The sequence below is a fragment of the Oncorhynchus mykiss genome, chromosome 11, assembly GCF_013265735.2.
Source record: "Oncorhynchus mykiss isolate Arlee chromosome 11, USDA_OmykA_1.1, whole genome shotgun sequence".
NCBI classification, from domain to species: domain Eukaryota; kingdom Metazoa; phylum Chordata; class Actinopteri; order Salmoniformes; family Salmonidae; genus Oncorhynchus; species Oncorhynchus mykiss.
This window is the reverse complement of record NC_048575.1, coordinates 78,516,525-78,660,703: the sequence shown is the minus strand read 5'-3', so window position 1 is coordinate 78,660,703 and position 144,179 is coordinate 78,516,525. Positions and strand designations below refer to the sequence as shown.

The following is a 144,179-nucleotide window of genomic DNA, read 5'->3' as shown; positions in this document are numbered from 1 at the left end:
AACCAGGAGGCATGTTGAAGGCAGGGGGAAACAGCCTCTCTGACAGTGAACCAGGAGGCATGTTGAAGGCAGGGGGAAACAGCCTCTCTGACAGTGAACCAGGAGGCATGTTGAAGGCAGGGGGAAACAGCCTCTCTGACAGGGAATGACCTACTCCATAACCGTACAGGGTTTGAATTACAGGGGGGTGGGGTCACATAATAGAAATACCAATGTGAGCTATCAACATCTTGCCACCATCAAAACTCAATGTATAGATCGAACCCTGTTCCCATAAAATATCTAAACAGTAAGGGAAGCATGTTGGAGGCATGATATGATCCAAGCTGGCTGAGCAGCACTGAAGAGGACCTTGCATTGAATGACCAAATCCTCCCCGATATTCTGTTGAATGAGAGACAACTATACATTTTCCTGAGAACTCAAAAGACGAATCTCATGTGCAAATACATTCTGTTTGACTGTTACCTGCAATAGATCATGTACAAATGATCCTTATCAAATGAACACTATGCAGGGAGTTGGTAACAGCTCCACAGGAGCTGTACAATATAACACAAATACCATAAAACAAATGCAATATTGTGTTTGTGTTAGTGGAGTCTGAATAAAGGATAAAAGTACAAGGTTCATTGTATCAATCTGGTATATTTATAACATGAATTGATTCACCTAATCAATAAGAGGACTGTGTTAATAGTAGACTACTGTAGAATAACTGACTGGGTGACAAGCAGGTTCTGTGGAAAGATTCCCGTTTCCAGGAAAGAGGTTTAGGTGTCCTTTTGAAAAAAAGGCCAAATGAAAGTGAAACTGAAATGGAATACAGGCCTAGTTCCCTCCTTATTGAAGGAATGTAGTTTCAGTTCTGGACTTTCCCTTTCAGCTCTTACATCTGGTCGGTTTAAATCAAAATCAAATCAATCTTTGTTTGTCACATGCGCCGAATACAACAAGTGTAGACCTTACCGTGAAATGTTGACTTTACAAGCCCTTTTTTCCCCAATGCCTCACAAAGATGGGCACTGGTTGGTAAAAAATCATTATTTTTTTTAAAAGCAGACACTAAATATTCCTTTGAGCATGTTGATGTTATTAATTACACTTTGAATGGTGTATCAATACACCCAGTCACTACAAAGACACAGGCCTCCTTTATAACTCAGTTGCCAAAGAGGAAGGAAACAGCTCAGGGATTTCACCATGAGGCCAATGGTGACTTTAAAACAGTTACAGAGTTTAATGGCTGTGAAAAGGAGAAAACTGAGGATGGATTAACAGCATAGCTAAATGGGATAGCAGGGAAATGGTTTGATTTCAAGGAAAGCAGTGGTGTCCTTGTGTGTCTGTAACACCCAACAGGGCTGTGTGGCAGAGGACCAAGTAAAAATAGAAGTAAAGGGAAAACAGTCTGAGGAATCAAAGGAGAGTAGGTCTACCTCAGACTTCTTCTCGCTGTCTCCCCCTCTCTCCTAAACGTCATTAGAACGGTACACACCTCTCTCTCTCCCTGTCTCTGTCTCCATCTGTATCTCCCTCGCCGACTCCCTGTCTTTCTCTCGCTGTCTCCCCCTCTCTCCTAAACGTCATTAGAACGGTACACACCTCTCTCTCTCTCGAGTCACGCATTACGTAACGACATGCAGATGCAATTAGAAAAAGGGTTGTGTCCATTAGGCACCGAACGGAACAGAAAACAGACTAGTTCAAGGGAGGGACAACCTGGACTTGTACAAAAAGAAACGCTCCTTCTTAGTTTTCCGTTGGAAAACGTTTTGGAACGTTGTTTCCTGATGAACATCACCCTGATGAATAACTAATGCTTTAGTGACTTCCTCAGCTCAAGTGGATCTGTTCATTTAAAAGCCCCCTTTTCTGGTCCCTCGCCGCCGACCGAAGGCCGCATCTCCGCCACCAAACCGGTTAAAGGAAGGGGGAACTAACGTCTGCTGGCCGTGTGTCAGAGGCCTGGTGCCTTCCCGCTCGACCAAAGTGTTTGTGTGCGTGCCTCAAAGTAATCTAATTTTAGCACATGCCTTTTCGTTGAAGGCAGTCAGAGATTTCGAACTAGATACCAAATTTGAGCAAGTTTCCACTAAAATAATGTTTATGTAATCTTCCTTTTTTGATTGACCATCCCGTCCCCTTACTGGGTAAACTGGTATCTACTAACAAATGAAAGTGCCTATACCAATTACCAATTTCCTCCAGCCCTGGGTGTACAGACGCTCTGCTATCTGCATGGTGTGCTGCCAACCCATACCTAAAATGGAAGCGAACACAATTCAGACACACTCTTCAGAGGACCACAAAGCAAATACACAATATATACAAAAGTATGAGGACACCTTCAAATTAGTGCATTTGGCTAGTTCAGCCACACCCGTTACCCGTGGAGTGGAGTAAAGCTCACCGCCATTGGACTCTGGAGCAGTGGAAACGCGTTCTCTGGAGTGATGAATCACGCTTCACCATCTGGCAGTCCGATGGACGAATCTGGGTTTGGCGGATGCCAGGACAACGCTACCTGCCCCAATGCATAGTGCCAACTGTAAAGTTTGGTGGAGGAGGAATAATGGTCTGGAGCTGTTTTTCATGGTTTGGGCCTTTTAGTTCCAGTGAAGGGAAATCTTAACGCTACAGCACACAATGACATTCTAGATGATTCTGTGCTTCCAACCTTGTGGCACAAGATTGGGGAAGGCTCTTTCCTGTTTCAGCATGACAATGTCCCCAAGGTCGGTGTGGAAGAACTTGACTGGCCTGCACAGATCCCTGACTTCAACCCCATTGAACACCTTTGGGATGAATGGGAACGCCGACTGCTAGCCAGGCCTAATCACCCAACACCAATGCCTGACCTCACTAATCCTCGTGGCTGAATGGAAGCAAGTCCCAATAGCAATGTTCCAACATCTAGTGGAAAGCCTTCCCAGAAGAGTGGAGGCTATTATAGCAGCAAAGGGGGGACCGACTCTATATTAATGCCCATGATTTTGGAATGAGATGTTTGACAAGCAGGTGTCCACATACTTTTGGTCACATAGTGTAAGTTGCAATAATTTTGTTCCAACCTTGATGATTGTAAATACAGTGTATACACTTCTGCTGAACTGTGTAGTTATTTAGCAGATATCTTGAAGGAGGTTTAACATTCAATGATCACGATACCTGCTGGCCATAGCCATATATGTCAGAGATAAACAATTCCACAATGTGTTAGCGGAGCACAACTAACTTTCCACAGAGTTGCATTATTTTCCAGAGAACACGTAGAGCCTCGAGTTAATTATCCCTTTCATAACAAGGCTATCATTTAACACATTTGTCACTAGAAATGTGTTCATTTGCTGGTAGAAATTTGTTCAAAATCCACTGAAGTAAGTTAGCCAGCAAGTTCACTAGATAGCTACAGTGGCTAGTTCCCTTGGTAACCAAACAATCAGTGCTAACTTGCTATTATTAAAATCGAATTCAACAATGTTTTCTATTTGACTTTTTTCTCTCAAACATAGAACATGTATTTTATTCAACCTTTATTTTATCAGGGAGTCACACTGAGACCAAGGTCTCTTTTACAGATGAGCCCTGAATTACATAAATGACTGAAAATACACATATCAAGACATAAATACAAAATTCACGAAGAAAGTAAAAACAAACCCATTCATCAGTAATAAGGTCCTCAACCAGCTTTCTGAATGGCCCCTAGAGGCACCAAAACATCACATTCATCAGTAATATGGTCCTCAACCAGCTTTCTGAATGGCCCCTAGAGGCACCAAAACATCACATTCATCAGTAATAAGGTCCTCAACCAGCTTTCTGAATGGCCCCTAGAGGCACCAAAACATCACATTCATCAGTAATAAGGTCCTCAACCAGCTTTCTGAATGGCCCCTAGAGGCACCAAAACATCACATTCATCAGTAATATGGTCCTCAACCAGCTTTCTGAATGGCCCCTAGAGGCACCAAAACATCACATTCATCAGTAATATGGTCCTCAACCAGCTTTCTGAATGGCCCCTAGAGGCACCAAAACATCACATTCATCAGTAATAAGGTCCTCAACCAGCTTTCTGAATGGCCCTAGAGGCACCAAAACATCACATTCATCAGTAATATGGTCCTCAACCAGCTTTATGAATGGCCCCTAGAGGCACCAAAACATCACATTCATCAGTAATATGGTCCTCAACCAGCTTTATGAATGGCCCCTAGAGGCACCAAAACATCACATTCATCAGTAATATGGTCCTCAACCAGCTTTATGAATGGCCCTAGAAAGTTAGACACTCAAATATCACCCCCCCCCCCAAAAAAAAAAAAAAAACCTTGTTATTGTAATGTTGAGAGTTTAGCATGTCTTGGGGTATGATATTTGTAAAATATATGTAGCTAAGTGAGAGTAAATAGGTGAATTATGCTAATTTTTGTCCACATTGCCAAACTTCATAAATACTGCACCCTCAACTTAAAAACTCCTCTGCTAGTTATACATTCATGTTACTAAGAAATTTGCTGGAAAAAAAACTGATTGATTTGTTTTATTGTTTTGTTGAATAATCATGACAGGTTTGAGATATTTGTCGTAAGACAACAGTGGCGAAGGATATCATTGCTACTTAACACGGATACAAGTTCAGTTTGAGATCCAGGGTAAGTGGATCTTGGCTTAGGGTCAGTGTTAGGGTCATTGTTAGGGTCAGTGTTAGGGTCAGTGTTAGGGTTACGGCTTGGTTTAGAATTGGGGCTCAGCTTAGCCTGTACGAATCAGAAGGTCTCTGATTTGAAGGATCTTGTTGTGGCGCTCCACAGTGTGGGGTCTGACAGCCCGAAGGAGATATTTATATTGGTAGTACTTGGTAGTACTTGGTAGTACTTGGTCTGGAACCTGGAACACATTCCAACAACAGGACAGCCCCACTGGCATTAGCACAGTTAACACTTCATTAAATCAGCCAAACTCAGTGGATCCTTCTCCCCAAAAAAACTTTCTCTCCTTCATTGGACTGATCTGAAGCGAGTGATCAGGACACAAAGCCAGTCTGACAATGAGGAGTGATCAGGATGTGACGTAGAAGTCCGTCACTGGCCGCGGGCAGCATTTGGTTCTTTAACGCACACACATATTCATCACTCCTCCCTGCGCCATTATACCATAAGTTAACAATGTGGGTCGACACACAAATTAACTTCTGTCTTGGTGCAGGCATTTCACACTTGTCAATGTTCATATTTGAGAGATACAATAATTATTATACTTATCAATGTTGTGGATGAGCGCATTGTTTGTTTGTTCTGTTCCTCTCTCTCCATCTCTGTAGCTTCCGGGTATGCTGGAAAAGGACCCGAGCTAAGGGAATTGGGTTGGCTTTATAGTGCCTGTCCCAAATGGCTCATTAATGCATATGGGCATATTGAAAGATATTGTCAGTAGTGATGTAATGTTGTAAATGTTATGTTGTGATATTGTTTAAAACCGTGTTGCAATGTATATCCTTTAGTATGTTTAGTTCATGGAAAATGTAGGTTTGTATTGTTAATTGATTAATTAATTAGGGTTAATTGTTCTGAGGGGAGGGGCTAGCCCTACAAAAGGAGCCTCTCTCCAGTCTCTAAGAAGGCATTTTTTTGGGGGGGATTGAGCTGTGGATGGGGCAGCATTGTTTTTAAGCTGTCCCATAAGGTAGACGTTGATGGCAGTACTGTTGTTTTTTGTTCCGGAATCACTTGTAAATAAACACCTTTGCACAGAAGAACTTTTGCGGCTCCGCCATCTTTTTATTTTGATAGAGGTTAGGTTATCCAGTTTAGCCTTCTGGCCTACTCTACGTGACACAGGACAAAGCCAGTCTGACAATGAGAAGTGATCAGGACAAAGCCAGTCTGACGATGAGAAGTGATCAGGACAAAGCCAGTCTGACGATGAGAAGTGATCAGGACAAAGCCAGTCTGACGATGAGAAGTGATCAGGACAAAGCCAGTCTGACGATGAGAAGTGATCAGGACAAAGCCAGTCTGACGATGAGAAGTGATCAGGACAAAGTCAGTCTGATGATGAGTGATCAAGACAAAGCCAGTCTGATGAGAAGAAGAGGAGAGGACAGGTTTTAAGAAAATGACACATCTGTGGCTGTGTAATGTAACAAGTGAAGGCAATACTCTCTCTGTATATGTGTAGAGAGTAGAGTAGGGTAGAGTGGGGTGGGGTAGGGTAGAGTGGGGTAGGGTAGAGTGGGGTAGGGTAGAGTGGGGTGGGGTAGAGTGGGGTGGGGTAGGGTAGGGTAGGGTAGAGTGGGGTAGAGTGGGGTAGGGTAGAGTAGGGTGGGGTAGAGTAGAGTAGGGTAGAGTAGGGTGGGGTAGGGTAGGGTAGAGTGGGGTGGGGTAGGGTAGAGTAGAGTGGGGTGGGGTAGGGTAGGGTAGAGTGGGGTAGGGTAGAGTGGGGTGGGGTAGGGTAGAGTAGAGTGGGGTGGGGTAGAGTAGAGTGGGGTAGGGTAGAGTGGGGTGGGGTAGGGTAGAGTGGGGTGGGGTAGGGTAGGGTAGAGTGGGGTAGGGTAGAGTGGGGTGGGGTAGAGTGGGGTAGAGTAGGGTGGGGTAGAGTAGAGTGGGGTGGGGTAGGGTGGGGTAGAGTGGGGTGGGGTAGAGTAGGGTAGGGTAGGGTGGGGTAGAGTAGGGTGGGGTAGAGTAGGGTACTGGGTAGGGTAGAGTAGGGTAGGGTAGAGCAGAGCAGGGTAGGGTAGAGTAGGGTAGAGTAGGGTAGGGTAGGGTAGGGTAGGGTAGAGTAGAGTAGGGTAGGGTAGAGTACTGGGTGAAGGTACATCTGATACGCAGGTTCAGCAAACCGAAAGTAAAAGCGAAACTTAAGAACGGGAAGCATAGAAATAGCGCATATAGACTACATCTACCACTTATTAGACTTGATTTCAATGCGAATTACATATCTATAACCCACATTTCTATGTGAATTTGGTCAGCTCACCCAAAAAGTAACATTTTGCAGCTTTAACCAACTCTGTGTTGTCTTTGTAACCACAGCCCATGACTTAACCAACTCTGTGTTGTCTTGGTAACCACAGCCCATGACTTAACCAACTCTGTGTTGTCTTGGTAACCACAGCCCATGACTTAACCAACTCTGTGTTGTCTTGGTAACCACAGCCCATGACTTAACCAACTCTGTGTTGTCTTGGTAACCACAGCCCATGACTTAACCAACTCTGTGTTGTCTTGGTAACCACAGCCCATGACTTAACCAACTCTGTGTTGTCTTGGTAACCACAGCCCATGACTTAACCAACTCTGTGTTGTCTTGGTAACCACAGCCCATGACTTAACCAACTCTGTGTTGTCTCGGTAACCACAGCCCATGACTTAACCAACTCTGTGTTGTCTTGGTAACCACAGCCCATGACTTAACCAACTCTGTGTTGTCTTGGTAACCACAGCCCATGACTTAACCAACTCTGTGTTGTCTTGGTAACCACAGCCCATGACTTAACCAACTCTGTGTTGTCTTGGTAACCACAGCCCATGACTTAACCAACTCTGTGTTGTCTCGGTAACCACAGCCCATGACTTAACCAACTCTGTGTTGTCTTTGTAACCACAGCAGATGACTTAACCAACTCTGTGTTGTCTTGGTAACCACAGCCCATGACTTAACCAACTCTGTGTTGTCTTGGTAACCACAGCCCATGACTTAACCAACTCTGTGTTGTCTCGGTAACCACAGCCCATGACTTAACCAACTCTGTGTTGTCTTGGTAACCACAGCCCATGACTTAACCAACTCTGTGTTATCTTGGTAACCACAGCCCATGACTTAACCAACTCTGTGTTGTCTCGGTAACCACAGCCCATGACTTAACCAACTCTGTGTTGTCTTGGTAACCACAGCCCATGACTTAACCAACTCTGTGTTGTCTTGGTAACCACAGCCCATGACTTAACCAACTCTGTGTTGTCTTGGTAACCACAGCCCAATACTTAACCAACTCTGTGTTGTCTTGGTAACCACAGCCCAAGACTTAACCAACTTCGTGACCATTCACTTGAAGGGTCTACCCATCCCTAGCTGTGACGCTGACCCCAACTTTGTGACCATTCTCTTGAAGGGTCTACCCATCCCTAGCTGTGACGCTGACCCCAACTTTGTGACCATTCTCTTGAAGGGTCTACCCATCCCTAGCTGTGACGCTGACCCCAACTTTGTGACCATTCACTTGAAGGGTCTACCCATCCCTAGCTGTGACGCTGACCCCAACTTTGTGACCATTCACTTGAAGGGTCTACCCATCCCTAGCTGTGACGCTGACCTAAACGTTGTGACCATTCACTTGAAGGGTCTACCCATCCCTAGCTGTGACGCTGACCCCAACTTTATGACGCTAACTTTCACTATGAGTGTTGAATGTTCTTGGTTGCCACTGGTTATTACTACGCTGTGAGGTTTATGTGAAGACAAACTATGTGCTTTGATTTAGTATTCTCATCCTTTGTTGTTGCTGTTGCTATTAGGCTCATTCTAACAACACAGTATGAGCTACAGTGCTACCACCCGGCTGAGCATTAGCTCTCTTAGTGGAAGGTCAAACCGTCAAAATGAATCGAGTTTTGATTCTTATTGTTTTAGGGTACGGTAGTTGTATGTAGTTAGTTATTTTCGGGCATTTGGACAAGACAGAATTAGGCCTAAGACAGTAAGCTAAACCTAGGCTACAGGGCACTACGGTGCTTCCATTTCGGTTACAAATGTTCCTAAGTGTTTTGCTGTGCTACCTGACATTTTGATTTGGGAGCGCCAGTGCCCCAACAGTACTCAGATACCATTTAGTACAACATAAAAAAAGTGAAAAGGGAGAGCTTCTTCGGGAGATGAGCTTCAAAAGTAACTAGGATTCACATAGCCAACGCAGACTACATCTCAATCATTAACCCTGTATTTTGTAATTGCTGGCAATTCTTATCAATAATACGCTGAATATTTTTCATTGTGCTCCTAAATCTTTTCATGTGCTCCTACATTTTTCATCTGAGGTGCACATGTGCTCCTCGTAAAAACAATCTCAGCGTAGAGCCCTGGGCTTGTAGTTGTATTTAGTTGCACAGATGTAATGTTTAGTGCCTGATGTTTTATCTGCTCAGCTTCAGCTGCCACTAGCCTAATGACAAGACATTATATCATTAAACAAGGGACAGTAAATCTCTAGGTTTAACAATGATATTCAATCCCTTTTGGTGTTGTGTTTTCCGTGTTCGGCTCCAACTCAACGTTGATATTTAACTTTCTGTGTTTTCCTACGCAGCTCCTGCTGCTCCTGTGCATGCTGGCCCTTCGTCAGTGTCTGGGGGGGGGGGGGGGGGGGGGGGGCAGTGTGTGGATGAGAGCTTCTGCACTGGCATCCTGCCGGAGTACCACGCACAGCTAGTCAGCCTGCCCAACTGCCTCAACGAAGGCAGTGTGGCTGCCTGAAGCTATGTGTGAGTACCTTTAACGGATGGATGTCTTAGACTGTTACTATACAGACACACAACAATGTAATGGCAGGACACAAAGCTAATCACTATTGGAGACTTGGGATAGGATTATTTTTATTTAGTTTTATTTTACCTTTATTTAACTAGGCAAGCCAGTTAAGAACAAGTTCTTCATTTACAATGACGGCCTACCCCGGCCAAAACCTAACCCGGACGACGCTGGGCCAATTTTGCACCACCCTATGGGACTTGAACCGGGTACCTCAGGTCATGTATGAAGCTAACTGTCTTAACTCCTGTAAGGGTATGAACATCCCCCCCAGCCCCCAGCCCCCAGCACCCCCAGCCCTCCAGCACCCCCAGCCCCCCCAGCACCACCCAGCACCCAGCCCCCTCCAGCACCCCCAGCCCCTCCAGCGCACCCAGCCCCCCCAGCTCCCCCAGCACCCAGCCCCCAGCCCCACCCCAGCCCCCCCAGCCCCCCCAGCCCCTCCAGCGCACCCAGCCCCCCCCAGCTCCCCCAGCACCCAGCCCCCTCCAGCACCCCCAGCCCCCCCAGCCCCCCCAGCACCCCCAGCCCCCCCAGCACCACCCAGCACCCAGCCCCCTCCAGCACCCACAGCCCCTCCAGCGCACCCAGCCCCCCCAGCTCCCCCAGCACCCAGCCCCCTCCAGCACCCCCAGCCCCTCCAGCGCACCCAGCCCCCCAGCTCCCCCAGCACCCAGCCCCCTCCAGCACCCCCAGCCCCCCCAGCCCCCCCAGCACCCCCAGCCCCCCCAGCACCACCCAGCACCCAGCCCCCTCCAGCACCAACAGCCCCTCCAGCGCACCCAGCCCCCCCAGCCCCCCCAGCCCCTCCAGCCCCCCCAGCCCCCCCAGCACCCAGCCCCCAGCCCCCAGCCCCCCCAGCACCCCCAGCACCCCCAGCCCCTCCAGCGCACCCAGCCCCCCCAGCACCCCCAGCCCCCCCAGCACCACCCAGCACCCAGCCCCCTCCAGCACCAACAGCCCCTCCAGCGCACCCAGCCCCCCAGCCCCCCCAGCACCCAGTTCCAACTCTCATGTTTATTGTTTTGCAATAAAGACGTTTAAAATGTAGAATCATCTGCTAAAAGCTAATGACAGTAATAAACTAATTTTCCAACAAACACTTGTTTCTCTGTTGCTTAACATGGATATTAGCCGATATGGAGTTACGTGAAATGCAACTCGCTACCTACTGCTGCTGGCTTTCCCCTGACACGCGGTTGTTGATTCCTAGTAAAGAAAGATAGGAATAGCAAGCATTAGAGATCACTCATCTTTAGATATGATTGACTTAGCCAATGACTGCTTCTCTGCTACCATCAAAACTGACTTCATGACTGGAAACTACACAGTGACACTAGCTAGCCGGCTGTGCACAAATAGCTAGCTAGCTAATACAAGCTGACAGAGTTGGTTCGGAAGCGAAAAAAGCTACAATTGACAAAATGTAGATAACAGTATTATATTTTAATTTGATTGCAATAATGGAAAGTGTGAATACAAGTAATAAGAAGCATAAATGTAAAGCAAAAATCCAATTATAAAGTTAGTATCTAGCGCAAACTAAACACAACACAGCCATGACAGTTTCTAGATGCCCTTCCAGTTGAAAGTGTAACTTGACTGGAACTTAATACGAAATATTTAGGAACGTTTACTTTGCCATTTTTGGTAAGTAGGTGTCACGCCCTGACCTTAGAGATCCTTTATTCTCTATTTTGGTTAGGTCGGGGTGTGACTAGGGTGGGCATTCTAGTTTCTTTATTTCTAGGTTGGCCTGGCATGGTTCCCAATCAGAGGCAGCTGTCTATCGTTGTCTCTGATTGGGAATCATATTTAGGCAGCCTGTTCCCACCTGTTTGTTGTGGGCCCTTGTCTATGTATAGTTGCCCGCGAGCATTACATTAGCGACACGTTTAGTTTGTTCTGTATTGTTTTGGTGAGTTTCTTTATGAATTAAACATGTGGAACTCTACGCACGCTGCGCCTTGGTCCGATTCTTACAACAACGTTCCTGACGGTAGGCTGTCTACTTTGTTATAAAAACTCACACAGTGAGAACATTGTTGTGACTTACAACCAAAAGGACCAATGAGATAGGTTACTCAATCATTTGCTAATCAATCATTAATAATAATCAATGCAAATAATCAATCATTTGCTAATCAATCATTAATAATAATCAATGCAAATAATCAATCATTTGCTAATCAATCATTAATAATAATCAATGCAAATAATCAATCATTTGCTAATCAATCATTAATAATAATCAACATTTGCTGTTAACTCAATGGAGACTGACGCATTCAACACATTCCTAAAAAAACCCAGAATGCAACAGAGCGATACATGGGCTGGTAGAGTGTGTAGACTCTATTGTAAATGGTGTTGGCTAAAGACATTTAAAACCCAGAATGCAACAGAGCGATACATGGGCTGGTAGAGTGTGTAGACTCTATTGTAAATGGTGTTGGCTAAAGACATTTAAAACCCAGAATGCAACAGAGCGATACCTGGGCTGGCATAGTGTGTAGACTCTATTGTAAATGGTGTTGGCTAAAGACATTTAAAACCCAGAATGCAACAGAGCGATACATGGGCTGGTAGAGTGTGTAGACTCTATTGTAAATGGTGTTGGCTAAAGACATTTAAAACCCAGAATGCAACAGAGCGATACATGGGCTGGCATAGTGTGTAGACTCTATTGTAAATGGTGTTGGCTAAAGACATTTAAAACCCAGAATGCAACAGAGCGATACCTGGGCTGGCATAGTGTGTAGACTCTATTGTAAATGGTGTTGGCTAAAGACATTTAAAACCCAGAATGCAACAGAGCGATACCTGGGCTGGCATAGTGTGTAGACTCTATTGTAAATGGTGTTGGCTAAAGACATTTAAAACCCAGAATGCAACAGAGCGATACCTGGGCTGGCATAGTGTGTAGACTCTATTGTAAATGGTGTTGGCTAAAGACATTTAAAACTGATAGTATTATTTTCGGTTTCATTGTCTCCATGCAATGAAATAGCTTCTCACAAGTACACATGAGCGTTACGGACAAGAAGAGAGTATTTAGGACTTTATAGAGACTTCGCTTACACACACACACACACACACACACTGTGATAGGACTATTATTGTCCATGTGGAAGAAGACTACAATATCAATTGAGGATCCATATCTTCCTGTTGAGGAGCAACCAGGTTGCCAAATTCTCCAAAATGACGTTGGAGGCGGCTTATGGTAGAGAAATTAACATAAAATGATCTGGCAACAGATCTGGAGGACATTTCTTCAGTCAGCATGCCAATAACACGCTCCCTGAAAAACTTGAGACATCTGTGGCATTGTATTGTGTGACAAAACTGCACATTTGAGAGTGGCCTTTTATTGTCCCATTTCCATACTGGGTGACATCCAACCCCGCGAAGTGGACAGAGTGTGTTTGATGGATTATAACGCCATGTTGGAATACGATGTGAGGATCAAAAGGATCCCCATTTCAATTGAATTTCCCTAGCACAACACATCTGATTCAAACAGTCAAGGCTTGATGATGAGTTGGTTATTTGAATCAGCTATGTCGTGCTAGAGCAAAAACCAAACCAGTGCATCCGGGGGGTGGGGTTTGGGAAACCTGCCTTAGAGCACAGGTGTCGAACTCATTCCTCTGAGGGCCGAGTGGCTCCTCCCCTTGTGAATTAAGGTCACTAATTAATAAGGAACACCCCTAACCCGGTTGTATAGGGCTTAATTGAAAGGAAAACCTGCAGACGCTAGGCCCTCCGTGGAATGAGTTCGACTCCCCTGCCCTAGAGGAGCCAGTGGACATCACAGCAGCCTAGTTTACATGCAGACAGACCAAGAGACCAGGGGCTAGCTAGAGCAACTCTTACCCTTACAAAGTCCGGAGCCTTCTGGTTTTCTGTTTGACCAGATAATTAATTACACCCACCTGATGTCCCAGGTCTAAATCAGGCCCTGATTAGAGGGGAATCACCCACCTGATGTCCCAGGTCTAAATCAGGCCCTGATCAGAGGGGAATCACCCACCTGATGTCCCAGGTCTAAATCAGGCCCCGATTAGAGGGGAATCACCCACCTGATGTCCCAGGTCTAAATCAGGCCCTGATCAGAGGGGAATCACCCACCTGATGTCCCAGGTCTAAATCAGTCACTGATTAGAGGGGAATCACCCACCTGGTGTCCCAGGTCTAAATCAGTCACTGATTAGAGGGGAATCACCCACCTGGTGTCCCAGGTCTAAATCAGCCCCTGATTAGAGGGGAGTCACCCACCTGGTGTCCCAGGTCTAAATCAGGCCCTGATTAGAGGGGAATCACCCACCTGGTGTCCCAGGTCTAAATCAGGCCCTGATTAGAGGGGAATCACCCACCTGGTGTCCCAGGTCTAAATCAGGCCCTGATTAGAGGGGACTCACCCACCTGGTGTCCCAGGTCTAAATCAGGCCCTGATTAGAGGGGAACAATGAGGTCCAGAGTTGAGTTTGAGGGGGCTAGAGGCCAAGTGGCATCTATTATGTATCTATTATGATCGCCACATAGAGGTGCAATATGAATGGCATCATAGCTAGAGTGAGTTAGGTTCCGAATACAGTAATGGAACAAACAACAAGATGTTGAATGTATTGATGGAACAAACAATAAGATGTTGAATGTATTGATAGAACAAACAACAAGATGTTGAATGTATTGATGGAACAAACAATAAGATGTTGAATGTATTGATAGAACAAACAATAAGATGTTTAATGTATTGATGGAACAATCAACAATAAGATGTTGAATGTATTGATGGATGGAGGAATGAATGAAACAATTGTTTTCAATTAAAATTAAACAAAAATAGCTTCTTAGTAAAGAACAATTTCTCAAGCAATAATTTTGTTAGGACTGTTTGGGAGTGGTCTGAGTGGGGTGGGGAAAACTGAAAACCAGCTGTTATTGGCAGAGAGGTTTAGAACTCCCATTCTTATTGGTCTATTAACTAAGTCACCGCCTGGTGATGTCATCAGGCAGGCCAACACGACATCCCACCAAAACAGGAAGACATTTCAGGTCTTTTCAAACAGCTCTCACACTAAATGGGCAATATCATAATTTTCACAATTTCACAGTATTTTTCTGGCCACAGTCTGGAAATATAAAAACAGGATATCATGTTTTTATCTGCACTGGGCCTTTAAAGTAAATGATCCTAATTACAGTTTTTCTCAATTGCTAAAACACTAAAACCCATTGGCTGAACGAAGTTCTCAGTTGCCTGGACTCATTTGGCTAATTATGCAGTCTGTTGTCAATACCTTAAGCCATTTCTCATGGTAATACACAATTTGCAGATCTCACTTAGGCTTTTCAGCAAAACTCTAAACACGTTCTCATTCTCAAAACACATTCTGCACTCTAATGCACATGTCATCCATACTGGTAAACACAAGTGGCAACAATCAAATACAAATAGAGAACATATGTCATTGATTGAACACAACCACTCAAAATTGATTGAACCTGTTTCAAATGATGCGACACAACCAATATAAGCCAGTTCAGAGAGCAAACAGGTTGTTGAAGGTGGGAAGGAGAAAGTCTGAGAATGGATACTGTAGTACAGTGCATTGTAGGCTGTATACTGTACAATGGATGAATTGTATGGCCCTGAACATTGTGCTTTCCATTTATTAACAGTACTGACTGCTCAATAGATTTTGACTGGTTGCAGGTTCATATCAACAAAGAACAAGAATTACAGTATCACAGAGACAAAGGACACGTTTGTGAGATGCAGGGTACAGTACTGTAAAAATAAGGGTACAAGGAGGAGGAAGAACAAAAAAACAAAATTGCAAAGAGCAAAGCAGAGTAGTAATTTCTGATCCATTTTGAGCTACTATGATAGAACACGTTTTCGTTCATCAAAAGACAATGACGGAAAAATATGCAAAAACTGTTTTGAGGCGAATGTTTCATTTTGCGAGAGGAGTCAGAGGTTATGTAAATAGTGCTTGAAGATGAGGTTTTGTGTTTAATGTTTTCAGGAAATGGAGCAAGGTTTCAGAAATTGTGTTTTAGCAATTGAGAAAAACAGTAATTCAGCGCATTGTTTTCTCCGTTGACCACTAGATGGCAGAAGAGGCCATATGAAATGTTTTGATGCGTCTTCATTCTGACTCTGTTCACCACCAAGGAACATAAAGAAGTGTGCTTGCTTATATGACTCAATAAACATCGTAGTATTACTGTTTAAATGTATTTTAATACTCTATTTTACAGCAATAACACGGTATTACTGCCCATTAGCCATATGATATCAACTGTTCCTCCCTTTTCCTGCTCAGTTACATTTCATCTCCAGTCCTGAGAGGTGGAGGGGTTGAGGGGAGAAAATGGAGAGGTGGGGGTGGAGGGAGGGGTTGAGGGGTTTGTAGGAGAGGTGGGGGTGGAGGGGTTGAGGGGAGAAGATGGAGAAGTGGGGGTGGAGGGGTTGAGGGGAGAAGATGGAGAGGTGGGGGTGGAGGGGTAAAGGGGTTTGTAGGAGATGTGGGGGTGGAGGGGTTGAGGGGTTTGTTAGAGAGGTGGGGGTGGAGGGGTAGAGGGGTTTGTAGGAGAGGTGGGGGTGGAGGGGTAGAGGGGTTTGTTAGAGAGGTGGGGGTGGAGGGGTAGAGGGGTTTGTAGGAGATGTGGGGGTGGAGGGGTAGAGGGGTTTGTAGGAGATGTGGGGGTGGAGGGGTAGAGGGGTTTGTAGGAGATGTGGGGGTGGAGGGGTTGATGGGTTTGTTAGAGAGGTGGGGGTGGAGGGGTAAAGGGGTTTGTAGGAGATGTGGGGGTGGAGGGGTTGAGGGGTTTGTTAGAGAGGTGGGGGTGGAGGGGTAGAGGGGTTTGTAGGAGATGTGGGGGTGGAGGGGTAGAGGGGTTTGTTAGAGAGGTGGGGGTGGAGGGGTAGAGGGGTTTGTAGGAGAGGTGGGGGTGGAGGGGTAGAGGGGTTTGTTAGAGAGGTGGAGGTGGAGGGGTTGAGGGGAGAAATGGAGAGGTGGGGGTGGAGTGAGGGGTTGAGGGGTTTGTAGGAGAGGTGGGGGTGGAGGGGTTGAGGGGAGAAGATGGAGAAGTGGGGGTGGAGGGGTTGATGGGAGAAGATGGAGAGGTGGGGGTGGAGGGGTAAAGGGGTTTGTAGGAGATGTGGGGGTGGAGGGGTTGAGGGGTTTGTTAGAGAGGTGGGGGTGGAGGGGTAGAGGGGTTTGTAGGAGAGGTGGGGGTGGAGGGGTAGAGGGGTTTGTTAGAGAGGTGGGGGTGGAGGGGTAGAGGGGTTTGTAGGAGATGTGGGGGTGGAGGGGTAGAGGGGTTTGTAGGAGATGTGGGGGTGGAGGGGTAGAGGGGTTTGTAGGAGATGTGGGGGTGGAGGGGTAGAGGGGTTTGTTAGAGAGGTGGGGGTGGAGGGGTAGAGGGGTTTGTAGGAGAGGTGGGGGTGGAGGGGTAGAGGGGTTTGTTAGAGAGGTGGGGGTGGAGGGGTAAAGGGGTTTGTAGGAGATGTGGGGGTGGAGGGGTTGAGGGGTTTGTTAAAGAGGTGGGGGTGGAGGGGTAGAGGGGTTTGTAGGAGAGGTGGGGTGGAGGGGTAGAGGGGTTTGTTAGAGAGGTGGGGGTGGAGGGGTAAAGGGGTTTGTAGGAGATGTGGGGGTGGAGGGGTTGATGGGTTTGTTAGAGAGGTGGGGGTGGAGGGGTAAAGGGGTTTGTAGGAGATGTGGGGGTGGAGGGGTTGAGGGGTTTGTTAGAGAGGTGGGGGTGGAGGGGTAGAGGGGTTTGTAGGAGATGTGGGGGTGGAGGGGTAGAGGGGTTTGTTAGAGAGGTGGGGGTGGAGGGGTAGAGGGGTTTGTAGGAGAGGTGGGGGTGGAGGGGTAGAGGGGTTTGTTAGAGAGGTGGGGGTGGAGGGGTAAAGGGGTTTGTAGGAGATGTGGGGGTGGAGGGGTTGAGGGGTTTGTTAAAGAGGTGGGGGTGGAGGGGTAGAGGGGTTTGTAGGAGAGGTGGGGTGGAGGGGTAGAGGGGTTTGTTAGAGAGGTGGGGGTGGAGGGGTAAAGGGGTTTGTAGGAGATGTGGGGGTGGAGGGGTTGAGGGGTTTGTTAGAGAGGTGGGGGTGGAGGGGTAGAGGGGTTTGTTAGAGAGGTGGGGGTGGAGGGGTAGAGGGGTTTGTAGGAGAGGTGGGGGTGGAGGGGTATGCTAGAGAGGTGGGGTGGAGGGGTAGAGGGGTTTGTTGGAGAGGTGGGGGTGGAGGGGTAGAGGGGTTTGTAGGAGAGGTGGGGGTGGAGGGGTAGAGGGGTTTGTAGGAGATGTGGGGGGTGGAAGGGTCACAGGGGGGTGACCCTCAGGCAGATGGTTTTGGTGAAAAGGTAAAGAGGAGGCCTCTATTCCCCTCCGTTCTCCCATTTAAAGTGGCTGATCAATTAAATGCATCCTAGTCTGTCCGTATGAATGGAGTCCCTTTTGGGCCCTGGTCAAAGGTTGTGTACTATGTACACGGCAGGTAGCCTAGTGGTTAGAGTGTAGAGGCGGCAGGTAGCCTAGTGGTTAGAGTGTAGAGGCGGCAGGTAGCCTAGTGGTTACAGTGTAGTGGCGGCAGGTAGCCTAGTGGTTAGAGTGTAGGGACGGCAGGTAGCCTAGTGGTTAGAGTGTAGGGACGGCAGGTAGCCTAGTGGTTAGAGTGTAGTGGCGGCAGGTAGCCTAGTGGTTAGAGTGTAGTGGCGGCAGGTAGCCTAGTGGTTAGAGTGTAGGGACGGCAGGTAGCCTAGTGGTTAGAGTGTAGGGACGGCAGGTAGCCTAGTGGTTAGAGTGTAGTGGCGGCAGGTAGCCTAGTGGTTAGAGTGTAGGGGTGGCAGGTAGCCTAGTGGTTAGAGTGTAGTGGCGGCAGGTAGCCTGGTGGTTAGAGTGTAGGGGCGGCAGATAGCCTAGTGGTAAGAGTGTAGGGGCGGCAGGTAGCCTAGTGGTTAGAGTGTAGGGACGGCAGGTAGCCTAGTGGTTAGAGTGTAGTGGCGGCAGGTAGCCTAGTGGTTAGAGTGTGGTGGCGGCAGGTAGCCTAGTGGTTAGGGTGTGGGGACGGCAGGTAGCCTAGTGGTTAGAGTGTAGTGGCGGCAGGTTGCCTACTGTTTAGAGCGTTGGGCCAGCAGGTAGCCTAGTGGTTAGAGCGTAGGGGCGGCAGGTAGCCTAGTGGTTAGAGAGTAGAGGCGGCAGGTAGCCTAGTGGTTAGAGTGTAGGGGTGGCAGGTAGCCTAGTGGTTAGAGTGTAGTGGCGGCAGGTAGCCTGGTGGTTAGAGTGTAGGGGCGGCAGATAGCCTAGTGGTAAGAGTGTAGTGGCGGCAGGTAGCCTAGTGGTTAGAGTGTAGTGGCGGCAGGTAGCCTAGTGGTTAGAGTGTGGTGGCGGCAGGTAGCCTAGTGGTTAGAGTGTGGGGACGGCAGGTAGCCTAGTGGTTAGAGTGTAGTGGCGGCAGGTAGCCTACTGGTTAGAGCGTTGGGCCAGCAGGTAGCCTAGTGGTTAGAGCGTAGGGGCGGCAGGTAGCCTAGTGGTTAGAGAGTAGAGGCGGCAGGTAGCCTAGTGGTTAGAGAGTTGGGCCAGCAGGTAGCCCACATTGGTTAGAGCGTTGGGCCAGCAGGTAGCCTAGTGGTTAGAGCGTTGGGCCAGCAGGTAGCCTAGTGGTTAGAGCGTTGGGTCAGCAGGTAGCCCATATTGGTTAGAGCGTTGGGCCAGCAGGTAGCCTAGTGGTTAGAGCGTTGGGCCAGCAGGTAGCCTAGTGGTTAGAGCGTTGGGCCAGCAGGTAGCCTAGTGGTTAGAGCGTTGGGCCAGCAGGTAGCCTAGTGGTTAGAGCGTTGGGCCAGCAGGTAGCCTAGTGGTTAGAGCGTTGGGCCAGCAGGTAGCCTAGTGGTTAGAGCGTTGGGCCAGCAGGTAGCCTAGTGGTTAGAGCGTTGGGCCAGCAGGTAGCCTAGTGGTTAGAGTGTTGAGCCAGCAGGTAGCCTAGTGGTTAGAGCGTTGGGCCAGCAGGTAGCCTAGTGGTTAGAGCGTTGGGCCAGCAGGTAGCCTAGTGGTTAGAGCGTTGGGCCAGTAACCGAGCTGACAAAGTAAAAATCTGTCTTTCTGCCCCTGAACAAGGCAGTTAACTCACTGTTCCCCTGAACAAGGCAGTTAACTCACTGTTCCTATGTAGGTCATCATTGTAAATAAGAATTTGTTCTTAACTGGCTTACCTAGTTAAGTAAAGGTTAAATAAATAAATACAAAGTAGTGACTAGGGTGCCATTTGGGAAGCATGCCTGACTATTGACTGAGTTGTTTGACGCGCTCTAGCAAATGAAAGTGTCTGCAAATGCATTATCTGTTGGTTTTTCATTACCTGTTGGTTTTTCATTACCTGTTGGTTTTTCATTACCTGTTGGTTTTTCATTACCTGTTGGTTTTTCATTACCTGGTGGTTTTTCATTACCTGTTGGTTTTTCATTACCTGGTGGTTTTTCATAACCAGGTGGTTTTTCATTACCTGTTGGTTTTTCATAACCAGGTGGTTTTTCATTACCTGTTGGTTTTTCATTACCTGTTGGTTTTTCATTACCTGTTGGTTTTTCATTACCTGTTGGTTTTTCATTATCTGTTGGTTTTTCATTACCTGTTGGTTTTTCATTACCTGTTGGTTTTTCATTACCTGTTGGTTTTTCATTATCTGTTGGTTTTTCATTACCTGTTGGTTTTTCATTACCTGTTGGTTTTTCATTACCTGGTGGTTTTTCATTACCTGTTGGTTTTTCATAACCAGGTGGTTTTTCATTACCTGTTGGTTTTTCATTACCTGTTGGTTTTTCATTATCTGTTGGTTTTCATTACCTGGTGGTTTTTCATTACCTGGTGGTTTTTCATAACCAGGTGGTTTTTCATTACCTGTTGGTTTTTCATAACCAGGTGGTTTTTCATTACCTGTTGGTTTTTCATTACCTGTTGGTTTTTCATTATCTGTTGGTTTTTCATTACCTGTTGGTTTTTCATTACCTGTTGGTTTTTCATTACCTGTTGGTTTTTCATTACCTGGTGGTTTTTCATTACCTGGTGGTTTTTCATTATCTGTTGGTTTTTCATTACCTGGTGGTTTTTCATTACCTGTTGGTTTTTCATTACCTGGTGGTTTTTCATTATCTGTTGGTTTTTCATTACCTGGTGGTTTTTCATTACCAGGTGGTTTTTCATTACCTGGTGGTTTTTCATTACCAGGTGGTTTTTCATTACCTGGTGGTTTTTCATTACCTGGTGGTTTTTCATTACCTGGTGGTTTTTCATTACCAGGTGGTTTTTCATTACCTGTTGGTTTTTCATTACCTGTTGGTTTTTCATTACCTGGTGGTTTTTCATTACCAGGTGGTTTTTCATTACCTGGTCGTTTTTCATTACCAGGTGGTTTTTCATTACCTGGTGGTTTTTCATTACCTGTTGGTTTTTCATTATCTGTTGGTTTTTCATTACCTGGTGGTTTTTCATTATCTGTTGGTTTTTCATTACCTGGTGGTTTTTCATTACCAGGTGGTTTTTCATTACCTGGTGGTTTTTCATTACCAGGAGGTTTTTCATTACCTGGTGGTTTTTCATTACCTGGTGGTTTTTCATTACCTGTTGGTTTTTCATTACCAGGTGGTTTTTCATTACCTGTTGGTTTTTCATTATCTGTTGGTTTTTCATTACCTGGTGGCTTTTCATTACCAGGTGGTTTTTCATTACCTGGTCGTTTTTCATTACCAGGTGGTTTTTCATTACCTGGTGGTTTTTCATTACCTGGTGGTTTTTCATTACCTGTTGGTTTTTCATTACCTGTTGGTTTTTCATTACCTGGTGGTTTTTCATTACCTGTTGGTTTTTCATTACCAGGTGGTTTTTCATTACCTGTTGGTTTTTCATTACCTGTTGGTTTTTCATTACCTGGTGGTTTTTCATTACCTGGTGGTTTTTCATTACCTGTTGGTTTTTCATTACCTGTTGGTTTTTCATTATCTGTTGGTTTTTCATTACCTGTTGGTTTTTCATTACCTGTTGGTTTTTCATTACCTGGTGGTTTTTCATTACATGGTGGTTTTTCATTACCAGGTGGTTTTTCATAACCAGGTGGTTTTTCATTACCTGTTGGTTTTTCATTACCTGGTGGTTTTTCATTACCTGGTGGTTTTTCATTACCTGGTGGTTTTTCATTACCTGGTGGTTTTTCATTACCTGTTGGTTTTTCATTACCTGTTGGTTTTTCATAACCAGGTGGTTTTTCATTACCTGTTGGTTTTTCATTACCTGTTGGTTTTTCATTACCTGGTGGTTTTTCATTACCTGGTGGTTTTTCATTACCTGGTGGTTTTTCATTACCTGTTGGTTTTTCATTACCTGGTGGTTTTTCATTACCTGTTGGTTTTTCATTATCTGTTGGTTTTTCATTACCTGTTGGTTTTTCATTACCTGTTGGTTTTTCATTACCTGGTGGTTTTTCATTACCTGGTGGTTTTTCATTACCTGTTGGTTTTTCATTACCTGTTGGTTTTTCATAACCAGGTGGTTTTTCATTACCTGTTGGTTTTTCATTATCTGTTGGTTTTTCATTACCTGGTGGTTTTTCATTACCTGGTGGTTTTTCATTATCTGTTGGTTTTTCATTATCTGTTGGTTTTTCATAACCAGGTGGTTTTTGGGGAGTTAGGGCTAAACACACAACTTTACGCTCTGTGTGTGTGTGTGTGTGTGTGCGTGTGTGTGTGTGTGTGTGTGTGTGTGTGTGTGTGTGTGTGTGTGTGTGTGTGTAGGGGGATGGGGATGTGTATCACAGCCAGCTGGTCGGAGAGTGTGTGAGTCACTATTTAAACGGCCACCCACCCTCAGTTTAGAACCACCCGGTAATGATTCCCAATAGGATCACACACACACACACACACACACACACACACACACACACACACACACACACACACACACACACACACACACACACACACACACACACACACACACACACTTTGCAGTACACCAGAGACAGCCAGAGACGTCTGGGATTGGAGCTCTCTAGGACTGAAGCCACAGACAGACACAGACACACACAGACAGACACAGACACAGACACAGACACAGACACACACACACACACACACACACACACACACACACACACACAGACACAGACACACACACACAGACACAGACACAGACACAGACAATGTCAACATCTGGGATTGGAGCCCTCCAGGACTCACAGACAGACACAGACAGAAAAACAGTGGCAAGTTTTCCCTGGAAGCCCATGTGAAGTGTTCATGGACCATAATAAATGTCATGTAGCAGATGCTTGTATCCACATTGTTCACATACGGGTGGTCCCAGGAATCGAACCCACTATCCCGGCATGCCTTACCAACTGAGCTACAGAGGACCATCACCCTGTCTAAGTGAATAAAATGAGACGAGAGGTGGAAGGAGAGAGAGGGGAAGAGAGAGGGGAAGAAGGAGAGAGAAGAAGAGAGAGGGGAAGAAGGAGAGAGAGGGGAAGAGAGAGGGGAAGAAGGAGAGAGAGGGGAAGAAGAAGAGAGAGGGGAAGAAGGAAAGAGAGGGGAAGGGAGAGGGGAAGAGAGAGGGGAAGAAGGAGAGAGAGGAAGAGAGAGGGGAAGAAGGAGAGAGCGGGGAAGAGAGAGGGGAAGAAGGAGAGAGAGGGGAAGAAGGAGAGAGGGGAAGAAAGAGGGGAAGAAGGAGAGAGAGGGGAAGAGAGAGGGGAAAAAGGAGAGAGAGGGGAAGAGAGAGGGGAAGAAGGGGAGAGAGAGGGGAAGAGAGAGGCGAAGAAGGAGAGAGAGGGGAAGAGAGAGGCGAAGAAGGAGAGAGAGGAAGAGAGGGGAAGAAGGAGAGAGAGGAAGAGAGAGGGGAAGAAGGAGAGAGGGGGAAGAAGGAGAGAGAGGGGAAGAAGGAGAGAGAGGGGAAGAGAGAGGGGAAGAAGGAGAGAGAGGGGAAGAAGGAGAGAGAGGGGAAGAAGGAGAGAGAGGGGAAGAAAGAGGGGAAGAAGGAGAGAGAGGGGAAGAGAGAGGGGAAGTAGGAGAGAGAGGAAGAGAGAGGGGAAGAAGGAGAGAGAGGAAGAGAGAGGGGAAGAAGGAGAGAGGGGAAGAAGGAGAGAGAGGGGAAGAAGGAGAGAGAGGGGAAGAAAGAGGGGAAGAAGGAGAGAGAGGGGAAGAAGGAGAGAGAGGGGAAGAAGGAGAGAGAGGGGAAGAAGGAGAGAGAGGGGAAGAAGGAGAGAGAGGGGAAGAGTGAGGGGAAGTAGGAGAGAGAGGGGAAGAAGGAGAGAGAGGGGAAGAGAGAGGAGAAGAAGGAGAGAGAGGGGAAGAGAGAGGGGAAGAAGGAGAGAGAGGGGAAGAGCGAGGGGAAGAAGGAGAGAGAGGGGAAGAGAGAGGGGAAGAAGGAGAGAGAGGGGAAGAAGGAGAGAGAGGAAGACAGGGGAAGAAGGAGAGAGAGGAAGAGGTAAAGGATGTGAGTTGGAGTCAGTGAGAATACTATTTTTTATTTATTTTCTAACTCAATTTCTGACCCTGGAATGGTGAGCAGGTCTGTTTTCTGACGCGTGTGTCGGTTGGGTGAATATCTTGGTGACTCTGTGAACATTAGGTTGCACTATTCTCCTGTTCAATTCCGTTACTATGTGAGCCAGCGTGTCTGTAGCAACCAGGGTTGCCATGGCGACGTGTTTGCTCCCGTTTTCTCCTCAAGGCGCTGGATCCATCCAGAATAGAACAGTACAGCCACATGACGCTGCCGGTACCTAGATTTGCTGAACGAATCCATGAGGAATCTCACATCAAATCAGACCCAACCTGTCATTCTGATGCCAACTGCACAGCATGAATGAACATTAATAGTTCAGAGGTCCTGACAGCATTATCGGGACACTAATCATTCAGAGGTCCTGACAGCATTATCTGGACACTAATCATTCAGAGGTCCTGACAGCATTATCGGGACACTAATCATTCAGAGGTCCTGACAGCATTATCAGGACACTTATCATTCAGAGGTCCTGACAGCATTATCGGGACACTAATCATTCAGAGGTCCTGACAGCATTATCAGGACACTTATCATTCAGAGGTCCTGACAGCATTATCAGGACACTAATCATTCAGAGGTCCAGACAGCATTATCGGGACACTAATCATTCAGAGGTCCTGACAGCATTATCAGGACACTTATCATTCAGAGGTCCTGACAGCATTATCAGGACACTAATCATTCAGAGGTCCAGACAGCATTATCAGGACACTTATCATTCAGAGGTCCTGACAGCATTATCAGGACACTAATCATTCAGAGGTCCTGACAGCATTATCAGGACACTAATCATTCAGAGGTCAGAGGTGTGTGTGTGTGTGTGTGTGTGTGTGTGTGTGTGTGTGTGTGTGTGTGTGTGTGTGTGTGTGTGTGTGTGTGTGTGTATGGCTGTGTGATGTGTTTGTGTGGCCCAGAACCTTGCCTGGTCAACAGGAGAGTGTTGGGCTGACACTCTGGAACCCTCTGGGACCCTCTGGAACCCTCTGGAACCCTCTGGAGACCACCTGGAACCCTCTGGAGTGGAAAAGATGACGGAACAGAGGTATTTAAACAGCTATGAGAGAGAGGGAGAGAGAGGGAGAATGGAGAGAGAGAGAGAGAGAGAGAGAGAGAGAGTGAATGGAGAAAGAGGGAGAGAGAGAGAGCGAGTGAATGGAGAAAGGGGGAGAGAGAGAGAGAGAGAGAGAGAGAGAGAGAGAGAGAGAGAGACAGAGACAGAGAGAGAGACAGAGAGACAGAGAGACAGAGAGAGACAGAGACAGAGACAGAGACAGAGAGAGAGACAGAGAGACAGAGAGAGAGAGAGAGAGAGAGACAGAGAGAGAGACAGAGCGAGAGAGAGAGAGACAGAGACAGAGAGAGAGAGAGAGAGAGAGAGAGAGACAGAGAGACAGAGAGACAGAGAGAGAGACAGAGAGAGAGACAGAGAGACAGAGAGAGAGACAGAGAGACAGAGAGACAGAGAGACAAACAGAGAGAGAGACAGAGAGTGTCATTTGAGAGATTATAGAAACCCAGTCATTATCTCACTAAAAGCCTTAGGAATCACTTTCACTTTGCATCTTCCTTCTATTCCTCCTCCTCCTCCTGCATCTCCTCCTCCTGCATCTCCTCCTCCTGCATCTCTTCCTCCTCTTCCTCCTCTTCTTCTTCACAGTAACTCGTGAAGTATGCTGTTCTATAGGTTATTTGCTTCAGAGGGTCTCTGTGCATTCCACTGCCAGCGTATGGATTCTAACACGTATGTGTCACAGGGGTCAACACGGGTCCAGAGGTGAGGCTTGCCGACCAACAGACCAGAAGGAAAGGCAACCATCTAGAGTCTTCTTTATGGAGTATCCCCTGTATGGGTTGTTGATGTCTGTCTACGTCCTCGTCGTGACTTTCTGTCCGTTAAAATGTTTTTTTATCTCTCTTTCTCATTCTCTCGCTCCAGACACTTAAACAAAAAAAACCTGTTTATGATGTTTTCCTTCCTATCCATCAGTATGTCTTTATCTCTTTTGACGTGTGAAATGGTTGTAAAGAGAATGAGACCGAGGACACTGAGATTCTTCCTTGGTTCCTCCCATGAACCTCTCTCTCTCCCCCAGAGTGTTCTGACTGATACTGCTGAAGACCTTACAAAAACAACAGACACTATCAGACACCCACGCCAGATCCCCCCCCCTCTCTCTGTCTCTCTTTCTCTCTCTATGTTTCTCTCTCTCTCTGTCTCTCTCTCTCTCTATGTCTCTCTCTCTCTGTCTCTCTCTCTCTCTCTGTCTCTCTTTCTCTCTCTATGTCTCTCTCTCTCTGTCTCTCTCTCTCTCTCTGTCTCTCTTTCTCTCTCTATGTCTCTCTCTCTCTGTCTCTCTCTCTCTCTCTTTCTCTCTCAATGTCTCTCTATGTCTCTCTATGTCTCTCTCTCTCTGTCTCTCTCTCTCTCTCTTTCTCTCTCAATGTCTCTCTCTCTCTGTCTCTCTCTCTCTCTCTGTCTCTCTTTCTCTCTCAATGTCTCTCTATGTCTCTCTCTCTCTGTCTCTCTCTCTCTCTCTGTCTCTCTCTCTCTCTCTCTGTCTCTCTTTCTCTCTATATGTCTCTCTCTCTCTTTCTCTCTCTATGTCTCTCTCTCTCTGTCTCTCTCTCTCTCTCTCTGTCTCTCTTTCTCTCTCTATGTCTCTCTCTCTCTGTCTCTCTCTCTCTCTCTGTCTCTCTTTCTCTCTCTATGTCTCTCTCTCTCTGTCTCTCTCTCTCTCTCTTTCTCTCTCAATGTCTCTCTATGTCTCTCTATGTCTCTCTCTCTCTGTCTCTCTCTCTCTCTCTTTCTCTCTCAATGTCTCTCTATGTCTCTCTTTATCTCTGTCTCTCTCTCTGTCAATTCAATTCAATTCAAGGTGGCTTTATTGGCATGGGGAACATGTGTTAACATTGCCAAAGCAAGTGAGGTAGATAATATACAAAAGTGAAATAAACAATAAAAATTAACAGTAAACATTACAAAAACAGAAGTTTGTCTGTCTCTCTCTGTTTTTCTCTCTGTCTCTATCTCTCTCTGTCTGTCTCTCTCTCTCTGTCTCTCTTTCTGTCTCCATGTCTCTGTTTCCCTCTCTCTCTCTTTCTCTCTCTCTTTGTCTCTCTATGTCTCTCTCTCTCTCTCTCTGTGTGTGTCTCTCTCTCTCTGTGGAATATTTTTTAAAGCAAGGGGAGTATGCATCCCTACCCCCCACCCCAAAACCCCTCACCCCTGACCCTTCAACCCGGCTCCCCCTCCACCCTCCCCCATCCACCCTTCCATTCTTTGGTCTCTGCACATGTGTGGAAGCCTAAACCCTCCTCCTCCCTTCCCTTCCCTCAATCCCTCCCTCCCTCCGCTCTTTTCCGAGTCCCAACCTGGAATTCGAGGGTTGTTTGAACAGAGTTCTCTGTCCATTGTGATGTGATTGCTGACACATGACCTCTTCACCCCTATTGAGGAGGTTATGCAGTAGGACAGTAGAGATACCATTGGAATTCCTCTCATCTCCCTAGCTGTGTACATACTAATTTACTACAAGATGCACACACACACACAGACAAGCTAGCACGCACAAACACACACACACCGCGATCAGTCATGCTCACATACACAAAAGGTGTGTTGTCACACACATGCAATTTCACATAAACATATTTACAAAACAAATCTGATAGGAACAATTGTAAATGTCTTCTTTGATCACAGCCTCTATAAAGAGTCGAATGACCACCTGACAAACTCTGCAAGCCTCTGTGACCAGCCTGCAACGACTGTTCGTTGTAAGAAGGTTTGTATGGGATTTGTTTTGTCTCTCCATCACATATCAGTGAATTAAAAGCATTTTGGTTCACAAGTTCTTGCTTTTGTGAAGATGGTGAGTGGATATGTCGTTTTATCTAAGTGGTTCTCATTCTTTAAGTTTTGTTTTTTTATTACCTTGCCTGTACGTTACATCCGACAGCAGGTAGCCTCGCGGTTAAAGACTGCTAGGCCCGGAACCCGAAAGGTTTGCCGGCTTGAATCCCAGGGTTGACGAGGTGAAAACGTTCTGCTGGTGTGCCTTTGAACAAGGCTCTAAACCCTCATTCCTCCTGGGGTGTAGTTCTGGATTAGAGTGTCCTGCTAAAACTGTAAATATCCAATTATAGTGAAGTGGAGATTTAAAAAAAAAACAGCTAGTTATTGTTTATTTGGGAGTATTTGAACAATAGTATGGGGAAGATCAGTGATCATATGAATCTGCACACACACACACACACACAAACACACACACACACACAAACACAAACACACACACACACACACACACACACACACACACACACACACACACACACACACACACACACACACACACACAGACACACAGACACACAGACACACACACACACACACACACACATACACACACACACACACACACACACACAGAGAGACACACACACACACAGACACACACACACACACACACACACACAGACACACACACACACACACACACACACACACACACACAGACACACAGACACACAGACACACACACACACACACACACACAAACACACATAAACACACATATCAATAAGCAGAATGTACAGGGTTTCTACCTTATATTAGTCTTCTGTATTATCGATTTTGTTCACAATAATCTGACAGTCAATAATCTGACAGTCAATAATCTGACAGTCAATAATGGTATCATCGAGTTTTAAATCAAATGTTAGAGGTTATCTCAAAGAGGGGAACTGATTTAACAACAACAACTTGCTTAAAAAAAAACAGTTAAAATGTTTAAGGTTCTTGATGTTTAAAACTAAATTAGATTCATATTGGTTTCATCTTTCATTAGGTTTAAATCTACATCCAGATAAATCAAGGACCAGGTGATTGGCTATTTAAGATCAGCTTGAAGATGATGTAGTTAAATCATCATTATAATAAGACTAACAAATGTTTTAGTTGATCAATTTCAGCTGCTAAATCAGAATATTTGCTGCTTTAAAATTCCGTGCTTTTTATTATTAACAAGTAAACTAACTTTATTTCTAATTATTTATCCCGCCCTCATTATTATTACTACAAATATAGTTTTATAATTATCTCCCAAATCAACCTTTATTCAAACAACCAAATATATGCATTGTGCTAGTATCTTCTTCTTTAGTGATAATTTATTGTCTTCTTTTCTGGTTCTCCACTTTATGTTACTGTTTCATTAGTACATAACGTTACAATTTGTGTATCCTCATAATATGTTTTTATTATTATTAACTTTTAAATACATGTTTCTAAAATGTCTGATTATATAGGCCTAAACTATATAGACTATATTAGTTTATTTTTAAGTATATGCTATGTAAAAAAACGCATTGTATACTTTTGCACAATAACATAATTTTATATAAACTTCCTTTTAATCGTTATAAAATATATTTCAGATACTTAATAAAATATATATTTCACCTGAACGAACTGTAAATAAGTGATGTCTACGCGGTTAAAAGTGAGCAACTTTATAATTATCACGTTTGCTTGGCGAAAACGTAACAATGATGGTACAATCACAAGCCTTTGCCATAGACCCACAATATTTTGTAATTCGTTTGAGATAATTTAAACGTAAATATCTATAACCTAATTTTTCCATTCAGAACGTTCAATTCGATTTGATTTTGACATTTTATGTTTTAGTTCAACATTTAACTTTAGGACCTTCCATCCTAGCATTGCAACCCTTCTTGAGGCAGACTGTGTTGAAGGTAAGGGGGGGTTTGTAATTGCTAGCTTCTCACACTACCATGTGTGGTCCAATGTCCTCAAACATTTAACCCTTTAAATAACCCGTTTTACAACCAAAATATGCTCTTCTCCACTGTCCCGATTGCTGTTACTCGCTCACAACCACAAATGATAGCGGTATAGTAAATAATTGAAGAGTAGTCTGTCTATACGCTACGAAGAGTGTTTATATTTTGTCAGAAAGGGGGACCTAAAACAATAGTCTGGAATTTGGAGTCGTCGGGAACTATCGTCCGGAGGCTACAGATGTACCCCGCCCCTTGGAATGCGACAACTCTCAGAAACACAAACACGGTCAGAAATGAGGTTGGACACACACAGAAAATAGACACATCAGTCTATGTTTCGTCATGGCATGCAGGTTTTTTCTTACTGTGCGTCTTGCCCCAGTAGGTTAACCAACTGTTCCTACTTTAAACACATTAATGTTCAACATACTATATACAAATGGCAGCAGTGGTCCATAGTCAGTTTTATTTGAAAGTGAAAAGTACGACTACTTGTATCAGACGTGTGTCATCTGTACTGTGCTCATACATGTAGGAGCAAACATGACAAGAAGTGTATTTATGGTTACGTGTGTTGTGATTCGTTGTTATATTTAATCGGTATTTATTTTCACTAAAACATGAATTATTCTCCAAACAAAACAGGTTTAAATCAAAACTCAAATGATGAAGTGTGATTAAGAGGACAACTTCTGAGTTTCATGTCGTGAATTCCTACAGATAGTTCATGGGCATTGTGTGAAGAAGTAACAATGGTGATTTGGAGAGGGTGGGACTGGCCATAGTAAATTATACCTCATTGATAATCTGTACGTATTTAAAACACTATTATCCAAGGTGGTGAAACTCAATGGTACTTTCTTTCCTCCCTCAATAAAGCATGATTTTGTCTTTACAAATCAATTGTGAATACTTTAATTAATCCCAAATGAAGCCAGTAAAACTGTCCGATTGGTCGCAGATTTGACATAATCATCTGCTTAGTTTGTTTCATTCCAAAAAAGTCAGTGTGGTGTAACCTAACTCCTAAACGAGCAAACTGCTCACTGGGCAAAGACGTCCACGTTCGTTCAACGTAATTTCATTTCTAATGACATGGAAACAACGTTGATTCAACCTGTTTGTGCACAGTGAGTGAGCATTCTGGGAATCAAGAATGTCCATGGGTGGATCTCAAAAGTCTCTCATTGATTCATTCATCTTCTCAACACTCATCGCTCTTCTTTTCAGATCTCCTCTCTTTCCTTGAATCAAGACAGATTAGAAGGAGAGAAGGCCAGAGAGGAAAGAGAGAGAAGAAGATTGAAAGAGCCCTGAAGACAAAAAGGCTGCTGGGAGATCATAGCAGCCCTAGCAGGTTGTCAGTTGACCTCTGACCTAGTGCTAGGGGGCGGGCCAGCGTGAAGTGATGATGTCATTGAACGGAAACCCAGCCATTGAGTGAAGTTAGGTTATATGGAGATGTTATGTGTTCTCCTCTCCTCCTTCTCCTCTCCTCCTTCTCCTGCTTCACCTCCTCTCCTCCTTCTCCTCTCCTCCTTATCCTCTCCTCCTTCTCCTGCTTCACCTCCTCTCCTCCTTCTCCTCTCCTCCTTCTCCTGCTTCACCTCCTCTCCTCCTTCTCCTCCTATCCTCCTTCTCCTCTCCTCCTTCTCCTCCTCTCCTCTTTCTCATCTCCTCCTTCTCCTCTCCTTCTTCTCATCCTTCTTCTCCTCTCCTACCTCCTTCTCTTCTCCTTCTCCTCCTTCTCCTCTCCTCCCTCTCATGTCCTCCTTCTCCTCTCCTCCATCTCCTGTCCTCCTTCTCCTCCTTCCTCTCTCCTCCTTCTCCCCTCCTCCTTCTCCTCCTTCTCCTCTCCTCCTTCTCCCCTCCTCCTTCTCCTCCTTCTCCTTTCCTCCTCCTTCATGTCATCTCCTCTTCTCCTCTCCTCTCCTCTTCCTCTCCTCCTTCTCCCCTCCTCCTTCTCCTCCATCTCCTCCCTCTCCTCTCCTCCTTCTCCTCCTTCTCCCTTCCTCCTTCTCCTCCTTCACCTCCTCTCCTGTCCTCCTTCTCCTCTCCTCCTCTGTACATTTGCATCTACCTGGTCGATATATGTAGTGGTGCTGAGCATAGGAGATGTGTAGGCTTGGTTGGAGAGGTGCTGCTGTCAGGTAAGGTATGTTCCTGTACTCAATGTGCATTCTTTCGCAGTCAATTTTTGTTAATTCTTTCCAATGTGTCAAGTAATTATCTTTTTTTTTTCTCATGATTTGGTTGGGTCTAATTGTGCTGCTGTCCTGGGGCTCTGTGGGGTGTGTTTGTGTTTGTGAACAGAGCCCCAGGACCAGCTTGCTTAGGGGACTCTTCTCCAGGTTAATCTCTCTGTAGGTGATGGCTTTGTTATTTATGGGAGGTTTGGGAATCGCTTCCTTTTAGGTGGTTATAGAATTGAACAGCTATTTTCTGGATTTTGATCATTAGCGGGTATCGGCCTAATTTTGCTCTGCATGCATGATTTGGCGTTTTACGTTGTAAACAGAGTATATTTTTACTGAATTCTGCATTCGGAGTCTCAATTTTGTTTGTCCCATTTTGTGAATTCTTGGTTGGTGAGACGGACCCCAGACCTCACAACCATAAAGGGCAATGGGTTCTATAACTGATTCAAGTATTTTTAGCCAGATCATAATTGGTATGTTGAATTTTATGTTCCTTTTGATGGCATAGACGACCCTTCTTGTCTCTCAGATCGTTCACAGTCTTGTGGAAGTTAACTGCGGGGCTGATGTTTAGATTTACTGTTAAGGCCCAGGTCTGGCAGAATCTGTGCAGAAGATCTAGGAGCTACTGTAGCCCCCCCCCCTCCCTCCCCTCTCTCTCTCCCTGGCTCTCTTCCCCCCTCTCTCTCCCTCTCTCTCCACCCTCTCTCTCTCCCTCGCCACTCTCTCTCTCTCCGTTGCTCTCTTCCCCCCTCTCTCTCCCTCTCTCTCCACCCTCTCTCCACCATCTCTCTCCCTATCTCTCTCTCTCTCCCTTTCTCCCTCTCTCCCTCTCTCCCTCTCTCTCTCTCTCTCTCTCTTTCTCTCTCTCTCTCCCCTCTCCCTCTCTCTCCCCCTTTCGCTCTCTCACATTCTCTCCCCCTCTCTCTCATTCTCTCTCTCCCTCTATCTCTCGCTCTCTCCCCCTCTCTCTCCCACCTCTCTAACTCTCTCCCCTCTCCCCCGCTCTTGCTCTCTCTCCCTCTCTCCCTCTCTCCCCCTCTCTCTTTCTCTCTCTGTCTTTCTCTCTCTCTCTCTCTCTCTCTCCCCCTTTCTCTCTCTCACACTCTCTCCCCCTCTCTCTCATTCTCTCTCTCATTCTCTCTCCCTCTATCTCTCGCTCTCTACCCCTCTCTCTCCCACCTCTCTAACTCTCTCCCCTCTCCCCCTCTCTCTCTCTCTCTCTCTCTCCCTCCCCCTCTCTAACTCTCTCCCCTCTCCCCCTCTCTCTCTCTCTCCCCGTTTTCTCTCTCTCACGCCCCCCTCTGTCTTTCTCTCTCTCTCTCTCTCTCTCTCTCTCTCTCTCTCTCTCTCTCTCTCTCCCTCTCTCTCTCTCTCTCTCTCTCTCTCTCTTCCCCCCTCTCTCTCTTCCCCCCCACTCCCCCACCTCGTTGAGGCTCCATGGCGCCATGCTGCCTGGGTAACCTGAGCCTGCCAGGCCCGCTCCCTACACTGACATCTGGGAATTCTATGGGTGCTGACCCCCACAGGTCAGAGGTCAAGATGAGAGAGTGGGGGGGTGAGGGGAGTGGGGATGAGAGGGGGGGGGGGGTCCTGCTAGTTCACTCTCTCATTGCCAACAGGCAGAGAGGAGACTAACTTATTATAGTAGCAGAGTGGAGACTAACCTCCTCTAGTAGCAGAGTGGAGACTAACCTCCTATAGTAACAGAGTGGAGACTAACCTCCTCTAGTAACAGAGTGGAGACTAACCTCCTATAGTAACAGAGTGGAGACTAACCTCCTATAGTAACAGAGTGGAGACTAACCTCCTATAGTAACAGAGTGGAGACTAACCTCCTCTAGTAGCAGAGTGGAGACCTATCCTCCTCTAATAGCAGAGTGGAGACTAACCTCCTATAGTAACAGAGTGGAAACTAATCTCCTATAGTAACAGAGTGGAGACTAACCTCCTCTAGTAGCAGAGTGGAGACTAACCTCCTCTAGTAGCAGAGTGGAGACCTCTCCTCCTCTAGTAGCAGAGTGGAGACTAATCTCCTCTAGTAGCAGAGTGGAGACTAACCTCCTATAGCAGCAGAGTGGAGACTAACCTCCTATAGTAACAGAGTGGAGACTAACCTCCTCTAGTAACAGAGTGGAGACTAATCTCCTATAGTAACAGAGTGGAGACTAACCTCCTATAGTAACAGAGTGGAGACCTCTCCTCCTCTAGTAGCAGAGTGGAGACTAACCTCCTATAGTAACAGAGTGGAGACTAACCTCCTCTAGTAACATAATGGAGACTAACCTCCTCTAGTAGCAGAGTGGAGACTAACCTCCTATAGCAACAGAGTGGAGACTAACCTCCTATAGTAACAGAGGGGAGACTAACCTCCTCTAGTAGCAGAGTGGAGACTAACCTCCTATAGCAGCAGAGTAGAGACTAACCTCCTATAGCAGCAGAGTGGAGACTAACCTCCTATAGCAGCAGAGTGGTGACTTACCTCCAATAGTAACAGAGTGGAGACTAACCTCCTCTAGTAACAGAATGGAGACTAACCTGCTATAGTAACAGAGTGGAGACTAACCTGCTATAGCAGCAGAGTGGAGACTAACCTCCTATAGTAACAGATGGAGTACAGCTGCAGACCAAACTTGCCTGTTGGAGTCGTGAGAAGGGACAACTGTAGTATTTTAGCCAAGCTTAATATTAACCCTTCCTAAACGTAACCTAATTGTTGTAACCTGCTACATAGAAGCAATCCGTTCTGAGAATATCATTTTTACAACATCGGTCATTGAGAAATAGGCAAATCCTTCTCACCTGTTTGGCTGTAACTGATTTGCCAGCAGCCAGAATGGAGCTTGTTTCTTCAGAGACCCAGCTTTGGCAGTGGATCACTGTGCAATGGATCCAACATGGATGACTCGCAAGAACATGATGCACTCTATCCACCATCTCAATCTGAACAATGAACTCAAAGCATGGAGTTCCTTCTCCTTCTTATTCATTAAATGAGAAGGAATTCTAGGACTGAATTAATATCCAGCAGATACGACCTGACCATTACACTTGTTTACACTGAGCTACACTGGGGTCAGAAAGCAATCATGGCGGCGGTGGCTAATGCTAGCATGAGGATAAAAAAAAAGGGCAGTTTTAAGGAAGAATATGATGTTCGACGAGCAGGTGTCCACATACTTTTGGTCATGTAGTGTATCTTGGATAACACTCATTCATTCAAGAGCATTATAATTAAGAGTATTTGTTTAGGAGAACGTTTACATAACAATTTGTATGATCTATAGAAAACGCAAATGTAACAACCATAACACTTGTTTATGTTAAAACTTGTTTGAAAATGTACACTTCCCAGTCAGGAAGTAGATCAGGGAAATGTTTTATTTTGACCTTGATTTAACTAGGCAAGTCAGTTAATAAGAACAAATTCGTATTCTCAATGACGGTCTAGGGACAGTGGGTTAACTGTCTTGTTCAGGGGCAGAATGACAGATTGTTACCTTGTCAGCTCGGGGATTTGAACTTGCAACCTTTCAGTTACAAGTCCAACACTCTATCCACTAGGCTACGCTACCAACCGAGTTTTTTGAAAATTAAAATGTTTTTTTTTTTTTATCTAGACTGTGTTAAAGTGTAATCCAATATCTTGAAATGATTAGACAGATGATGAAAATGTAGCTGGTGAATATTAATATGGAAGTCGAGCATCAGAATCCTCACGTCCGCGTGCTCCAGTGAAACGTCGAGGTCGTCTCAGGTGGAAGAATGTTTGTGGATTTGTATGAGACATACACCACTCATGTACAGTACAACCATAGGATGGTACCATCCAAAATGTGAGTGGAATGAAAGCATTGCCTTTAGGATAGTTCTGCTGCCATTCTGCCTTACCCTAGACCAGGAACAGACTGGGTCAGAAATTCTAACACACCGACCCATTTTTATCCTCAAGGCCCCCATTATTAGCCAGATAAATCTCATTTTGCAAAACAACAACCACAAGAAATACGAGTTAGACAGGCACCTTGGGATAAAACTGGACCGACCCATCTGACATTTGCCCAAAATGCCAGATGGCCAGTCCACCCCTGCCCTGGAGTACTCTCAGGTAGGGTATTTTTTTGTAAACGTCCAGTTTACTTGACTGTTGACATATAGGCCTATACATTGAATAGGTCACCATTAAACTAGGCCTGAGTGAGACACAGTGAACCGTGTCTTATACGCTATGTGGTGTGTATCCATCGAGGGTAGTTAACCCAATGACCTGTTCCTACGCATGAGCTTAGCTAGCCAACTTCGCCATGACTGACTAGCATGATCGGAGATTTCTATTGGAGAAGCAGTTCATGCTTATCTTCATAATGTAATGTCTCTGGTGTAGTCAGTGGAAGATGAGTGTTGAGTGGCACACAGGCAGGACTTGCAGGAGGTAAATATACAATATAAAGCTATGTAGCTTATCGATTCCTTGTTTATGAATAAATTAAAAAAAGTACATGTTTTGTTGTTTCTCTGTAAAACTAGCCACCTAGCAATTGATTAATTTGGCTTTAGCTAGCCAGCTAGATAGGTTCCCAATATCCCAACGTCATAACTAGCTACTAGGCCATTTCAGGCTATTCATCAAGTTAGAGTAGCTTGTTCTAACTATCTTAGCTGGTAAGGATGCTAGACTTTAGAAAATATAAATATTGCTTTAATTCTTGGGTTATGATACTACATAGCAGTGGGACAGTAGTACTAAACTCCTAAGGCATAAAAGTTCTTAAAGAATCAATGTGCATCATTCATTAAAATGACAATTGAACAGGTTAAGAATTATGCTTAGATAACGTTAATTATATATATATATATATATATATATATATATATATATATATATATATAATTAAGCATAATGAAAATGGCTCTTGATTGCAGGAAAAAAAAGCTGTTCCAAATGTATATTTATATATTTATTATATATATATATTTATTCTATTAAAATAAGGAAAGCAATAGGAAGCATCTCGGTGAAAACTCTAGCCTACATGACTTTCCCGGATGTAGAGGCAGAGCAACTCAACGGGAAAGCGTCAATCAATACACTGTACATTTGCCCATACAGTCCCGCCCCAGTCAGCCCCACTTTTCCTGACGGTTTTGTCTAGATTGGGTAAAGCTTGTGTAAGAATTTACTTTTCCGTAGCAAATTCGGATTATTTACACAGCATGTTGGGAGAATTAAACGCAAGTTATGACAATTAGCTTAAGGTTGGGAAAAGGGGTCAGGGTTAGCTCAAAAGCAAAAAGACTAAATGTTTTGACATAAACTCCCGTCTAGACATGACCACGCCCATTTGACCTCCTCCCCTTCGCAGCACAGTTGCTACTGTAGGCCTAGCTATACTAATTAGGCTATATGACTTGAAGTTAACAGGTTGAATTCAAAGTATGGTGCAATGACACAAAGTATAACATGCAATAGACCAAGACAAAGCAGTAATAGTCTGAATACATTTATGAATATTAAGACAAATAGGAGCAGCGCCATCTTGCCCCATTGGCCAATAACCATCCAAATATCAACAAGAGTTTGTCATCTGAATTCATTTAAATATCTATTAACAAATATTTTACGTATAACTTTTAACTTTGCTTGCTAAAATAGAGGGGGAAAAAACAAAAGACCAAATTTGAGTTCCAAGTGTATGACGTCTTTTGCAACGTGTTTCCATCCATATAGAGTAGTAGCATGTGCTGTCGGCTATAAAATTACACAATAACTCACAGTATATATTAACTAATGCAACGCAAGCAGAGTCACGTTCAGCAGGACACAACGTTTTGTAAAGTTTCAGATGTAAATGGGCTATGTACAACAAACATGCCTCTCTGACATGTAGAATAGGAATCACATCGGATATATTTATGGCATTTCACTCTGCAACGTTCAAGAACGTTTGGCACTGAACATGGCTCTGCACTGACGGATACGCCTGTAGGCCTATAGGATTCCCTTGTCATGTGTGGTACTAGGATAGTTGCCCATTCCTGTTGAGTCCTGTGAAAAGAGAAAACATATCATTACATTTTTGGTCGAGTTGAAATGGTGACGATATGTGGCACGTCAACTGTCAAGTGAATGAACAAGACAGAGGAAACCGGGAAGCGTCGTAACTAAATATGGGCATCTTCCACCAACTTCCTCCGACAGGCTCACATACCTCCGACTGTGATTTATTCGTTTAGCCCCGCCCCCACTCTACACGCACACACACACACACACACGCGCGCACACACACATTCCTTACAAGGCACATCAAACACATCATAGCAAACGAGTTTCATCTGTAGTCTCTGTGCTGAAAGAGCGGGGTGGAAAAGAGAAAAGAAAAGGTTAATGCGTTTGCACGTGCAAAAGAAAAATACCGACCAGAGGAGGTTTATAATAAAAGGCAGATTGAGAGAGCGAGCGAAAGCGAGGGGAGGGAGAGAAGTAAAGAGACAGAGATAGGACGCCCAAATAGATGTGTGCATGGCCTCTCTCTCTCCCTCCTCTCCCTCCTCTCTCGCTCCCCTCTCTCTCCTCTCTCTCTCTCTCTCTCTCTCTCTCTCTCTCGCCTTTCTCGTCACATTTGTTATTCACTCCGTGACTGACATCAAACGCTCTCGGACGATTAGCTGCACAATCAGGTCCCTACAGAAGAGGGGAGAAGGCGGGGTCGTGTGGTAGCGAAAGGCGTGTTCTTTTTCCGCTGGACAATGCCATTATTTCTGTTCCATTGGTCAGGAATGCCAGATTTCACAGACCGCTGCCCTCCTCCGAGCGTCGAGCAAAGCTTCTCCAGTGAGCGGTAGAGCAGCCTACCTTCTCTCCGAGCCTCTCCACCCCAGCCTGCCCAGCACAGTCAGCTCTCCGTCCGCCCTCGGCTCCCTGCTCTGGTACCAACCAACCCAAAGCTGTTATTGCGACCTATAGCCTTTATTATAGTCTGTATGAAGCACTGTTACTGTCAGTGTGTTCATTTCAAGTCAAATAAAGAAGTTCAAGTCAATTGCATTTAATTAAAAAAACGTAAGGGTTGTTGCTTAAAAAATAAAATATAATAATACAATGGGTAGATTGTTTTTAATCACAAATATTGCATTATTGAATTTTGGGAATAAAGGTAGTAATTACTAAATTATAAAGTGTGTTTTCTGAGTTATATCGTGCGTAACGCAATTGACTTCAATAGGCTATTGTGCGTAATTACGCATACGCCATACAGCTACAGAAGGGATGCATAATGTGACTGTTCTGTCAAGACCCACTTTATTGTAGTTTTGCGTTGTCTTTTGGACGATTTGGTACACACCTTTGTAGCATATAGCTTAGGCAGATGAGACTAACTCAACGCAAGTTCATGACAGGCGTAAGCCTGTTTGGGTCTCAACGCAAGTTCATGACAGGCGTAAGCCTGCTTGGTAAAGTGCAAAAAACTCCACAATAAAGTCATTATTCTTAGAATAAATTGTGTACAATTGCAAGCGAACGTGGCACCCGTTTAGCCTAAAAGTAGTCTATAAATAATTGTTCGATATAATCACAACATAAACGAAATAAGATGATATCTCGCTCCCGAGGCGGGTAATGAGAAATTTCTGAATGGAAGACAGAATTTGTGTTCATTGTTAAAATAAAACTATACAGTGACGTTTCCTGGTATGTGACCAATCCTGAAGGTGATCAGATAGTTAAATACCTCAAAATTCCACCAATGGCGCATCACGCGGCAAAGACTAGCGCAGAAACAGGCCAATCGGAAATAGGCATGCAAATAAGGAATTTGCTTCAGCAAGAGCTGAATCTCAACTAGTCAAAGATGGAGTCGGGAGCTAGGAGGCCGTGAGGCTGGCCATGGACGAAATAGCATTTTCTATTTGGAAGACAATGCCAGGAGACACCACGCATGCTTCGCAGACGCTGAAACGGATGCACGCTTGGGGAAATACTTCGGAGACATATTGGGCATTTGCGCTCAGTCAAATGCTGCGGGCAACTTAACTTGATTTTGCCGTTCTCTCTTTCTGCCTTCAAATCATTGTCCCTCCCTTGGCCAGGTACCATTCATGACATTTGGGGCCCTTCTCTCAGTCTGTGAGTAGTGGTGGCGCGGAAATGGCGCGAGCTAGCGGCTATACAGGGATGTTGGGTGGGGTAGGGGGAGGGGTAGTACTCGGCTGAAGTAGTTTAAAGTGTGTGTGTGTGTGTGTGTGTGTGTGTGTGTGTGTGTGTGTGTGTGTGTGTGTGTGTGTGTGTGTGTGTGTGTGTGTGTGTGTGTGTGTGTGTGTGTGTGTGTGTGTGTGTGTGTGTGTGTGTGAAGAGAGCGATGGGGATTAGGGTTGAGGGTGTGATTGACCAGTGAATGTACATGTATGAATTATTGTATCGATAACTTTTGGATTGGATTTGACAAGCCTTTGGAATTATCCTGACGCCCTGAAATTTAGTTGACAGCGTTGTGCATAAACTTTATAGCGTGGGCTATAGCCGGATACTTTCCACTCATGGACAGTTACGAGTGGACAGAAACTCGTAACAGCATCAGATTAAATGGAATTATGAAATACACGGGTTTAAACGTCCCAAGTGGGCCCGATAATAGTTGTTACAAATGTAGGTGTTTGCTGGGGATAGTAGCATGAGGCCTGTCTTTACAGGAGAGGCCTGCCACTTGGTCAGATCTTTCAATGCTTTGCCAAATTCCCAGAAAACATTTGCCTGAAAACTCAGTTTAACAGTACAACAGCGTTTTGTTGATGTTTCTTATAGATAATTGCCCTTGCAACGTACTGAAGTTACCGTTCCCAACTTTTTTGTTTAAAAGGAAACGAACATTCCTGCTATGTAAAGGATATTGTTGCATTTGTTTGCGATTTTTAAAGATCTGAGATGTAAACACGTGTGTGCGTGTGTGCGTGCGTGTGTGTGTGTGTGTGTGTGTGTGTGTGAGAGAGAGAGAGAGAGTGTCAGACTGCAGTGTAGACAACGTTTTGCTTCTCAAAATGTCCACTTTGGTATTTTGGGACTAGCAAGTGATTCAAACTCAAAGGCCCGTTGAACGTTGGAAATAACAACCCCTCCACCGGCCCCGCCCTCCGGATCCCGAACGAGGAGGGATTCAAATTGCCACTTTGGCCAAAGGGACGAGAATAGTACGTATTAAAATAAGGTTTTCTGGCATTGTATCGCGGAATGTGGTCTCTGCCCTATATATGTTTTCTCCGCCCTCTGTTTCCTACTAATCTATATCGCGTATAGGCCTACCTTTAACGAGCCTGTAGAGAAACATAGTTTCTATATAGGTAATCTCTGTTTCTTTCGCATGTATAGACATTATGGTTTAATGTGCGATTTACTACATGTCTCTGAATGGTATTACATTAAAATAGAATCGCATGTATGTCGAGACCCATCGTTATATAATTAAGTGGACAATATATATTCATTAAAAAAATGGGACTTAACTAACTCGCAACACACACGTTAATGCAATTGAAGACAAATAGTTTGACTGAAGACTGAATGTTTGAATAGCTATTGCTTATCTCACTGTCTTTCGTTGTAGCATGTTGTAATTGTATGCTGCTCCATATGAATCTCTCTATATACATTTATTTTCACTATTTCGTTTTAGTTGCTTATTGTTTACATAGTTGTGTTTTGCTGCTAGGTATTATATTTTTACCTTTATTTAACTAGGCAAGTCAGTTAAGAACAAATTCTTATTTTCAATGACGGCCTAGGAACAGTGGGTTTAACTGCCTGTTCAGGGGCAGAACGACAGATTGTGTACCTTGTCAGCTCGGGGATTTGAACTTACAACCTTTCGGTTACTAACCACCAGGCTACCCTGTATGCAAGTAATATTCCACCGGGTTGTGATGTAATTGTTGGTCCGTTTATCGAATTCAACAAAGACCTTTAAGCCAATATAGGTTGGGCGACATATAGCCTTACCAGGTCTGAAAGAAAGTGTACATTGACACTGTTATAGTAGACTTCTAGTGTAAGCTTAAGAAACACTGTCAAAATTGACTACGCCTAGCCACTATTCGTCCACTACTCGGGGAATTACTAAAACAAATGCAATGGATTTAAATGTTGTTGTCCGGAGCCCTTTTACTGGTGTACTACTGTGAAATCAGATGAGCAGTGCAATATTAAAAGGGCATTGGCTGACCCCACCCCTAGCTTCCCAGCTCCTGTTGGATATGAGGAAGTTATCTCCACAATGCTATTCCTCGATTCTTCTGTAGGCTTATCACATTGAAGAATTAGCCTAGCTATTGATTTATTTATTTTATTCAGTAATTGTCTTTGAAGATACGTTTCTTTTTTTTTTTTTGTACGTTATTATAAAGCCTATAGAAAATGTATACATGTCTACACTCAGGAATGTCACAGTGGAAAAGCTCATCTTAGTAATGTTTGTGGTTATAATGAACTATTTGTTTAGCTATTTATTTTTGTGTTTAGTTTGAAACATGTAGGCCTAAACGCTTATAATGGTATGTTTTATCCCAATGAGCTTTTTGAAATGATTTAGCCTCTGACGCCTATACACCGATGGAGATCACGATACAAAGTCAGTGGTTTGTTTAGAAACTCAAATTGTATTTTCACAACATTATAAAAATATAAATAAATCCTTAAGAGACGGTCTCACATAGGCCTGTAGTGATTGCATTGTGGCCTACTTTTCTTCTTCATTTCATGCAAAACAGCTTTCCAACCTCGATATACGAATACAGTTCTTTTACAGTTCTTTTGGCTTTTTACAGTCGTGCGTGCGTGTGTGTGCGTGTGTTCATCATCCCCCGAGCGCGCAGAGGTCAGCTGCTTTGATGACGTTGCACTACTGTTCCATCGGCTGAAGCAGTGCAATAGTATTGTCATGGCATCCGGCCTCCGCCACTGCTTCCCATGCAATCGGATGCTATGGACTAAGGAGTATATATATATATATATATATATATATATATATATATATATATAAGCACGAGTGTGATTCCTCCCTCCCTAGCCTAGGCTAATGTTGCAGGCCTTCTGGCCCCTGCTCTGCTCTGAGTCCGTGTATGGAACAACCATTGCACAAACCAACCATATGACATATAGGTTTACAGTTAAATTAATATTGTAAGTAAGGAAGTCATAAGGCTACAAGATCAAATAGGAGAAGACTCATGCGATGCACTTTCATTCAACCAAACTGCTTGTGTTTTTTTTTTTACCCTGGTAGAAAGGGGCCTCTATTGACCACGCCTCCGAAAAAAAAGAACACTTTGTTCGACAGTCAGAACTTAGGTCGTCTTCGTTTGCATTGGAAACCACGTGTTCAGATTACGTAACGTCGGAACACTGCTTTGAAGTCAGTTTCCCAACTTTTCACACGTTTTGTGAAAACGGTATAATGTACACATTGGTTTGCTGCTACCCAACCCTCTGCGCCACGGTGTCGCATTCTCGTCTAACTGTAATTAATACGTGGTTGAAAATTGTATTTAGGTTTAGTTTAAATTAATTGTCAATTGTGAATGTTTATGCCAGAGTAGCAGGACTGTCGCTTGTAGGCAGGCCTATATTGATCAAAAACATTGTGGTTAGGCTAAATTCATCTCATTTAGGCTAAATTCATCTCATTTAGGCTAAATTCATATCATTTTATTTTTTTTTGTGGGGTCACACTGTGCAAATGTATAAATGACAAGATAGAGTGTAGTAGGGCCCACGTCTTGATGTATGTAGCCTATTCCTCAAATCATAATAACAATTTAGAAGTCTATTTTATTAAATAGTGTTTTTTTTATGGATGTTTGTATATTTACAAAAAAAAAAATTGTTTGTTTGTAATATTTTATCACTTAGCGGTGCAACTAAAATAAGAGTGCAGTAAAACAGAAATATGTGCAATTTATCATTGTTAAAAACAAAGTGATTGTCGTTCTCACTAACAAACCTTGAAATCCCTCTCAATTTCAAGGATTAACCAGATTTGTAAAAGTGTTGATTATTACAAAAGATTATTCTCGCCCATTTCTACCATAGACCAATCTTCTAGAAATAAATATAAGCCATAGCATAGATGTATTTGTTTGGGGTGGTAAGCATGTGATATGTTGGGTTATAATCCAATTATAACTGCGAGGATTTTTTGTGTGAACATGTCTTCTTCATTTGAAAGCATAATTTCACTCCTCGGCAGATTCTATACTGAAAGACGTTACGGTGTGGGTGGGAACGGGGGTAAATGTCCTATTTGTGGCAGGTCTGTGGGGGGGGGGGGGGCTCTTTTTAAGGAATGCAGAGGGGGGAGGGAGGTCAGGTCCCATTCTAAAGCCGGGGATGGAAGGGGTGACGCTTTGAGATAAATGTCATCCTTGCTTATTGCATGGGTGCGTGTGTTCTATAGCTTAAATGTGCTATGCCTGCAAAGTCCTTTTTTTTTATAGAGAGATTAAAATATTGTACAGCACATGTTCCCTCCCCGTGTCTGTTTAGCGTGCAACGTCGCTTATATGGCTTTTGTTTACAACATGGCAGATCGAGTAAAGACATGAAATGCCTGATAGGTTACGGTGTTTCAACTGTGGGTGAGTGGGCGAGAACCAATAAGGCCCATTGGGATCCATTGCGACAATTGGACTAATTGTATGGGACTTGATTCAGAGACCGTGCGTGCATAGGCTACTTCATGTTGTTCCGAATTTGGGTGCAATACAAGCACCTATTTAGCCCGATACCTTATTGTCAGCCTACCTCTCATCTGGCGCATTTCCAGACGTTATTTACCTCCGTGTTTTACCCAGAAGGCTTAGACTTTTCTGTTTCCATCTACGCAGACCAGAACCCATGTCTCCCTGGGCCATGGCTCCTGCAGACCTGCTCTCACTTGAGGCCAATGCCAGGTCACTTTTCAGCTGTCATTTACATAACAATGGCAAACTGTGAACTTTAACACCTTCTCACAAAGCAACTGTTTTGATTATGCAGAGGTTGCTTTTCCTGCTCTTCACAAGTTCTCACTGTCAGCCCTAGCTATGGAAACACAATTTCCCTAGTATAACATATGGGTGTATAAACTATTGTAACTTGTGTTCATAGTAGAAAAACAGCTGAAATATGCGTGTTGATCAGTGCTTCTCCAAAATAACCCATCCATTTCAGCCTCTATTTAAAAACAATCTTATTTACAATGACGCCTGCCCCCGGCAAAAAACCTGGATGACGCTGGGCCAATTGTGCCTCACCCTATGAGGCCGTGTCGGATGTGATATAGCCCTGGATTCGCACCAGGGACAATAGTGATGCCTCTTGCACTGAGATGCAGTGCCTTAGACCACTGCGCCACTCGGGGAGCCTAAATGCATGCAGGCATTTTAGGAGAACGTCATATAGGTTACCGGTCAAACGTGAATGGATAAAATCGAGATTGTGAGAGGTGTATGGGGTGGATAAACATTTCTACAATGCAGCCCTTTGGGGGTGGGGGTGGGCAGCATGTGTAAGCTTGTCAAATGCCTCTGCTGGCAGGCAAATACCAGAATGCATAGCTTAGTAGCAGGTTTTCATGGAGGACGAAACAAAACGTATAGAGTTGTGGCCTCCACTAGTAATAATTGCATATAGCCTAGGCTACGAGTGGCAAACGATATGTTATTGTGTAGTTATTGTTGTGATTGATCATGTTATCTTTAAGATTCTGCCTTATTGGCAATAGAACGAGGCTACATCTTGTTCTTGGATTTATAGGGCTTTATTCCAAATGTTTTGTAATGACTTTTGGTCGTTTGAATGTGCAATTGTTTAATTTATTTTAATGTTTCTAAATGATCATTATAAGATGGAAAATAACAGTGGTAGTGCTACCACAGGCCTACGAAATATATTGCCAATTACACCATTCGATTGGGTTTCTCCAAACGCGTTTTGAGTCGGCCTGTACAAATTGTTTTAATAGTAGATTATTTGATCATACAACATACATAGTAACTGAGAGAGGGGATGTTTTGGGAACATTGCAAGCAGAGGCCCCTCAGAATTTCCAAGAAAAAAAAAACGGCGGAATTTCTCACATCTGTCTCCAAAGTCTCTGCATTAATGGGGGTCAGAGTTCGCCGTTTCAGCCACTGAAAATAATAGTTGCTCCTTGGAAGCTGGTTCTGCTTAAAATTACCCAAACGTTTCCTCATACTTGATAAATGGAAACAACGTGAGGCCTATAGATTTTTAGCTCAGATGTCCCATTGAATATTAGGCAAGCTTACTTGATAGGTTTCAATGTAGCGTGGTAATTTCGTTAGGCTATCATATGGTTCAATGTGTAGGCTACATTTCACAACGTATCAAACCATATTTTCGCATTCATTTTTTTTTTTTTTTGGGGGGGGGGGGGGGTGTAGGCCATCCTTGTGGTGTCTATTCATAGTGTATCGAAAATATATAGATGTTTTATTTTTTTGAATGAGTTGTAACACTTTTTTTGACGTGATAGCCTGAAGTCCAACATGACAGTGCATCTCTCAGTGTGGATCTCTTAGTTAAAACGCCAATGTATGACTCATCTGCAGACAGTTCATATTTTAGACAGAGTTAAGCCTAATTGGTAAAGTGGTCATATCCAAGAACGAAATTCCAATTCATATTTTCACATCCTTTGCGTGCAGACATAATTCGACTATAGAGTCCAATCTACAGTATGTTTAGGCACCCCCTCCCCCTCCGCTTTCGCGTGCTCTCTTCTCTCTCCCCCATAACATGTGCACGAGCGTTCTTGTACGAGGAGGCCACGTAGGACTGGGAAATTGTAGGTGAAGGTTCAAATGAAAATACAGAAATGATTTTCACAGTGGATTCGATGTCTCCAAGGCTTGTAGCGAGAAATGGACTACTGGGCAAGACTTTCAACATAGTGGGGGACGGAAGATGGGTTTGTGTTTTGGGTGAGAGTATTTTTTTCCCCTTCACTCAGATAATTTGCAGGAGAGAACGGATCTAAGGGAACTAAAGATCTGCGCAACGTAATGATTGGCTATCGGTTCAGTGATTGATTTCGGCAATTAGTTATTCTCTTACAGATTGAAGACAACCGTGTACGTTGTCAGCGGTGGTTTGGTCTTCTCTACATCTGGAAGGTGCTGGAAGGAAGAATGGGAAGAGTGCATGATTTGGTAGAGTATTGTAATTGTCGTGTTGCTCAAGTGCGTTGTGCGTAAAGGAGAGAGGAGACAGAGAGCGATGTGTGAGGATCCAAAATCAGAGATACTAGATGATAAGAAATGAACCCAACAAATGGCCAAATTGGAAATTCTAAGTAAGGCACGTACCATATCACCCCCCCCCCCCCCCCCCCCCCCCAGGACTGCTGAGCAGAGTTTGGAATTCACACGACGCCAGCACTCGCCACGTGACGAGACAGCCGCTGGGAGACGTGCAGTCAAAATGGGACGTTCTTCTTTACTTGGAAGTCCGCAGGTAGGATATGTCCTCTCCCCCTCGATCTGTTTTATATGCAGTGTTGTCTGTCCCTCCTTCTCCATCTCCAACCTCGGATTTTCGTTGTTAATAAGATAAATGTGTACCACGATGTCTTATACGTTGGGTTGCCTAGCAGCCGAGACCCTATCAATATTGCCTCTGCTTTTCTGACTGATAACGGAGTAGTGCAATATTGCTTATAGGGTCTTGACTCCGAGGGATGTCCTCTAAATGCCCATTCACCCGTTGTTGTTTACATATTGTATATGGCTGGGTAGAAAAGGAAGAAGAATCTGTATCATTATACGTCCAGTTGTCACCATTGAATAGTTACTGTTCGATATTAACTGCATATTTACTGTGGTATTCTGATGACCATTTTTGATTTGTGAAATCATGTGTGTGTTATACGTGATAATAGGATAGCTATTAAAACGTTCTTTTGAATAGGTTGAAAAATTAGGTAAACCATCAAACAATTCTACACTACAAGCCAACTTTTCTGTGTATACAAGCCTCTTTACAGTCATTACGTATTTTTAGGAATTAAGTCCCATTGCACTTGTTGATGTTACATAGTTATTGGATAGTGTTGTTGCTTTGTAACAAACATGAGTTGAAATATATGCTAAAAAAATAATAATAGAACTGGTTCAAGTGTTCCAAGCCAGTGGGGAACTTACCCACCGGGCACAGATGTCAATTCAACGTCTATTCCACTTTGGTTCGTTGCGCCCAGTGGAAAGTCATTCACAGGCATCTTATAATGAAACTAAATGATTTACACACAACAACAACAACAAAAAATAACTATTTCCATGAAAGATGTTGATGTATTACATGTTCATTAGGTTTTTGTCACAGTCTATTACACTGTGAGTTGATTTAGCCTAACTTTAGTTTGGAGGCTAACTAATATGTTCTTCTGAACCTACATGTGGTGATCGAGGAGTAGCCAGCCTAAGGTTTGAGACATGCCTGATATTGACATAGAGACCAGTCAAATGGATGGAGGACTGAACTTACCTCCGGAGTTACACAGTTCACGTTTTAATGTCACATGCACAAGAACAGTGAAATACATATTGTATATGGCTGGGTAGAAAAGGAAGAAGAATCTGTATCATTATACGTCCAGTTGTCACCATTGAATAGTTACTGTTTCGATATTAACTGCATATTTACTGTGGTATTCTGATGACCATTTTTGATTTGTGAAATCATGTGTGTGTTATACGTGATAATAGGATAGCTATTAAAACGTTCTTTTGAATAGGTTGAAAAATTAGGTAAACCATCAAACAATTCTACACTACAAGCCTTACAAACTCAAAACCCAACAATGTAATAATCAATAACAACATAATATTAGAAAAAACACATGAGAAATATGAAGAACACAATATGTAAGTAAGTATACTATATACAGGGTCAGTTAATACCATACTATATACAGGGTCAGTTAATACCATACTATATACAGGGTCAGTTAATACCATACTATATACAGGGTCAGTTAATACCATACTATATACAGGGTCAGTTAATACCATACTATATACAGGGTCAGTTAATACCATACTATATACAGGGTCAGTTAATACCATACTATATACAGGGTCAGTTAATACCATACTATATACAGGGTCAGTTAATACCATACTATATACAGGGTCAGTTAATACCATACTATATACAGGGTCAGTTAATACCATACTATATACAGGGTCAGTTAATACCATACTATATACAGGGTCAGTTAATACCATACTATATACAGGGTCAGTTAATACCAGACTATATACAGAGTCAGTTAATACCATACTATATACAGGGTCAGTTAATACCATACTATATACAGAGTCAGTTAATACCATACTATATACAGGGTCAGTTCATTACCATACTATATACAGGGTCAGTTAATACCATACTATATACAGGGTCAGTTAATACCATACTATATACAGGGTCAGTTAATACCAGACTATATACAGGGTCAGTTAATACCATACTATATACAGGGTCAGTTAATACCATACTATATACAGGGTCAGTTAATACCATACTATATACAGGATCCGTTAATACCATACTATATACAGAGTCAGTTAATACCAGACTATATACAGAGTCAGTTAATACCATACTATATACAGGGTCAGTTAATACCATACTATATACAGGATCCGTTAATACCATACTATATACAGAGTCAGTTAATACCATACTATATACAGAGTCAGTTAATACCATACTATATACAGGGTCAGTTAATACCACACTATATACAGGATCCGTTAATACCATACTATATACAGGGTCAGTTCAATACTATACTATATACAAGATCAGTTCTAGTACCATATTTACAATGTGCAGGGATACTGGAGTGATGGAGGTAGATACGTATAGGGGTAAGGTGACGAGGCATCAGGATATAAGATAAACAGTGTAGCAGCAGCTTGCATGTGTGGGCGTGTGTAGAGTCAGTATAAATGTATGTGCATATTATGTGTGAGTGAGCAGATGATGGAGTGAGTCTGTAGGGCACTGTGAGTGTGTAGGGCACTGTGAGTGGGAGTGTGTAGGGCACTGTGAGTGTGTAGTGCACTGTGAGTGGGTGTGTGGGTGTGTAGGGCACTGTGAGTGTAGTACACTGTGAGTGGGTGTGTAGGGCACTGTGAGTGTGTAGGGCACTGTAAGTGTGTGTGGGAGTGTGTAGGGCACTGTGAGTGTGTGTGTGAATGTGTAGGGCACTGTGTGTAGGGCACTGTGAGTGTGTGTGGGAGTGTGAATATGCATAGAAACAGTGTAAACATAAAAATGATTATATTCTATGATTGTATGGATATGCATTGACATACCATCATACAGACCAATATAGTCATTCAGGTCAGTCTGTTGCCTTTGTGAGTCGTGTTTGATGATAATTGACTGTCTGTATTCATTGTGTATCATCTCGAATCATAATGTGGCTTTGTAAACTACATGAAATAATAACCATCCAGGTAGAAGGTATTTAGGATAGAACTGGTTTAAGTCTGAAACGTTTTATTGTTGATGGAGGAGGTTAACTTCAAATTCAATGTCCTCCACCAATCTATGAATTGGAAAATGTACAATGTTTTCGTCCAGACATAATGTTGAATTTATTTCCTAAACACACTTTAAAACACATCTTATCGGTTGCATGAATATATTTCTAGCCCATTTATATCCCAACACGGGAACTTGAGGGTATGTAACGGTGTTTGTTCTAACTTCTAGCAGTAGGTCAAGTTTAAAGCAGGGGTGGGTAATTCCAGTCCTCCAGGGCCTGATTGGTGCTACAGTTTTGCCCCAGCCCCAATTAACACACCTGACTCCCATAATCACCTAATCATGATGTCCAGTTTAGAATGCAATTTGATTCGTCTAGCAGTAGGTCAAGTTAAGTGTGTGTGTGTCTGGGGGTGGTGGTTGACAACAGGTATTTTAACCTGTATAGTGTCTGCATGTCCCTTCAGGGCTGTTCTCTGACGCATCAACAGAGAACCCAGGGGCCCGGGTGGACGGGACAGGTCGGTCACGTCACATGGGGGGGGGGGGGGGTCTTACGTACCTCAGCCAGGGGATGGACAGACAGGAAGCTCTGCTCTGTGCCTGACACTCTTTCCCTGTTGCACTACTGTGGGAGCTGTAGCTAGCAGTGCAACAATGAAAGGGCATCGGTCAGCTGGGCCACTTCAACCTTATAGGAAGTATGCAACTTTAACCCTATGAAGTACACAACTCAGGAAGAAACTTCTACCATAAGAAGTGCACATCTTAAACCCTAAAGAAGTGTGCAACTTCAAACTGAAGTGGATTAGCGCGTATCCTGTAGGAAGGGGACGGGAAAACAAGTGCCCTAGAAAACACTCCCTATTACCCCAGACATTTGTAATGATTGTATATTAATGTGTGTTTTAAAGGTGATATGTCACTGGTATGTATTTATTAATAAATGTCAATGAGTAAAATGTCGTCTTGTTTTTTGGTGTTTTCCTTTGAATTCTGAAACAAATGTTTGAATAAAATTTGCTGAGTTCGTGTGTCTGTCAAGAAAGATAGCATTGCATGAATCATTATTTGAACACACGATTATTCCTAATAAAATATAGCAAACCAAACACCCTTCCTGACACAGATTAGTGGCCCCTGTTTGCCCCTGTTTATGATTTAAAACAAGTCAGAAAATAAATGCAATTGTGAGTACTTTATTAACGTTCTCAAGAAACATGGAGGTGGTGTTTGATTAGATGGGCATTTTGTTGTTGTTGCGACGTCACCAACAAGTCAATTGCTTTTTCACGTTAAAACACTCTGAAGAAGCATCAAGCAATGTCGGAAGCATACTCAGATTATGAAGCATTGTTGAAAGCATCCAGATTAAGCCTTACCCCGTGCTGGAGTTTTTCTTCTTTCTATCATGTTTCCGACCAAAACCTATTCAATTTATACTGTATTACACCCTGGCATTTAAGTCAATACTATAAAATAGTTTAAATATAAACTGTACCTTTATTTGTTCCAACACTGAAGCTAATGATACTGTATAGGGAAAGCGTGCCTTAAGATAATAACTAGTAACCCTACCTACATAGAAAAACACTTCTAAAGTAGCCCTCCCAGTAAGTGTTTCCATTAAAAAGCAGCACAGGTTAATATAAAAAAAAAACACTTCCACTCGTCGACTTTCTACTCAAATGGTGGTTGGTGGTAGGCTTAGGCATGGTAGGCTAGTCCTTGGGTGGTCACACTAGCGCCCTTTACATTTCCTTTCCCCCAGTCTCACGGTGCCGCGGCGCTGGATAATGTGCGTTCCAATCAGACCCTGCCTGCCTGCCCTTAGCTCTTTTATACAAGAGGCCCTCCCCCTTCGTTCCTCTCCTCCCCCAAGTCACTAGTCTGGCAGCTGTGGTGCGTAGGGCTTCTGAACTGAAGGTGCGGCGGCGACAGTGGTGGCCCCTTTCCACACACACACACACACACACACTCAAGTGGACAGCCATTATTGCAAGCATATGAGGCCGAAAGGAGAGTCAGTGTTACCTTTTCTTGACCTATAAAGAGTGGTCAGTTGATCAAATCCAATGTAGGTGTAGACTTTACCGTGAAATGCTTACTTACAATCTCTTTCCCAACAATGCAGAGTTAAAATGTAAGAAAAGATGAGAAGAAAATAAGGAAATAGCAGCACAATACAATAACCATAAGGATACAAGGAGTACTGGTACCGAATCAGTGTGCAGGGGTACGAGGTAGTTGCGGTAATTGAGGTACCTTTGTACTCCTACACTTCGCCTTTGAGGAGTTTAAATGTAGTGCTCCCGCCACCTAATTCCGAGAAGAGGGAGCGCAACAAAACTCTGGTTTAAAGAATATCGTTTTCAGAAACTTTTTTTTTTACAAGTAGTAAAACTAGTCCTATGTGTGAATTAGACGCAGCCTCCATACGTCATGGAGGTATAGTGAACTCCATGGCCTCTCATTATCAGCATTAAAGACCATAGGCTACCGGTAATTGAAATATAGGAGGCGCGCTCACACTCCATGAAATTACATGCACGTACAGTAAGTAGTACATCTTGCTTGATTCAGTCCGGTCTACAGTGTCAGAAGCCCCGAATCTACAATATAAATATACATGTATACATAGCCCATACATTTCGGGGAGAAAAATGGTCGAATCAACGTTGTTTCCACATAATTTTAACAAAAAAATGCAATGTGATGGCATTGAATCCACATGGAAAATTGATTGGATTTGAAAAAAAGTAATCAACATGACGGAATTTTTGACTGTTTTTTCACCCAATTTGTTACCTAAATCTAATGACATGGTGAAATGTTTTGTTGATTTCACGTTGAATTCAGTAGTTGACAACTCAAAACAAATGTAAATCCCAAACTAGACGTTGAAATGACGTCTGTGCCCAGTGGCTTACCTACACGTTATATGTCTCCTGCTTCATTCTATAGCCTTTGGATCGACACTGGAGCCTACATAAAACAATGTATTATCTTTCACAGTGTTTCCAATTACACTAATCACGTTTATGAAGTCGAAATAAAATGCTTTTTCAGATGCAAAATGCAATTTGCCTAAGTTTTCAGGTAAAGGGTAACTATATGAGCTTTGAAAATAGCCAATGCAAATAATTAGGCTACAGTAAGGCTACAGTCACACGTGTTCTAATATTAAAATAAGTGTTTTTATTGCAAAAAAAACCTGTTCATATTTGTTACAGATGTATATAGGTCCACACATATATCTAGTTCTTCACTGCGATGCCAGAAGGCTAGGAGATTATATTAGGAGTCAACCTACACACGAGATTTGCCTATTGAGCCGTTCGAGACCATTTTAAAAGTGCAATTAACATAATCCAATAGCCTTTCCTGGTGAGATCCCGTGGTATCGTCCAAAACAATAAACAGTTGCCATCGTTTAAGGTGCTGTATGAATTATTCATATTGCCTGAGGTCGACGAGCTGTTCACGGTTCAGAGAGGCTTGTGTGTGTAGCCCTTAGCCCCGACAGGCAGTGACACTAGTAATGCAGACCATAGCCGATCGAATGATGGAACGGAACATCCTCACTGGTCCATGATGTGGAGACCACGGATATTTTCCCTGTGATTTGTCGCCACCTGGCGTTCTGAAAGCGCACACATTTGGAGAGACTCATGGTGAGTAAATCAAGGTTCTTTTTTGACTCAAATAGTAGTTTTACAGCCCCATCCAGAACACACAGATACAATTTTAAAAAACGGTTTAAACGTATTTTATCATGTAGGATAAGACATCTTTCAAATTAGATTTTGGAGGATTGGAGCATTGCAGTTTTGGAGGATTGGAAATGCAGATGGTTGTCTTTCTCTTAAACTGTTCAATTCAGCTGCATATGCGATATACAGAAAGTCATGTGGTTTGAGGGAAATGTAGAATCTTTTTCGTTTCGAAAATAATAACTTGTCTGATGTACCCTCTTTAATGACACTTACTATTGGGTGAGACAGGATTTCTAGGCGTGTAAATTGGTTTGCAAATCAAAATGTTAAACTATTCAACAAAAAAGACTAACAAAAAAATATTTGATTTAATCTAGTCGTGCTAATACTAATACTAATATTTGAAGCTATAAAGCTATAAAACGCACGACAGAATTATGAACAAAAAACAGTTTATTCTGAATCATCTTAAAAACACTGATGCGTTTAAATGGGAATGTTTGTAATATCCCAATAACAATTGTTGTAAACGAAACCCATTCATTTTAATTTGCATAACACTTTGGCTCATTGTCAATTCATGTCTTTGCCCAGTTTTCCAGGCTGCTGAATGGATCAATGTATAATTGCTTTAATAAAATAATTTAAGTTGTCACACTTCTGAGGGTTAGAATGATGTAATACAATAGGCTAATAGATCCTTTCTCTCAAACATTAAAACCTATTTGAGTGAGATCATGTAACTGAAAAATGTAGATAGACTATTTTTGTGCCAAATCCGTAGCCTGGCTATAGTTAATCAAAAATCTATTTAAAATATTGATGAAAATCTTTAAGACTAGGCTACACCAATGTGGTCTGCTCATGGCTATGATATGGCAATAATGTCCTCTTGTGTTCTGTTTTGTTGTGTGTTATATCTGTGGAACTCAAGTATGCCGAGGAGGCGGGGTCTACAGTGTAGCCTAGGTTGCGGGGTCTACTGTGGAGCCTAGGAGGCGGGGTCTACAGTGTAGCCTAGGAGGCGGGGTCTACTGTGGAGCCCAGGAGGCGGGGTCCACAGTGTAGCCTAGGAAGCGGGGTCTACTGTGGAGCCTAGGAGGCAGGGTTTACTGTGGAGCCTAGGAGGTGGGGTCTACTGTGGAGCCCAGGAGGCGGGGTCCACAGTGTAGCCTAGGAGGCGGGGTCTACTGTGGAGCCTAGGAGGCGTGGTCTACTGTGGAGCCTAAGAGGCGGGGTCTACTGTGGAGCCCAGGAGGCGGGGTCCACAGTGTAGCCTAGGAAGCGGGGTCTACTGTGGAGCCTAGGAGGAGGGGTCTACTGTGGAGCCTAGGAGGCGGGGTCTACTGTGGAGCCTAGGAGGCGGGGTCTACTGTGGAGCCTAAGAGGCGGGGTCTACTGTGGAGCCTAAGAGGCGGGGTCTACTGTGGAGCCTAAGAGGCGGGGTCTACTGTGGAGCCTAGGAGGAGGGGTCTACTGTGGAGCCTAGGAGGTGGGGTCTACTGTGGAGCCTAGGAGGCGGGGTCTACTGTGGAGCCTAGGAGGCGGGGTCTACTGTGGAGCCTAGGAGGCGGGGTCTACTGTGGAGCCTAGGAGGCATCATCACCTGTGTCCAGAGAGAGGAAGCATGGTGATGCCTTTACAGAGGACAGGGGTTGTGGTGGTGGTACTCTTGATTCTTGTTTTTACTGCAGGTAAGTGATGACCCAGCTTTACTATAATGTTATATGTGTAATCCTCTGCTCTGTGCAATGTCCAATCAATCAAGCATAAATTATACGTTTCTCATGTTGCACAATCATGAAAACACATTTAATTACATTTAATAGCCATTGGTTCTTGAAGAATACATGATTTTGAGAGTGGTTACATTTCTTCAGCCCAAAGGCCGGGTGACACTTTGTTGTTGTTTGAATCACATATTGACCCTTTACATTTGTGAATAACATTGGTTAAAAAATGTGGCATCAAAATTAACATCACCAGGACATATCTTAGTTTACTTTTTAATTTACAACTGTCATAGAAAACTCAGAATAAATAGTGTTTATGTGCGCACACACACAGACACACACACACACATACAGACACATACACACACACGCACGCACACACACACACACGCAAAAAAGGGACTTTTTCATCTGTGCATTAAAATAAGAGCTTACAGTGAAATGCTGAATACAACAGGTGTAGTAGAACTTACAGTGAAATGCTGAATACAACAGGTGTAGTAGACCTCACAGTGGAATGCTGAATACAACAGGTGTAGTAGACCTTACAGTGAAATGCTGAATACAACAGGTGTAGTAGACCTTACAGTGAAATGCTGAATACAACAGGTGTAGTAGAACTTACAGTGAAATGCTGAATACAACAGGTGTAGTAGAACTTACAGTGAAATGCTGAATACAACAGGTGTAGTAGACCTTACAGTGAAATGCTGAATACAACAGGTGTAGTAGACCTTACAGTGAAATGCTGAATACAACAGGTGTAGTAGACCTTACAGTGAAATGCTGAATACAACAGGTGTAGTAGACCTTACAGTGAAATGCTGAATACAACAGGTGTAGTAGACCTTACAGTGAAATGCTGAATACAACAGGTGTAGTAGACCTTACAGTGAAATGATGAATACAACAGGTGTAGTAGACCTTACAGTGAAATGATGAATACAACAGGTGTATGTATACCTTACCGTGAAATGATGAATACAACAGGTGTAGTAGACCTTACCGTGAAATGCTTATTTAGTCCTAAATCAACAGTGCAGTTCAAGAAACAGAATTAATAAAATATTTACTAAATAAACTAAAGTTATAAACATTTACAGTTTTTAACAATCACTTTGGCACTAATTTCAGAACCTCGTGGTCATATTTCAAAACTCTAGACACAAAACTCAAAACGGTCATCACTTGTAACACAGGCTGTCCAATGTTCAAAACATAGCATTGTGCATTCATATCTTTAAAGAAACCTTGCACTTGCAGAATCATTGGTTCAAATAACTAATTCATCATGAAATACCATAGGAACATTCATTTAGATCAGCCACACACAAGATACCGATAGTTTCACTGTGTAGTTGTTCGTACAATCATTAAATATTGTAGTGCAAAATATGTGATACGTGTTTCATTATGGTACTCCACGTAAATACATCACTGTAAAAGGACTAGTAGAGAGAATACTACAGACACAGTGGAATCATTGAACAAAATATGACATTTATTGATGAAATACAATAAAATCACAACATGAATCAAAGCAGAAATAATTAGCGACAAAAAAAGACAAAACAGTTAAAGGTCAACTGCAGTGTTCCTCACCTGGCTTACTGTAAAACATCACTGCCGTGTTCCTCACCTGGCTTACTGTAAAACATCACTGCAGTGTTCCTCACCTGGCTTACTGTAAAACATCACTGCAGTGTTCCTCACCTGGCTTACTGTAAAACATCACTGCAGTGTTCCTCACCTGGCTTACTGTAAAACATCACTGCAGTGTCCCTCACCTGGCTTACTGTAAAACATCACTGCAGTGTTCCTCACCTGGCTTACTGTAAAACATCACTGCAGTGTTTCTCACCTGGCTTACTGTAAAACATCACTGCAGTGTTCCTCACCTGGCTTACTGTAAAACATCACTGCAGTGTTCCTCACCTGGCTTACTGTAAAACATCACTGCAGTGTCCCTCACCTGGCTTACTGTAAAACATCACTGCAGTGTTCCTCACCTGGCTTACTGTAAAAATAAAAACAAAATATTGATTACTGTACTTCTGTATTTCCATCAACCCTGTCTTGTGGATTTGGCCAAAGGTTCTCATCCACATCACAATGGATGTTTTTATTAGCCAAAAATCTTGGGAAGAATGTTCGGGCGAATCCAGAAGGGTGGCTTGTTCGTGAGGGCGCCTTCCACCTCCATGTGGAGAACAATTCCTCAATCGGGTTAAGGAAAGGAGAGTATAGGGGTAAGTACAGGGTGGTAAATTGTGGATGGGCCTGAAACCATGCTTGCACCATTTGAGCATGGTGGAACCTGACATTATCCCACACAATGACATAGGTCACACCATCAGCTCTACAAACCTGATTTAGCCCATCAAGGACGGTTACATTCGAACAGCGAATCATGTGGCTGCCTGCAACTCAATATATAGAGTATATAGAGTAGAGAGCTTTAGATGTTGTTCGACCAAACATTAGAACGGGAAAGATGAGTAATTTAAGATACTTTGACCATGGTATGATTGTTGATGCCACACATGGTGATTCCAGCATCTCAGAAACAGCTGCCTTCCTGGGATTTTTATGCACTACAGTCTCTAGAGTTTACAGAGAATGGTGCGATAAACAAAACACATTCAGTGAGCGGCAGTTCTGTGGGAAAAAACACCTTGTTAATGAGAGAGGTCAGAGGAAGGAGTATGTCCAGACTCATTCAAGCTAACAGAAAGGCCACAAATGCTCAAATAACAGCCATTTAAAACAGTGGTGTGCAGAAGGGCATCTCCTAACGTACAACACCGTGAATAATTCAGGCTGTTGTGGAGGCAAAAGGGGGTCCTACCCAGTACTAGATAGGTGTACCTAATAAAGTAACGAAATGAATAGACAGTCATTTCAGATGTAATGTGTGAATTGCATTTTGAAATGGCAATACTTTGATGTTAAGTTGTGTTATTTTGAACAGGTGATTTTACTTCAATGAACAATTGATCTTAGCTTTATGTGTATTGTATCCAAGCAATTGGAAAAAGTGTTATCGAGTTTTGAAAAATGTGCATTTTGATCATTGGTTGTGAGTTTTGTGTCTAGAGTTTTGAAAAATGACATCAACGTTCCGAAATTAGTGCCAAAGTGATTGGAAAAAACTGTAATAAATAGTAACACAATAAAATAACAATAACGAGGCTATATACAGAGGGTACCAGTACTGAGTCAGTGTGTGGGGGTACAGGTTAGTCGAGGTAATTTGTACATGTAGGTAGGGGTAAAGTGACTATACATAGAAAATAAACAGAGAGTAGCAGCAGTGTAAAAACAAATTGGGGGGGGGGGGGGGGTTGATGTAAATAGTGCGGGTGGCCATTTTATTAATCGTTCAGCATTCTTATTGCTTTGGGGTTAAAAGCTGTTAAGGAACCTTTTGGACCTAGACTTGGCTCTCCGGTACCACTTGCTGTGCGATAGCAGAGAGGACAGTCTGGAGTCTCTAACAATTTTTTGGGCCTCCCCCTGACACCGCCTGGTACATATGTCCTGGATGATATGAACCTTGGCCCCAGTGATGTACTGGGCTGTACGCACTGCCAGCTGTAGCGCCTTACGGTCGGATGCCAAGCGGTTGCCACAGCAGACGGTGACGCAACCGGTCAGGATGCTCTCGATGGTGCAGCTGTAGAACTTTTTGAGGATCTGAGGACCCAGGCCAAATCTTTTCAGTCTCCTGCGGGGGAATAGGCTTTGTTGTGCCCTCTTCACAATTGTCTTGGTGTGTTTGGACCTTGATAGTTTGTTGGTGATGTGGACACCAAGGAACTTGAAACTCTCGACCCGCTCCATTACAGCCCTGTCGATGTTAATGGGGGCCTGTTCGGCCCTCCCTTTCCTATAGTCCACGATCAGCTCCTTTGTCTTGATCACATTGAGGGAGAGGTTGTTGTCCTGGCACCACACTACCAGGTCTCTGACCTCCTCCCTATAGGCTGTCTCATCGTTGTCGGTGATCAGGCCTACCACTGTTGTGCCGTCAGCAAACTTGATGGTGTTGATGGTGTTGGGAGTCGTGATTGGCCACACAGTTGTGGGTGAACAGGGAGTACAGGAGGGGACTAATGGCCTCCAGTGTTGAGGATCAGCATGGCAGATGTGTTGTTGCCTATCCTTACCACCTGGGGGCGGCCCGTCAGGAAGTCCAGGATCCAGTTGCAGAGGGAGGTGTTGCACTGAGCTGTTTGTGTGACACCACTACTCCAGCGTTGGAACCGATCATCTGCTACAGCCTGATTGGAGGGCTGCTCCTCCCCTCTATTCTCTCTCTACTTCAGGAAGAGGTTTTCCTCAGCCCTCATCCCAACCTCAAGGGGAATCCACATTTACACCACATCTTCCGCCAGACGCTGCTGATACCTATGATAATGTTACAGCTGACCCAGGCACAACAGCTACCAGAGAGAACCCCGGAGAAAGCTAGTAGCGCCACATATCGGTTTCTCAGTGCAGCAACCAGGAGCAAATATTTTGTATGAATCTTTAGCTCCGCAGCCCACCACTCTGTCCACACTGATCCAGGATCAGCCCTGTGTTATTGAGCCAGCAGAGACAACTCATAGACTCCATTGAGGGTTTCCACCATTTTAAATTAGTCAACTGGGTGGGGATTCTTATGAGATGGGAGCAATTAGCCAATGATCTGAGCATCGTCTCATCAAATCGGGTTGCCAGCCAGTGGTTAGTAATTGGCTTTATGCTATATCACTACCACCTAGTGGTCACAATACGTTAATGACACACAAGATTTGGTTCAGGACTCCAGCACTGTTGGAGATGATAAAACACCAATACTAGCTTTACACTTTTTCAAACACAAAAGAAGAAGAACGTTGACTATTTTAAAACTTAGATAGCCTCAATGGTGCTGCAGTTACGGCTGCCGGCGAGAGCATAGCAGCTTTGGTTGAGCTGTTGAGCAGAAGGTTTTTTCTGCCACGACGGGAGTAGAACATAGTTGAGTTTGTTTTTTTGTTTTTTTTCTTCCTGTGTGTCGGCCACGGCTCATTCTCTCAAAATGTTGGCGCCCAAAGAACACGCGTTTCCGACGTGAGCAGGACGATTATGAGAGGGGCGGCAAGCAAAGTCAGGAGAAGAAGAATGTTGGGAAAGGGGCACAGAAAGGTGGATTTCTGAGGAGAAATGGAGGGGGAAGAGGAAGATGAGGTTGAAGAGAATGAGAAAGGCACAAGTTGGATTTTAATTGGTAGAATAGGGCGATAAAAATGGAGATGGAGTTGTTGGAGGAGATTGGTGTCAAGTGCAAACGGAATGAGCCGTGAGCCGGACTTGAGTTCTGGACGTGGAAGTGAATGAGGACGAGTTAAATAAGGTGGAAGATGTGGTGAAGAACTCGGCACCTGAGCCTCAATGGACATGAGAAGAATCTGGTCCAGACATTTTCGGAGAAAGTGGATCCTTGCCTTTTGGCGGATCCATTTGTGGTTTCAGGGTGGGTGGGAAAGGAGTTGGGTGCAGTTGAATCAGTGAAGGTAACCTAGGTAACCTGTAGTGGACTTGTGATATTGGTTTTTGTTTCTTCTGACCAGAGGGAGCGGGCGCTTCTTGTCAAGCAACTTGGGTCAAGATCTGTTTCTTACTTTGCTCTCCATTGAAAGGAGATTTCTGGGGTAGCGTTAAGGTGTGGAGGTGGAGCCATTGAAGTTGACGATTCCTGATGTTTGTGATGCCTGTCGTTTGGTGCGACACAGCCCCTGTGATGAGCGTGGTGAAACAGAGGAGTCACTGTCAGGCCTTTTGAGTCAGAGTCTCTACAAGACAAAGTCTGATACATCAGTTATCATCAAATCAAATCAAATGTATTTATATAACCCTTCGTACATCAGCTGATATCTCAAAGTGCTGTACAGAAACCCAGCTTAAAACCCCAAACAGCAAGCAATGCAGGTGTAGAAGCAGTTATCCTGCTAGAGCTTCTGTTCCGAATCCACTGCAGTGTTTCAGGTGCCACGTTTATAGTCGTGTCACAGCGGTGTGTAGGACGGAGTGTCCAAGATGTGGAGGAGCGGTGTGCAGGAGGGCATTGGGATAGAGGATTGTGTCGTTTCAGTGGATAAAGTTTGTGTGTGTCATGTCAACAGTAGGGGTGTCCATGTTGCTGGGGATCGGAAATGTCCGGTGAGAGAGAGAGAGACGCAGGTTGAGGTGGCTAGAGTCAGAGTAGTGCAGAAGGTGTCGTATGCTGAGGGAGTGAAGAAGGGAGTGAGGGATCCTGGGAGGATGCCTGTGAATAGTAGATCTGTGCCAGCACAGAGGGATAGACCAATGAGTGATACACTATATATACAAAAGTATGTGGACACACCTTCAAATTGGTGGATTCGGCTATTTCAGCCACACCTATTGCTGAAAGGTGTATAAAATCAAGCACACAGCCAATCAATCTCCATATACAAACATTGGCAGTAGAATGACCTTACTGAAGAGCATTGACTTTCAACGTGGCACCGTCATAGGATGCCACCTTTCCAACAAGTCAGTTCATCAAATTTCTGCCCTGCTAGAGATGCCCCGGTCAACGGTAAATGATGTTATTGTGAAGTGGAATTATCTATTAGCAACAACGGCCCAGCCGCGAAGTGGTAGGCCACACAAGCTCACAGAACAGGATCGGTGAGTGCTGAAGAGCGTTGCGTGTAAAAATCGTCTGTCCCCAGTTGCAACACTCACCCGAGTTCCAAACTGCCTCTGGAGGCAACGTCAGCACAATAACTGTTCGTCTGGAGCTTCTTGAAATGGGTTTCCATGGCCGAGCAGCCTCATACAAGCCTAAGATCACCAATGCGCAATGCCGAGAGTCGGCTGGAGTGATGTAAAGCTCGCCGCCATTGGACTCTGGAGCAGTGGAAACACGTTCTCTGGAGTGATGAATTACGTTTCACCATCTGGCAGTCTGACGGAGGAATCTGGGTTTGGTGGATACCAGGAGAACTCTGTCCCAATGCATAGTGCCAACTGTAAAGTTTGGTGGAGGAGGACTAATGGAGAAGACATCTGTTTCTCGAGTCTGTCTAATTTCTGGTTTTCAAGACAGTTATTGATTTACTAATGACTTGCGGCAGGTACACATTCAAATATCGCTTACAAGTAACCCACCACTAGACAATACTGGACATTTCCGTGTTTATGTATCATTGAAGGAGCAACAGACACCGCTACATATAAGCCAAACTAAGGTGTCTTTTCATACCTTAAGAGTTGAACCTGTGTGTATTTACAGTGTAAAATATCCACTTGGATGACACAACTGCAAATGGACGAGTAAAAGTTTCTTATACGATCTTCCCGTACACAAATAAAACATATCCCTTCCTGACATAAACATAAAAAGTCTAAACACGAGAAAAACACTCCCAAAAAGCACAAAAGAGCAATAAGGTGAGTCATGTCCAAGGGGAAAAGGCCTTACAGCACACTGTGATGTCTGTATGTGAGCTCTTCATAGCCAAGGTGTTGACCAATAGATACTCTCTTTACTAACTAGTGAGGTGGACCTTGGTTGCAAGTGATCAAGGGAATGTTTTTGTTTTTTATTAGCATCAGGATCTGTTCAGTCAGTCGCTGAGGGGTACACAGGTGAATGACCATCTGAATTACATCAATATTTCCCTCTGAAACTAATCATAGCCTAAGCCTTCACTTTCCATATTGTTCAAAGTTATCAAATTCAAAACAGCCAACTGATTCTCATTCATCTCTCTCATCTGTCTAATGCTCCTAATGTGAGCCAGTAGTCAGTAATCATCCCCATTGATCCTGGTTGGGTAATGAGAATGTGTCAGTGTCCTCCTGCAGTGGGAACGTGTCTGAAATGGCCACCTATTCCCCATTTAGTGCCCTACTTTTGATCAGAGCCATGTGGGTAAACACTGAGTGTACAAAGCATTAGGAACAACTGCTCTTTCCACGACAGACTGACCAGGTGAAAGATATGATCCCTTATTGATGTCACCTGTTAAATCCACTTTATTTAACTAGGCAAGTCAGTTAAGAACAAATTCTTATTTACAATGACGGGCCTACCCAGGGCCAAACCCTAACGACGCTGAGCCAATGGTGCGCCTCCCTATGACATTCTCCAATCACGGCCGGATGTGATACATCCTGGAATCTAAACCAGGGTCTGTAGTGACGCCTCTAGCACTACGATACAGTGCCTTAGACCGCTGCGCCAATCAGTGTAGATGAAGGGGAGGAGACAGGTTAAAAAATTATTTTTAAGCCTTGAGACATGGATTGTGTATCTGTGTGTACAAGTCTTTTTTTATTTATTTACAATAAACCATACATAAACAAAGTAAACACATTTCAACAAACATCAATGACATCACACCTGTTGCGACCCACATGTTTCCATCGCAGCCATAGACATCATGTACGTCTCACAACCACACCCCCTAAGTGTGCCATTCAGAGGGTGAACGGACAAGACAAAATATTTCAGTGGCTTTGAACAGGGTATGATAGTAGGTGGTGGTGGGGGTGGGGGCGGGGGGGGGGTCGCAAGTCAATATTAGGAAGTTATTATTAATGTTTTGTACACTCAGTGTATATTATGTAATAGGGAATAGGGTTCATTTCAGATGTTACCTGGGTGTGACATTGTGTGATGTCTGATGACGTCATCAGAGCTCGTCGTGGTGCAGTGTTGATGACGTCATCAGAACTCTTCGTGATTGTGTCTCAGCGGCTCCTGGCTGGGCTGAATGAACACACCCTCCATAGCCTTCCAGTAGTTGTTCTGGTTGGCAGTGCCCATGCCGTGCACCTCCCTCTGCCCACGGATGGGGTGGCCGTACTGCTCGCCCGTCACGGTCAGGAAGGCGTCGGTGCCGACGTGTCTGAAGCGCACCGCCTCGTCCCGCTCCCAGATGGAGCCGTCACACTGCACCTTCCACACGTCCAGGTCATCCCCCTCGCCGTTCTCACCAAACGCACTCACCTCCTAAAAGGATGACGGACAACATTGAGGGTTAGTGGCGTGTGTGTTTGTTACCTGGTTGCGGGACGGTGACTAGCTAAAATAGCATGTGTGTTGTATTACCTGATTATTGACAGCAGCCACCTAGGTGTGTGTGTGTGTGTGTGTGTGCCCACTGCCTCTCTTACCTGGTTGTTGGACAGCGGCGAGCTGAAGTGGTGTGTGTGGAGGTTGCGTCCCGTGGTCATGTGCGTGATGCGAATGGCCTGCCCGCACTGGATGGGCACGCCGCGTTGGCAGGTCCCGTTGGGCTTCCCCCGAATCCTCCAGTAACTGTTGGCGTCATCTGCACTCTCCACTCCTGTCACAGACTGCTGTCCACTGCCTACAGTTTAACAAGGAGGAGACAACAGCTTTACCTCAACCGCCATCTTGTCTTCAGTCCCCTCTTCCTAGCCAGAGAGGTGGTGGGTAATCATTTGTGGAACGTTCCAACAGAAATCTGTTACAAAAACTTTGTAAAGTACAAGGTTGCCAACAAAACAACAGCATACAAAAGTAGCACGACCAATTCACCTAGCTGACGAAAAGGCATCAACTCACCACGCAGCTTACTCATAATGTTTGTCTATAGGCTACCAGAGTTAGGACATTTTTCGGAATAAACGTTGGGAGTGAAAAACTTAATGAAATAGCCCATGCCCTACCCAGTATCTTATTCTGCCGCTATACAAGTTCCACAAATTATACCGCCCCCCCCCCCAGAGAGGTATCAGTTCATATAGAAGACTACAGGGTAGTGTTGTCTGTCTTGTATAGTATACAGCTTCCATCTAGCCTACCTGTTCAGGGAACAGTCAAGTAGAGTTTCAAAGCCTAAATGTGCAGCCTCAAGAACACAAAAGTAGCACTTGGTTTGAATAATTGAGGTCAGTTTTAATTCCACGAAATGGCTGGCTACACCTGTAATAGTGTACAGTGTTACAGTTAAATCCCTCCTCCTTTGGGTTCTGTTGTGTATTAGACTACAGTACACCCGTGTCCGGTGCAACTGACACCTCTCTGGGGATGGCAAGATTTGCATGAACAGCGAAGCTTACATTTAGCTGTAAACTATACTAGGCTAGACCTCTTACTACCTTCTATGTCTCGATCAGTGGTTAAAAAAAGAGAAGAAATATCCAATAGCCACACTTGAACGTAAGCACCTGCTTATTGTGTTGCTATAAAAATGTTATACGTTGGATTGATGGGATCCATTGTTGCAACAGTGTTCCCACTCGATTGTGTTCCACTTGATTGAGACACCGTAGCGAGCTCGATTCTCGACGAATCTAGGTCGACTGCACATAAATAGCAGTCATATAGACTAACAGAGAGTGTATGGTTATTATACTCATTTAAACGCATTATACATTTAGCTTAAATCTCTCAATTTGACCTGTAGTAATGATATGTGGGTGGACCAACCGGTTTATTGCTTGCTATAGGTTGGGTTTGATGTATTTGTTCATTGATTGAAACACACCAATATTCTGATTTAACGACATTGATTCTTGGTCAATCGCCTAACTGAATTTTGGGATGAAGGTTTATGATGATGGTTTACCTGAGCCGTATTTGACATCATGGGAGTGCAGCCGAACGTTGTGTCTCGTGTTCAGCAATTTCACAAGTGAACCGCAGGTGACATAGTTGAACTCGGACTCCCGACCCTGGCATTTGGACCACAAAAGAACGACCAACAAGGATTTGATGAAGCCGCGGAGAGTTTGAATTAATCCCATGTTTGTGTCTATGCGGACATAACCGAGAGCGAGAGGATGTGAAGATCAAGGACAGGCACTTTCAAACATTAATGCTGATGTAAACCAATCAGAGCTTGACAAGTCCCTGAACACGGAAGTAAAGGATAACACACGCTGTTCTGTGATTGGTTGAAGTACTTGTGATGTCACGTTTGGAAGGCGGAAATGAAAAGATGGTTAGAAAACTACTGAGGATAAAACACAATATTGCCTTTTGTCAGAGGACAACAACACACGATTGTCATGTTGTTAAAGACTCTAGCGCTCAAGCCATAGATGGTTCTCTCTGCTACCGAACGGCAAGCGGTACCGGTGCACCAGGTTTGGACCCTGAACAGCTTCTTACCCCCAAGCCATGGGACCGCTAAACAAGGCTGCTTTCACTGACTCTGTGCACACACACTAGACTGCTACCTATATGTACTGTACATAGTTACCTCAATTACCTCGTACCCCTGCACATTAACTCGGTACTGGTACTCCCTGTGTATAGCCATGTTATTATCTCGTACCCCTGCACATTAACTCGGTACTGGTACTCCCTGTATATAGCCATGTTATTACCTCGTACCCCTGCACATTAACTAGGTACTGGTACTCCCTGTATATAGCCATGTTATTACCTCGTACCCCTGCACATTAACTAGGTACTGGTACTCCCTGTATATAGCCATGTTATTACCTCATACCCCTGAACATTAACTCGGTACTGGTACTCCCTGTGTATAGCCATGTTATTATCTCGTACCCCTGCACATTAACTCGGTACTGGTACTCCCTGTATATAGCCATGTTATTACCTCGTACCCCTGCACATTAACTAGGTACTGGTACTCCCTGTATATAGCCATGTTATTATCTCGTACCCCTGCACATTAACTAGGTACTGGTACTCCCTGTATATAGCCATGTTATTACCTCGTACCCCTGCACATTAACTAGGTACTGGTACTCCCTGTATATAGCCATGTTATTATCTCGTACCCCTGCACATTAACTCGGTACTGGTACTCCCTGTATATAGCCATGTTATTACCTCGTACCCCTGCACATTAACTCGGTACTGGTACTCCCTGTGTATAGCCATGTTATTATCTCGTACCCCTGCACATTAACTAGGTACTAGTACTCCCTGTATATAGCCATGTTATTATCTCGTACCCATGCACATTAACTAGGTACTGGTACTCCCTGTATATAGCCATGTTATTACCTCGTACCCCTGAACATTAACTAGGTACTGGTACTCCCTGTATATAGCCATGTTATTACCTCGTACCCCTGCACATTAACTAGGTACTGGTACTCCCTGTATATAGCCATGTTATTACCTCGTACCCCTGCACATTAACTAGATACTGGTACTCCCTGTATATAGCCATGTTATTACCTCGTACCCCTGCACATTAACTAGATACTGGTACTCCCTGTATATAGCCATGTTATTACCTCGTACCCCTGCACATTAACTAGGTACTGGTACTCCCTGTATATAGCCATGTTATTACCTCGTACCCCTGCACATTAACTAGGTACTGGTTCTCCCTGTATATAGCCATGTTATTACCTCGTACCCCTGCACATTAACTAGGTACTGGTACTCCTTGTATATAGCCATGTTATTACCTCGTACCCCTGCACATTAACTAGGTACTGGTACTCCCTGTATATAGCCATGTTATTACCTCATACCCCTGAACATTAACTAGGTACTGGTTCTCCCTGTATATAGCCATGTTATTACCTCATACCCCTGCACATTAACTAGGTACTGGTACTCCCTGTATATAGCCATGTTATTACCTCGTACCCCTGCACATTAACTAGATACTGGTACTCCCTGTATATAGCCATGTTATTACCTCGTACCCCTGCACATTAACTAGGTACTGGTACTCCCTGTATATAGCTATGTTATTACCTTGTACCCCTGCACATTAACTAGGTACTGGTACTCCCTGTATATAGCCATGTTATTATCTCGTACCCCTGCACATTAACTAGGTACTGGTACTCCCTGTATATAGCCATGTTATTACCTCGTACCCCTGCACATTAACTAGGTACTGGTACTCCCTGTATATAGCCATGTTATTACCTCGTACCCCTGCACATTAACTAGGTACTAGTACTCCCTGTATATAGCCATGTTATTACCTCGTACCCCTGCACATTAACTAGGTACTGGTACTCCCTGTATATAGCCATGTTATTACCTCGTACCCCTGCACATTAACTAGGTACTGGTACTCCCTGTATATAGCCATGTTATTACCTCATACCCCTGCACATTAACTCGGTACTGGTACTCCCTGTATATAGCCATGTTATTACCTCGTACCCCTGCACATTAACTAGGTACTAGTACTCCCTGTATATAGCCATGTTATTACCTCGTACCCCTGCACATTAACTAGGTACTGGTACTCCCTGTATATAGCCATGTTATTACCTCGTACCCCTGCACATTAACTAGGTACTGGTACTCCCTGTATATAGCCATGTTATTACCTCGTACCCCTGCACATTAACTAGGTACTGGTACTCCCTGTATATAGCCATGTTATTGTTATTTGTTATTCAGTGTGTGTTTATTCCTCATGTCACTATTTCTATATTTTTTTTTATCTAAGTCTGCCTTGTTGGAAACTGACCCGGAAGTAACCATTTAGTCTACTACGCCTGTTGTTTACCAAGCATGTGACAAATCAAATGTTTACACTGAAAAAAATTATGTTTTATTTAGTAGGTAATCAAAGACCCCTTGATATTACTTGGGTTTATATGTTTTTTTTTTTGTTTTTTTTTGTATTTTTATGTAGCCATTGTACACGGACCCCATTGGCCAACCATCATATCATTCAATGACTACTCTTTCCTCCATATGCACTATATAAAGCTGGACATGTCAAAATACATTTTCCTTTCACCTGTCCTGTGCTTTCAGGTCAATGATATTAAGGACAGGAGGAGACAAGAAAAGAAAGTACGGAGAGAAACACTACTTCAGACGATTGTGATCTCAAATTGATCAACATATGACCCTTATACAGTATATACACACACACAGTCCTTCCTGTAAACCTGTGAATTAAAAGGCACTATTTGGAGTCAGGTTCTTTAAGATACTATTTATTACATGTCCCAGAATCTGCCCTTAAGTAGAATGACTTCCTGGGACGTTTCATTCCCTAGCCGACCTATCGTGTCCCAGAATCTGCCCTTAAGTAGAATGACTTCCTGGGACGTTTCATTCCCTAGCCGACCTATCGTGTCCCAGAGAAAGGGATGACGATCCTTCCCAGTTTCTGGGAGAGGTATATCTCCCTCCTGGTCTGTCTGTTAAGGCTGGACAGGGCGGCCTGGAGGATCCCCCTCAGAGTCGTAGTGGTAGAGTCCGAACCCCGGGAGCCGTTGCTCACTGGAGGAAGACGGCCTGTGTACCTGTGATGAGGGGTCTGGCCAAGCTTCTGTGAAAATAGGAGGAGAAATCCATGATCTATTATGTAGCCTAACTACACAGTCCAGTTTAAATCAGGAGTCACCAACCGTCCTCCTGGAGAGCTACTGGATCTGTCAGCATCTGCTCCAGCCCTATACAAGCACCTGATTCAGCCAATCCCGGTTCTAAGGCGCAAATGATGAGTTAGAATCAGGTGTGTTAGATTAGGGCTGGAATGCACCGCATACACAAACACACACACCTGATTGGGATTGACATGAAGGTCTGAAAAGCACATTATTTTAAAAATATTTTTTTTACGATAATTTGCAAGAAAATGTAAATGAGCTATTAACACACTGAGATGCCACATACAGTATTGTCTGCCTGTCAGGGGAAGAAGCAGAAAAATAACACGCTGAGATGCCACATACAGTATTGTCTGCCTGTCAGGGGAAGAAGCAGAAAAATAACACGCTGAGATGCCACATACAGTATTGTCTGCCTGTCAGGGGAAGAAGCAGAAAAATAACACGCTGAGATGCCACATACAGTATTGTCTGCCTGTCAGGGGAAGAAGCAGAAAAATAACACGCTGAGATGCCACATACAGTATTGTCTGCCTGTCAGGGGAAGAAGCAGAAAAATAACACGCAGAGATGCCACATACAGTATTGTCTGCCTGTCAGGGGAAGAAGCAGAAAAATAACACGCTGAGATGCCACATACAGTATTGTCTGCCTGTCAGGGGAAGAAGCAGAAAAATAACACGCTGAGATGCCACATACAGTATTGTCTGCCTGTCAGGGGAAGAAGCAGAAAAATAACACGCTGAGATGCCACATACAGTATTGTCTGCCTGTCAGGGGAAGAAGCAGAAAAATAACACGCAGAGATGCCACATACAGTATTGTCTGCCTGTCAGGGGAAGAAGCAGAAAAATAACACGCTGAGATGCCACATACAGTATTGTCTGCCTGTCAGGGGAAGAAGCAGAAAAATAACACGCTGAGATGCCACATACAGTATTGTCTGCCTGTCAGGGGAAGAAGCAGAAAAATAACACGCAGAGATGCCACATACAGTATTGTCTGCCTGTCAGGGGAAGAAGCAGAAAAATAACACGCTGAGATGCCACATACAGTATTGTCTGCCTGTCAGGGGAAGAAGCAGAAAAATAACACGCTGAGATGCCACATACAGTATTGTCTGCCTGTCAGGGGAAGAAGCAGAAAAATAACACGCTGAGATGCCACATACAGTATTGTCTGCCTGTCAGGGGAAGAAGCAGAAAAATAACACGCAGAGATGCCACATACAGTATTGTCTGCCTGTCAGGGGAAGAAGCAGAAAAATAACACGCTGAGATGCCACATACAGTATTGTCTGCCTGTCAGGGGAAGAAGCAGAAAAATAACACGCTGAGATGCCACATACAGTATTGTCTGCCTGTCAGGGGAAGAAGCAGAAAAATAACACGCTGAGATGCCACATACAGTATTGTCTGCCTGTCAGGGGAAGAAGCAGAAAAATAACACGCTGAGATGCCACATACAGTATTGTCTGCCTGTCAGGGGAAGAAGCAGAAAAATAACACGCTGAGATGCCACATACAGTATTGTCTGCCTGTCAGGGGAAGAAGCAGAAAAATAACACACTGAGATGACACATACAGTATTGTCTGCCTGTCAGGGGAAGAAGCAGAAAAATAACACGCTGAGATGCCACATACAGTATTGTCTGCCTGTCAGGGGAAGAAGCAGAAAAATAACACGCTGAGATGCCACATACAGTATTGTCTGCCTGTCAGGGGAAGAAGCAGAAAAATAACTGGAATTATTTGCATTTTGGTTGTTATCGGTTTCTAAATATCTCAGAGAAGGCTCAACTTGCCCAACTGCCATAAATGCCATTAATCTGTCTTTCACTGAACATTTACATTAATTATGGGTCGTTCAACCAATTAGGTGCATTTTGAGTAGTGTAATTTGTGAGAAAAAAAACGTTTTATTTCACCAAATTTTGTACTTTCTGCAAGCACAGGAAATTCAACACAGCGGATTTTACACTAGGATTTGACTATTAGATGTTCAGTGTTTCTTTAGATAAAAAATAAATTAAAAAAGGAATAGTTTCACCCCTATTAAAACGAGAGTTCAGTTTCATTAATAACAAGGTTGACACTGAATATTAGGGACATGTTTGTGTTTTTAAAATTAACATTAAAACACGAATCACATGCAATAAATTATATTTTTCACAAATTACTTTGTCAAAGCAACAAAAAAAGATAGGGCTTTACAATGGATGTCAAAACTTCAATAAACGTTGGGGTTAACTAGGTGAAATAGTAAAAGTCACAAGAGGATGGACATTTTTAAATGCTGAATTTTGGCTCTAGCAAGTCTTTATTCATATATAAAACAACATCTGATTTATTGAATTTTCCATCTGGTCTATATTAAATGGTACTTCATTTAATATAGCAGGTGTTTAAAAATGCAATATTTGTGCAAAATGTCTAATAACACTAACAAAGGGAGGCAAAGGCATTCAATTCGCGGATATGGAATGACCCATATACTCTCGAAGAATATAACTTCTAAATACCTCATGAGTTTAATTCAACTTCTCCCCATCAGAACCCGACATATAAGCTTGTTTTACTCCAATGTTTGGAAACGATGTAAATCTAAACAAACACTATATTACCTCCAGAAATGGTATAATGTTGATATCATAGATGGTCAGTCCTTGCATCCATAGCTCTGTCTATGAATTAGAGAGTGGTTACATTTCTCCAGGCCCGTCCCTCAGCTTTTTTTTTTTTTTTTTTACCAAAACGGACACACGCGGGGGATATTGTTTCAATTATCGATTCTAGTTTAAATGTCAATCCCTACACACACACACACACGGCGCACTTACCTTTTTGTTGAAAAGCTCAGGGTTAATGTAGTCTGCCTTTGCATCGGCATGGGTGTCAAAGGCCATCTTATTCAGCCAGTCCTGTTGCTCCATCCGCAGAATGGTTGATGACTGCTCCTCTGGTACCTCTTTCGTGTTTCCTGTGCACTGATTGGTCGAGGGGTCCAGGTCAAGTCCTTCGACCGAAGAGATCACAACATATTTAGGTGTGGGTGATGGAAAGGCGTCAACCGCCAAAGGACCAGCAGCAGTTACATTCAATGGAGATACATTCATCTCCTTGTCTAACGTTGATGTCTTCTTCTGATCATGGAGGGCAGAGTTATCAGGTGTAGGGCTGATAAACAGCGGGGCCCCGTCTGCTTTTCTGGCCTGGAGAAGTTTCAGCAGGACTTTGGAAACTACCGTCTCTAGCTCCTTGTAGGTCCCTCTTCTCTCAAGGAAAGCTTTGAATTCCTCATTCAGGTACTGAGCCATGGGGTCGCAGAGACTGACAATGGATGACGGGGTTTGGGAAGAGGAGCCTGAGGTTCTGCTGAACAGAACCGTGTCTTCATCCGGCATCCATTCCTGGTCCTGGTCCAACAGTTTTAGATTTCTGAAGAGGTCACATTCTGATATAAGAGAATAAACTTGACTGTTGTCGGGGTCGGAGCTTCCTGGCTCATCCATCCTCTTCAAACTGTTGTCGGGGTCTGAGCTATCTGGCTCATCCATCCCTTTCAAACTGTTGTCGGGGTCTGAGCTATCTGGCTCATCCATCCCTTTCAAACTGTTGTCGGGGTCTGAGCTATCTGGCTCATCCATCCCTTTCAAACTGTTGTCGGGGTCTGAGCTATCTGGCTCATCCATCCTCTTCAGACTGTTGTCGGGGTCTGAGCTTCCCGGCTCATCCATCCTCTTCAGACTGTTGTCGGGGTCTGAGCTTCCCGGCTCATCCATCCTCTTCAGACTGTTGTCGGGGTTGGAGCTTCCCGGCTCATCCATCCTCATCAGACTGTTGTCGGGGTCTGAGCTATCTGGCTCATCCATCCTCATCAGACTGTTGTCGGGGTCTAAGCTATCTGGCTCATCCATCCTCTTCAGACTGTTGTCGGGGTCTGAGCTATCTGGCTCATCCATCCTCTTCAAACTGTTGTCGGGGTCTGAGCTTCCTGCTGCATCCATCCTCATCAGACTGTTGTCGGGGTCTGAGCTATCTGGCTCATCCATCCTCTTCAGACTGTTGTCGGGGTCTAAGCTATCTGGCTCATCCATCCTCTTCAGAATCCAGACGTTATAACGGCCTGTAACAGGCCTAATGTTCTTTCAATGTAGACTATGTAGGCCTAGTCATTTTTTTTTTGCAAACAAAAAAGGCTTGGCTTACTACGTGTCCAATCACTTGTTTCAGTGATTGGACAAATGCATAATGGGAACAATAGAATTAAAGAATTAGAATGTTGGCCAATTATGCATCATCCATTATGTCATTGAGAAGAAAATAAGTAATTCACAGAACATAGAAACAAATAAATATTATTAAGATTTCTGAATGTTTTATTTCTGTGATGATCAGTCTTTGTTTTTCCTTTGACTAAAGGGGGGGGGGGAAAGAGAGAAATAAATCCTAAAACACGTCACATAAAAGTACCATTTTGATCCAATAGAGGTCACGTGAATCCATAAAATTAGACTACGGATTTCAATGCAGCCGTGAGTCAGTCGGACGAACTGTGTACTTTTTCGATTGAATTCCATGATTTATTATTATTGTGTATGATGTGTATGCTAGAGAGGCAGATTGCAACGCGTTTTTAAATATAGTGTGCTCGCTTGCAATAGTCTTTCTTATGTGATACAATAATTGAACAATTGTAGGCCTGTTTCTTATATGTTCATCCATTTGTAGGTATGCTAGGGCCATAGCTAGGGCCATTGCCTCTATATGATTAGGCTGTGAAAGTGACCATAGTGACGTTTTTTCCCCAGTCTGAGCGGAATGAGTCCAGTTGCCTTCCAGTGCGTTAGTTTGACAACTAGATGTCCAATCGGCAGGCAGTCGGCTAACATCGGGACATGCTTTTATGGATCAATAAGAAGATGCTCAATGGGGCTAAACAAAATGTTTTTTCTAATCCGGATATGCAAATGACCTGATTCGCTGACTCAAATCATATAGGTAGAATTACCACGAAGTAAGGCAATTGGGGACAACAAGAACAAGTAAATTGTGTTCTTGTGAGTGTTTTAAATTAGTAATTATCTACAACGTTCAGGAGATGATCACGTTTGGCGGCTACAATATTCCTATAAATTCTGTACGTAGATTTTTTTTTAAAGTAAACACCGCAAACTCATGTCGGGAAAAGAAAAAAGGTGAAACTAATCTACGCCCGTTTCTGATAAAAACCTTAGGGCATCTAGCCTCGGGGGATGCCTTGCTTGATCACACCCTCCTTCCTTGCTCCTGGACTGCCTTGCCTCTTCCACCAATCCATTTGTTTCTTATGGACGGAAAAGAGCAGAAGCTATGAGCTGTTCGATCAGGTCCATTGTTTACCGAGTCCACTGTTGAGTTGTCGCAAAACCGGTGAATTGAACATCGATACATTGTTGCGGCGCAGCTCAGTGTTGCGCGGCGGAAACAAAATAGCTCTGTAGTTTGAATCGCTCTGTCTGTCTGTCTGTCTGCTGTGCTGTGTCCCCTTTTCCACCAGCGTCCAGCGATAATGCCTCAACCCAAAGTCAAGTTGACAGGAGATGACAGGAGATGACAAGTGACAGGAGATGATTTTGGGTACTGTCCGAAGAGGAATCAGGGGGATAGTGGATTGTTTCCCAAGCCGGGGGCATATCTAATGTGTCCCTTTTGGTTAACGCCTCATTAGCGAAATAAGCGATGGAGCTGGTCAAAATTAGATGTAGTAAAGTAGGCTACATGGTTTACTTTCATAGCTCATTTGTGACGTTTAATAGACTACAGATAAATTACATTAAGAGTGTGTTCGTAAATTCAATCTGGAATGTCACAGTGCGCTATGGTCGTTCGTATATTCAGTGTTGTCAGATTGTCCATTCATAAAATTCAGAGTTTCGCTCTGAGCGTTCAGAGCCACACTGGACGCTCTGGCCGAGGAGTAGGGTTGATCCGTGTTCTGACATCACAACGGCAGTCAAGCACCCAAGCTAACTGGCCAATGTTGGCTACTGCCAGACACCAATGAGAGAACCCCTCACTCTGACCATTTACTCACCAGAGCTGGTTAAGCTGTTTTATAATCCAGAGTTTTGGTGACTGTTTACTGACACCTGCCACAGTCAAGGGGTGTTGAGCGTTAGTATACTAAATGTCTACTGAATACCATTTTTTAAAACAATACATTCACAACATATTTCACAACACATTAAGTGTGTGCTCGCAGGCCACTACTCTACTACCACATATCTACAATACAAAATCCACATGTACGTGTGTATAGTGCGTATGTTATCATGTGTGTGTATACATGTGTCTGTTCCTATGTTTGTGTTGCTTCACAGTCCCCGCTGTTCCACAAGGTGTATTTTTTTTGTCTTTGTGGGGTATGTATGGGTGTCCAAGCTGTGTGCCAGTAGTTCAAACAGACAGCTTGGTGCATTCAACATGTCAATACCTCTCACATATAGTAGTGATGAAGTCAATCTCTCCTCCACTTTGGGCTGCCCTGTTCTGAGCCAATTGCAATTTTCCTAAGCCCCTCTTTGTGGCACCTGACCACACGACTGAACAGTAGTCCAGGTGTGACAAAACTAGGGCCTGTAGGACCTGCCTTGTTGATAGTGTTGTTAAGAAGGTAGAAACTAGGGCCTGTAGGACCTGCCTTGTTGATAGTGTTGCTAAGAAGGTAGAAACTAGGGCCTGTAGGACCTGCCTTGTTGATAGGGCTGTTAAGAAGGTAGAAACTAGGGCCTGTAGGACCTGCCTTGTTGATAGGGCTGTTAAGAAGGTAGAAACTAGGACCTGTAGGACCTGCCTTGTTGATAGGGCTGTTAAGAAGGTAGAAACTAGGGCCTGTAGGACCTGCCTTGTTGATAGGGCTATTAAGAAGGTAGAAACTAGGGCCTGTAAGCCCTGCCATGTTGATAGGGCTGTTAAGAAGGTAGAAACTAGGGCCTGTAGGACCTGCCATGTTGATAGGGCTGTTAAGAAGGTAGAAACTAGGGCCTGTAGGACCTGCCTTGTTGATAGGGCTGTTAAGAAGGTAGAAACTAGGACCTGTAGGACCTGCCTTGTTGATAGGGCTGTTAAGAAGGTAGAAACTAGGGCCTGTAGGACCTGCCTTGTTGATAGTGTTGTTAAGAAGGTAGAAACTAGGGCATGTAGGACCTGCCTTGTTGATAGGGCTGTTAAGAAGGTAGAAACTAGGACCTGTAGGACCTGCCTTGTTGATAGGGCTGTTAAGAAGGTAGAAACTAGGGTCTGTAGGACCTGCCTTGTTGATAGGGCTGTTAAGAAGGTAGAAACTAGGACCGTAGGACCTGCCTTGTTGATAGGGCTGTTAAGAAGGTAGAAACTAGGGCCTGTAGGACCTGCCTTGTTGATAGGGCTGTTAAGAAGGTAGAAACTAGGACCTGTAGGACCTGCCTTGTTGATAGTGTTGTTAAGAAGGTAGAAACTAGGGCCTGTAGGACCTGCCTTGTTGATAGGGCTGTTAAGAAGGTAGAAACTAGGGCCTGTAGGACCTGCCTTGTTGATAGGGCTGTTAAGAAGGTAGAAACTAGGACCTGTAGGACCTGCCTTGTTGATAGTGTTGTTAAGAAGGTAGAAACTAGGACCTGTAGGACCTGCCTTGTTGATAGGGCTGTTAAGAAGGTAGAAACTAGGACCTGTAGGACCTGCCTTGTTGATAGGGCTGTTAAGAAGGTAGAAACTAGGACCTGTAGGACCTGCCTTGTTGATAGGGCTGTTAAGAAGGTAGAAACTAGGACCTGTAGGACCTGCCTTGTTGATAGGGCTGTTAAGAAGGTAGAAACTAGGACCTGTAGGACCTGCCTTGTTGATAGGGCTGTTAAGAAGGTAGAAACTAGGACCTGTAGGACCTGCCTTGTTGATAGGGCTGTTAAGAAGGTAGAAACTAGGACCTGTAGGACCTGCCTTGTTGATAGGGCTGTTAAGACAGAGCAGCACTTTATTATGGACAGACTTCTCCCCCTGTTTTAGCTACTGTTGTATCGATATGTTTTGAGAGGTCTTCAGTGAGAGTGAGATGTCGTGAGTGAGAGTGAGATGTTGTCAGTGAGAGTGAGATGTCGTCAGTGAGAGTGAGATGTTATCAGTGAGATGTTATCAGTGAGAAGTTGTTAGTGAGATGTCATCAGTGAGAGTGAGATGTTGTTAGTGAGATGTCATCAGTGAGATATCTTCAGTGAGATGTCATCAGTGAGATGTTGTCAGTGAGAGTGAGATGTCATCAGTGAGATGTCATCAGTGAGATGTCATCAGTGAGATGTCGTCAGTGAGATGTCATCAGTGAGATGTCATCAGTGAGATATCTTCAGTGAGATGTCGTTAGTGAGATGTTATCAGTGAGATGTCATCAGTGAGATATCTTCAGTGAGATGTCGTTAGTGAGATATCTTCAGTGAGATGTCATCAGTGAGATGTCATCAGTGAGATGTCTTCAGTGAGATGTCGTCAGTGAGATGTCGTCAGTGAGATGTCGTCAGTGAGATGTCGTCAGTGAGATGTCATCAGTGAGATGTCATCAATGAGAGGTTTACAGTCCTTGTCCAAGAACACCAAGGTAACCTGTCTAAATGACTACCCGCCCTGTAACACTCACATCTGTAGCCATGAAATCCTTTAAAAGGCTGGTCATGGCTCACATCAACACCATCCTCCCAGAAACCCTGGACCCAATCCAATTTGCATGCCACTCCATCAGATCCAAAGATGATGCAATCTCTATTGCACTCCACACTGCCCTTTCTTATTTGGACAAAATTAACACCTATGTGAGAATGCTGTTCATTGACTACAGCTCAGAGTTCAACACCATAGTGCCCTTAAAGCTCATCACTAAGCTAAGGACCCTGGGACTGAACACCTCCCTCTGCAACTGGATCCTGGACTTCCTGACAGGCTGCCCACAGTTGGTAAGGGTAGGTAACAACACAGAGAGACCTGGCAGTGTGGTGCCAGGACAACAACCACCCCCTCAACATCAGTAAGACAAAGGAGCTGATTGTGGACTACAGGAAAAGGAGGGCTGAGCACGCCCCCATCCACATCGACGGGGCTGCAGTGGAACAGGTCGAGAGCTTCAAGTTCCTCGGTGTCCACATCACTAAGGGATTATCAATGGTCCACACACACCAACACAATTGTGAAGAGGGCACAACAACACCTCTCCCCCTTTAGGAGACTGAAAAGATTCGGCTTGGGTTCCAGATCCTCAAAAAGTTCTACAGCTGAACCATTGAGAGCATCTTGACTGTCTGCATCACCTGTTTGGTTTGGCAACTGCTTGGCATCTGACCGTAAGGCGCTGCAGAGGATTGTGGGTACGGCTCAGTCTACTTGCACATTAATCTTCTGCACATCTACCATTCCAGTGTTTAATTGCTATATTTTAATTACTTCGCCACCATGGCCTTATCTTATCTTTCCTCATTTGCACTCACTGTATATAGACTTTTCTTTCTATAAATTGTATTATTGACTGTATGTTTGTTTATTCCATGTGTAACTCTGTGTTGTTTGCTGTCGAACTGCTTTGCTTTATCTTGGCCAGGTCGCAGTTGTAAATGAGAACTTGTTCTCAACTGGCCTACCTGGTTAAATAAAATACCATTTAAAAAACATCACTGGGGCCCAGCTCACTGCCATCTATCACCTCTATACCAGGCCGTGTCAGAGGAAGGGCCTAAAAATGGGCAAATATTCCAGCCACCCAATTCATAGACCTGTTCTCTCTGCGACTGCACTGCAAGCCGTACCCATGCACCAAGTCTGGAACCAACAGGAACCTGAACAGCTTCTGCCCCCCAAGCCATAACACTACTAAACATACTGAACAAAAATATAAACACAACATGCAACAATTTCAATGATTTGACTGAATTACAGTTCATATAAAGAACTCAGTATTTTTTTAATAAATTCATTAGGTCCTAATCTATGGCTTTCAGATGATTGGTCAGGGGCGCAGCCATGGGTGGACCTGGGAGGGTATAGGCCCACCCATTTGGGAGCCAGGCCCCACCCACTGAGTATTTCCCCACAAAAGGACTTTATTACAGACATAAATACTCCTCAGTTTCACCAGCTGTTCAAGGTGGCTGGTCTCAGACGATACCGCCGGTGAAGAGGTCCCTGGGCTGGCATGGTTAGACGTGGTCTGCGGTTGTGAGGCCGTTTGTTTTAGAGAATTTAGTACGTCCAATGTTGGAGGCGGCTTATAGTAGAGAAATGTACATGAAATTCTCCGGCAACAGTTCTGGTGGATATTTCTGCAGTCAGCATGCCAATTGCACGCTCCCTCAAAACTTGAGACATCTGTGGCATTGTGTGTGAAAAAACAGCACATTTTAGAGTGGCACAAGATTGACCTGTGTAATGGTCATGCTGTTTAATCAGCTTCTTGATATGCCACACCTGTCAGGTGGATGGATTATCTTGGCAAAGGACAAATACTCACTAACAGTGAGACATTTTAAGAAATTTGTGCACAAAAGTTGAGAGAAATAATCTATTTGTGCATATGGAAAATTGTCTGGGATCTTTAATTTCAGCTCATGAAACATAGGACCAACACGGTACAAACTGCATTTATATTTTGGTTCAGTATAGTCAGTCAGGGTAGCTATTGGTTAACTATTTAACATTCTGCATTGGCACTTTATCTGTACTTATCTACCTCAATTACCTCGTACACCTGCACATCAACACAGTACTGGTATCCTGTGTATATAGCGAAGTTATTGTTAATCATTGTGTTTTAACTCCTTTTGCCATTTTACACTAAATGAAATAAAATGTGACTCGAGTATGGTGCCCTCTAGTGGCAGGTTGTCTCACTAGATGCCAAATTAAAAAGCCTGAACACTATCCCACCCAGTTCGCCTTGCCAGGCCACTGACATGAATGTAGGCTATAACTTTCAGCTATGTCCATTATTTCCTGATTTGAAATACAGACCAGACTATTATGGAAATGTGCCTTTCTGTGGTGTCACTCTGACCACAAACTTTGTCCCGCCTTCACGTCTTCTAGAAGGAACTACTGAATCCCTCTACACATTCACTTACCTATTGTTGAATCTAGCCTTTTACCTTCATGTCGTCGACAGTATATCTTGCCCAGGGACTGCAGTTGAAAATGATTTAAAAACACTCACTTTTTTTTAAACAAAATGTTGCACTGCCCCTCCAAAACTAACATTTTAAAAAGTGTTCCCATTCCAAACACATTTATTCACCCAGCCACAGGGACAAGCTCCCAGCAGCCAGACACCCAGCCACAGGGACAAGCTCCCAGCAGCCAGACACCCAGCCACAGGGACAAGCTCCCAGCAGCCAGACACCCAGCCACAGGGACAAGCTCCCAGCAGCCAGACACCCAGCCACAAGCTCCCAGCAGCCAGACACCCAGCCACAAGCTCCCAGCAGCCAGACACCCAGCCACAGGGACAAGCTCCCAGCAGTCATTCAGCCAGCCACAGGGACAAGCTCCCAGCAGTCATTCACCCAGCCACAGGGACAAGTTCACAGCAGTCATTCACCCAGCCACAGGGACAAGCTCCCAGCAGCCAGACACCCAGCCACAGGGACAAGTTCACAGCAGCCAGACACCCAGCCACAAGCTCCCAGCCACAGGGACAAGCTCCCAGCAGTCATTCACCCAGCCACAGGGACAAGCTCCCAGCAGTCATTCACCCAGCCACAGGGACAAGTTCACAGCAGTCATTCACCCAGCCACAGGGACAAGCTCCCAGCAGCCAGACACCCAGCCACAGGGACAAGTTCACAGCAGCCAGACACCCAGCCACAAGCTCCCAGCAGCCAGACACCCAGCAGTCATTCACCCAACCACAGGGACAAGTTCACAGCAGCCAGACAATGGGACCAAATGGTTAGCCATCTTTATTATGAAACATTGGACTGAATCACACAGCTGTTACACCCTACTGGCAGACAGACAGCTCAGTGTAAGGTACCTGTTACATAGGACCACTGTCACTGTGAGGTAAATCAGTCTGTGTCAAAAAATGGCACCCTATTTCCTGTATAGCACACTACTTTAGACCAGAGCCCTATATAGGGCACTACTATAGACCAGAGCCCTATTCCCTATATAGCGCACTACTATAGACCAGAGCCCTATATAGTGCACTACAATAGACCAGCGCCCTATTCCCTATATAGCACACTACTATAGACCAGAGCCCTATTCCCTATATAGCGCACTGCGTATGAACACAGCACATAAGTGCCCTACAATTTGGCCAGAACCCTAAAGGGAATAGGGTGCCATTTTGGACTCAACTTCAGTCCCCTGGTGTTGCCCCAATCAGGTCTGACCCTTCACTAAGACCTGGGGGGGCTGTTCTGTTCCAGTGGCTATATCAGCCACTGAGATATACATATATACGTGTGAGTTAGTCTCTCCGTGATGACAAATAAGATTTGGTTCACGGTGACAAGATTATATTTATGTAGAGAGGAAGGAGGTGGGGGTTCCGATTTTGAAATGTGTATGTGACGTTTGACAATACGGGTGGGAGTGATGATGATGAGCGGACTGGATAACAGACTTACAGCCATATGTGAGGAGTCAGAACTATCATTTTAACTTCCACACTTTGTCTTGAGCAGACTGCAGTGGGTGGGGTACACAGCCGACCTTACAAAACACAGAGGGAGATAACCAAAAGTATTTCAGAAGGAAGTCTCAGAATGCAAATGGAGAAAATATGTCCAATGCAAAGAGGGGCATCCTCGTAAACAGAAAATAATGGAAACTGAAGTACATTGAGTATTCTTCCGTTTTCCAATCCTAAAAAAAAAAGGCATTTTGGACCAGTGGGGAGAAAAACAGACAATTATCACCAGTCAATTACACTTGTAACCGATGACAATATTGGCTTATTGAATGGGTTGCCATTTTGTTTCTGTCTGCTCAGTGGACTGGCTTCAAACTGAGGGGGATGGACAACGGCTTGTTCCACAGAACACAGTGCAACTACAGAAGCAGAGAAGTCCGAAGGGAAAAACATTTCAGCACACACTTCCAGGGCCTAGCTAACATTTCAGCACACACTTCCAGGGCCTAGCTAACATTTCAGCACACACTTCCAGGGCCTAGCTAACGTTTCATTTTGGGGTGTGACAAAACCAAGGTGAGACAAGAGAACAGGAAACAGAAAATAAGAAAAGCAGAACCACAACTTTTCATTCTCTGTCAGAAAAATCTCCTTCCACAAATTAGTGCTACCACAAGAGGCATATGATACTCAAGCTGTGATTTCTTGTTTTTCCTCTTTTTAAACTAACAGCTAAACTAAAACATTGGATTTTTTTTTTGTAATCATTTCCTTCTACCCCCCCCCCCTCATTCGTTCACCATCTCTAACATGGAAGTGATCTAACCTTTTTTTTTTTTTTTCATTTTAATTTAAGAAAATAGTAGAAAGTTAGCAACGGCCTCGAACTATCACCAGGAGGAGGAGAAACCTGTCTGATCCAGGGTCCTGTGTAAAGGGTAGGCTGTGTCGGCAGCCATGCGCTGAGGTGAGGCTGCTAGGATGACATGTATGTGTGAGGGAAGAATGGAGGAGAGGATGTGTGGGGAGATGGGGAGGAGAGAGAGAGAGAAGGGAGAGAGAGAGAGAAGGGAGAGAGAGACAGAGAGGGAGGAGAGAGAGGGGGAAGGTACAGAGAGAAGGAAGGAGAAGACATACATTTGGTTGTGGGGGTGAGGAAGGGAGGGAGAGAGAGAGAGAGGGGGAAGACATACATTTGGTTGTGGGGGTAAGGAAGAGAGAGGGGGGGAAGGGAGAGAGAGGGGGCTACACACTGGTCAAGTAATCAGTCCATTGGTCTCCTTTCTCCATGTTTCTTTGTAAACTCTTCCGCGTTCTTAAAGAATTTTTTCCGGTCCTTTGAGTATTCTTCTGCTAAGTCTGCCCTCAGAGGGTGCTCTGGCTGGGGGTCGTTCACCAACGCAATCAGGGACTGAATTACTGCAGAATAGACAGGGAAAACAAACGCATTAGTACAAAATCAATTGCTACATTGAGAACATGAAATGACTAGTGAAAGTGTTTCTTTTCCTGTCATCTGCTCCAGTGGTTAGAGTGGGAGGCAGGTAGCCTAGTGGTTAGAGGGGGGAGGCCGGTAGCCTAGTGGTTAGAGGGGGGAGGCAGGTAGCCCAGTGGTTAGAGGGGGAATTTGAAAATAAGAATATGTTCTTAACTGACTTGCCAAGTTAAATAAAGGTAAAATAATAATAACATAAGCATTGCAGGCATAATTTACATTCTAGGCAAATGAGAGGTGTTTAAGTCCTGACTTGACATGCATGTGCAAGTCAACTTTCAGGAAAATTCAGCACTGTTATACGTGTGTAAAAGTTCAAGCTAATGTTCCAGCTCTCCCACCAGAGGGCTGAGCGCGCTCCCACCAGAGTGACTATGGGGAGACTGAGGCTCACCCACCTTGGTCCGTTTTGGTGGCTGGCTTCCAGTTCTCTGCGCTGATGACAGGCAGACACACCTGTCCCTTCTCGTCGATGTTGGGGTGGTAGATCTTCGTCTTGAACGTGATCTTGGGGGGCTTGAAGGGGTACTCGGCGGGGAAGATTAATTCAATCCTGAAAGCTCCCTTGTCATAAGGTGCGTTGTCCTGGAGGAGTAATGTGTAGAAAATAAACCATGGTTAGTTAGTGTGACAATGACCATATCCAAGGAGCAACCTGTATAACTGTGTAATGACATTCCATACATGTAATAGGTCCGTAACCACAACAGGGCTTCTGTGAACTTTAGCCTTCACGGGAGAATTGTGATTCCATGAATTGACGATAAGGAATAAAAAACCACTTACAGGGACAATGAGACCTTGCCAGGTCAGTATGTTGGATTCATCCACTTGAATGTTTCGGAAGTTTTTCATTCCAGACTTGCGAATCTCTTCAAGTTCCTAAAAAGAGAGAGACATACAACATTATGGCCTGTTAAGCGGCCCCCTCCAATGAGGAGAAGGAACATAGGTGTAATGTATAATCCCACTCTTAGGAAAAGGGTTAGGAGAACTTCCAATAAACTGTGGCTCCACATTCAAGACAATAAGTCAAATGTCATTCAAGTCATTATGCCTGTGAGGCATCAATGTCTGTGAATGACAGCAAATATGGCATTGACATGTCTTGTTGACGTAAACAAACCTAAAAGCCAGAAAGCTTACAAATTCAGGTTTTGTTTGGTCCACACAATTCAGTTTACCAAGTGTTTATTATTAGTTAGGTCTAGAAAAACGTTTCGGTTTCGTTTACTGCAGCAAACATTCACGATGACCTCCATGAGATAACTGCACCATGAGTTAATTTTCTACAAGAGCCATATCTGGCTGACTATCTAGTAGCGTAGGTCTATAGACCTACAGAAAATGGCTATCCAACGTTACTGTTAGTGACAACAACAACAACTATCAATTACAACACTTGACTAAATGTACTCCCACAACCATACGTGCGGTGATTGTTAATTTACTAGCTAACCACTTGCGGTTTCGTTTCTAAAAAAGAAAAGCACTCAGGATTGATAAAGTCGTTAACTACTAACATTAGCCGACTAGCGAGATAACTAGCTGAGGTTACAGCAGTTAACGTGACTGTAGCTACAAGTCGCACTGATAATAAACCGGGCTGACTTGAAAACGTTACAGTAAAACAGTTGTGCGACTTGCTATTCCTCTAAACATTTTGGGACAATGAGATTTGTGTTTGTGACTCAGGTCACATTGTAAAGTGAAACGCCCTTTCTTGGTTTAGCTAGGTGGCTAAAGTATTTTCCCCCTTCTGTACCCCGGAGATTGGTGTCAGTTCTAACTATTAGCGAGCAACATTACATACTGCGTTTCCCTGCTGTGGTCCTCAATTTTGGCTTTAAAAAAATATATATGCCGGTGTTTCCAAACCAGGAGTGTATTAATTACGCCGATTCTGTGGCAAACCGTTCCGTCTGGCGGTGTGTTACAAAACGTTTTTGCAACGAAAAAAAACAACGAGTTTCTATTGGATAGACTGAGGTAGTTCCCTCCCCGTTCCGTTCGCTATGTTTGGTTCTCAAACTGTTTCCGATGTAAAGAGGTAAATTAATACACCCTATAGTTTGAGCTGGCTAACCTAACTAGCTAACGAAAGCTATCTAGTCACAACGAAACAAGAGTGACTTCTCGCTTTTAGCGTGACATTATTTCAACGCACAACGTTACGGGACAAATACGCATCGTGACGACATCGTGGCAGCGTTGGGTTGAATAATGACTAAGCCCTTAGATAAACCATTCGGCTTAAATGTTGATAGAAAAATGAAAATAGTGCGATCATGAGATTTACCTTGTGCAGTCTCCTGCTCGCCGCCATCTTGAATCTACTGTGAGTACCCAGAATACACTGCGGAGACAGGGCGGCTTGCTATCGCAGTTCCAAAAAACCGACACGCTGGACGCGTTCGAGCGGGTCATTTTTGTCAAGTCGGCGACCATGGTTGGTCACCGCCTATTCAAAGGCTGTTGCATTATGCCAATATAAATTGTCCGACTTGCGCTTACATGAACTTTACAACAGCCATGTGATCAAAGGACATGAAGTTTATACTGCAGTCGACATGCTCCTCAGCCGTTGCAATTTGCAGCAATCGCCTACATTGTGGGAAGCATTTGTCAATCAATCGTTAGTGTTATTGTTTGACAAACGCGACCAAATACATGACTGGGACAGGAAGAAACGATATTCATGATTAAATTGGATATGCACAAATTAATGTGATATTTCAGGCTGTTGCTGCCCAATTGATAGCAATATACACACCTATATTTAAGTGTGTTATTTTGGGGATTGGAGACATGCTTATTTCGGCAATACAAAAAACTACGTTTCTAAACAATGGCAACACTCCCATGTTGCACCGAGCCTTACTGTTGGAAAACCACATCAGTATCTGACTTTTTCCTGTAGCAGGTGCACCTCCAGTTTGCATTTGGTTTCTTCAACCTTACCAAACACGCCCACTCCTTTCACTCCGCTTTGATACAACGTGATTTCCAAAGCAGGTTAAGAAAGCATTTTCGCTAACCTTAGCCTCAGTCGCCTAACCTGCTGCGTAAATCCTACTATTCTGCTACAAAATACACTTCGGTATCGAAGTGGCGTAAAAATAGTGTTACCAGTTTCAAAAAGGCAATGGGCCGCCTTCCAAAGTGTGTTTCATTATGGGGATAAAAATGGACAGACTTGCGTCTACCTGAACTTTACAAAAAAACGTGATCAAATGTCACTAAATTTTGACTGCAGTCAGAGGAAGAGGCGAAACTGCCCAGAATCTATCTTTTCCAGAGGTCGCGTTTTTTTTTTATTTTGCACACAAAGCGAGGAGTTTCTTGAATGGAGGTCCATGAGAGTGTCGTATTTGGTATGGCTTGTTTAATCGAATAGAAGTTTCGTTATGCTTGTTACGAGTGTAACATAACGTAGCAGGCGTAAAATAAACGCCTGAAACTAGATTCCCTAAATGTTTTTAATATATATTTTTTTATTTCACATTTATTTAACTAGGTAGGCCAGTTGAGAACAAGTTCTCATTTACAACTGCGACCTGGCCAAGATAAAGCAAAGCAGTTCGACACATACAACAACACAGAGTTACACATGGAATAAACAAACAACAACACAGAGTTACACATGGGATAAACAAACATACATTCAATAACACAATAGAAAGTGTGTGCAAATGAGGCAAGACTAGGGAGTTAAGGCAATAAATGTGTAAATGTGTTTGTTGAAAAAAGTGGCGAAGTAATTACAATTTAGCAATTAAACACTGGAGTGATACATGTGCCTAAAATGACTGTACTGGTCTTGAAGAGAAGAAAAATAACAGGCCTCTTTCTGCACTGTTCAACCAATCCAGTAAATGTAGAGGAGTTTAAGATTAGGGTTGAATGCGGGAACCGAGATTTACCGCCCTTTTCCCGTGATAAATGTCTGTGAGAAACCAGTAAATTATAATAAATCATTTATATGAACCGCATGGTATGAAATGGAACTGTTAAATTATATGCACTGTCTAAATATGTCTTCTCTACGGCCTCTGCATGATGAATCATCAACGCTCATGGTGGGGACAGACAGCCCATCTCAGTATGGAGCGCAGTCAACAATTAATTTATTTACCCAATAGAGCATATAGCTCAAATCAAAATTTATTGGTCACATACACATGGTCAGCAGATGTTATTGCGAGTGTCGCTAAATGCTTATGCTTCTAGATCCGACAGTGCAGCAGTATCTAACACAACAAAAACCTAATATCTAACAAATTCCACAACAAAACCTAATACACACAATCTATAAAGGAATGGGATGAGAATATATAAATATAACATATATGGATGAGCAGTGACAGAGCGACTAAGATGCAATAGATAGTAAAGAATAGATAGAAGGATACAGTATACAGTATATACATATGAGATAAGTAATGCAAGATATGTAAACATTCTTAAAGTGGCATTATTAAAGTGACTAGTGTTCCATTTATTAAGTGGCCAATGATATAAAGTCTGTAGGTAGGCAGCAGCCTCTCTGTGTTAGTGACGGCTGTTTAACAGTCTGATGGCCTTGAGATAGAAGCTGTTTTTCAGTCTCTCGGTCCCAGCTTTGATGCACCTGTACTGATCTCGCCTTCTGGAAGGAAGCGGGGTGAACAAGTAGCGGCTCGGGTGGTTGTTGTCCTTGATGATCTTAATGGCCTTCCTGTGACATCGGGTGGTGTAGGTGTCCTGGAGGGCAGGTAGTTTACCCCCAGTGATGCTTTGTGCAGACCGCACCACCCTCTGGAGAGCCCTGCGGTTGTGGGCGGTGTAGTTGGCTACCAGGCGGTGATACAGCCCGACAGGATGCTCTCAATTGTGCACCTGTAAAAGTTAGCTAGGGTTTTCAGTGACAAACCACATTTTTTCAGCCTCCTGAGATTGAAGAGGCGCTGTTGCGCCTTCTTCACCACACTGTCTGTGTGCATGGACCATTTCAGTTTGTCGGTGATATGTACACCAAGGAATTTAAAACTTTCCACCTTCTCCACTCATCATTCCTGAAGTCTAGCTACATCTATGGGATTTTATGTTTTTCTGTCGTAATGTGCAGTAGCCTATATCTTATGTATTGGATAACAGCACAATCATTTGGTCTTTTCGGGGGTTAGGCTCATAAAATGTATTTAATATATGTCCAATCAGGGTCAGGTAGCACCAGGCTTGCATTTTCCATCAAAGCCCTAATCAAATCCAGACATAGGCCTATTTATATACTTTATACCGCTTTTGAATGACACTTCCGATTTTGGCGGGAAATACGGGTTACCGGTATTAGACAGTTGTGGCTGCTTTGCTGCTTTGCATGATGTATTGTTGTCTCTACCTTCTTTTCCTTTGTGCTGTTGTCTGTGCCCAACAATGTTTGTACCATGTTGTGTTGCTGCCATGTTGTTGTCATGTTGTGTTGCTACCATGCTGTGTTGTTATGTGTTGCTGCTTTGCTATGTTGTTGTCTCTCTTTGTGTAGTGTTGTCCCTCTTGTCGTGATATGTGTTTTGTCCTATATTTATATATATATATATATTTATCCCAGCCCCTGTCCCACAGGAAGCCTTTTGTCTTTTGGTAGGCTGTCATTTGTTCTTAACTGACTTGCCTAGTTAAATAAAAATAAATAAACAAACAACCGGGAGAAAAGAGATTCATTCTAGGGATGGAACATTTGTAAAATACCGGGAAAATATTCAAATTTAGTTAAAATGGGAGTGTCGCCTTGTTAACGCGGAGAGGAAGAGGCGAAGCGAGAGGTTTCACTCTCGCCAAAATCTGTCCAAAATAAACCCAATGCGTTTCCATGGGTTTATTTTGGATCTAAACTTGTTGCCTGCCTTCCCACCTTTGGGACAATGACTCCCATTGTTAAAGTGGAAACATGAGCATCTCGTCATTATATACAGATCTTGTATATAATCCAGAAGCAGAAATTGCGTGACAGGCTCGCTTTCCATTTCCCCTGAAAACGAGAACATCCGATTTGATAGAGACTATTATGAGTGTACTGGTAGGACACGTGACATCCCGGAAACTTTGAGAAAAAAAGACATATGTGCTGTATAGGAGTTGTGCCTGCTGTTCGCACGCGTATCGACCCTCTCGTTGGCTAGAATGGTCCCAGCTGATCTCACCTCCTCCCGCTTGCCTTCCATCTTCGAGGTAGTTCCATTGTTAGAGAGGTCACATGTCTATCCTGTCACTGGGCTTGTTTGAGTGGTAAGGCCAAAGCAAAAGACTGCAGACAAAAGTCGAGGAGTGAAGTCTGGGGGAGGTGCATCTGCTACAGACAAAAAAAAAGCGGACACTGATGTGGATTTCCAACCGCAAGGCTCAGTGCAACATGGCAGTGTTTATGAAAGGATTTTATTTATTTATTTAATATCGAAATAAACATGTTTCCAACGCCATATCACACATTCACAAACTTAAAATCATGTGTGCACATATCATGTGTGAGCCTCAAATATCACATTCATTTGTACATATCCACTGTACACATATGAATCGCGGCAAAGTTGCTTCCTGTTTTTAGTCACGTCTTTGGTCACTTTAGTGTGGGTCAAACAATAACAACCTTATGATGGTTGACAATTGAGCCTCCCACTATGCAGGTGATGGCTTCAGGATGAAGCTGGTGAAGAGCAACTGAAAAAAAACTTAGTTGAAACTTCATGACCTCTAATCAAAGGATTTTTGTAAAGTTCATGCAGTCGACATATGGATGCAAGTGAGATAATTTTATTGCCCCATAATGCAACACACTTTGAAAGGCTGTGACCAACGACTTGACAAATTGATCTACTTGAACGTACCCAATCTTTGCTGCAGTCATCTGCAAGTTTCTGCAGTTGCTCTTCAACAACTTCATCATGCAGCCATCGATCTGCGTTGTGGGAGGCTCGATTGTCAACCAATCATTATGGTGTTTTTGTTTGAGTCATGCGAATGTGACCAAATACCTAATTGAAACAAGAAGTATCTTTGCAGGATTCATGTATAAGTGAGGGCATTCGATTAATCTGGCCCAGATTAAAGTTTATTGTATTTGTTTTGGAACCGGGTTGCCTCCCATGCGTGAGCCAAAGCCCACGGCGAAATCGGCTCAAAACAAAAGCAACGTAATTAAGCACGTGGAGTAATTAGTAAGATTCTGGGTTTTCACATGCAAAAGTGATTGATTTTGATAAAAACGCGTTGTCTGCCTCAGTTAAACATTTTAAAAAATCTATTTTTATGGAAAATATATGTTTTCAGGACGATGCACCATGCTGCCTTGTTGACAACATGACGGAGCAGCAGAGATTACAGTTTGATTTGAGAGTCCAGTGAGTGTGTGGGTAGAATCCAGTGAGTGTGTGGGTAGAGACCAGTGAGTGTGTGGGTAGAGTCCAGTGAGTGTGTGGGTAGAGACCAGTGAGTGTGTGGGTAGAGTCCAGTGAGTGTGTGGGTAGAGACCAGTGAGTGTGTGGGTAGAGTCCAGTGAGTGTGTGGGTAGAGACCAGTGAGTGTGTGGGTAGAGACCAGTGAGTGTGTGGGTAGAATCCAGTGAGTGTGTGAGTAGAGTCCAGTCAGTGTGTGGGTAGAGTCCAGTGAGTGTGTGGGTAGAGTCCAGTCAGTGTGTGGGTAGAGTCCAGTCAGTGTGTGGGTAGAATCCAGTCAGTGTGTGGGTAGAGTCCAGTGAGTGTGTGGGTAGAGTCCAGTCAGTGTGTGGGTAGAGTCCAGTCAGTGTGTGGGTAGAGTCCAGTCAGTGTGTGGGTAGAATCCAGTCAGTGTGTGGGTAGAGTCCAGTGAGTGTGTGGGTAGAATCCAGTCAGTGTGTGGGTAGAGTCCAGTCAGTGTGTGGGTAGAGTCCAGTCAGTGTGTGGGTAGAGTCCAGTCAGTGTGTGGGTAGAGTCCAGTCAGTGTGTGGGTAGAGTCCAGTCAGTGTGTGGGTAGAGTCCAGTGAGTGTGTGGGTAGAGTCCAGTCAGTGTGTGGGTAGAGTCCAGTGAGTGTGTGGGTAGAATCCAGTGAGTATGTGGGTAGAGTCCAGTGAGTGTGTGGGTAGAGTCCAGTGAGTGTGTGGGTAGAATCCAGTGAGTGTGTGGGTAGAGTCCAGTGAGTGTGTGGGTAGAATCCAGTGAGTGTGTGGGTAGAATCCAGTGAGTGTGTGGGTAGAATCCAGTGAGTGTGTGGGTAGAATCCAGTGAGTGTGTGGGTAGAATCCAGTGAGTGTGTGGGTAGAATCCAGTGAGTGTGTGGGTAGAGTCCAGTCAGTGTGTGGGTAGAATCCAGTGAGTGTGTGGGTAGAATCCAGTGAGTGTGTGGTTAGAGTCCAGTGAGTGTGTGGGTAGAATCCAGTGAGTGTGTGGGTAGAGTCCAGTGAGTGTGTGGGTAGAGTCCAGTGAGTGTGTGGGTAGAATCCAGTGAGTGTGGGGGTAGAGTCCAGTGAGTGTGTGGGTAGAGTCCAGTGAGTGTGTGGGTAGAGTCCAGTCAGTGTGTGGGTAGAGTCCAGTGAGTGTGTGGGTAGAATCCAGTGAGTGTGTGGGTAGAGTCCAGTGAGTGTATGGGTAGAATCCAGTGAGTGTGTGGGTAGAGTCCAGTGAGTGTGTGGGTAGAGTCCAGTCAGTGTGTGGGTAGAGTCCAGTGAGTGTGTGGGTAGAATCCAGTGAGTGCGTGGGTAGAGTCCAGTGAGTGTGTGGGTAGAATCCAATGAGTGTGTGGGTAGAGTCCAGTGAGTGTGAATAGAGCACCGTAAGAATGTTAGTGCAAAAATAAGGTGACCAATGCAAATAGCCCGGGTAGCCATTTTATTAACTGTTCAGCAGTGTCATGGCTTGGGGCTTTTCAGGAGCCTTTTGGCCCTAGACGTGGCGCTCCGGTACTGCTTGCTATGCGGTAGCAGAGAAAACAGTCTATGACTTGGGTGGCTGGAGTCTTAGACAATTTTGAAGTTTGAGAGCTGCGCGCTTTCTCTGCCCGACATATTATATGCTATATGTGTGCAGCGCGCATGTGATAAATAATCTAAGTAACGAATGAACAGTTTTGGGAATCCATCAGTATAAAAAATATTTAAAAATCACATAACCTACATTAAAAATAGCATTATTACAATATATTTTTCACTGGCCCAAGTGGCCACTGACAGGGTTGATCGACGGGCCTGGAGGGTTTCCAGAGGGCAGCCCTGTTTGCTCTACTGACAAGTTAGTATTTTCTTGCTTATTTTATGTTTCTGAAGAGCATGAGAAAAAATTTAAACATTACAATTCTTAAAAATATATTTTTTTCATTTAATTGTCAGGTTGTAAAATTCCAAATATTCTGAGAAAAGCTTAAGAAAATAGTTTTACAATCCTCCTCAATTGTAAACTGGTCTTTGACATGTACATGGACCTAAATAAAGTATACCATATTGGCCCATCCTCTTGATCCAGAACGGCTCACTTTTTGCAGGTGCCTTTGGCGGTGCTCTCCTTTGCAGTGCTCTTCAACACTGCTGTCTCCTTTGCAGTGCTCTCCAACACAGTGGCAGTGTTCTCCTTTGCAGTGCTCTTCAACACTGCTGTCTCCTTTGCAGTGCTCTTCAACACAGTGGCAGTGTTCTTCTTTGCAGCGCTCTTCACCACTGGTGTCTCCTTTGCAGTGCTCTTCACCACTGGTGTCTCCTTTGCAGTGGTAGTGTCCTCCTTTGCAGTGTTCTTCGCCGCAGTGCTCTCCTTTGCAGTGCTCTTCGCCGCAGTGCTCTCCTTTGCAGTGCTCTTCACCACTGGTGTCTCCTTTGCAGGTCTCTTCACCACATTGGCGGTGCTCTCCTTTGCAGTGCTCTTCACCACTGGTGTCTCCTTTGCAGTGCTCTCCTTTGCAGTACGCTTCGCCGCAGTGCTCTCCTTTGCAGTGCTCTTCACCGCTGGTGTCTCCTTTGCAGTGCTCTTCGCCGCAGTGCTCTCCTTTGCAGTACTCTTCGCCGCAGTGCTCTCCTTAGCAGTGCTCTTTGCCGCAGTGCTCTCCTTTGTAGTGCCCTTCGCTACAATGCTCTCCTTCGTAGTGCTCTCCACCACAGTGGCAGTGCTCTCCTTCATAGTGCTCTCCACCACAGTGGCAGTGCTCTCCTTTGCAGTGCTCTTCACCGCTGGTGTCTCCTTTGCAGTACCCTTCGCCACAGTACTCTTCACCGCTGGTGTCTCCTTTGCAGTACTCTTCGCCGCAGTGCTCACCTTTGCAGTGCTGTTTTGCGCTGGCAAGAGAGTTGTATATGAGCAGATTTATGAATATGTTAACAAACAATCTGATGCATGATTTTCAGTCAGAGTTTAGAAAAACTTACACCACTGAGTCATGTCTACTTTAATTGACTGACTTCATCAGGAAAGAGATTGATGAGGGAAATCTCTGTAGAATGGTACTGCTTGACCTACAGAAGGCCTTTGATACAGCTAACCACTGTCTCCTAATCTCCAAACTGGAGGCACTGGGGTTAAGCAGAATCCCTCTAGGCTGGGTGAAGTCCTACTTGTCAGGTAGGGAGCCAGTGGTGGAGGAGATAATAAGCTATCTCTGTACAAACGGATCATTATTTTGGGGTCCAGACCTACAGTGCCAGTCACTAGTTTTAGAACACCTACTCATTCAAGGGTTTTTCTTCATTTTTACATTTTTACATTGTAGAATAATAGTGAAGACATCAAAACTATGAAATAACACATATGGAGTCATGTAGTAACCAAAAAAAGTGTTCAAGAAATTCAAAATGTATTTTATATTTGAGATTATTCAAATTGCGACCCTTTTCCGTGATGATAACTTTGCACACTCTTGGCATTATCTCAACCAGCTTCACCTGGAATGCTTTTCCAACAGTCTTGAAGGAGTTCCCACATATGCACTTGTTAGCTGCTTTTCCTTAACTCTGCGGTCCGACTCATCCCAAACCATCTCAATTTGGTTGAGGTCGGGGATTGTGGAGGCCAGGTCATCTGATGCAGCACTCCATCACTCTCCTTCTTGGTAAAATAGCCCTTACACAGCCTGGAGGTGTGTTTTGGGTCATTGTCCTGTTGAAAAATAAATTATAATCCCACTAAGCACAAACCAGATGGGATGGGGTATCGCTGCAGAATGCTGTGGTAGCCATGCTGGTTAAGTGTCAGACAGTATCACAGACAGTGTCACCAGCAAACCAGCCCTACCCCATAACACCTCCTCCTCCATGCTTTACAGTGGGAAATACACAGATAATCCGTTCACCCACACCGCGTCTCGCAAAGACACGGCAACCAAAAATCTTGAATTTGGACTCCAGACTAAAGGACAAATTTCCGGTCTAATGTCCATTGCTCGTGTTTCTTGGCCCAAACAAGTCTCTTCTTCTTATTGGTGTCCTTTAGTATTGGTTTCTTTGCAGCAATTCGACCATGAAGGCCTGATTCACACAGTCTCCTCTGAACAGTTGATGTTGAGATTAGAGGTTGACCGATTAATCAGCATAGCCGATTAATTAGGGACGATTTCAAGTTTTCATAACAATCGGTAATCAGCATTTTTGGACGCCGATTACATTGCAATCCATGAGGAAACTGTGTGGCAGCCTGACCACCTGTTACGCAAGTTACAGCAAGGAGCCAATGTAAGTTGCTAGCTAGCATTAAACTTATCTTATAAAAAACAATTAATCTTCACATAATCACTAGTCAGCTACACATAGTTGATGATATTACCAGGTTAACTAGCTTGTCCTGTGTTACATATGATCAATGCAATGCCTGTTAATTTATCATCGAATCACAGCCTACTTTGCCAAACGGGTGATGTTTTAACAAAAGTGCATTCACGAAAAAAAGCACAATCGTTGCACGAATGTACCTAACCATAAACATCAATGCCTTTCTTTAAATCAATACACAGAAGTATATATATTTTTAAACCTGCATATTTAGTTCAAATAAATTAAGGTTAGCAGGCAATATTAACTAGGGAAATTGTGTCACTTCTCTTGCATTCATTGCATGCAGAGTCAGGGTGTATTTAACAGTTTGGGCCACCTGGCTCGTTACGAACTAATTTGCCAGAATTTTACATAATTATGACATAACATTGAAGGTTGTGCAATGTATCAGCAATATTTAGACTTGGGGTTGCCACCTTTTCAATAAAATACAGAACGGTTCCGTATTTCACTGAAAAAATAAACATTTTGTTTTCGAAATTATAGTTTCCAGATTTGACCATATTAATGACCAAAGGCTCGTATTTCTGTGTTTAGTATATTATAATTAAGTCTATGATTTGATATTTGATAGAGCAGTCTGACTGAGCGGTGGTAGGCATTCATTCAAACTTTACTGCATTTGTCAGCAGCTCTTAGCAATGCTTGATTCACAGCGCTGTTTATGACTTACTTCAAGCCTATCAACTCCTGAGATTAGGCTGGCAATACTAAAGTGCCTATTAGAACATCCAATAGTCAAAGGTATATGAAATACAAATGGTATAGAGACAAATAGTCGACACGTCATAATTCCTATAATAACTACAACCTAAAACTTCTTAACTGGGAATATTGAAGAACTGGGAATATTGAACTACCAGCTTTCATATGTTCTGAGCAAGGAACTTAAACGTTAGCTTTTTACTTGGCACATATGTCACGGTGAGTGAATGAGGACCCAAAAGCGAATTAACTTAACAGAGCTTCTTTAATAACCAAACATAGGTAGGTTCAGACAGACCGGCAGATTCCGACAGGACAGGACAAGGTTACAGCAAACATGACGATAGTCTGGTTCAGGCATGAAACACAACAAACAAGAATCCGACAAAGACAGGAGCAGAAACAGAGAGAGATATAGGGACCTAATCAGAGGGAAAAAGGGAACAGGTGGGAAAAGGGGTGAATGAGGTAGTCAGAGAAGACAAGGAACAGCTGGGGGAAAGAGGGACAGAAACGGTAACCTAGTACGACCAGCAGAGGGAGACAGGGTGAAAGGAAAGGACAGAAAGACACAACATGACAATACATGACAGTACCCCCCCACTCACCGAGCGCCTCCTGGCGCACTCGAGGAGGAAACCTGGCGGCAACGGAGGAAATCCTCGATCAGCGCACGGTCCAGCACGTCCCGAGAGGGAACCCAACTCCTCTCCTCAGGACCGTACCCCTCCCAATCTACGAGGTACTGGTGACCACGGCCCCGAGGACGCATGTCCAAAATCCTGCGGACCCTGTAGATGGGTGCGCCCTCGACAAGGATGGGGGGGGGGGGGGGGAAGACGAGCGGGGGCGCGAAGAACGGGCTTGATACAGGAGACATGGAAGACCGGGTGGACGCGACGAAGGTATCGCGGAAGAAGAAGTCGAACTGCGACAGGATTAATGACCCGAGAAATACGGAACGGACCAATGAACCGCGGGGTCAACTTGCGAGAAGCCGTCTTAAGGGGAAGGTTCTGAGTGGAGAGCCAAACTCTCTGACCGCGACAATATCTAGGACTCTTAGTTCTACGCTTATTAGCAGCCCTCACAGTCTGCGTCCTATAACGGCAAAGTGCAGACCTGACCCTCTTCCAGGTGCGCTCGCAACGTTGGACAAAAGCCTGAGCGGAGGGGACGCTGGACTCGGCGAACTGAGATGAGAACAGCGGAGGCTGGTACCCGAGGCTACTCTGAAAAGGAGATAGCCCGGTCGCAGACGAAGGAAGCGAGTTGTGGGCGTATTCTGCCCAGGGGAGCTGTTCTGACCAAGACGCAGGGTTGCGAAAAGAAAGACTGCGTAAGATGCGACCAATAGTCTGATTGGCCCGTTCTGCTTGACCGTTAGACTGGGGGTGAAAGCCGGAAGAGAGACTGACGGAAGCCCCAATCAAACGGCAAAACTCCCTCCAAAATTGAGACGTGAATTGCGGACCTCTGTCCGAAACGACGTCTGACGGAAGGCCATGAATTCTGAAAACATTCTCGATGATGATTTGTGCCGTCTCTTTAGCAGAAGGAAGCTTAGCAAGGGGAATGAAATGAGCCGCCTTAGAGAACCTATCGACAACCGTAAGAATAACAGTCTTCCCCGCTGACGAAGGCAGTCCGGTGACAAAATCTAAGGCGATGTGAGACCACGGTCGAGAGGGAATGGGAAGCGGCCTGAGACGGCCGGCAGGAGGAGAGTTACCGGACTTAGTCTGCGCGCAGACCGAACAAGCAGCCACGAAACGACGCGTGTCATGCTCCCGGGTGGGCCACCAAAAACGCTGGCGAATGGAAGCAAGCGTACCCCGAACGCCAGGGTGGCCGGCTAACTTGGCAGAGTGAGCCCACTGAAGAACGGCCAGACGAGTAGGAACGGGAACGAAAAGAAGGTTCCTAGGACAAGCGCGCGGCGACGGAGTGTGAGTGAGCGCTTGCTTTACCTGCCTCTCAATTCCCCAGACAGTCAACCCGACAACACGCCCCTCAGGGAGAATCCCCTCGGGGTCAGTGGAGGCTACTGAAGAACTGAAGAGACGAGATAAAGCATCAGGCTTGGTGTTCTTAGAGCCCGGACGATAAGAAATCACGAACTCGAAACGAGCGAAAAACAGCGCCCAACGCGCCTGACGCGCATTAAGTCGTTTGGCAGAACGGATGTACTCAAGGTTCCTATGGTCAGTCCAAACGACAAAAGGAACGGTCGCGCCCTCCAACCACTGTCGCCATTCGCCTAGGGCTAACCGGATGGCGAGCAGTTCGCGGTTTCCCACATCATAGTTACGTTCCGACGGCGACAGGCGATGAGAAAAATACGCGCATGGGTGGACCTTGTCGTCAGAGAGGGAGCGCTGAGAAAGAATGGCTCCCACGCCCACCTCTGACGCGTCAACCTCGACAACGAACTGTCTAGAGACGTCAGGTGTAACAAGGATAGGAGCGGATGTAAAACGATTCTTGAGGAGATCAAAAGCTCCCTGGGCGGAAACGGACCACTTAAAGCACGTCTTGACAGAAGTAAGGGCTGTGAGAGGAGCTGCCACCTGACCGAAATTACGGATGAAACGACGATAGAAGTTTGCGAAGCCGAGAAAGCGCTGCAGCTCGATGCGTGACTTAGGGGCGGGCCAATCAATGACAGCTTGGACCTTAGCGGGATCCATCTTAATGCCTTCAGCGGAAATAACAGAACCGAGAAATGTGACGGAGGAGGCATGAAAAGTGCACTTCTCAGCCTTCACAAAAAGACAATTCTCTAAAAGGCGCTGGAGGACACGTCGAACGTGCTGAACATGAATCTGGAGTGACGGTGAAAAAATCAGGATATCGTCAAGGTAAACGAAAACAAAGATGTTCAGCATGTCTCTCAGGACATCATTGACTAATGCCTGAAAGACAGCTGGAGCGTTAGCGAGGCCGAAAGGAAGAACCCGGTATTCAAAGTGCCCTAACGGAGTGTTAAACGCCGTCTTCCACTCGTCCCCCTCCCTGATGCGCACGAGATGGTAAGCGTTACGAAGGTCCAACTTAGTGAAAAACCTGGCTCCCTGCAGGATCTCGAAGGCTGAAGACATAAGAGGAAGCGGATAACGATTCTTCACTGTTATGTCATTCAGCCCTCGATAATCTATGCAGGGGCGCAGAGACCCGTCCTTCTTCTTGACAAAAAAAAACCCCGCTCCGGCGGGAGAGGAGGAGGGGACTATGGTACCGGCGTCAAGAGCTACAGACAAATAATCCTCGAGAGCCTTACGTTCGGGAGCCGACAGAGAGTATAGTCTACCCCGGGGGGGAGTGGTTCCCGGAAGGAGATCAATACTACAATCATACGACCGGTGTGGAGGAAGAGAGGTGGCCCTGGACCGACTGAACACCGTGCGCAGATCGTGATATTCCTCCGGCACCCCTGTCAAATCACCAGGCTCCTCCTGTGAAGAAGAGACAGAGGAAACAGGAGGGATAGCAGACATTAAACATTTCACATGACAAGAGACGTTCCAGGAGAGGATAGAATTACTAGACCAATTAATGGAAGGATTATGACAAACTAGCCAGGGATGGCCCAAAACAACAGGTGTAAAAGGTGAACGAAAAATTAAAAAAGAAATGGTTTCGCTATGATTACCAGAAACAGTGAGGGTTAAAGGTAGCGTCTCACGCTGAATCCTGGGGAGAGGACTACCATCCAGGGCGAACAAGGCCGTGGACTCCCTTAACTGTCTGAGAGGAATGTCATGTTCCCGAGCCCAGGTCTCGTCCATAAAACAGCCCTCCGCCCCAGAGTCTATTAAGGCACTGCAGGAAGCTGACGAACCGGTCCAGCGTAGATGGACCGACAAGGTAGTGCAGGATCTTGAAGGAGAGACAGGAGTAGTAGCGCTCACCAGTAGCCCTCCGCTTACTGATGAGCTCTGGCTTTTACTGGACATGAAGTGACAAAATGACCAGCAGAACCGCAATAGAGACAGAGGCGGTTGGTGATTCTCCGTTCCCTCTCCTTAGTCGAGACGCGGATACCTCCCAGCTGCATAGGCTCAGCTCCCGAGCCGGCAGAGGAAGATGGTAGTGATGCGGAGAGGGGGGCAACGGAGAACGCGAGCTCCTTTCCACGAGCTCGGTGACGAAGATCAACCCGTCGCTCAATGCGAATAGCGAGTTCAATCAAGGAATCCACGCTGGAAGGAACCTCCCGGGAGAGAATCTCATCCTTTACCTCTGCGCGGAGACCCTCCAGAAGACGAGCGAGCAAGGCCGGCTCGTTCCAGCCACTGGAGGCAGCAAGAGTGCGAAACTCAATAGAGTAGTCAGTTATGGATCGATTGCCTTGACATAGGGAAGACAGGGCCCTGGAAGCCTCCTCCCCAAAAACAGATCGATCAAAAACCCGTATCATCTCCTCCTTAAAGTCCTGATACTGGTTAGTACACTCAGCCCTTGCCTCCCAGATTGCCGTGCCCCACTCACGAGCCCGTCCAGTAAGGAGAGATATGACGTAGGCGACACGAGCAGTGCTCCTGGCGTAAGTGTTGGGCTGGAGAGAAAACACAATATCACACTGGGTGAGGAACGAGCGGCATTCAGTGGGCTCCCCAGAGTAACACGGCGGGTTATTGATTCTGGGCTCCGGAGATTCGAAAGCCCTGGAAGTGGCCGGTGGATCGAGGCGGAGATGGTGAACCTGTTCTGTGAGGTTGGAGACTTGGGTGGCCAGGGTTTCAACGGCATGTCGAGCAGCAGACAATTCCTGCTCGTGTCTGCCTAGCATCGCTCCCTGGATCTCGACGGCTGAGTGGAGAGGATCCGAAGTCGCTGGGTCCATTCTTGGTCGGATTCTTCTGTCACGGTGAGTGAATGAGGACCCAAAAGCGAATTAACTTAACAGAGCTTCTTTAATAACCAAACATAGGTAGGTTCAGACAGACCGGCAGATTCCGACAGGACAGGACAAGGTTACAGCAAACATGACGATAGTCTGGTTCAGGCATGAAACACAACAAACAAGAATCCGACAAAGACAGGAGCAGAAACAGAGAGAGATATAGGGACCTAATCAGAGGGAAAAAGGGAACAGGTGGGAAAAGGGGTGAATGAGGTAGTCAGAGAAGACAAGGAACAGCTGGGGGAAAGAGGGACAGAAACGGTAACCTAGTACGACCAGCAGAGGGAGACAGGGTGAAAGGAAAGGACAGAAAGACACAACATGACAATACATGACAACATATTGCACTTTTACTTTCTTCTCCAACACTGTGTTTTTTCATTATTTAAACCATGTTTCATTATTTATTTGAGACTAAACACATGTTATTTATGTATTATATTAAGTTAAAATAAAAGTGTTCATTGTTCATTCAGTATTGTTATAATTGTCATTATTACAATTATATAAAAATCGACCGATTAATTGGTATCGGCTTTTTTTGGTTCTCCAATAATTGGTATCGGTGTTGAAAAATCATATTCAGTCGACCTCTAGTTGAGATGTCTCTGTTACTTTAACTCTGTGAAGCATTTAATTGGGCTGCAATTTCTGAGGCTGTTAACTCTTATGAACTGATCCTCTGCAGCAGAGGTAACTCTGGGTCTTCCTTTCCTGTGGCGGTCCTCATGAGAGCCAGTTTCATCATAGCGCTTGATGGTTTTTGCGACTGTACTTGAAGAAACTTTCAAAGTTCTTGAAATTGACTGACCTTCATGTCTTAAAGTAATGATGGACTGTCATTTCTCTTTGCTTATTTGAGCTGGTCATGCTATAATATGGACTTGGTCTTTTGCCAAATAGGGCTATCTTCTATATACCCCCCTACCTTGTCACAACGCAACTAATTGGCTCAAACGCATTAAGAAGGAAAGCAATTCCACAAATGAACCTTTAACAAGGCACACCTGTTAATTGAAATGCATTCCAGGTGACTACCTCATGAAGCTGGTTGAGAGAATGCCAAGAGTGTGCAAAGCTGTCATCCAGGCAAAGGGTGGCTATTTGAGGAATTCCAAAAACATATATTTAGATTTTCTTTAACACTTTTTTTTTGGTTACTACATGATTCCATATGTGTTATTTCATAGTTTTGATGTCTTCACTATTATTCTACAACGTAGACAATAGTATAAAACAAAATAAAAACCCTTGAATGAGTAGGTGTTCTAAACCTTTTGACTGGTAGTGTAAAATGTGTAGGTCCTCTGAAATCAGAGTGCAGTTAGGGGTTGAGATCCTGACTATTAATTAAAACCTCTGGTAGCTAGCTACCTGAGGCTTAGGTGTCCCACATTAGACTGAGTTTGGTTTACACAATTATTTACGGTTCTGCACCCAGATATCTAACCAATTACTTTCCCCGTGTTAGGAATGGACACAATCACAGCACCAGATCAGGTGTTGCTAATGTGTGCTTATACAGGTTCAAGAGTAATGCTGGGAAAGGTACTGTCTTGTAGTGGAATGAGTTGCCTCTGCCCATAAAAATGACATCCTTTCCTGGCAGCTTTAAAAATAAAGTAAAACACAGTTTGATGTCTTCTGGGCTCATTTGAATGTACCTTATGATGTCACTGCAATGATGAGATAGATGTTCTTCTTCTTTGTTTTTATGTTTTATTATCTCTGTCATACTGTGTTCAACAGTGTTGGATCTTGCCTAGTCATCTTGTTTCAAGAGGACCACAATGGAAATAAGTCCCAGACTTTATTGTGTGTTATCCTCCATGATTTAACAATGGAAATAAGTCCCAGACTTTATTGTGTGTTATCCTCCATGATGTAACAATGGAAATAAGTCCCAGACTTTATTGTGTGTTATCCTCCATGATTTAACAATGGAAATAAGTCCCAGACTTTATTGTGTGTTATCCTCCATGATTTAACAATGGAAATAAGTCCCAGACTGTATTGTGTGTTATCCTCTATGATTTAACAATGGAAATAAGTCCCAGACTTTATTGTGTGTTATCCTCCATGATTTAACAATGGAAATAAGTCCCAGACTGTATTGTGTGTTATCCTACATGATTTAACAATGGAAATAAGTCCCAGACTGTATTGTGTGTTATCCTCCATGATTTAACAATGGAAATAAGTCCCAGACTTTATTGTGTGTTATCCTCCATGATTTAACAATGGAAATAAGTCCCAGACTTTATTGTGTGTTATCCTCCATGATTTAACAATGGAAATAAGTCCCAGACTTTATTGTGTGTTATCCTCCATGATTTAACAATGGAAATAAGTCCCAGACTTTATAGTGTGTTATCCTCCATGATTTAACAATGGAAATAAGTCCCAGACTTTATTGTGTGTTATCCTCCATGATTTAACAATGGAAATAAGTCCCAGACTTTATTGTGTGTTATCCTCCATGATTTAACAATGGAAATAAGTCCCAGACTTTATTGTGTGTTATCCTCCATGATTTAACCCATGTGCATACTGTATGTGGCTTTTCAAGTCTTTTCATGTGTGACTGTTTTTTTAAATGGTCAAATTAATCAACTAAACTAAACTAAGTCACTCCTTTGCAGTGGTCTTGTTATCATTTTAATTTAAACCTGTAACAAAAACAACAATATCTCCTGGCAGCCATACAGTGCCTATAGAGAATCTACACCCCTGTGTAAGAAAATGTGATTAAAATGGATTTAATTGTCTTTTTTTTGTCGACTATCTACAAACAAAATAGTCTGTAATGTCAAAGTGAAAAACAAAAAAATATATAGATTTTTTTTAGATGAAGTGAAAATTGATTAGATAAGTATTCACCCTCCAATACATGTTAGAATCACCTCTGACATTGACTGCAGTGGTGAGTCTTCTTGGGTAAGTCTCATGAGCATTGGCACACAATATTTGCCCATTATTATTTTCAAAATTCTTCAAGTTCTGCCAAGGGGTTGGGGATCATGGCTAGATAGCAATGTTCAAGTCTTGTCATTGATTTTCAAGCAGATTTAAGTTAAAACTTGGCCAATCAGGAACGTTCACTGTCTTCTTGGTAAGCAACTCCTGTGTAGATGTGACTTTGTGTTGTAAGTTATTGTCCTGCTGAAAGGTGAATTCATCTCCCAGTGTCTGTTGTAAAGCAGACTGAAGCAAGTTTGACTCTAGGATTTGTTCCTGTGCTCCTTCCATATTTTAGTTATTTAATTAGTTATTATTTTCACTTTGACATTATGGAGTATTTTGTGTAGATCAATGACAGAACATTACAATTAAATCTATTTCAACCCCACTTTGTAACACAACAAAATGTAAAGAAAATTTCAAGGGGGGGTGTAAGCCTTCTACAGGCACTGTATGTTCAACGGTTAGCGACATTACACTTAACTGAACAAAAATATAAAGGCAACAATTATTCCAACCATTTTACTGAGTTACAGTTCATGTCAGAAAATCAGTCAATTGAAATAAATTCATTAGGCCCTAATCTATGGATTTCACATGACTGGGCAGGGGCGTAGCCATGGGTGGGCCTGGGTGGGCATAGACCCACCAACTTGGGTCAATCAGAATTAGTTAAAGATAGAAATACTCCTCAGTTTCATCAGCTGTTTGGGTGTCTGGTCTCAGACGATCCCGCAGGTGAAGAAGCGGATGTGGAGGTCCTGGGCTGACGTGGTTACACGTGGTCTGAGGTTGTGAGGCCGGTTGAACGTACTGCCAAATTGTCTAAAATGGTGTCAGTGGAGGCTTATGGTAGAGAAATGAACATTTCATTATTTTAGAGTTGCCTTTTATTGTCCCCAGCAGAAGGTGCACCTGTGTAACGATCATGCTGTTTAATCCGCTTCTTGATATGCCACACCGGTCAGGTGGATGGATTATCTTGGCAAAGGACAAATACTCACTAACAATGATGTAAACAAATTTGTCAACAACATTTGAGAGATCTTTTATTTCGGCTCATAAATCATGGGACCAACACTGTACATGTTGTGTTTATATTTTTGTTCATTATAGTTCTAAATATCAGGTTTCTCCTCAAAGTGAGGATGGTAATTATTTACAATATGTTCACTTGACCGGTATTCTCCTGTGGTCTGGTCCAAAATTATTGGCACAGGTTAAAGAAGGAGTTGTATGCCTTGAGACAATTGAGACATGGATTGTGTATGTGTGTCATTCAGAGGGTGGATGAGCAATACAAAATATTTAAATGCCTTTGAACAGGGTATGGTAGTAGGTGCCAGGGGCACCGGTTTGTGTGTGTCAACATTGGTCCACCACCCAAAGGACATCCAGCCAACTTGACACAACTTTGGAAAGCATTGGAGTCAACATAGGACTGAATCCCTGTGGAACGCCTTCGACACCTTGTAGAGTCCAAGCCTCGACTAATTGAGGCTGTTCTCAATATAATATATATATAATATATATATTTATTAAGAAAATGGTTAATTGACCACAAAATCAGTATTTTGAAATTGTCGTCTCAGTCTCCGGACTTGAACCTCATTGAAAACATGTGGTTTGAACTGAAGAGGGGCACGTCCTTAAACGCAGATGAAGAACATCACTGATCTGGAAATATTATCTACGGAGGAACGGTCTAAGATCTCTCCCAATGTGTTCTCCAATCTCAATAAAAACATTTTAGAAGTGCCGTTATTCTCGCAAGGTGAAGTATTGAAAGGTATTGAACAGGGCGCCAATAATTTAATAAACTGTACATACACACGTTAAAGAGGCTGCATGTTTCTGTCTATGATCCGGTCCCATTATAATGTGGCATTTTCATCATAGGTGTCTATGACCTGTAATTCTGTATTACCTCTTTTGAGAATGTTTGCCTTTGTCTTCAACTCGTCAGCAAGTGTATTCTGGTTCATGTTCTTCAGGATATTAATTGTGACGCCCAGAGCCCCATTCTCTTTGTATTTGTTCACCATCAGCTCCACGGTATTCTCCCTGCTTGTGTCGCGATCCAACTCGCTTTTTTTGATAGGCTCATAGCCACGCCTCTGGTGCCTGATCAGGAGCCACTGAAATCTCTTCATCTCCTCACTCGTCACCTCATCCAGAATGTTGACCAACACCTGCTCCATTGTCGATGATCACTGCCATGGACAAAAGAATCAGAAACCTATATCATCAACTCTCTTTTCATCTGTAGTATAATAATGATCACTGTTGTACTAACAGCCTGAGTAAGGGCTTGGTTGAAAGTGTGAAACTTTATCATGTACCATTGACACCATGTGAATTTGGGAGGTAGGTACAGTGGTCCAATGACTGTCAATGCATCTGTCTGTAATAGGGGAAACTCAGGTCTAGAAAGCACAACAGAAGGTAGGCTACAATAAATCAGGTTTAATACAATACGAGTTGTAACAAGGGAACAATAAGCCACATGGGAACATTTAGCTGAAATGTATGCCCTCTACTGACGGAAATCAACAACACACTGAGGTGTGGAAGGCTGCCCAAATTAGGCAGTAGGGGAACTCTGACGCGTTGCTCTATTGCGCTCTGGACACCGCATCTAAGCGATGGTTTTCGATGAAAGCAGTGCAATGAGGAATACAAATTAAATCAACGCAATTAGTCCGACCGAGAAGTTGTGAAGACGGCCATGCTGGCGTGGTACTAGGTTAAGCCTATGCTTCAGGAACAGCCCGGCATTACAACATCAACTTTTTCCTCCAAGTTAGCAGGCTATGTTAATTACAGTTCATGAAATACGAGTTAGACTAGATATTTGTTTTTATACCGTTATTTAAAGCTAGAATCCTAGGAAGGTGTATCATTTTGTTATCTGCATCTTACGGGACCGTGGTTGTTGTGGATGGCTGTTGACAAACGTATATGTGTATTTTTTAACCCAATAATGGGTGAATTGAAGAAGTTTATTAAGCTGCCTATCTATCATTGTTATTGCGACCAGTGGACAGCCAGTGAAAAAATGTGCTCTTGCCAACAGCTGTGTAACAGGGTTGGTTATGTTTCCACTTGCCTCTAAAGAAATGTGTATTTAATGTTCAAGCATTCTTATTGGTTAGTTCAACTCTGATGACAATAAGGTGTGTTGTGATTGGCCCCGCTTGCAAATAGGGGCAGATCGCGAACGTCAGGTCTCCCCAGTATGAAAATGTGATACAAGGGATAGGTCACGTTCTGAATACTGTTTTCTATTTTACAATGTGTACAAGTTTGCTGTACGTTACTGATTTATACATGTGTGGGTATATGGTACCTGTTAGGGATTGAGGGGCTTTCTGGGATGTGCTTTGGCATATGATTGCTGTAAATAAGTGTGTTAGCTAGCATGCACCGATGTAATGGTCACATAAGCCCACTGCTAACACAGTTGTCTTCATGCTACAGAGTTTGCCATCGACAGCCATCAATACCGATAAGCCCTGCACAACTGACGTGCTGTTTCCTATTTAACAACAGGTATTTACACATGTTATATTTTGTATTGTATTTTTGTATTTTGTTCGCCCAGTATGAAAATGTGATGCAAGGGATTTTGCCATCGACAGCCATCAATACCGTTCAGCCCTGCACAACTAACGTGCTGTTTCCCATTTAACAACAGAAATAAATGCTCAACTGGGACCACTGGCCGAAGTGATTTATTTTGAGAAAACACAACGCATGGAGAGTACATATAACATCTGTTACAGCTGCAGAGTGTGGATCCTTTGGAATAAACGTTCGAGGGACTTCTACTCTTCTAAACTCAAATCAAATCAAATTTTATTTGTCACATACACATGGTTAGCAGATGTTAATGCGAGTGTAGCGAAATGCTTGTGCTTCTAGTTCCGACAATTCAGTAATAACCAACAAGTAATCTAACTAACAATTCCAAAACTACTACCTTATACACAAGTGTAAAGGGATAAAGAATATGTACATAAAGATATATGAATGAGTGATGGTACAGAGCGGCATAGGCAAGATGCAGTAGATGGTATCGAGTACAGTATATACATATGAGATGAGTATGTAAACAAAGTGGCCTAGTTAAAGTGTCTAGTGATACATGTTTTACATAAAGATGCAGTAGATGATATAGAGTACAGTATATACGTAGACATATGAGATGAATAATGTAGGGTAAGTAAACATTATATTAAGTAGCATTGTTTAAAGTGGCTAGTGATATATTTTACATCAATTCCCATTCCTCCTTGGTATCGTGAACAAGTTTGGACCGCAATCTTTTACATATGTGTATATATAATATTTAATGTAATTCGTGCTGATATATATATATATACTTTTTATCCATAGTCCTAGCTGACACATGTTGAAACTTGCACATTTTGATAGACTTAAAGGGGATTCTGTAGTTTCTGCATTCAATTGCGTATTATATGTATATATAAACCCATTGATTCTTGAAGAATATAAATTATCAATGTTTCGTGAGCTTAGTTCAACTGTCGTAGTCCATCAGAACCCGATATTTAAGCTTGTTTTACTCCAATGTTTGTAAACGTTGTACATGCAAACAACTATTGTATAGCCTCAAAACATGGTTAAAACTACAATTTTGGATATCGTGGATATGGTCAGTCCTTGCATCCATAGTTCTGTCTATGAATTTTAGTGTTTACATTTCTCCAGGCCCATCCCTCATTTTCTTACCAAAACAGAGGTGGGGTGGCCACTTCGGTTATTGTTTCGATGAAGGTGTCTAGCTTTTAACAGATTAGAAATTGGAGAGCGGCCAAGTAGCCTGGTGTGCATCAGCAAAAAGTGCAATGGAGCAGATGTACAGAGCTGTGAAAAAGTATTGACCCCTTTCTCATTCTGCATATTTTTGATACTGCACGTTATCAGATCTTCAACCAAAACCTAATATTAGATAACGGGAACATGAGTGAACAAATAAAACAATGACATACTTACACACTCGTATTTCATAAAGAAAGTTATTCAACACCCACTTCCCCAATTCCCCTTGGTTTAACCACACTAAGGCACTAACATCGCACATAAAACAAAAGATTAAACAGTACATCATACAAAATGTATAATACCACCATACAACAATATAATAATGTATGTGTGTAGAGTGTGTGTGTGTGTGCGTATGTGTGTGTCTGTACCTGTGTGTGTGTGTGTCTCTTCACAGTCCACGCTGTTCCGTAAAGTCTTTTTTTTATCTGTTTTTAAGATCTAATTTTACTGCTGCATCAGTTACCTGATGTGGAATAGAGTTCCATGGAGTCATGGCTCTATGTAGTACTGTGCGTCTCCCGTAGACTGTTCTGGATTTAGCTACGACACAAAGAATACCAAGATATTTTTTATGGCATAGATAAACCCCATTAGTCTACATGACAAATAACAGATGTGTGGAATTGGTCACAAGGTGAGACTTGAAATATGAGAAAAGTGTATCCCCCAGCCAGATAGCATTTGCTATGAAATAAATTGACAATTCACAGAAGACAGTATCTGCTGTGAAGACTGTAACCACTAGCTAGCCTAGTGGTAAGTGCGTTGGGCCAGTAACTGAAAGGTTGTTGGCTCAAATCCCGAGCTGCTCCTGAACAAGGCAGTTAACCCGCTGTTCCCAGGTAGGCCATCATTGTAAATAAGAATTAGTTCTTAACTGACTTGCCAAGTTAAATATTTTGTTTAATTTTAAAACAGGGGTTGGCCTCCAAAACGAGGTTCCTCTCAACTTGAGCCATCTCTCCCTGGTTCATTCCAGTCAGATCGGAGCAACTTCCCTCACATGAAATGAATGTAGCTTGTTAGGTTTATCACCTAAGGTATCGTCAATTTGCTTTCAGCGTTAACACACACACACACGAGAGTTCTAAGAACCCTATTATATTTACATAGAACAACCATTTGATGCAATAACAGTATTATAACGTAATTTTGTAATTTCCCCACCATAACTCTTATTAATTTTACATACATTGTATGTACAAAAGTATGTGGACACCCCTTCAAATGAGTGGATTTGGCTATTTCAGACACACCCGTTCCTGACAGGTGTATAAAATTGAGCACACAGCCATGTAATCTCCATAGACAAACATTGGCAGTAGAATGGCCTTACTGAAGAGCTCAAGAGACTTTCAACGTGGCACCGTTGTAGGATACCACCTTTCCAACAAGTCAGTTCAAGTCAAATTTCTGCCCTGCTAGAGCTGCCTCCGGTCAACTGTAAGTGCTGTTATTGTGAAGTGGAAACGTCTGGGAGCAACAACGGCTCAGCCGCGAAGTGGTAGGCCACAGAAGCTCACAGAACAGGTCCTCTGAGTGCTGAAGAGCGTAGCACGTAAAAAATCATATGTCCTCGGTTGCAAAGCTTTGTCTAAAAATGATGCTGAAAAATTTAATCCTGACTAGAACCCCAAAAAATTATCATATTACTCCAGTGCTAGCCTCCCTACACTGACTTCCTGTTAAGGCTAGGACTGATTCCAAGGTTTTACTGCTAACCTACAACCTTCCTATCTCTCTGATTATAGGTCCTGCTGTACATAGCTACACGTACGCTACGGTCACATGACACAGGCCTACTTACTGTCCCTAGAATTTCTAAGCAAACAGCTGGAGGCAGGGCTTTCTCCTATAGAGCTCCATTTTTATGGAATGGTCTGCCCAACCATGTGAGAGAAGCAGACTCGGTCTCAACCTTTAAGTCTTTACTGAAGACACATCTCTTCAGTAGGTCCTACGATTGAGTGTAGTCTGACTCAGGAGTGTGAAGGTGAACGGAAAGGCTCTGGAGCAACGAACCACCCTTGCTGTCTCTGCCCGGCTGGCTCCCCTCTCTCCACTGGGATTCTCTGCCTCTGACGGGGGGCTGAGCCACTGGCTTACTAGTGCTCATCAATGCCGTCCCTAGGAGTGGTGCGTCACTTGAGTGGGTTGAGTCACAGACGTGATCTTCCTGTTCGGTTTTGCTCCCCCTTGGGCTTGTGCGGTGGTGGAGATATTGGTGGGCTATATACTCAGCCTTGTCTCAGGGTAGTAAGTTGGTGGTTTGTTGATATCTCTCTAGTGGTGTGGGTGCGGTGCTTTAACAAAGTGAGTGGGGTTATATCCTGCCTGGTTGGCCCTGTCCCGGGATATCGTCAGATGGGGCCACAGTGTCCCCCGAACCACCCCTGTCTCAGTCTCCAGTTTCCAGTATCTATTCTGCAACAGTTTATGTGTCGGGGGGCTAGGGTCAGTCTGTTATATCTGGTGTAATTCTCCTGTCTTATCTGGTGTCCTGTGTTAATTTAAATATGCTCCCTATAATTCTCTCTCTCTCCCTCTCTCCCTCCACTCTTGGAGGACCTGAGCCCTAGGATTATGCCTCAGGACTACCTGGCCTGATAACTCCTGGCTGTCCCCAGTCCACCTGGTCGTGCTGCTGCTCCAGTTTCAACTGTTCTGCCTGCGGCTATGGAACTGTGAGAGCAAAATGACAAGATTATATTATAATAATTTTTATGCATCAAATACCTTTGATGAGTACTTCCTTATCTGTGTCTGTGTGAACTGACAGGAGCCTAAAAACCTACAGCTGGCCGAGATGTGGTGGGTGTAACCGAGATAGCCTGGAGAAGTAGATCGTAATCCTTCATTGTCTCAAAATCATCCTGGCATCTGGGAAACTAAGCTGAGGTGTTAAAACCACACCAGAGGTAGATAACCAGGAGATGAACCCAAAGTTGCATTGGAGGGTTGGAACCATCCACGAATAAGCATTTTTAAATGCTAAATGAAATCTGTTATGGTTAACCTTCGGCAACATAAATTAGACTGTGCGGTCGACAGCTTCATAATTGCAATAATTAAATCGATATTAAACAAAGATGATTGTTTGAAGAAATTACAATGTCTCTCTCACTTGATTAGAATATTCCACCACAGAACCCTGACCTGTTCACCGGACGTGCTGTTTTTGACTCTCTCAACGGTCTCGACCTCTGAATGATCGGCTATGAAAAGCCAACTGACATCTACTCCTGAGGTACTGACCTGTTGCACCCTCTACAACCACCGTAATTATTATTTGACCCTGCTTGTCATCTATGAATGTTTGAACATCTTGAAGAAAAATCTGTCCTTAAATGTTCATGTACTCTTATAATCTCCACCCGGCACAGCCAGAAGAGGACTGGCCACCTCTCAGAGCCTGGTTAATCTCTAGGATTCTTCCTAGCTTCCTGCCTTTCTAGGGAGTTTTTGCTAGCCACCGTGCTTCTACATCTGCATTGCTTGCTGTTTGGAGTTTTAGGCTGAGTTTCTGTTTAGCACTTTTGCGACATCTGCTGATGTAAAAAGAGATGTATAAATAAATTTCATTGATTGGTTGATTAAGATATTGTTGAGGAATTGCACTTACAAACTATCTTATGAACTTCTTATTTTTTTTCTTAAGAAGCTTCTTTGTGAATCTGGGCCAAGGTCTTGTCTTGGTGTCAGATACATTTCTACTCGGCCTCGACTAGGTCTCGGACCAGCGGAGTAAAAACAAAACTCTATATTATCAGCTTCCATTAAACAGGCAGTTAACCCACTGATCCCACTGTTCCTAGGCCGTCATTGAAAATAAGAATTAGTTATTTAACCGACTTGCCTAGTTAAATAAAGATTCAATGAAATAAATAAATAAAAAAGTCAGCGCATAAAACTGCTTCGACAAGCCAAATATATACACTCATTTGTTGAAACATAAATATCTTAACACCCTTATCTATTATGGACATGTTTGCACAATGGCAAACCTATAGGCCTCCCGTATGTGACAGGTTGGTGATTCTGTAAAGGACAGCAACCGTAATACCAACCACTAAATATTAGTTGAATACTATACTGTTTAATTAGACTTATTATGCTGTTTAACTTACAGAATTGTTATATGTTAGTATTTTTCTGATACAGGCTTGTGTTGTGTGGGTATGACTGCAGTAAGTGACTTCCTGTTTTCACAATCTACAGGAACTTAGATGTGTGGAAATATGTAGGAAGGAACTGACAACGGTGGCAACGTCAGCTATATTAATCTGCACAGACAAGCTACATGTAGGAGAGTGCACTTTTTTGTAAAATAACACAAAGGGACACTTCATTTTCAGTGGGCTTTGCGTATACTCACTTCTTAATCCCTACTGATGCGTATCAAAGTAGTGTAGTGGAGGTATAGGACTTATCCCGAGTGGGGCAGCGGTCTAAGGCTCTGCATCTCAGTGCTAGAGGCATCACTACAGACACCCTGTGAAACGTGATTTTGAGTGAAAATCTGAAGAATCTATAGAGAAACAGGATTTTTCCCACAGGGAGGCTTTCCTTCGCTGGGCGGGCCGTTTGGGAACTTTTTGACAAAATCTCCAGGCACCACTACTACTCCCCTGCATAGGGTCGATGGAAAGACAGCAGTCACACACAGCATGATGTTAAATCACCACTACACCACTGCATAGGGCCGATGGAAAGACAGCAGTCACACACAGCACGATGTTAAATCACCACTACACCACTGCATAGGGCCGATGGAAAGACAGCAGTCACACACAGCACGATGTTAAAGCACCACTACACCACTGCATAGGGCCGATGGAGAGACAGCAGTCACACACAGCATGATGTTAAATCACCACCACACCACTGCATAGGGCCGATGGAAAGACAGCAGTCACACACAGCATGATGTTAAATCACCACCACACCACTGCATAGGGCCGATGGAGAGACAGCAGTCACACACAGCACGATGTTAAATCACCACCACACCACTGCATAGGGCCGATGGAGAGACAGCAGTCACACACAGCATGATGTTAAATCACCACTACACCACTGCATAGGGCCGATGGAAAGACAGCAGTCACACACAGCATGATGTTAAATCACCACTACTCCCCTGCATAGGGCCGATGGAAAGACAGCAGTCACACACAGCATGATGTTAAATCACCACTACACTACTGCATAGGGCCGATGGAAAGACAGCAGTCACACACAGCATGATGTTAAATCACCACTACTCCCCTGCATAGGGCCGATGGAGAGACAGCAGTCACACACAGCATGATGTTAAATCACCACTACTCCCCTGCATAGGGCCGATGGAAAGACAGCAGTCACACACAGCATGATGTTAAATCACCACTGCATAGGGCCGATGGAGAGACAGCAGTCACACACAGCATGTTAAATCACCACTGCATAGGGCCGATGGAAAGACAGCAGTCACACACAGCACGATGTTAAATCACCACTACACCACTGCATAGGGCCGATGGAAAGACAGCAGTCACACACAGCATGTTAAATCACCACTGCATAGGGCCGATGGAAAGACAACAGTCACACACAGCACGATGTTAAATCACCACTACACCACTGCATAGGGCCGATGGAAAGACAGCAGTCACACACAGCATGATGTTAAATCACCACTACACCACTGCATAGGGCCGATGGAAAGACAGCAGTCACACACAGCACGATGTTAAATAACCACTACTCTCCTGCATAGGGCCGATGGAGAGACAGCAGTCACACACAGCATGATGTTATATCACCACTACTCTCCTGCATAGGGCCGATGGAGAGACAGCAGTCACACACAGCATGATGTTAAATCACCACTACACCACTGCATAGGGCCGATGGAGAGACAGCAGTCACACACAGCACGATGTTAAATCACCACTACTCTCCTGCATAGGGCCGATGGAGAGACAGCAGTCACACACAGCATGATGTTATATCACCACTACTCCCCTGCATAGGGCCGATGGAAAGACAGCAGTCACACACAGCATGATGTTAAATCACCACTACACCACTGCATAGGGCCGATGGAGAGACAGCAGTCACACACAGCATGATGTTAAATCACCACTACACCACTGCATAGGGCCGATGGAGAGACAGCAGTCACACACAGCATGATGTTAAATCACCACTACACCACTGCATAGGGCCGATGGAGAGACAGCAGTCACACACAGCATGATGTTAAATCACCACTGCATAGAGCCGATGGAAAGACAGCAGTCACACACAGCATGATGTTAAATCACCACTGCATAGAGCCGATGGAGAGACAGCAGTCACACACAGCATGATGTTAAATCACCACTACATAGGGCCGATGGAGAGACAGCAGTCACACACAGCACGATGTTAAATCACCACTGCATAGAGCCGATGGAAAGACAGCAGTCACACACAGCATGATGTTAAATCACCACTGCATAGGGCCGATGGAAAGACAGCAGTCACACACAGCATGATGTTAAATCACCACTACATAGGGCCGATGGAGAGACAGCAGTCACACACAGCATGATGTTAAATCACCACTACATAGGGCCGATGGAAAGACAGCAGTCACACACAGCACGATGTTAAAGGATAAGCAGTCCATAAACTCAGACATAATAAGCCAGTAGGTCCCAATCATAAGAATAAAAAAATGCATCATGCATTTCACAATCAAAATGTACAAGTATTACTCCCCATTTCACAATCAAAATGTACAAGTATTACTTCCCATTTCACAATCAAAATGTACAAGTATTACTTCCCATTTCACAATCAAAATGTACAAGTATTACTCCCCATTTCACAATCAAAATGTACAAGTATTACTTCCCATTTCACAATCAAAATGTACAAGTATTACTCCCCATTTCACAATCAAAATGTACAAGTATTACTTCCCATTTCACAATCAAAATGTACAAGTATTACTCCCCATTTCACAATCAAAATGTACAAGTATTACTTCCCATTTCACAATCAAAATGTACAAGTATTACTTCCCATTTCACAATCAAAATGTACAAGTATTACTCCCCATTTCACAATCAAAATGTACAAGTATTACTTCCCATTTCACAATCAAAATGTACAAGTATTACTCCCCATTTCACAATCAAAATGTACAAGTATTACTCCCCATTTCACAATCAAAATGTACAAGTATTACTCCCCATTTCACAATCAAAATGTACAAGTATTACTTCCCATTTCACAATCAAAATGTACAAGTATTACTCCCCATTTCACAATCAAAATGTACAAGTATTACTCCCCATTTCACAATCAAAATGTACAAGTATTACTCCCCATTTCACAATCAAAATGTACAAGTATTACTCCCCATTTCACAATCAAAATGTACAAGTATTACTTCCCATTTCACAATCAAAATGTACAAGTATTACTCCCCATTTCACAATCAAAATGTACAAGTATTACTCCCCATTTCACAATCAAAATGTACAAGTATTACTCCCCATTTCACAATCAAAATGTACAAGTATTACTTCCCATTTCACAATCAAAATGTACAAGTATTACTCCCCATTTCACAATCAAAATGTACAAGTATTACTCCCCATTTCACAATCAAAATGTACAAGTATTACTCCCCATTTCACAATCAAAATGTACAAGTATTACTCCCCATTTCACAATCAAAATGTACAAGTATTACTCCCCATTTCACAATCAAAATGTACAAGTATTACTCCCCATTTCACAATCAAAATGTACAAGTATTACTCCCCATTTCACAATCAAAATGTACAAGTATTACTCCCCATTTCACAATCAAAATGTACAAGTATTACTCCCCATTTCACAATCAAAATGTACAAGTATTACTTCCCATTTCACAATCAAAATGTACAAGTATTACTCCCCATTTCACAATCAAAATGTACAAGTATTACTCCCCATTTCACAATCAAAATGTACAAGTATTACTCCCCATTTCACAATCAAAATGTACAAGTATTACTCCCCATTTCACAATCAAAATGTACAAGTATTACTCCCCATTTCACAATCAAAATGTACAAGTATTACTCCCCATTTCACAATCAAAATGTACAAGTATTACTCCCCATTTCACAATCAAAATGTACAAGTATTACTCCCCATTTCACAATCAAAATGTACAAGTATTACTTCCCATTTCACAATCAAAATGTACAAGTATTACTCCCCATTTCACAATCAAAATGTACAAGTATTACTCCCCATTTCACAATCAAAATGTACAAGTATTACTCCCCATTTCACAATCAAAATGTACAAGTATTACTTCCCATTTCACAATCAAAATGTACAAGTATTACTTCCCATTTCACAATCAAAATGTACAAGTATTACTTCCCATTTCACAATCAAAATGTACAAGTATTACTTCCCATTTCACAATCAAAATGTACAAGTATTACTTCCCATTTCACAATCAAAATGTACAAGTATTACTTCCCATTTCACAATCAAAATGTACAAGTATTACTCCCCATTTCACAATCAAAATGTACAAGTATTACTCCCCATTTCACAATCAAAATGTACAAGTATTACTTCCCATTTCACGTTTAGCACACAAAGTAATCGATTACCTAAAGTTTAAAGTGGAACTGACAGCGTGTTAACTACTTTGCAGATATGAACCAAACAGACTATCATTATATCAAGTCAAAAATATAACATTCCCAGTTTATTCTACAAAACCAACTTCAGAAGAGGTTTTAGAAATAGGTTCTATATTTGACTCAGCGTTCCATGACGTACACCAAGGCATTGTTGGCAGAATTGATGGATGCAGTTCAATGCGTGATTAATATAATTCACCAATACATTTCTTGGCAGTCCAAAAAATATTGCTACCAGGTTGTAAATCCCAGCTGGCCTGGTACATTGTTTACTGTCTCCATTCAGGATGCACTGTTTCAGTTTCAATTACTCAATATTCTGGACAAAAACTGAGAAATGTAAATAAGGCTGGGAATATCAATACAATCATACTAGGAAGGGAAATGATCACAAGTCAGTCATAATGTGGCTAATTGGCTAGCATATCTATTTAGGTAGCAAGCTAAAAACACTGAGCCTGAAGTTCACTAGATAGCTAACTAACTGCTAGGAGGATGTCATGCCATTGGATGAGTGGGTGAGTTACTGACTTTTTCCCCTCATATCGTTTTTCGGTGGCTATACACAGATAGAGAGGCAGGTGTCATTTGGTTAGCTAACAAGAACTTGTACGACTGTTAGTCAAGTAGCATATCTCTTAGCAAATTATTTCTGGCTATCTACTCCGATTTCAGAGTACTCTTGTCTGAATGAGCCAGAGTGCAGAATAACTGATGCATTTACGAAGGCGCCAAACCTCACTGAAAAAGACCGGTGTCAGTAAACGTAGGCAAAAAAAAGTTATAGTTAGTCAAGAATGCTCTAGATAACTGTAACTGGGTGAGTGACTGGTTGCCGGGAAGTCAGGCGCAGGAGAGCAGAGATGGGTGATAACAGGAGAACTTTAATATAAACCCTGGCCCAAAGGCACAGCAGCACAAAGCACAACCACGGTAACATGAACCGGATTAAACAAAACAAACAAACCTAGGTTTGAAACAAACCTAGCGCAAGACAGCCTGTAGCGTAACACCCTACACAAAGAACAGTTCCACACACAGACATGGGGGAAACAGAGGGTAATATACATTTAGTCTGATGAGGGAATGTGAACCCGGTGTGCGGGAAAACAAGACAAAACAAATGGAAAATGAAAGGTGGCGTGACGATGGCTAGAAGACCAGTGACTTTGACCGCCGAACGCCGTCCAAACAAGGAGAGGGACCGACTTTGGCGGAAGTCGTGACAATAACATGTAAACAGCCTAGCTAACCAGCTCTGCTTCGGCAAGTAAAACGTTCAGAGTGGTGTTCTCTCATTTGTGTCTATAAGTAACTAGCTAGCAAGCTAGCCAACTTTAGCCAGTTAGCTTTGGTGCTTGGCTGGGACAAGCATGCATTGGCAGGTAAGCTGCAGAAGGACGAGGAGGCTACAATTCCCTATCGTTTATCAGTGCAATTTTGACGGCCAACTAAAGAAGTTTGAGAGGGTTTATCTAATGTTACTTTGTTAGATTTTATTTCATCTTACCCCGGCTAGTGTTAGTTGTTGATCTTGTTGTTGTTGATGCGCATAACCGAGAGAGAGAGTCTAACTTTTCATGGTTGTTTGATCAATAGGACTGTAAAATTCCCAAATGTAAGAGGACTCCTGTGGTGTTTCCATAGTTGCAGAAATGTATGTGGCTTTTAGCGAATGGAATGCGTTCTAACGATCTAAAGTCTCCCTGTTGCAACTGCGTGTAAACATACAGTCCAGTTCAAGGTGAATGATGTCATCCCCGTGTTGTAAATGGCTTGTTTGTATAAAGGCCTACTGTAGCTCTGATTGGCTATAGCGCACCGGTCTGTGTGGACTCCGGTCCTGGATGAGACAGATGGTTTTATTAGGTTTTATTTACTGCAGTGTTTATTGTCCAAACACCACAGCCACAATCCCACTCTATATTGCTATAGAATTCTCCCAAATTCCTTAGTATATGTTATTCCCAAACATTCTAAGAATTTATGAAAACGTTAAAATGACAATATCTACGTGGTCGCTTTTAATAAGATTTCATGTTGCTAAAATGCTGTCAGTTCCACTTTAAATGCAACAATGTTTCACACACATAACTTATTTTCAAAGAGATGACTAACAACAGGATGTGACGCTGCAATAACAAACATAGTTCCATTCACTAGATTAAGATAATTTGAAATTTAACTTATTGTTGAAAGTTATTCTTGGAAAGGGAGAAGCTAATAAATTAGCAACAACATCCTCTTTGATAAGACCTGCTGCAACTGCTGCAAACTAGCCTGCAACAAAAGCTAGCTAGCTAGACCGTGGTAAAACTACTGCTCGCTATTGCGCAGTGACCTGTTGGCCTTCAAGAAGGCAGAAGTTTCCATACGTTTTTTGTAAAAACGGTCCCACCCATTAAGTCAAAATGTGATTGGTTGATTCCACTGTCACTCCAAAATTTTTCCATAATACAGTTGAATGGCAGATGCATTTTGTCTAGCTTCTGATGGCCTAGCAAATGGCTGACTTAGCTAGCTATATCTATCTCCCCAGAGACCAGCAAAGAAAAATCCTGATTGCATATTTTTTTCTCTTCAGTGTTTCCCCTTTTACTTCCCAACCCAAACTGAAAAGATTAAATCAGAACATAATTGAAAATAATAATATAATGATATAATAATAATATTTGTTATAAATCCTTAGCCCTTCTCTGAAGGCGTAGAAGGCCCATTGTTCCCCACTGTGTTTGGGTTAGTAATAATTTGTAGTGGCTCTATTTTCCCCCAGAATGCATTTTTTCACTATTTTGAATGTCTAAAGAATCCATATGTTGTTGTGAAATACGAACACAGAAATACTGGACATTTTGAACTCTTATGGTGGTGATTTTACAAAATTACAATCATGGTCTTGAATTGGTCTCACTTTAGGTGGTCTCCAACACCCTAGTTAGTCTCTGTCTCTATTCTTTCATTTGCATGTCCTAATTAAGGATGAGAAGTGCTGACCTCTCTCTCCTGGATGATCTCCTGCCCAAACTGTCACCTTATTTGTTTCACTGCCTTTGAACCCCTTTTCCCTAATTAGACTTGCCCCGGATCATAGATCTAGGATTGTACACAATCTCAATTTTAACTCCAACTCCCTCTCTCTCTCTGTATCTCTCCCCCACACACACAGAAGCACACAATTTAGATTTTTAGTGTTGTAATGATGCTCTTATTTGGTTACATACAGTGCCAGTCAAAAGTTTGGACACACCTACTCTTTCAAGGGTTTTTCTTTATCTTTACTATTTTCTACATTGTATAATAATAACAGTGAAGACATCAACACTATGAAATAACACATATGGAATCATGTAGTAACCAAAAAAGTGTTCACCAACATAAATCACCAACAGTGTCACCAGCAAAGCACCACCACACGATCACACCTCCTCCTCCATGCTTCACGATGGGAACCACACATAAGGAGATCATCTGTTCACCTATTCTGTGTCTCACAAAGAAACAGTGGTTGGAACCACAAATCTCAAATTTGGACTCATCAACCTAAAGGACAGATTGCCACCGGTCTAATGTCCATTGCTCATGTTTCTTGGCCCAAGCAAGTCTCTTCTTCTTATTGGTGTCCTTTAGTAGTGGTTTATTTACAGCAATTCGACCATGAAGGCCTGATTCACGCTGATCTCCTCTGAACAGTTGATGTTGAGATCTGTCTGTTACTTGAACTCTGAAGTATTTATTTGGGAAGCAATCTGAGGTGCAGTTAACTCTAATGAACTTATCCCCTGCACCAGAGTTAACTCAGAGTACATTAAATGGGGCGGCAGGGGTTAGCGGTTAGAGCGTTGGACTAATAACCGGAAGGTTGCAAGTTCAAACCCCCGACCTGACAAGGTACAAATCTGTCGTTCTGCCCCTGAACAAGGCAGTTAACCCACTGTTCCTAGGCCGTCATTGAAAATAAGAATTTGTACTTGGTAAAAAAATATATATATGCGCTGTTTCTATGGTTACACCTCTTGGGACTTTTCCAGAACATGGGTGTTCCTTTCAGAGGATGACATATCTGGTTATGTCTGTAAAATGTATCTATGGACCGTTGCTATGGTCCTACATGCATACCTGTCTTAGTGGAGAACATGTTTGTATTTTTGAACTATTGGTGTGGCTCTACATTTTCCCTAAAATGAAACCTAACTAAAATTAGTGCAAGGCAATAATAAAACAGTGGCTAAATGCCAGAGGGGGATGAGTCATTAAGAGGAGTTACTCTGTGTGACTTAAGGAGGAAGAATGTATAAGAAGTATGTGTCAAGACTGTTAGGTGTTTTCATGACCAGCTCGGCTTTTATTATGTCGTAATAAAAGTATATTTGAACTCACAGGCTCCGGTATTTGTGAAATATTATTGACTGAACATTTCCACGCCAGTTTGACGGTGAACCTAGTCTGAGGTCCTGAGCGCTCGGGAGCAGGTTTTCATCAAGGATCTTTCTGTACTTTGCTCTGTTCATCTGTCCTTCGATCCTGACTAGTCCCCCAGTCCCTGGATTCCTCCAGATTTGATGCTTGGCATTCAGGCTAAATAGTTCAATCAGACCAGAGAATCTTGTTCCTCATGTTCTGAGAGACCTTTAGGTATTTTTTTGGCAAACTCCAAGCAGTCTATCATGTGGCTTCCGTCTGGAAACTCTACCATAAAGGCCTGATTGGTGGAGTGTTGCCGAGATGGTTGTACCTCTTGAAGGGTCTCCCATCTTCACAGAGGAACTCTGGAGCTCTGTCAGAGTGACTATTGGGTTCTTGGTCATCTCCCTGACCAATGCCCTTCTCTCCCAATTGCTCAGTTTGGCCGGGCGGCCAGCTCTAAGAAGAGTCTTGGTGGTTCAAAGCTTCTTCCATTAAAGAATGATGAAGGCCACTGTGTTCTTGGGGGGCCTTCAATGCTGCAGAAAAGTTTTTGTACCCCTCCCCAGATCTGTGCCTCGACACAATCCTGTGTGGGACCTTTATGGACAATTCCTTCGACCTCATGTCTTGGTTTTTCCTCTGACATGCAGTGTCAACTGTGGGACCTTATATAGACAGGTGTGTGTCTTTCCAAATCATGTCCAAACAATTGAATTTACCACAGGTGGACTCTAATCAAGTTGAAGAAACATCTCAAGGATGATGAATGGAAACAGGATGCACCTGAGCTTTAATTTCGAGTCTCATAGCAAATGCTCTGAATAATTATGTCAATAATTATGTAAATGAGGTATTTATGTTTTTTTTTTTTTTTTAATACATTTGAAACATTTCTAAAAACCAGTTTTCGCTTTATTATTGGGTTATTGTGTGTACATTGAATAAGGCTGTATACATTACAACATGTGGAAACGTTGACCTCAGGTCTCCCTACTGGAAGAGCGAGGTAGGGGGAGCAGGGCCATTTCTAACTCTGTACTGTACTAATGCAATTAATAATGCAATTAGTTGTGAAATTTAGTTTGTGTGTTTCTTGTTTAAAGTGCAATCCTGTAATAATCAGGTTATCTTCTTTATAAGTGTGTTATTCTATTTGTGCCTTTGTGTGATACAGGACTTGTGCAATTTAGTTTTATTTCTATGTTTTTGTTGTTAGCAATATGGTAAAGTGTAATAATTAAATTATCTATTTTATCTGTATTTATATACAACAGTTTGTTTCTATTTGTCTTTGTTACTACTTTTTTTTATATTTGAGTGTTATTTTTGTATATTTCTATAGTTTTTTAAATGTTATGATTATTTAATTGTGTTGTTCCAAATGTCTGAATTAAAATGTTAGTGCAGAATGGTGATTTTTTCTTTTTTGGGGGGGAGGGGTCGAAGACGACGACCATACAAGCTAGAACCGCAACTGGGACTTGGAAATATATAAATATGGAATAGGCTAATTGTTTTACCTGCGCGTAACCCTAAAACTGAGGACTAATTAGACTACTATGTTGTTTATCATTGTGTTGTCATGGAGGACTGATTGGGCTCGTTGCTTCGAGTTTAAAAATAAATGCTGCGCTCATGGAATGGCATGCTTTGAGCACAACAGAAAAGTGTTAATTGCACGTGAAAAATGAATGCAATATGCTGCGTTTGCTGTAAGCCTATTTTTTCCGTTTTTGTTGGTGACAGTTTGATATCTCGACAATTTGCAGTGCTTTAAGTCTATCAAAAGTGCTCGAGTTTGAGCATGTGTCCATTACGCCTAATGATTAAAACAATATATATAATCAGCACGAATTAGATTGAGCAATAAAAGCCCCACTCGTGGTCTTCTTAAATGTGACTATTTTTTGACAGCATGGCGCACAATACCACAGCGGAGTTTATAAGGGAGGAACTCAAACTTTTATTCCATAGGAGGGGGTCCGCATAACGCAGCTGCAGCAAGAGCGCGTGTTTCACTCGATCCACTGGGGCGTATTCATTACGCCGATTCTGTTGCCAAACGTTTTTTAAACCGAAGCAAACGGAACGAAACGGGGTGGGACCTTCCTGAATTTGTCCAATAGAAACTCTTTATTTGCTCTGTTTACTTCCGTTTGGTTCAAAAATATTGCTTGATAGGCAGTTTAAACTACTTCAATTCAACCACTATTTGGTTAAAATACACATATACATTTGTGAACTGAAATCCACAACAACCACAATCCATAAGGTGCAGATAGGTAACAGAGAGCAGCAGCGTGATTCATAGACTAGATATCAACAATACATTCTAACATAGGCTACACCATTGCTGTCTTCCTTGCCCCCAAGCATTTACTCAAGTTGTATCATCGTTGGATGTCATAAATCACACGAATCTAAGACATAGCTTGTGGATTGTAGCCTACAAAAGCCTATTCCTGTTCTTTTACCGCCTATTCCGGTTATTTTCCCGCGTATTCCGGTTATTTCCCCGCCTATTCCGGTTATTTCCCCGCGTTCCACCAAACGTATTCGGTGTGTCATCATAGTGGTCTCTGATTTGTGGTCGGAACAAATGAACATTTGCACCTTTTACAATGCTTATTTTAATGTCATCAAAATAGAAAGGTGTCCAATACTTTTTCACTCTCACAAAAACCCTTCCTGAATAAGACATTTACCTTATAAGTAATCACAACGTTTTTCAAAATCAATCCTATCTGTAATCTGATAACTATATTGTTGCTGGGAATGTAATGGATTACAGTTACCGTCTTTTCGTAATCAGTTACATGTAAATCCTCCACCGTGATGATCCACTGCCGCTACTACAACGTGAAATCCACAATGATTCAGTGATAATTCTTCGGCTGTTCTGCGCAGGGAGTACCGCTTATAAAACATGGGAAATATAAATGGGCCAACATAGGATAATAGTGGATAAGGTTATCCAACCAATAACAATAACCTTCGATCAAAACATTTATAAATACAAATAAATAAATACAAATAGGCCGAAATGAAACGGAAGAAGGGCACAACGAGAAGATTCAAGTGTGAAAGATATATATACATACACATATAAATATATATATATATATATATATATATATATAGGCTTGCACACAATCTACAGCCTACATACGTTCATATTTTTTTTAAACATTTTCTACAAGTTAGATATTAGTCTTCATTCCGTTTTTAAAGAGATTCTAAAAAGTGTTTTTACTCAGTGTATAGCCTAACTAATAGTACACCACGAAATAAAATCGAGTTAGTGCTTTAGTAGGTAGGTATCTTACCTTCAATAAATTATAACCAGAATGCTTTAGACTCAACAGGTGTTCTTTGCTTTGGCTTTCATCCGTAATCTATGTAATATAACCGCATTGAAAGCAGACCACGCCTATCATGTCTCGACGTGAAATGGCCAGCTAGTTAGCGGGGTGCGCGATAAAAGCGGTTCAATCGGTGACGTCACTCGCTCTGAGACCTTGAAATAGTTGTTCCCCTTTTGTGGAGAGTCGGGTAACGATGCTTAGTGGTTCAGTTGTTGATGTGTGCAGAGGGTCCCTGGTTCGAGCCCAGGTTGGGGCGAGGAGAGGGACGGACGCTATACAGTTACATGGGCACGTAATCATCTGAAATCAAATTCTATTTATATAGTACATTTCTTACAACAAATGCATTTGAAAGGTACTTCACAAATAAAATCATACAAGTTGAGAAATATAAAACACAAAACGTTTCAAAGCATCGACATGAATACAAATTCAGAGATGATCGTCTAGGGCTATGAATAAGTTATGAATAAAAGGGAAATCACGTTCCGCATCAAATGCTTTCTAAGCACTGTGACCTCAAGCAGCAGGCGTAGAAAAGACACCTGAGCGGAGTTCCCGCTGGTCTGGAGATTACAGCCTGTTCTACGAAATATATTCCCAAATAAATGTATTCTCAGATATTGTGTTCTCTCCTACGCTGTGTGAACTGACATGTATGATTGTTGAAGACACTCCGATGTTCAGAAGAAGGGAATTAAATGTCTATATTGCCCTCCACCGTGGCGCTCAACTCAAACAGCGACGTGGCAAAGTTATTCAAAGCGTATACTTTATTTCTCAGGATGTAATTTGCCAGTGATACTATAATATTGTTATTTAAACAAAAAACAGACAACCCCATAGTGGAATAGTTTATCTATTTACCTTGTCGGCTTGTTGTTGTGCGTTCTATGCAAGATCGCCGTTCTTCTTGAGGGCATTCAAGTGGCAAGAGTCACAGGAGGGAAATATGTATTCTGATAAGCAATCAGTGCACAACAATTCTAATGCGATCACGGTTAAACGCTTTTGGAAAGTAGTTTTGTCAAATGTAATTTATTTTGAAAAGCCCTTTTGTTAAAAAAAAAGAGGGGGATCCCAGGTTTTACATTGCTACCATGTTTATTGATCTACTCCTTCAATTGAGCATGTGGCATCGTTTTACAAATGCGGAAATGTGAGTTATAGATCTGTCATTCTCATTGAAAGCCTAACGAGTGGTTGATCTGTTCTTTGTGCTCTATTTCTATGCTTCCTGTTCTTAAGATTTGTTTTTGCTTTTTTTACTTTCGGGTTTTATTCACCATCTTCAAACAGCTGAGATCACACCTGTTTCCAGGGCCTTGCTGAAATCACACATTTTCCCTGTTAGGCCCAGGGAATAGGTGTGGGCTCAGCGAAGCCCAGGGAATAGGTGTGGGCTCAGCGTGGCCCAGGGAATAGGTGTGGGCTCAGCGTGGCCCAGGGAATAGGTGTGGGCTCAGCGAGGCCCAGGGAATAGGTGTGGTCTCAGCGAGGCCCAGGGAATAGGTGTGGGCTCAGCGTGGCCCAGGGAACAGGTGTGGTCTCAGCGAGGCCCAGGGAATAGGTGTGGCCTCAGCGAGGCCCAGGTAGAAAGCCCATCTATTGGGCCTTCAGATTCTTCTCTGGCCCAGGAAAGAAGAGCTTCTTCCTCAGGTACTCCCCGGACACAGGCGTCTGCTTGACCACCCCTTTATCCAACAGCCCTTTCTGGCTCACGTCGTTTTTGACCTCACAGAGTATAATCAGGATGTCATCTCTGGAGAGAGCAGGAAACACGGGAGCAGACAGCGATGACATAAGCACACAGTGTGGATAGTTCAAGTGATGAAATGTGTATTAACAGGACATGGACATGTACAATTAATGAAAAATATTGTGTCCCCCAAAATAATCAGGCTTTACATGGGGAAGCCCTTTTCCAGATGGAGGCTGTCGTGGAAATTTCCTCAATTTACCAAATCATGGGAGCAAACCACACACACAAGTCAGAGTTAGTTATCAAAGTCCATCTTTAATTATATCAGCTCTATCACAATCCGGTGACTCTCAGGTAAGTCAGTGTCTCTCAATGAATTCTCTGAGAGCCCCTTCCACATTGCAATAGCCTTTTGACTTTCAACAGTTTAGTATCTCTAATGAAAAGTTGAGAGTCCCCACACAACGGCAAAATGGGATCCTTTATAGCAAAGGATAGCACAGGATAAGACAGCATCGGCATAATTCATTGTTCAGCTCTGTCTCCTCTCTCAACCTCAGAACCATAAACCAATCCTCCATATCAACAGGCATATATCAAATTGTCATTTAGATACAACCAACTCTAAATACAACCAATCCTGGACAAGATCACACAGACACACTGACTGGCACACAGACATTGTGGAGCAAAAGATATGTTTACACATGATGACACTTTGACCTCTCCCCTCTCTGCGGCCCATGCAACTTAGTCTTGACATAGAACAGATACTGCAACCCTGCCACAGTATTATACAAAAATAACATTCTTGATGAGAAGTCATTTACACACATTTGATGAATATGAAACATCTTACATATGTTACCAACAAATTCGGAATCTTCCACGACAAGGCACAGAGCCTGGATAAACCAGCACCCTTTGATATTGTGCCTATAGGAGACAGACGTATCCATAGGGGCCCTGACCACCAGAGTATCTGCACCAACAGGGGCGAAGGTCTTGAAATCTAGGAAGCCGACTGTCTCTAGCCCAGCCTCCGACCCAGCCTCTGATCCTGCCTCCGACCCTACCTCCGACCCAGCCTCTGATCCTGCCTCCGACCCTACCTCCGACCCAGCCTCTGATCCTGCCTCCGACCCTACCTCCGACCCAGCCTCTGATCCTGCCTCCGACCCTACCTCCGACCCAGCCTCTGATCCTGCCTCCGACCCTACCTCCGACCCAGCCTCTGATCCTGCCTCCGACCCTACCTCCGACCCAGCCTCTGATCCTGCCTCCGACCCTACCTCCGACCCAGCCTCTGATCCTGCCTCCGACCCTACCTCCGACCCAGCCTCTGATCCTGCCTCCGACCCTACCTCCGACCCAGTCTCTGATCCTGCCTCCGACCCTACCTCCGACCCAGCCTCTGATCCTGTCTCTAGCCCAGCCTCCGACCCAGCCTCTGATCCTGCCTCCGACCCTACCTCCGACCCAGCCTCTGATCCTGCCTCCGACAATACCTCCGACCCAGCCTCTGATCCTGCCTCTGACCCTACCTCCGACCCAGCCTCTGATCCTGCCTCTAGCCCAGCCTCCGACCCAGCCTCTGATCCTGCCTCCGACCCTACCTCCGACCCAGCCTCTGATCCTGCCTACGACCCTACCTCCGACCCAGCCTCTGATCCTGCCTCTAGCCCAGCCTCCGACCCAGGCTCTGATCCTGCCTCTAGCCCAGCCTCCGACCCAGCCTCTGATCCTGCCTCCGACCCTACCTCCGACCCAGCCTCTGATCCTGCCTACGACCCTACCTCCGACCCAGCCTCTGATCCTGCCTCTAGCCCAGCCTCCGACCCAGCCTCTGATCCTGCCTCCGACCCTACCTCCGACCCAGCCTCTGATCCTGCCTCTAGCCCAGCCTCCGACCCAGCCTCTGATCCTGCCTCCGACCCTACCTCCGACCCAGCCTCTGATCCTGCCTCCGACCCTACCTCCGACCCAGCCTCTGATCCTGCCTACGACCCTACCTCCGACCCAGCCTCTGATCCTGCCTCCTACCCTACCTCCGACCCTACCTCTGACCCTGCCTACGACCCTACCTCCGACCCAGCCTCTGATCCTGCCTCCGACCCTACCTCCGACCCAGCCTCTGATCCTGCCTACGACCCTACCTCCGACCCAGCCTCTGATCCTGCCTCCGACCCTACCTCCGACCCAGCCTCTGATCCTGCCTCCGACCCTACCTCCGACCCAGCCTCTGATCCTGCCTCCGACCCTACCTCCGACCCAGCCTCTGATCCTGCCTCCGACCCTACCTCCGACCCAGCCTCTGATCCTGCCTCCGACCCTACCTCCGACCCAGCCTCTGATCCTGCCTACGACCCTACCTCCGACCCAGCCTCTGATCCTGCCTACGACCCTACCTCTGACCCTGCCTCCAACTCTGCCCCTGATCTTGCCTCCGACCCAGTCTCTGATCCAGCCTTAGACCCAGTCTCTGATCCAGCCTTAGACCCAGTCTCTGACCCAGCCTCCGACCCAGTCTCTGACCCAGTCTTAGACCCAGTCTTCTTCTTCAGCTCAGAGCAGAGCTTCAGCACATCTTGTATCTCCTTCTTAGTCTTGTTCATTTGGAATAACCACCCAGCCAGCTGAACACCTTCTCCAGTTCCACTGCAGGACAAGAGAAGGCACTCAACTCTTAAACAATTCTGTCTCACTAAATCATTATTTCAAATCAACCCATGATAACCAACTACCGAGTCAGACAAGAGAAAGTTGGTCAGATCTTGAAATATAGAAGTGTGTCTGGTTGAAGATAAGAGGTTGAAATACCAGCATCAATGTTTGATCCCGCACCGTCCCTCATATCCTCTGCTGTAAACTTCTGGTTGTTAATCAGACAGAGAACTCTAGGCATGCTGGTCATCGTATAGCGATCGCCTTGGAAACAGTAGAGAGTAGTTTTCAGTTTCACAGAAGCCCAATCCCCATCACACTACCATCCCTGGGTTCACCCATCACACTACCAGCCCTGGGTTCCCCATCACACTACCAGCCCTGGGTTCCCCATCACACTACCATCCCTGGGTTCCCCATCACACTACCATCCCTGGGTTCCCCACCACACTACCATCCCTGGGTTCCCCACCACACTACCATCCCTGGGTTCCCCGTCACACTACCATCCCTGGGTTCCCCACCACGCTACCATCCCTGGGTTCCCCACCACACTACCATCCCTGGGTTCCCCACCACACTACCATCCCTGGGTTCCCCACCACACTACCATCCCTGGGTTCCCCACCACACTACCAGCCCTGGGTTCCCCATCACATTACCATCCCTGGGATCTCAACCACACTACCATCCCTGGGTTCCCCACCACGCTACCATCCCTGGGATCTCAACCACACTACCATCCCTGGATTCCCCACCACACTACCATCCCTGGGTTCCCTAAATAATAGTTAATATACTTAATCTAAAACGTTAACTTCAGTGATTTTGAAATGGGAACACTTGACTTTCACTCATGTCATAACCTGTGTTAGTATCAATACATTGTTAGCCTACTGTAGGGTATATAACACACTAGGTTTTCATACTTCAGGGACTTTCCTCATCGCTGGAGCGGCAGCAATCAACTCCCTCACAATGCTCACTCCGTTCTGGGTAGAAACACAGAGAAAACACAGTTAGCATCTCCATTATAATAACAGTTATAATATTATAAGCTGTATCATGTTAGTCATTTAGCAGACACTCTTATCCATAGTGACTTACATGAGAAATTAGGGTAAAGTGCCTTGCTCAAGGGCACATCGACAGGTTTTAAACCTAGTCAGCTCAGGGATTCGAACCAGCACCCTTTTGGTTACTGGCCCAACGCTCTAACCACTAGGCATATCTTCCCTTTCATCTGCTGTAAAATAATAATGATCACTGCTCTACTAACAGCCAGTAAGGGCTTGGTTGAAAGTGTGAAACTTTATCATGTACCATTGACACCATGTGAATTTGGGAGGTAGGGAGGTGGTCCAATGACTGTCAATGCATCTGTCTGTAATAGGGGGAACTCAGGTATAGAAAGCACAACAGAAGGTAGGCTACAATAAATCAGGTTTAATACAATACAAGTTGTAACAAGGGAACAATAAGCCACATGGGAACATTTAGCTGAAATGTATGCCTCTACTGACGGAAATCAACAACACACTGAAGTGCAGAAGGCTTCACAACATATGGAGCAGTGGTACTCTGACGCGTTGCTCTGTTGCGCTCTGGACACCGCATCGAACTAATGGTTACATTAGTGCGTCGGGGAATATAAATTAAAGGAACTAAATTAGTTCTAACCGAGAAGTTTGAAAGACCTGGTGAGCAGCGAGCTAGGCTATTCATTATAAAGTCATGCATAGCCATAACTAATGTTAGTTCCTTTTCTCAACGTTAACAGGCTATGTTAAAAGAGGAGTTAGACTAGACACTAGTGTTTAAACATTTTTTTCACCCAAAGAGATTTCAAAAGTTGGAGAGACAGTCATGTAGCCGAGAGTATGTGAGGAACAGCAAGGATTGGCATTGGGCCTACATTACGCGCAATAAGTCAGGCACATACTGTATGTAATAAGTTATTTCCTTTTTATAAAATATGTATTTTCAATCAAAGTTAGTACGCTATATAACTTATAGACGATTCCGCAACGAAAAAATATCGAGTTAGACTTTATATTAGTCATTTTATACGTTTCTTACCTTAAAGAAATTACAAACAGACGGCAAACAAAGGCAGAGTTGAAAATGATTTTAGACTATTATTAGTCAATATATAGTCAATATATAGTCAATATATAGTCTATATATAGCCAATATATAGTCTATATATAGTCAATATATAGTCAATATATAGCCAAAACTCATTTTCAACTCTGCCTTGACAAGACCACACACTACAAGCGCTATTACTAAAGCCTATCAGTGATAGCTGACACGACCCTGTTAATATTCTTCTTTCTTTTAACACTTCTCTCTCTTAACAGTAGGACATCATATGCTTTCTCTTCATAGCAGTCTGGGTTTATTTTCATCAATCGGAGAACACAAAGTATTTATCCAGTAATAATTGAATGCATTTTTATTTTCTTAATTTCAATTATTTAGCCGATAAGAGCAATTTACAGTTGGTTAATTCAACTGAGGTAACAATCATTATACATGCCTTCACTGAAATAGTTGAAACAGCGTGTTTTCACTGTTCATTCAGTGTATAGCGCCTAGATTTACATGCTAAAATCTCCTCTGTGTATGTGTGTTCAGTTCATAGCAGCCACACCTATAGCCATATTAAATCATTTCTTGGCCCATCGTACAGAGAAGTTATGACTTAAAGATACATTTTATAAATTGTATTTTATTTTACCTTTATTTAACTAGGCAAGTCAGTTAAGAACAAATTCTTATTTTCAATGACGGCCTAGGAACAGTGGGTTAACTGGCCTAGGAATAGTGGGTTAACTGGCCTAGGAACAGTGGGTTAACTGGCCTAGGAACAGTGGGTTAACTGGCCTAGGAACAGTGGGTTAACTGGCCAAGGAACAGTGGGTTAACTGGCCTAGGAATAGTGGGTTAACTGGCCTAGGAACAGTGGGTTAACTGGCCTAGGAACAGTGGGTTAACTGGTCTAGGAACAGTGGGTTAACTGGCCTAGGAACAGTGGGTTAACTGGTCTAGGAACAGTGGGTTAACTGGCCTAGGAACAGTGGGTTAACTGGTCTAGGAACAGTGGGTTAACTGGTCTAGGAACAGTGGGTTAACTGGCCTAGGAACAGTGGGTTAACTGGTCTAGGAACAGTGGGTTAACTGGTCTAGGAACAGTGGGTTAACTGGTCTAGGAACAGTGGGTTAACTGGTCTAGGAACAGTGGGTTAACTGGTCTAGGAACAGTGGGTTAACTGGTCTAGGAACAGTGGGTTAACTGGCCTAGGAACAGTGGGTTAACTGGCCTAGGAACAGTGGGTTAAAGCAGTAATTCCAGCCACCACAGACTTTAACCAGGGCAATACAGGGGCATAGTGTCGATCATACAAGCGCTTTTTATACACGTACACATACAATTCATCAATTCATTTTTTTTTTAAACAATGAAAACGCTTTGTATGTTTAAAGCTTAAGGCCTTAATAGAAACAATAACAACTCCCATACTCCACCTCTGTTTTGGTAAAAGGCTGAGGGATGGGGCTGGATAAATGTACCCACACAAATTCATAGACAGAGCTATGACCATGCATGATATAACAATTATATATAAATACATTTTTACATTCTCTTAAAGTTAGAGTATATTCAGACTTCCAGTATTTAAGTAATAACTTCTTCAATATAAGTGTCAGAATGTCAACTGTCAGAATGGCAGTCTAAGGCCTAGTTTTCTGTGACATTTCAGTGGCAGAATGCATGAAAAGGAAGTCCCCACCCACACACCCACCCATGTAGAAGTTTTATTGCTTCTTCTTCCTTCCTTCTTCTTCTTTGTCTACTCCCACATGGAGCACACAAAAAGACTGAACATTTAGAGAACCTTTGATGTTGACTCTAGAAAAGAAGAAGAAGAAATTAATTGGGACTGGAATATATTAAAATAACAATTTAAGGTTAAAGATGTTAAATGTCAAAAGGCGACTGAAGTAATGCAGTAAAATGGTTACGGATGAGTTTGTTTGTTTGTTTTAAGGTACAGTATGTCAGGACTATGTTAATTAGGCCAGTATATCAGGACTATGTTAATTAGGCCAGTATATCAGGACTATGTTAATTAGGCCAGTATATCAGGACTATGTTAATTAGGCCAGTATGTCAGGACTATGTTAATTAGGCCAGTATGTCAGGACTATGTTAATTACGCCAGTATGTCAGGACTATGTTAATTAGGCCAGTATGTCAGGACTATGTTAATTAGGCCAGTATGTCAGGACTATGTTAATTAGGCCAGTATGTCAGGACTATGTTAATTAGGCCAGTATATCAGGACTATGTTAATTAGGCCAGTATATCAGGACTATGTTAATTAGGCCAGTATATCAGGACTATGTTAATTAGGCCAGTATATCAGGACTATGTTAATTAGGCCAGTATGTCAGGACTATGTTAATTAGGCCAGTATATCAGAACTATGTTAATTAGGCCAGTATGTCAGGACTATGTTAATTAGGCCAGTATGTCAGGACTATGTTAATTAGGCCAGTATGTCAGGACTATGTTAATTAGGCCAGTATATCAGGACTATGTTAATTAGGCCAGTATATCAGGACTATGTTAATTAGGCCAGTATATCAGGACTATGTTAATTAGGCCAGTATATCAGGACTATGTTAATTAGGCCAGTATATGAGGACTATGTTAATTAGGCCAGTATATGAGGACTATGTTAATTAGGCCAGTATATCAGGACTATGTTAATTAGGCCAGTATATCAGGACTATGTTAATTAGGCCAGTATATCAGGACTATGTTAATTAGGCCAGTATATCAGGACTATGTTAATTAGGCTTGGAGAATGAGGCCTTAGAGCCTATAGAAGGTTGGCTTGGAGGATAAGGCCTTAGGGCCTGTAGAAGGTTGGCTTGGAGGATAAGGCCTTAGGGCCTGTAGAAGGTTGGCTTGGAGGATAAGGCCTTAGGATCTGTAGAAGGTTTACTTGGAGGATAAGGCCTTAGGGCCTGTAGAAGGTTGGCTTGGAGGATAAGGCCTTAGGATCTGTAGAAGGTTTACTTGGAGGATAAGGCCTTAGGGCTTGTAGAAGGTTTACTTGGAGGATAAGGCCTTAGGGCCTGTAGAAGGTTGTCTTGGAGGATAAGGCTTTAGGGCCTGTAGAAGGTTGGCTTGGAGGATAAGGCCTTAGGGCCTGTAGAAGGTTGGCTTGGAGGATAAGGCCTTAGGGCCTGTACGAGGTTGACTTGGAGGATAAGGCTTTAGGGCCTGTAGAAGATTGGCTTGGAGGATAAGGCCTTAGGATCTGTAGAAGGTTGGCTTGGAGGATAAGGCCTTAGGGCCTGTAGAAGGTTGGCTTGGAGGATAAGGCCTTAGGGCCTGTAGAAGGTTGGCTTGGAGGATAAGGCCTTAGGGCCTGTAGGAGGTTGGCTTGGAGGATGAGGCTTTAGGGGCTGTAGGCGGTTGGCATGGAGGATGAGGCTTGTAGGAGTTTGATAGTGAAATGTTATAATGTTGAAATAACAGGATGATGATGGGATGTCGAATGTTTCAGATGTAATTGGAGTAATAAATAAGGTTAGATTACAATTTATTGCAATTAGAATAGAAAAGGGAATAAGTGTTAATGTTTAAAACTATTATTTTATGATGGTATGTAGCTAAAAGCATATTAAGGGTGCTAGGATGACCTACTGTAGTTGGTGATGTCGACACCAAGGAACTTAACTCTTGACCCGCTTCACTACAGCCTCGTTGATGTGAATGGGGGCCTGTTCGGCCTGCCTTTTCCTGTAGTCCACGATCAGCTCCTTTGTCTTGATCACATTGAGGGAGAGGTTGTTGTCCTGGCACCACACTGCCAGTTCTCTGACCTCCTCCCTATAGGCCGTATCATTGTTGTCGGTGATTCAGGTCTACCACTGTTGTGTCATCAGCAAACTTAATAGTAGGGAAAACATGTAACAATAACTTTGGGGTGTCAGGGAAAATGTATGGAGCAAAAAGTACATTATTTTCTTTAGGAATGTAGTGAAGTAAAAGTTGACAAAAATATAAATAGTAAAGTTAAGTACAGATACCCCCAAAAAACGACTGAACTAATACTTTAAAGTATTTTTACTCAAGTACTTTATACCACTGTGAGATACACAGATAAACTAAAAACACCCAGAACAAAGAGAGCAGTAGTGCCTGGACTTCGCTGTCTCCCTCTTCCAGTCCCCCTTCCGAGACTGACTGCCTGTTGAGAACTTGTGACAGGCAGAACCTCCCATCCACATAGCACCCACCTCCTCTCTATTCCACACACCAGAATTCAGTATTTCCATCTGATTGCCATGTGAGTCTAAATAAAACGTGAAAATAAATGAATGACACATCTGTACCAAAAAAATATCAGAGTTTTGTATTTAAATCTTAAATATTGCCAGGTTGCTTTTCACAGCTGTTTCACAAGGTGTTCATTATTGTTAATTGTAAGGTGTCCCTTGATGGTGTTTGTTAGTTCAACATTATTCATTGTTTTATCCTGGGACCTACAGTAGATACATATATATTCAACCACAAGGGGGTGCTAATGAGCTATGTGAGATGGAATAACATGAATCATAATGGATGACTACTGATATAATAGGTAAAGGTAATAGGTAAAGGCAGCCTGTCACGGGATTCTTCTGTCGAAGGAGAGGCGGACCAAAACGCAGCGTGGTTATTTAGATACATCTTTAATAAAGATGAAAATAGAACAACAAAAAAACAACCAAAAACAGCCCTATCTGGTGTAACAAACACAAAGACAGGAACAATCACCCCCACAAACCCCAACACAAAACAGGCTACCTAAATATGGTTCCCAATCAGAGACAATGACTAACACCTGCCTCTGATTGAGAACCATATCAGGCCCAAACATAGAAACAGACAAACTAGACACACAACATAGAATGCCCACTCAGATCACACCCTGACCAAACCAAACATAGAAACATACAAAGCAAACTATGGTCAGGGTGTGACACAGCCATACAACCCAGTGTATGAATCAAATGTATTTGCATGTGATTGGAGAGGAAATTAACTGACTTTGTGATCTGTCAGATAAATAACTATGAAGTGTTTTCTTAGCTTTTTCCGAAACGTAGCGACGTTTAAGACGTGGATTTCATGTTGTTGAAATGTTAACAACGTTCCCAAAAGGACTTTGAAGTAATTTTGTTATTTTATTAGCTAAGCAAAAATTGTCGCGGAAATTATTACTTTGCATAGTGGGGATGAAAATAATGTCATTTAGGCTGTAATGGTCTCCAACATTCAATGCGTTTTGGTCATCACACCGTTGATATAGCAACGGACGTTAATAGTGCAGGGGGGACACGATTTGGAATGACAGGCCCATGCCAAACCTTTTCAGCCTCTTTGGGGTGAAGAGGCGCTGTCACACGTTCTTCACGACTGTGGACTATTTTAAGTCCTTTGTGATTTTAACAGAGGCTCTCGATCTGCTCCCCTGTCGATGTGAATGGGGACTGTTTCCTGTAGTCTACGATCAGCTCCTCATCGACTGTGATCAGGCCTACCACCGTCAAGTCGTCATGTTTCAACATGATTAGGCACAGCCCCATTTCGCAAGAATCTATACACAATTCCTGGAAGCTGAAAATGTCCCAGTTCTCTTGTAACTCTCTGACACCTGGAGCTGCATGGCAAATGGTCCAGGAACAAACTACCCAAGGACTAGTCAGTCATTCCCCCTCTGAGGGGGCAAAATGTAATGTCTCTCTCTGTTACAGTATCCAGAGGACTGACTATTGTGACAGAATACTACTATACCATGCATGTTTGATTTGTATCTGGAACTTGTCCTCAGGATAACTCTGATGCTGTCTATAAGGATGCATGATCTCTGTGGTAACTTGTCCTCAGGATAACTCTGATGCCCTCTATAAGGATGCATGATCTCTGTGGTAACTTGTCCTCAGGATAACTCTGATGCTCTCTATAAGGATGCATGATCTCTGTGGTAACTTGTCCTCAGGATAACTCTGATGCTGTCTATAAGGATGTATGATCTCTGTGGTAACTTGTCCTCAGGATAACTCTGATGCTGTCTATAAGGATGCATGATCTCTGTGGTAACTTGTCCTCAGGATAACTCTGATGCCCTCTATAAGGATGCATGATCTCTGTGGTAACTTGTCCTCAGGATAACTCTGATGCTGTCTATAAGGATGCATGATCTCTGTGGTAACTTGTCCTCAGGATAACTCTGATGCCCTCTATAAGGATGCATGATCTCTGTGGTAACTTGTCCTCAGGATAACTCTGATGCTGTCTATAAGGATGCATGATCTCTGTGGTAACTTGTCCTCAGGATAACTCTGATGCCCTCTATAAGGATGCATGATCTCTGTGGTAACTTGTCCTCAGGATAACTCTGATGCTGTCTATAAGGATGTATGATCTCTGTGGTAACTTGTCCTCTGAGGATAACTCTGATGCTGTCTATAAGGATGTATGATCTCTGTGGTAACTTGAATCTGGACAGGATGAACTCTAAATTACTCTATGCAAAGGGGTTTTATTGTCTTCTCAGGGATTCTGTCATATTTCCGTTGGTCTCATTCCCCACACAAGCCTTTAAATGCTGTGACACCCTGTGGAGATTGGGCCTTTTTGGTCAGGTTACTCTGTAAACTTGGTATTGTTTGATTGGTCAATGGTGGTTGGTTTTGGGTTGAAAGGTTACAAATGGAAATGAATGTCTGTTCTCTCTCTCCTATCCTGTATCCAGTCCATGGAGGAAGTTTGTATGATCAATTCTAATTTCCTAGGCTTCTGGTCCTCTGGCTTAATAGGCATCTCTTTGTTCCTGCTTTGTAAGTTAACCTTAGGACCTATACTACCGGTCAAAAGTTTTAGAACACCTGCTCGTTCAAGTTTTTTTTTATATATATATATTTTTAAACTATTTTCTACATTGTAGAATAACAGTGAGGACATCAATAATATGAAATAACGCATATGGAATCATGTAGGAACCAAAAAAAAGTGTTAAACAAATCAAAATATGTTTTAGATTTGAGATTCTTCAAATAGCCATCCTTTTCTTTGATGACAGCTTTGCACACTCTTGCCATTTAGTATAGTAGAAGCTTCTGTCTTTAAAATCCTAAACAATGCCATAAATTCACAGTAAAAAAAAATAGTCAACATGAAAGCATGATGTAAGATGCAAACCTGGTATTCCAAGTGATTGTAGGCTACTAAAACCAACAACTAACTGCTGCACCACAGAGTTTTGATATAAACTGTGATTTTTTTTTTTACTTGACAAATAAACACTGCTATTTTAGACCTAAACCATTTAATCGGGCCTCCAGCCTCTTTTCACCTTGTTTATCACATGATTTACTTGAACTTTCACACGTGGACAGGCGTAAGGTCGAAGGGCAGGCATTACGTTGCAAAAGTGGGCATGTACAGTGCCTTGCGAAAGTATTCGGCCCCCTTGAACTTTGCGACCTTTTGCCACTTTTCAGGCTTCAAACATAAAGATATAAAACTGTATTTTTTTGTGAAGAATCAACAACAAGTGGGACACAATCATAAAGTGGAACGACATTTATTGGATATTTCAAACTTTTTTAACAAATCAAAAACTGAAAAATTGGGCGTGCAAAATTATTCAGCCCCCTTAAGTTAATACATTGTAGCGCCACCTTTTGCTGCGATTACAGCTGTAAGTCGCTTGGGGTATGTCTCTATCAGTTTTGCACGTCGAGAGACTGACATTTTTTCCCATTCCTCCTTGCAAAACAGTTCGAGCTCAGTGAGGTTGGATGGAGAGCATTTGTGAACAGCAGTTTTCAGTTCTTTCCACAGATTCTCGATTGGATTCAGGTCTGGACTTTGACTTGGCCATTCTAACACCTGGATATGTTTATTTTTGAACCATTCCATTGTAGATTTTGCTTTATGTTTTGGATCATTGTCTTGTTGGAAGACAAATCTCCGTCCCAGTCTCAGGTCTTTTGCAGACTCCATCAGGTTTTCTTCCAGAATGGTCCTGTATTTGGCTCCATCCATCTTCCCATCAATTTTAACCATCTTCCCTGTCCCTGCTGAAGAAAAGCAGGCCCAAACCATGATGCTGCCACCACCATGTTTGACAGTGGGGATGGTGTGTTCAGCTGTGTTGCTTTTACGCCAAACATAACGTTTTGCATTGTTGCCAAAAAGTTCAATTTTGGTTTCATCTGACCAGAGCACCTTCTTCCACATGTTTGGTGTGTCTCCCAGGTGGCTTGTGGCAAACCTTAAACAACACTTTTTATGGACATCTTTAAGAAATGGCTTTCTTCTTGCCACTCTTCCATAAAGGCCAGATTTGTGCAATATACGACTGATTGTTGTCCTATGGACAGAGTCTCCCACCTCAGCTGTAGATCTCTGCAGTTCATCCAGAGTGATCATGGGCCTCTTGGCTGCATCTCTGATCAGTCTTCTCCTTGTATGAGCTGAAAGTTTAGAGGGACGGCCAGGTCTTGGTAGATTTGCAGTGGTCTGATACTCATTCCATTTCAATATTATCGCTTGCACAGTGCTCCTTGGGATGTTTAAAGCTTGGGAAATATTTTTGTATCCAAATCCAGCTTTAAACTTCTTCACAACAGTATCTCGGGCCTGCCTGGTGTGTTCCTTGTTCTTCATGATGCTCTCTGCGCTTTTGACGGACCTCTGAGACTATCACAGTGCAGGTGCATTTATACGGAGACTTGATTACACACAGGTGGATTGTATTTATCATCATTAGTCATTTAGGTCAACATTGGATCATTCAGAGATCCTCACTGAACTTCTGGAGAGAGTTTGCTGCACTGAAAGTAAAGGGGCTGAATAATTTTGCACGCCCAATTGTTCAGTTTTTGATTTGTTAAAAACGTTTGAAATATCCAATAAATGTCGTTCCACTTCATGATTGTGTCCCACTTGTTGTTGATTCTTCACAAAAAAATACAGTTTTATATCTTTATGTTTGTAGCCTGAAATGTGGCAAAAGGTCGCAAAGTTCAAGGGGGCCGAATACTTTCGCAAGGCACTGTACGTGTGCTGGCTTATACCAGTTCTGTCAACAACACAGACACATTAACGGTAGAACAATGGGCTACACAGACTGACAGCGAGAGCAGCTTTGTGACTGACTACATCCCAGAGGGAGATACCCTACCCTTAGAAAATCTGGAGAGAACTCCAACAGATCAAACCATATACAGTTCCTTCGGAAAGTATTCTGACCCCTCAAAGGAATTTTCCGTAGAGCTCCGAGACAGGATTGTGTCGAGGCACAGATCTGGGGAAGGGTACCAACATTTTTCTGCAGCATTGAAGGAAGAAGTTTGGAACCAACCACCAACCAGTTCTTACTAGAGCTGGCCACCCGGGCGAACTGAGAAATCAGGGGAGAAGGTTCTTGGTCAGGGAGGTGACCAAGAACCTGATGGTTACTCTGACAGAGCTCTAGAGTTCCTCTGTGGAGATGAGAGAACCTTCCAGAAGGACAACTATCTCTGCAGCACTCCACCAATCAGGCCTTTATGGTAGAGTGGCCAGACGGACGCCAATCCTCAGTAAAAGGCACATGACAGACCGCTTGGAGTTTGCCAAAAGGCACCTTAAGACTCTCAGACCATGAGAAACAAGATTCTCTGGTCTCATGATACCAAGATAGAAACTATTTGGCCTGAATGCCAAGCGTCATGTCTGTCGGAAACCTGGCATCATCCCTATGGTGAAGCATGGTGGTGGCAGCACCATGCTGTGGGGATGTTTTTCAGTGGCAGGGACTGGGAGACTAGTCAGGATCGAAGCAAAGATGAACAGAGCAAAGTACAGAGAGATCCTTGATGAAAACCTGCTCCAGAATGCTCAGGACCTCAGACTGGGGCGATGGTTCACCTTCTAACAGCACAACGACCATAAGCACACATCCAAGACAACGCAGAAGTGGCTTCAGGACAAGTCTCTGAATGTTCTTGAATGTCCCAGCCAGAGCCTGGACTTTAACCTGATCGAACATCTCTGGAGAGACCTGAAAATCCTAGGTGTGGCTGTGGCCCCGGTCCATCAACGCTCCCCATCAAACCTGACAGAGCTTGAGATGATCTGCATAGAATATTGGGAGAAACTCCCCAAATACAGGTGCCAAGCTTGTAGCGTCAGACTCAAGAAGAATCTATCCTGTAAGCGCTGCCAAAGGTGCCTCAACAAAGCATTGAGAAAAGAGTCTGAATAATTATGTAAACCTGATATTTCATTTTTTAAATTATTTTTTATTATTATTCTAACAACCTGTTTTTTCTTTGTCATTATGGGGTATTGTGTGTAGATTTATGAGGATACTTTTAAAAAAAACACACATTTTAGAATAAGGCTGTAATGTAACAAAATGTGGAAAAAGTCAAGTGGTCTGAATACTTTCCGAATGCACTGTATGTTTAAGCTACTGGCTTCTAGGGACGAAGAAGATGTGAGTTCGGAAAACGACTGGATCAGTTTGACACCCGATCTCTCTTGTGGTCCACAAATACATAAAACAGTTCCACATCATATATAAACAATAAAACTACTGTAGACAAAGGCCATGACAACAGGATGTGATCAGGGGTCCATTTGGTGTTGAATGAATGACAATCCCACTTCCAGAAATAGTGGGTCTAAATTGGTAACATTATATTTACCAACATTTATATTTATTTCTTCTGTCAGCTATTTTATGCATGTTGAGCTCCACTATTCCTGTTTGGTCAAATTAGCATGGCACATGGCAAACTACTTTTAAAAAGGTCAGACTTTTCTGGCAAATACCTACATCTTCGTAGGCGTTCTGGATCTTGTTAGGATGACTTTTAAAAAAAAGGCTTCTGTGTCTTGTATCCAGAGATGAGGCACCTAGGTGGCATATTCCGCTTTGGCTGTACTGTGACTTTTTCCTACACAATGCAACTGGATGACCAATAACAGAAGGAAACTCAGCGACCAGGTAACCTAACCTACATGAGGGGTGGGGTTATAGCCGATGACACAATGCCTTCCAATTGTGAATCCTCAGTCTGGGGGAGGTAATTTAAGAATGCACAGGAAATAAACACTTTTTTTTTGCAGTTTAGTGTGGAAGGGACTGGGAGACAACCCTTTTAATAACGGGTGCAATGAATCTAAATAAATTATTGGATTTTATTAGGAAAATGTTATTTATCTTTGTGTAGCATAAGATTAATCAAGCAATCAATGTACATGCAAAAACAAAGATATGAAAAAACATTCCTAAAAAAAAATCAACTTGCAGTAGAGCATGCTGGGAAATATGATTGTGATGGGAATGTTTTACTCTCCAGACTGCCACACTCACCTCTGGTTATTAACACAAACATTTGAACTATTAGTGAATCAACACTAGGACATTTTACACTGAAAAATCAACACTAGGTAACACTGGCCAAATTGCTATGTAGTTTCTAACCCTTTTTGCCACACTTGTGTAACAGTATAACTTTAGACCGTCCCCTCGCCCATACCCGGGCGCAAACCAGGGGACCCTCT

At 43.5% G+C, this 144,179-nt stretch overlaps 4 protein-coding genes across 7 annotated transcripts in view; all 4 read right to left on the bottom strand.

Moving 5' to 3' along the window:
* The window catches only part of LOC100170204 (VHSV-induced protein-8), a 3,572-nt gene extending 3,437 nt beyond the window's left edge, over positions 1-135 (bottom strand). The window contains exon 1 of the mRNA XM_036934616.1: positions 1-135. This exon is cut by the window's left edge and continues 805 nt beyond it. The gene's annotated coding sequence lies outside the window, so the exon portion shown is untranslated.
* A 64,697-nt stretch (positions 136-64,832) lies between these two features.
* On the bottom strand, positions 64,833-66,880 carry sdf2l (stromal cell derived factor 2 like homologue). The gene is given in 3 exon segments (NM_001195185.1): positions 64,833-65,117; positions 65,282-65,478; positions 66,703-66,880. Coding segments are annotated over 3 exon segments (660 nt in total).
* Positions 66,881-82,358: 15,478 nt separating this feature from the next.
* LOC110536452 (ubiquitin-conjugating enzyme E2 L3) lies at positions 82,359-86,996 on the bottom strand. Of its 2 annotated transcripts, none has more exons than XM_021622220.2 (4): positions 86,851-86,996; positions 85,338-85,433; positions 84,950-85,136; positions 82,359-84,475 (listed from the first exon to the last, which is right to left on the bottom strand). In XM_021622220.2, the coding sequence occupies exons 1-4, from the start codon at positions 86,875-86,877 to the stop codon at positions 84,321-84,323; spliced, it is 465 nt and encodes a 154-aa protein (XP_021477895.1). In that variant the 5' UTR covers positions 86,878-86,996; the 3' UTR covers positions 82,359-84,320. The 2 variants fall into 2 exon arrangements, with proteins under 2 accessions (XP_021477895.1, XP_021477896.1); XM_021622221.2 differs by lacking the exon at positions 86,851-86,996 and adding an exon at positions 86,365-86,475.
* A 6,858-nt stretch (positions 86,997-93,854) lies between these two features.
* LOC110536451 (neurofilament medium polypeptide) lies at positions 93,855-126,280 on the bottom strand. Of its 3 annotated transcripts, none has more exons than XM_021622216.2 (3): positions 126,145-126,280; positions 106,807-107,092; positions 93,855-94,819 (listed from the first exon to the last, which is right to left on the bottom strand). In XM_021622216.2, the coding sequence occupies exons 2-3, from the start codon at positions 107,078-107,080 to the stop codon at positions 94,026-94,028; spliced, it is 1,068 nt and encodes a 355-aa protein (XP_021477891.2). In that variant the 5' UTR covers positions 107,081-107,092; positions 126,145-126,280; the 3' UTR covers positions 93,855-94,025. The 3 variants fall into 3 exon arrangements, with proteins under 3 accessions (XP_021477891.2, XP_036792347.1, XP_021477892.2); XM_036936452.1 differs by lacking the exon at positions 126,145-126,280 and adding an exon at positions 125,614-125,698; XM_021622217.2 differs by lacking the exon at positions 126,145-126,280 and adding an exon at positions 119,925-120,141.
* Between the last annotated feature and the right edge of the window lie 17,899 nt (positions 126,281-144,179).

Excerpts from the sequence above, each read along its gene's own strand:
- LOC110536451 (XM_021622216.2), bottom strand. The coding sequence starts at position 107,080 with ATGGAGCAGGTGTTGGTCAACATTCTGGATGAGGTGACGAGTGAGGAG. Across the intron at positions 94,820-106,806 it reads GGCAAACATTCTCAAAAGAG|CGCAAAACAGCACTGCAAAG; the intron begins GTAATACAGAAT and ends CTCTCTTGCCAG.
- LOC110536452 (XM_021622220.2), bottom strand. The coding sequence starts at position 86,877 with ATGGCGGCGAGCAGGAGACTGCACAAG. Across the intron at positions 85,137-85,337 it reads GGCAAGGTCTCATTGTCCCT|GACAACGCACCTTATGACAA; the intron begins GTAAGTGGTTTT and ends TTACTCCTCCAG. Across the intron at positions 84,476-84,949 it reads AGCCACCAAAACGGACCAAG|TAATTCAGTCCCTGATTGCG; the intron begins GTGGGTGAGCCT and ends TCTATTCTGCAG.